Below are 144,179 nucleotides of genomic sequence, written 5' to 3'. Positions count from 1 at the left end.
CTTCTGGAGGGGTTAATGACACGTCCTGGCGACATTTGAATGTTTTCCATTTCCGGTAGAGACTAAACTCGATTACATTGAGTCTGTTTTTTTTAATTTGATCAATTTCAGTCTACATGAAAGAAACTAGTACGTTCAACATTCACTATAAACAACTTAGGTCTACTTGATTAAACCGTGTTTACAAGCAGAATATAAATTAATTGTGTTACATATACTTCACTTTTGTAAATTCAAAGACCCACCGTTTTCCTTTTTTTCAGTGTATGCGGGCGCACCGAATGACACAAATTTGTGTGGTCCAAGGCATAGGACCACTAGATTATTGGTACAGTCTTGCCCTATCCACCACTGGACCAAGGTCTATAACCTCTGACCTAATGGAAAAAGTCAAACAAAAGGTGCGACCTTAGGCACAATAAATGAAACCAGAAGATTTACATTGCACTATGTTTTTCAAAACACAGGTCAGGACCAGATTTGGGCTATGAAAAATGTTTTTCAATACACAATGCTCGACACAATGCTCAACTTAACAAATTAGAATTTGACAAAAGAAGAAATTGTGGAACCAGTTTCAAGTTACAGCCGGACATGCAAAATATGTTTAGGTCCTGGGACGTGCCGCATGTCTCACTTTCAAAAGGTAAAACAGACAGGTGGTACCCATTGAAACCAGAGGCAGAGCAAGGCATTGCCCCAATTATACAGGATCTTATAGAAGCTGGAGTGATAATTGATTGTCCGGATTCACTGTGTAATACTTTTTCCAGTAAAAAAGGCTCCACCCTCATCGGGATGGAACATGGTTCAGGGTTTGCAAGCTGTAAATTAAGCTGTAGTGCCGCGTGCACCTACAGTACCTGACCCACACACACTTTTGAATGACCTCCGCCCTTACAATCAATTCTTTTCCGTGGTAGATATCAGCAATGCATTCTTCTCGGTCCCGGTACATCAAGATAGTCAATTTTGGTTTGCATTCACATATAGGAAGAAGTGGTACGCCTACCACAAGGTTATTCTGAATTACCTACCATTTTCTCACAAGCAATGTCTGCTAATTTGGCTAAATTTATACCGCCAGCTGAGAGTCAAATCCTATTCTATGTAGATGACATTCTCATAGCATTTAGGAGCAAGGAAGAATGCAAAACCGACAAGGTAGCAATGCCAAAGTTCTTAGCTGAACAAGGGCATCTAGTAAAATGAAAAAAGCCAAATTGCAACTATGGCAGGGTACAGTTAAATACTTAAGATATAACTTGCCACATGAGGAAAAAATTTGGACAAAAATAGAAACAACTATTCTACAAGCACCCAAACCTAGAACTAAGAAGCAAATGATGTCATTTTTGGGGATGACCAACTTCTGTAGGAGCTGGATTTCTAACTATGCAGCAATCACAGCACCGTTGACTGCAATAATTTAAGATACACCCATGGCAGCATCAGATCCATTGTCATGGACAACAGAAGCAGAAAGTCTTTTTGTTGATGTGAAGAAGGTCTTGGTGGGATCAGCAGTATTGGGCTTACCGAACTACCAGAAACCTTTTGTACAAACTGTGGACTGCAAAGAAGGCTTTATGACATCAGTGTTAACCCAAAAACATGGCCTGAAAGACAGACAATTCGCATTTAATTATTCTACCAGGTTTTATTCTGTAGCTCGCGCCCTGCTATGTGTGCAATCTGTGGTGGTAGCTTCAATGGCAACGATAGTGCTCTTTCATTCTCTGACACTAAAGGTGCCGCATGCAGTCTCAGTTATTTTGCTGCAAAACAAAATCTCTTATCTCTCACCCTCCAGACATCTATCCTGCATGACAGTGTTACTTTCACAACCGCATCCAACACTTGAAAGATGCACCACACTTAACCGTGCCACATTGTTCCGGTTGCTATAGATGGGGAACCACATGATTGTCTGGAGGACATTTCTGAAAAAGTACTACTTAGATCAGATCTAACAGATACTCCATTTGCTACAGCTGACATCACAATGTTTGTGGATGGGTCTAGCAGGAAAAATCCTGGTGTAACAAATGCAACAGGTTTCGCAAACTGAAACTCAAACTGTTATCTAGACCAGTCGTTCTCAAACTGTGGTACAGTGGTACGCGGGCTCACTGTAGTGGTACCCAGAGGAATCAAATAAAAATATCTGAACCATGAGATAATTGAAATGCGACTTAAAATTAGTTTAGCCTTTTATAAATGTTTGCACACGGCACACTACTAACCTTACCGATTGTAGCACTGCATGCAGAAGGGAACTAAAAGGACGAAATCTGCAGGAGGAGGATATTTCAAGCAGCCTGGACGACTGTGAACTGTGTGCTACTGTTAGCGCAGCGCGCTTAGAAATTTCCGCTGCGTTTGAACGCAACATTTTTGTTCAGGGTGTGGGGGCGGGGGCGCTTCCAAAATGCCATCTGCCGGTCTGTCTCACGGACTAAGTAAGTGAAGTTGGATAATGTACCACGGCACACCTGACGATCTCTCGCGGCACACCAATTAAAGAACACTGGGTTAAAGTACAGGAGGCTTCGTATCGTGCCAGACTCAAAGCCGGTAAGCCACACACAATTGGTGAACAGCTGTGTTTACCATTAGCCAAAGAGATGGTACACATAATGTGTGGCGAGAAGGTTGCCAAACAGTTAAACTTGGTGCCACTTTCAAATGACACAGTGTCATGGAGAATAGGAGCCATGGCAGATGACGTTAGGAAGACACGCATAAAAAATAGTCGCTATTATTCCATCAAACTGGACGAGACTACTGATGATGCAGGTTTGGCCAATTTACTTGTTTATGTCAGATATGAGCATGATGGTGCAGCTTAGGAGGGCTTTCTGTTCTGTCAGGCCTATAAGAGCTGTAAATAGTTGGCAAAATGATGTGTGTTTGAAGTACAGTTGTTTGTGTTTGTGAATGAAATGCAGTTGTTATTAATGTTCTCACATGCTTTGCTTTCTGTGTGCATTTTGCATAGCAGCTGAATAGGGTAGGCCTACGCTACTGTATTTTAACATCGGCCATAGTGGTGGTACTTGGAGAGCCAAATATTTTCTGAGGTGGTACCCAATGTAAAAAGTTTGACAACCACTGATCTAGACCATTACCAAAACATTACTAAGCGCAAGCAGCTGAATTAGTGGCTCTAACAGAAGCATGTAAGCTAGCTAAAGGAAAGGCTGTAAATATCTGGACTGATAGCCAATAAGCATTTTTGACCGTCATTGTTTTTGCGCAACAGTGGAAGAATAGGGGCATGGTGACATCAACAGGGAAAGACATTTACGATAAAGACTTAATTCTTTTTTGTTACAGGCACTACAACTCCCTAAGAAAGTAGCAATATGTAAGTGTGTCGCACATACAGGCAAGGATGATCCAGTCTCACAGGGAAATGCGAGAGCAGATGTAGTGGCTAAGGAGGCGGCTACCAAACATGATGTGATGGCTCTAGAGAAGGCCTCATTTCACATAGATCAGGATATCCTTATGGATATGCAAAAGGTGTCACCTGCCTTAGAGAAACAAAAATGAATGAATAAAGGGGCACAACAACAAAAAGATGACATCCACAGGTGACCAGAGGGAAAGCCTATATTGCCCAACGACCTTTTCAGATATGATGCAGTATTGAGCCATTGACTAAGTCATGTCTCAACAGGAGGGATGGTATCAATAATATCAAAGGTTTTTACAGCATATGGCTTGACTAATTACTCTAAAAAGCCTGCACAATATGTGCTAAACATTGGCGGAATATATGAGAAACATGATAACAACCAGAGAGGAGTCTTGTGTTAATTTTCTTCCAGATGGACCAGTACTTGAACAAGCAGATACAGTGAGACCCGGTGACTGGATCCTGATCAAAGCAATCTATAAGAAGAATTGGTCAAGTCCAAGGTGGGAAGGCCAGTATCAGGTACTGCTCACCACACAGACAGCAGTCAAAATAGCAGAGAGGATTACCTGGATACACCTATCTCACAGTAAAATACTACCAGAACTAGGGAAAGATTAGACACACCACTCTTCCTGAAAGACAAAGTCTGGCTTACAAAGGGGGGTTTCCTTATAGTGGGAACTTGTCTCAAACCCAGTGAAGAAACCAACAGCTGGACAGGAAATTAGGGTGTGAAAACAACCTAGGGAAAGGAAATGGAAAGACACATCCCTTCAGCCTACCAGGGTTGTGCGGGATCAGAGGCAGTATGTGTCTTCTGATGATAATAATCCTTTAAATAGTGGGACCTTTAATTTGGTATGAAACCCAGCTGTTAGAAGAAAGGACGGACAATAATAATATAACGACCATAACACCAATGATTGGAATCCTACATAGGGCCAAAAGAGACTTTACAAGGAACCCAATTCCTAATCAAAGCCCAAGAAATTGGCAGAATAATGTAAATCCCTTTCATTGTTGTTTCCCTCAGTAAAGAGAAGTGACATCCCGCCATCAGTAATAGCCTACAAAGGAAACTACACCTGCCCGGCAAGAGGCCAAATCCTATACAATTCCCCAGACGGTTATTGTGTAACGACTTTAAACATTATCAACAATCACGGGAACTATTCGGCTTCCTGGTTTCTGAACCACACTGACACGAGAGCAGACCTCTGGTGGTTGTGTGGAGATATAAAACTCAGGCCAAAATTACCATCTCAATGGCAGGGTAGCTGCGCCTTGACACAGCTCCTCATGCCATTCCACATATTCCCAAAGGGTGATTTCAAAACTCTGGGAGACAAATTGTCTGCCCATAACTTGAAGCGATTGCGCCGTTCCATTCCTATTGGGTCCTTCGACACACGCATCTACATAGATAAGATTGGAGTTCCTAGAGGTGTCCCAGATGAATTCAAAGCACAAAATCAATAGGCACAGGATTTGAATCTTTCTTCTTCTGGTGGGCAACGATAAACAAAAATGTTGATTGTGTAAACTATCTCTACTATAACCAACAGAGGTTTGCCAATTATACCCGGGATGTCGTCAAGGGCATGTCTGAACAGCTAGCCCCGACATCACTCATGTGTGCAAAATGTTTGGATCTTTCTGTTGCACCTTTATCCCCGATAACACTTCCTAGATGAGATGAGACGAAGGATGAAGATGATCTAGACGAAGTCATCATGAATGATGCTGAGAGTGGGTGTTGAGACAACACCATTGAGTGAAATTGGAGAATGACTTGTTTAATGAAAATCTAACGAAGAGTTAAACAACAAGCTCAGTGGGTAGAGCTTCCGCTTGGGAACCGGAGGGTTGCTGGTTCAAGTCCCTGCCGAGGTGCCCCTGAGCAAGGCACCGAACCCTCAATTGCTCCCCCCTCTGCGAAGGGTGGTAATGTAATGTCAGTCGCTTTGGATAAAAGCGTCTGCCAAATAATCGTAATGTTATATATGATGTGATTTACCTTTCTGGAAGTAAGATGATGTTGTTATGCAATGTTCTTATCCCATTTGGTATAAACAGGAGGGAAATGTTAGAAAAATGTTGATTGAGTTATACTATGGGATAAGAGCATGCTGAAGTCCAGTACAGGAGGAAACAAGCAGTCTGACTAGAGACAATCTTATGATAGACTCAGACAGTGTGCAGCAAGATGTTTCCTGCTGATACTGATGACTTGTGATTTACTCAGGTAGTGTGTCCTGTTGATATTGTTAAACTGATCAAGACTGTGACAGACAAGTACAAAGTTCTCTGGCAACCATGTATAAGATGATTTTCAATAGCTCAAATCGTCAGTCAACCCAGACGGCAATGACCACACATTTTAACTGACTTTGAATCTTGCTGCAGCAATAAATTCTTAACCCAAGTGTTCTGAAGTCTCCGTGCCTGAAGAAAATAATTCTCGTGACACTTAGCTCCTGATTGACAGCTTGCGCTATTTGACCAATCAGTGGCTTCAGGAGCCCTGTGTGAAGTAGTTGAACGAGCACAGATGGTTTTCTCATGAAATGACAACATAAGGTTTAGACCTTTGTTTCAGTAAATATACGACTAATAAGCCTTTGTGAAGAGTATTGACCACAAACTCTCAGAACACTGTACTATAACAATATTTTATATAGGTTCTATATTACTTATATTACCTTTATAGGTAATATTGGTAATTTCAGTAAACATGCACTATGGCAACATTAGTATCTTGCCACATATGTGCAACAATGAGTACAACAGTTCACTGCTATTACTCTTTCTCTCTCACTCTCATAGCACATGTGTCCCTCCAGTATATGTGCATGCATGTTTGTTTGTGTAAACAAAGTGACACTTTTCTCTTCTGGAGTAACATATGAATGTGAAGATTTTGATATGCTTTAAAAGTCAAAGAGACATATGTAGAGAAGAGTCATTAGATCATCAGCTAAACCAGGCGGACTGGCCATCAACAGTAAAGAACAATGAGCACACAGCTCTATGATTGTGTATATATTACCCTGTAGGTTGGGGTAACAGCTTCCAGCCCAGGCACTCAAAGGAGCAATTTAATTATTATCTTGGACACAGTCAGTACTGAAATAGTGAACACAAAGAGGTTTTCACACAAAGAAAATATTCTTAGGATGATGGTAGGATGATTTTGTAAATTTAACTTAGGTCTAACTCCAATTTTTGGCTTTATTTGTATATTTTAGTGAGCACTTTTGTAAAGGACAAGTCACTTTACAATATCTAGGCAAGGGGACACAGGTAGATGCGAAAGAGAACAGGCCCAAGAATGGGGCTCTACATTTAATTCCACATCATATAAATATGAATCAAACCAATTCAGCACAAATTTGTGTTGGAAAGTCTCCACCCAGTTTTCCACTAGCAGAATATTGTAGTTGACTGTGAGACACTAAGATCCAACAGTACTGAAACAGAAGTTTTAGCTTGATCACTGCTTGTAAATCAGAATTAGACATACACATTTTATGACATGTGAATCACTTTGATCTCTATACACCCCCTGTTGTATATATGCACCACTATTGTGTCAATCCAAAGCTATTCAGTGTCTTGAGGACTACCTACGAAATGTGTCCAGTTCTTTTCATGTCCTAATGTAAACACAGGGCAGCTCTGACGCTGTGAGACTGAGCAGCCAGATGATGAGGAGAATTGTATCTAAAATGTAATCCTCTCACAGATGCATACAAGCAGTTGGATGTTGTGTTTTCATTTGAAGACCCTGGAAGGTGTGTAACATGACAAGTGAGAAGAATTTCCAATGGGAGAGGGGGTGATATTTTAGCACACTGATATTGTATGTCCAAATGTGTTTGGAAATTGGATTAATGCAACAGAAAAAAAGGAATGTCTTGCCTCTTTAGGCTGTGATTTCTCAATGACAGATGTTTGTTTCATTGCTTGGCAAGAAAATGCATGATGGCAACTTTTACCTTCCCAAAAATTCACCCACTGAGCACCTCCCGAAACTCCACAAGAGTATTTTTCTTCAAATAGGTCAGAAAAATAATCCCCCGGCCCGGTGCAGGATTTCCCTTCAGAGTAGGTGTTTATGTAAAAGGAAAAGCATACCACGAGCAGCAGGGATGTAGATGTCGATAGAGGCTTCAAGTGCAGTTTCGTCAGCCTAAGACAAACAACCTTGCCCCTCAAGTTCTGTATGTGGGTTACTCCATTCATCATGTTTGTCTGAATGTATTGAGGTTTTTTTGTAAGACTTGAAAACCACTTGTGAGTCTTGAAAAATGTCAGGAAGACATTAAGAACACTGTGTCACTGAGTCCTGAGGAATTCTTGCCTCCGTATTGTCAAGATGGGAGAGTTAAATTGCTATGCCATTGGCCAGTGTATGGACTAAAATGTCTCACACAAATATGAAAAGAGATTTATCTGACTCCATTAATTAATAAGAATGGCACAGTGATTTAGCTAGAAAGAAAGAAAGAAAGAACACTTTTATTGATCCCCAGAGGGGAACTTCTTTTCCTCACTCAGTTGTTTTTTTATGCACATTACATGTACACAGACAAGAAACACACAAATGCAAACACGGTCTGTATACAGCAATGGTGGAGAGATGTCGAGTGAGGGGGGCTGCAATTTGGGGGTTAGGTGCCTTGCTCAAGGGCACCTCGGTAGTGCCCAGGAGATGCACCAGCATCCCCCCAGCCCATCGTTCCATTTCTCTTGGTCCTCCTGAGACCCGAACCGGCGACTGTTGGGCTCCCAGCCAAGTCCCTCTGCAGACTGAGCCACTGCTGCCCCTATGCCGAGAGGAATGTTAATTTATTGACATGAGCCCATATTCAACATTATTGTATGAATGTAAAGCAAAACCCCAAATGATACAAATAATAAAATAAAGTAAATCAAACCAGGAAATGGCGATGAAAGTGAAGAATGGAAGAGAAAGCAAAGAGGCCAGAAGAAGAGAAGAAGAGGAACAGAGGAAGAACCCCAGCCACAATAACATCATAAATAGCCTTACCCTGGACATTTACATACTTTTGCCACAAAACAATGAAAGGCAAGACAAGACATGACAAGACAAGACAAGACACGATACAATAAGATAATACTTTATTTATCACCAGACAAATCTGCCTTGACCGGTTGGGTAGAGAGAGAGAGAGAGAGAGAGACAGAGAAGCACACAGTCTCCTCTTTTTCCACGTCTCTGTACTGTTTCAATGAGGAATCATAAAGACGCGAGTAGAGCCGGACCACTTCACACAACCTTTCTTCAAAAACTTTTTTTGTACGTATAAAATAGTCTCAAATATTGTCCCATAACTGTATGCTCATTGTAATGCCAGATGCTTTCTTCTATAAAAATATTGTATGTTTTCCAGTTCACCCATGTAAAGTCTAAAATGGGCTTCAGACAACATTCCTTCACCATTTGTCTGTTAATTACCCCTCCAAGTGAACCCGAGGTGTGGGGTGTAATCTTCGAACATCATTGGGCCACATAAAGCATTTCTTTCTTCGTGGTTAAACCACCATCCTTGGCTTTTAATGTTGAAGTTAAGATAAGGTTAAGGACCCTTACAGTCACTACGTTAAGACTTGTGAAAACAGGACAACTACACACCAAAGCACAATTACATTGATACAGGTAAAGGATGGCTTCATTTTGACTGAGGTTTAAAGACACCTTCTGTGTTTTGTGCAACAGTTTGGATGTCCATGTTGTCTTACAACAGTCTTTTTTTCTTACACCAAGGTGTTTTGTTTAATTTGCAGTAGCGTTTCCATTTTTGGTTTTTGACCATTTCTATTTTATTATAATATATATATATGATCATTTAATTTTTTATTTTATTTAGATTTGAGAAAGGAAGAGAACTGCACAAGGTCAGCAAACGCACAGCACAAAAGTTATTACTGATTTATATAAGTTAGGATAATTGTCAAAGATTATAAATATTGGAAGCATAGCAAAAAATACACAAATTCACAACAAAAAACATTTTCATATTAACATGCCAAATTATAATTTTTTTAAACATAGTCCATCTTGACTTTTCCATTAAAATAAAAATATATGGCCTTTGCTTGAATAACATAATAAATTGTGAAAAAAACATGTAAAATATAAAAATTTAATTGTCTTGTCCCAAAGTCGGAAAAATAGGTAGAACCAACACAAAAATTTGCCCAGTAATGATACCCACTGTCATGTGAGATAATTTTGTAGCAGGCCACAGGTCAGCGATGCATGAGGTGATTGGTTTCAGGTTCAAGAACAGCCTTTAATAGGCTTGGGTTGAGTCCTTCACCCTTAGTCCATCCTCACAAATGGCAAGAGGTTGGTAGGGGGAAAGCCAGTCACGGTGCAGCACGTAGTCGCGTCAGAACACATTATTGTTGTCATTGCGGATCGAAACAACCGGAAACAGCGTGCGAAGTGGCGGAGCCCAAAGACGGGACGAAAATCCGGTGCGATGAAAGAGCCCGGCATGCCGTTTAAACCGCAGCTGGGGTCATCAGGGAAAAAGAGTGAGAAGCGTGGTGATCGGCGTCAGTGAAGAAAAGCAAAAGACAAAAAAAGCCCTTGGATCGCGGAGTTGATGCGATCGGGAAAAGAAAGTGCTCTGCTCGATGTTCGCCTGGTGACGCAAATGGTGAGCGTTATTCCTTTGATCGGCAGCGTGAACGTTTATGAGCTGACAGACTGGGAGTGCTGAATTTGTAATGCTGTATTTTATTTGGGGTTAGAAATTTAAATCATGGGGATTTATTAGTTAAATGAAATTAGATGGGATTTATCATTTGAATTAAATAAAATATTAAATATATTAAGTTAATATATACCTCCTCATCAGAGTTGGAATTATTGATGATGTCTTGATTTAAATTAATGCATTTGTTTGAATTTAAGTATGTCTTTGTTGTTGTTAATTTGAAGGTTTTCAAACTGCTGCTGCTACTGTTGCTACTTTTGAAAACTAAAGAATTCAAGAGTAAAAAGGCCGAGTTGTCCCTGCAAAGTCCAAAGAAGGCCATTTTCAAATCATCATGTTTACCTCTTTGCTTGCCAGGCGACGCCTGCTCCTACATTGGAAATCCCTCACCCCTCCCTCTATTTCGCAATGGCTTAAGGATACATTGTACTCTCTTAGACTCGAGAAAATCAAATGCACTATGAGGAACCACACTGATAAATTCTATCAGTGATGGCAACCTTTTCTCTCCTATTCCACAGATCTACAGCCTATGCCAGACCAGTGACTGATTACAAGAATGCAGATCAGATCCTTTTTATTTTATTTCATCATTTTATTTTGCATTTCAGGCAGTCCAGGACGGGGACGTGTGAATGCGGGGTTGTATGAATGTGGGGTTGGGTGGGGCTTAGGGGCGGGATGCCATCTCATTGGTTTTTTTCATGTCCGTTTGTTTCTCCCCTATCTATCTATCTATCTATCTCTCTCTCTCTCTCTCTCTCTCTCTCTCTCTCTCTCTCTCTCTCTCTCTCTCTCTCTCTATCACAACCTATGATGCGATTTGTTCTAACCTACATTGCTGTTTGACATCATCCTGTGAGTTCTGTATGTACCCTATGACTTTATTGCAAATCCAGCCCACTTGTATTTTACCTCAGGGTCTATGTATGTATAAAGTTCAACAACAATAGTAGGGATATCACAACCTGCCTCCCTTCTCTCTATCTCTCTCTCTCCTCTTTCCCCTCTTTCTATATAAAAAATTATCTCCAAAATTCCCTTTAACCTGTATGCACAATGTCATGTACAATATCTGCTTCAATAAAAACAAATTGCAAAGAAGGCCATTTTCATGTTTAGCCAGGAGCTAAGCACCAAAAAACACCAATAACCCGACAACCACCTTGTTCCCCTTGATCAGCCGCACCCTGTACACAACATCTGACTCTCTCTTGAGAACAGTACAAGGCCCATTCCAATTGCTCATCAGCTTGCGCAAAAGGCCCCTCTTCCTTTCAGGGCTGTAGACCAACACCTGTGCCCGAGGAACAAAGTTTCTTCCCCTCTTTCCGGAGTCGTAGGCACGCTTTTGTCGTGACCTGCAAGGGTCTGCAAGGCCTGCAAGGTCATCTTATGCACATCACAGAGCCGCTCCTGGAGGTGGTAGAAGTAATTCACGCCAAGCTCACCTGCCGCCTCTGGTTCAGGTGGAGGGCCAAACACCAAGTCAACTGTGCGAAGCTCACATCCAAACATCAGGAGTGCACTTGGTGAACTCCTGGATGGCTGTTCGATATGCCCACAGAACCAGGGGCAGGTGCAGATCCCAGTCTCGTTGCTGGTGAGTATAGCAAGTCGGGTGGCCAGGGTGTAGTTGAAACGTTCTACCAACCCATCACTCTGAGGATACAGTGGCATCGTACGGCTCTTCTTGATGCCCAGCTACTGACAGACCGCACTGAACACCTGGGCCTGGAATATCACTGTGCAGCTCCTCTGGTGCACCAAATCGGCAGAACATCTTGTTCACCAGGCACTCAGCTCTAGTGTTGGCACTCTGGTCAGGGACAGCATAAGCTTCCGGCCACTTGGTGAAATAGTCCATTGCGACGGTGATGTAACGGTTACCTCGGTCGGTGATGGGGAATGGCCCTAGAATGTCAACAGCCACCCACTCCATGGGAGCTGCCACCTGGCACTGCTGCAGAGGGGTACTGCTCACTTCTGGGCAGTGCAAGTGTCACAACAATGTACATATAATTTGGATTCTTGGCGTCACCCTGAACAAATGGAAACGGGACTGGAGGCGATGAAGGGTCTTTGCGTCTCCAAAGTGGCCTGCCCCCACCAAACCATGGACAAGATGGGGGAATGCTGGTGGAAGCTCTTTGTTCTTTGAAGTTGAAGAGCCAGGTGAGGAAATTCGCAGGAGGAACTTCTGCCCGTAGAGGTACGGCCGGAAGTGGCACAGACCCAAGACGACCACCATCAGCTCTCGATGAGTGACACAGTAGTTTATTTCTGGTCGGCTGAGGGAACAGCTGAAGTAAGGGACAACTTGTTCACCATGCTCACCTTCCTGAAACAGTTCTGCTCCAACACCCACGTTACTTGCATCGGCATCAATGACAAAAGGTTGCTGAAGATCTGGATACGCCAACACAAGAGCTTCGATGAGTTCCGATCGGAGCTGTGCAAAGGCACTTGTGTGGAGACGCAGACCGGCCCGACAAATGGTGTGGACGAGAGCCTTAAGATTGGCCAAGTCAGTCTCAAAATCTGCATCATGGGCCAGAAGATCATCCGGGTAGATGAAACACTGCTGAAGGGGGTTGGCCAACACCCTCTCATCAGGCGCTCAAAGGTTGCTGGAGCATTGTGAAAGCTGAACTGCCAAAGTCCTTGTCCAATAGCGATAGGAGTCTTCAGTCATGCTTCCAGTGCGAACTCTACTTGCCAGTAGCCACTGTGGAGGTCGGGGGAGGTGAACCAGCGGGACCCCACAATGTAGGGCATCGTCGACCCGGAGCAGCGGGTAGGAGTCTTTGCGAGTGATTGCATTTAGCCACCGATAGTTAACACAGAAGCGCCAGGACAACCGAGGCTGCCTAAGGGCTGGTGGAAGGTTCAATGATGCCTGCTGCTGTCATCTCCTTGATCATTTCCTCAGCCACCGCTCGTTTGGTGAATGGTAAGCGATGGGGCCGGAGACGTATCGGGTGTGTCTGACCAGTATTGATGTGGTGCTGAACCAGGTTGGTTTGGGTATAGTACTCATCCCTGGCTGCAAAGATGTCACCAAGTCTAGATCTAGAGTAGATCAATTGCTTGCCTGTTCTCAGAGGATGGTGGTTGGGTTAGCTGCAAGGCATTTTTCACTGCAGAGGGAGTCTCTGGCACACCACTGACTGTGGCCGCTGGCTGGGTCAATGACTCTTTCGCAGGTGACAATCCTATGGTGGGCCCTTTAGTCATCGTTGTTGATGTGAAGGTTTCATGAGCTGGCAACGAGGTAAGACGCAGTCCATTTTCACCATCGGCATGGAGTGGTATGGCCTCAGATCCAGGGAAGAGTGTGGCCCTAGATATATCCTCCAGGTCTAGCTCCATCAGCAAGTAATTGAGGTGGGAAACCTGGTTGGCAACCGTCACCTGGAGGGATTTTCCCCCTAGCATTCTGGTGCATTCACAGGTGACTGTGGTGACCCGTAGATTGGTGGGTTTCCAACCCTCTGGTTGGGGACTCTCTGTTCCAGGTAGAAGCCCAGGGCGGATTAAGGAGATGGTGGATCCTGTGTCGATCAACGCCCTGCACTTCATGCCATCAATATAACAGTTAACAAAAAGTCCATTAGCGTGGCCCAGGCGGCCAAGACTGGGCTTTGATGTCGGGGAAGAAACTTGGTGGCAGTTCCCGTTATGCCACCCCGATCTAATTTAACTGTGGCTGAAGGGCTGAACTTCTTGGGAACAGTGCTGGTCAGTAGTGTGCAATGCAATTTATTTTGGCAATAGTCATAGTGCCTTTTAAACGTAACAGCAATGATTTTCAAAGTAAATTTTACATTTCCATGAAAATAAACGCTTAACATTAGCTCCTCCTCCTCCACTCATTGAGGTACATATCGCGCTATTAACCCCTTGATGCCGATTGTCGCGAAAACTGGGTTAGGGTTAAACCCTATGTATTCCCCCAATGCCGGTTGGCGTATATTCGATACAGACCTAGGAACCTTCTGCAAGCGTTTGTTTCTCGAGGGACCGTTCAAAATTCAAACTACAACCGGATGACGACAGGCAGACCTTTCCGGTTAAAACTCGAATGCGTACAGCAAACGTTGAAGAACGTCCTATTTGAGGTAAGTCGCTCTAAGATAAATTACACATCGGCTTATTGTTTGCTTCTACAGCTTAAATATCGGTTAAAGATTACATGTGACAAATATGTTTGAAGTTATTTGAAGTTTACTGTTTGTCGAGAATTCCCGACATTCGGCCATGTTGCTATTGTGACGTCCACAAAAATAGTACTTTTATGTTTTTGTGAATTGTATTCTATTTTAAACACAGGTGAAATGTATGCATTTCCAAAGGGTGATTTACTTGGTAAAATGGACTTGTTTTACTCGCTCCATACCAGCAGGGGGCAGACTGACGGTAGCGATTTCCTCTGTGTTATTTGAACATGCGCTCATAACTACAGAGACACCGAAAGTAACCAGAAGCTGTTGTCCTGTCTCATCCTTTCTTTCCTGATTTGCAGGTTTGTATGTGTTAAACAACACTAAAGTAGTGTAAAACCATGTTAGAATGTTTACAAACTATTTTGTCCAAGTAGTTTGTGATTAGAGTGTGGTTTTGTCTATGTTTATTATCCCGATTCAATTCCCGGGGAATGCTACGTCTCAATGAGTGAAGCTAGAACGGATTGCTATCGTGCCGCACACATCTTCTCCCACCTTGTTCATGTATATTTGTATGAGCCTTTGTGTAATGTTAAGCGTGTCTCACGCATGAAGCTCTTGTTAATTTAACATGAAAATGTGTTGCCCGGTATGAGTCACCGTATGTTAAGACGGTCAATCGTTCAATTACACAGGTGAAGTTAATTGAATGTGAAGTTTGCTTTTGGTTAATAAGACCATGATTGATGCAATTGATATTAAGTACAGTGTAAAAGACAGAGACAAAGGTGAATGAGAACGTGTTTAATACTGTATAAAACATAGTGCAATGGAAATTGTAATTGGAACTCATTCTAATGTGAATATGGATCTAACATTTGACATAAAAATGATATAAACAAGTGTATATTATAAATTATATTATATTATACAGTATATTACATTATATATAATTATATTATTTTATATTATACAGTATATTATAAGTGCACTTACTGAAAGCAAATGTGAAATAAAGATAACTACAGAGACACCGACAGCAACCAGAAGCTGTTGTCCTGTCTCATCCTTTCTTTCCTGATTTTCAGGAGTATTATCTGTTAGCACGGTGCCGCCGCTGCGGTACCCGTTACACTATGGTAAAGGCTATGGTGGCCATTTATATATTTAAATGGCTCTCGGTGCTTGCACACATTTGCTATAGGAAAAACACTCGTTTATTGCTATAATCGTTATAAGAATAGCATGCTGGTATGTTAATTTCTGTCTCAGTGACAGTGGGGGCAGCGATGACGATTATATTTCAGCTGTTTTGTTGTAGGCCATATATTTGTGAATGTTACCTGAGTACATGTTGTGTATATAATGTAAATAAAGCATTCTTTATACTAAATACTTTTCAAAAGTGATTTTGAATAGTGATTTTGAGTTTGTTTTGTGCCGTTAATGCCTGTTGTCACTAATTAGTGATATACCTAACTTTCTATCTCTTCTGTGTGCTAGAGTCAAATTAACAATCTCCACTTGATTTAGCATCTGCTTGAAAGCAAAACACCAATTATTTATTTTTTAATGTAATTGTATATATATTCAGGCGTCAAGGGGTTAATGACTGAAACATGAAATACATGACAGTTTAGAATTCCGGTTTGCTGAACTCGGTTTTTGAAGCATGTGAAGTGTAATAGCTTAACTCAGGCAGTTTTATGAGTTTGCTGAAATGATTGGCTTTTGTAGCAAAACAAGCTATATTGCAGAGTTCACAGGAACGAACCCCAATGTTTTTTCAAATGCCCTGGCTGTTGTTCCTCTCCTTGTCTCCCTGTTTTTCTTTTTTTTTTTTATATCCCACCACAGCCTATGATGTGCTCTGAAGCTGTCTGCACTGTTCTACAATGTCATCCTGTAGCCCTCCCCCTTGCACTTTGGTGCATTCACAGGTGACTGTGGTGACCCGTAGATTGGTGGGTTTTTTCTTTTTTTTTATCTCCCACCACAGCCTATGATGTGCTCTGAAGCTGCCTGCACTGTTCTACAATGTCATCCTGTAAAAACTGTACCTACGATATAGTTGAACTGATGTCATTTGATGTCACTTATCAACACTAATGTCATCTAAAACTCTGCAACCACACAGTTGTGGCATTTCGACATAACCTTTGATGCCTGAGGCTATCTGCTGTTGCCCTCATCATCATCATCAGTGTTTCCCACTGGGCCTGAGGTCAGCCTTGGGGGACGTCTGCTCAGGGAAACGTTGTTGGAGCAGACAACGTCGTTGTCTTTCTAGCCTGTTGGCGATCGACGCCCAAGAGGCCATCAAGTTTCGTCCATGTTCACATTGTTCACGGATATCAAGGATTCCTGAGTCATGATTGATTCGTCGACATTAAACGCCATGGTCTCCGTCTTATTATAAGACATCTGTAGCCCAAATCACAGAGCACAACGCCCCAATATCAGCAATGGAACAGGCTGGCCTTCACTGCTTCCCCGGCAGGCCGTCGCTTCAACATCAACTCCTGTGTCTGCCCAGGCACAGACGTGGACATCTGTGAAAGGGAGAATACGCGCCAAATCGCAAGTCCAGTTTCATGTAGAACTGGAAAATCGATTTGCTCCATTGAATGATCAAGATTCCTGCTTGAATGAGTGCACAGTGAGGACTGAGAGAGCATCGGGAAACCCAAAGATAAATGGTAAGCCAAAACAAGGGCCTCACACTCTGATTGTGGGTGACATGGCTGTTAAAGATGCTCAGAAGATGTTCAGCAGAAATGTGAAAGTACTCTGCTTTCCCAATGACACGGTACCAGACCTGGCGGACAAAATCTTGCACATTGTGGATGAACATCCAAGTGTGAAGAACGTTGTACTCCATTTTGGAGCAAATGATGTCATCAAGGAGCAGTCTGAGGTGTTAAAGCAGGAGTTCACCGATCTGCTGAAAACTGTGAGCTGCTTGGAGCCTGAGGTGTTCATCAGTGGTCCCATACCTCCAGTCCGCAAAGCAGACCTGAAATTTTCAAGGATTTACTCTCTGAATTAATTTGTGTCTGCTGCATGTGCTGCTCATTCAATACATTCTATAGAAAACCTTCATATTTTTTGGGAACGCAGACATCTTTTTAAGGCAGATGGGCTGTGTTTAAATAAGGCTGGAGTAAAACTCTTCACATCCAACCTATTTAACTTCACCAGCCACCCTGCTATCAGTGCTGATAAGGACAAAGGATAACATGTGCCAGAGAACAGAACAACATGGAAAGAACACAGCATCGAGGAGCTGCCATCACAGAAGGAGAATGAGTCAGGACCCAAAGAGGAGCGTCATCAACGAGGGGAGGAAGACCCAACACACACCTCTAAGGAAGACCCACCTCCTTCCCCCCAAAGTCCACCTACATCCCCCTCATCCACCCTCTCGCCTTCTTGGATTTAACTGCCCAGATGAATGAACCGATGCTTGCTGGAACAAGATTGACCCCCTGCACTTTTACCCACCATGCTCCCATCTTCTTTACCCCAAAACCAAAGTCCCCGAAGCAACGGTACCTGGTCCAAGGTCCCTGTTCTCTCCAGTCTGATAGAAGCACGGTCCAAACAGCCAGCTTTGTAGAACTTAAAGCGAGCTACATCTGATGTGAGCAGGGTCCAGACTCTAATTCCTATGTTTGTAGGAACAACCAGAAAAAGTACGGGCCTTACGGCGTTACTGTTGCTTTAATTGAATCTTTAATTCCAGCGTCGACAGGTAACACAGGTAACACTGTTAAATTCAGAAGAAACAAAAAGCTCAATAGAGATAAGGATTTGGTTAATATAGCATGTAAACCAAAGTGTTCACCAGTGTCTCCAGTAAACTCTTTAAAGTTAGCTCTTCTTAACATTAGGTCTCTTGTTAACAAGTCATTGTTAATCAATGATCTCATTCTGACACATCACTTGGACTTTTTACTTCTTAATGAAACGTGGTTAAATGATGATATCAGTGATACTGTTGTGCACCACAAGACTTGTATTATTTCAATAAGTGTCGTACCTGCAGGAAAGCTGGTGGAGTTGCTGCCATCTTGAAATCAATATTTCAGTGCAAAGAAATAACGTTTGGTGATTTGATCTCCTTTGAATATCTTTCTTTCTTACTGAAGGGTGATTCAAGAGTTCTGTTTTTAGTTGTTTATAGACCCCCAAAATACTCTGCAGAATTTATGGATGAGTTTGCTGAACTACTGTCTGTCGTCTGCACTGAATACAACTTTGTAATAATAACAGGTGACTTAAACATTCATGTAGACAATGACATGGACAGTACTGCCAAATAACTCTATGCTTTACTGGACACTTTTGGACTTAAATAACATGTGAAAGGACCAACACACACTCAAGGTCACACACTGGATCTGATAATAACCAAGGGTGTTGATGTCTCTGCTGTTGATGTAAGAGACTTAGCTCTCTCTGACCATTCTTGTGTCTTTTTTGATGCAGAGGCTGAAGCATCTGTTAAATCCACCTCTGTGTTTCTTAAGAAAAGGTACATAAATGACAACACCTGTACACAGTTTATGAAAGCCATAGCATTGACACCGTCTCTGAGTGCAGAGGCGGCTGATAAACTCTTGGATGAGTTTAATGCAAAAGTCTCTAGCGTCATAGAAGCTGTGGCAGACAGAAAACACCTTGAAGGAACACGGGGATAGTGCAGAATTTAAAATCTGTATGTAGAAAAGCCGAGCGTAAATGGAGAAAAACAAAACTCCAAATTCATTCAAACCTGTACAAAATGTGTGCGTAAATTCAACGATGGGTTATGCAAAGTGAGACAGGAATATTTTTCTGAGATTATTGCTAAAAACATCAACAACTCTCAAACATTGTTCTCTGTGATTGGAAAACTCACAAACCCTCCAGATCAGATCGCTCCTGAATTACTGTGAACGGATAAATGCAATGAATTTGCTCTGTATTTCAATGAAAAAATACAATCAATAAGGTCAAACATCACCAGAAACCAGCAAAATAACAAAAAGGTTGAACAGCTTCAACCACTGAGAGCTGAGTCAACTACCATGTCAGAGTTTATTACAGTAGACCCTAAAACATTAGAGGAAACCGTTCAGCAGCTAATACCATCAACTTGCTGCCTTGACACGATGCCATCGGACTTCTTTAAAACTGTTGTAAAGTCAATAGTAACGGATTTGTGTCAGATAATCAACTGCTCATTCCAGTCAGGCACTGTACCAAAATTCCTAAAAGTAGCTGCTGTTAAACCTCTGTTAAAAGAGAAAGAGAAAGAGAAAGCTGGATGCATCTATACTGGCTAACTATAGACCAATCTCCAACCTTCTTTTCATGGCCAAGATCATTGAGAAGAAGTTGTTTTCAACCAGCTGAGTGATTTCTTAACCTTCAACAGAATATTTGATAAATTTCAGTCCGGTTTTCGTTCTCATCATAGCACAGAAACAGCTCTTATCAAAGTGCTAAATGACATAAGGTTGAACACTGATACAGGAAAAGTGTCTGTTCTCATTCTATTGGATCTAAGTGCTGCATTTGACACTGTTGACCATACCATTTTGTTGCACAGATTGCAAACATGGGTCGGACTAAATGGAAAAGTGTTGACAAGTCCTACTTGGAGGAGCAGAGTTATTTTGTAAGCATTGGAAACTTTGAATCTGACAGATTAAGGATGTCCTGTGGGGTTCCTCAGGGCTCTGTTCTCGGACCCCTTCTGTTCAGCCTTTATATGCTTCCTTTAGGTCAAATTTTGCAGAGCTGTAAGGTTGATTATCAGAGCTACGCAGATGACACACAACTATAGCAGCACTAAACCCAGATGACTATTGTCCGGTAGAAGTGTTGTGTCATTGTTTAGAAAAGGTAAACTGTTGGATGAGTGAAAACTTCCTTCATTAAATCAGGAGAAAATGGAGGTGATTGTCTTTGGTAATAAGGAAAGAGAACTGCTGTCAGTAATTACCTTGAGTCTCGATCTCTAAAAGCTAAAGACCAAGTCCCAAACCTTGGTGTTCTGATTGATTTAGATTTAACATTCAACAGCCAGATTAAATCAATCACCAAAACAGCCTTCTACCACCTTAAGAACATCTCCAGAGTGAAAGGTTTCATGACCCAGAAAGACCAGGAGAAGCTGGTCCATGCTTTTATATCCAGCAGACTAGACTATTGTAATGGTCTTCTGACTGGAATCCCCCAAAAGAGCATCAAACAGCTACAGCTGGTTCAGAACACCGCAGCTCGAGTCCTAACCAGAGCAAAGAGGTCAGAGCACATTACTCCAGTTTTAAAGTCTTAACACTGGCTCCCGGTCAGCCTCAGAATAGACTTTAAGGTTCAGCTGCTGGTGTATAAATCTCTGAATGGGTTTGGTCCAGAATACATTAGTGAGGTGTAAATCAGGTATAAACCCAGCAGGTCTCTCAGATCTATGAACACAGGTCAGATAGTGGAGCCTAGAGTTCACAGCAAACATGGTGAATCAGCTTTTAGTTGTTATGCTGCAAAGAAGTGGAACAAACTGCCAGCTGAGCTGAAGTCTGCAACAAATGTGAACAGTTTTAAAACTAAGTTTGAAACTCAAGAAGAACAGACAGAACTTGAACAACAGTGGCACCAAGTTGACTCACGGTGCCAAAACTAAGATGTGCAAAGCATGCTGGGTAATTCCACTCGCTATTCCTCCCCAACACGTACAATACTAAAGAAAGGAAACTGCTTGCTGGTGATAATCAGAAAAGGAGTGACTGAAAGGGTAAGCAAGGTTTAAAGCAAGGGAGTAAACAGGTGAACTCAATCAGGTGAATTAGGAGTGAACAAAGGAGTGAGAAGAACCAATCAGTGCTGAGGAAAGGAAATGAGGAAGGCAAAGAAAAGTAATGTCAGACCAAAGGAAAATCTTTACTACAGTTAAGTTTGGTGGAGGAGGGATAATGCTATGTGGTTGTTTTCTGGTGTTAGCCTAGGCCCCTTAGTTCCAGTGAAGGGGAATCTTTACGTTTCAACTTACCATGACATTTTGGACAGTTCAATGCTAACAACTTTGTGACAAGACTTTGGGGAAGGCCTTTTTCTGTCTTAGCATGACTGTGCCCCATTGCGGAAGTCTGGAAGAACTTGACTGGCCCGCACAGAATCCTGACCTCAACCCATCCAACACCTTGGGATGAACTAGAACAGAGATTGTGAGCCAGGCCCTCTCGTCCAACATCAGTGTCTGAAAGTGTGTGTAACGTTAGTTGAGTACAGCAAGTACTCTCTAACTTCACTCAGATATAAATAAGATCACTAGAGTGTTACAAAATGAGGCTGCATAAGTAGCATCTACTTGAATTTGTCATATATTTACTAAATACAGCTGGCATCGGCCATAACGACATTGTAAAATCATCGGTTGCAGTGATCATAATCTTACAGCCTTATCCGGGAAAACTAAGATTCCAAATGCAGGTGTGAATATAGTTGACAAAAGACCCTTCAAAACATTTAGTCAAGTGTCATATATAGAGGTGAATAAGATAGATTGGTCGGATGTAATTAAAGAACATCCTGGTACTGCCTTAGACAAATGTATGAAGCTTCTTCTTAAAATTGTGGAAAAAACACAATTAATAATTAAGAATTAACACTGCCACTTTGTATTTAGTCAAATAACTGATGATGGAGCAAAACATTATAAAGATGATAAACCCCTAAGCCAGTGGTTCCCAAGCTTTTTCTTTGGCGCCCCCCTAATTTAGATCTGAAGTTTTTCGCCCATACGTCGTCATCTGTATATCTGTCATATTTGGCTATACAGATAAAATTGACTTGACCTGTATGTCACATCTTAAACCTGAGTTTGATGAGTAATATTTTCCCAAAGCATCGAAAGAAGCAGGTCAAATACAGTCATTAGCCGACCAATAAGGTTGATTGATAGTTAAGAACTGTCTGTAACCCTGGACATTTTGTTTTTAGTTCTGGGTGTTATTTAACAGGATGTGTGGAACATTTGGTTTTGGTTAACAACAACTGCACTGTGGGTGTGAGTGGTCAGTCAACAAGTGATGTTTTTTATATTATGAGCACATCTTAGGTCTGTATTTAGAGTATGTAGCAGTTGTATTTATTATCAATGCTAGACGCAATAGCAAAAACAAGTCTTAGTATTTGATAGCATAAACCCTTCTGGGAGTGGTCTGCCATCTCCTACAGCTCACACTATTACTCTAAGATACTGAAAGCAAATGACGGAAAACCCCAACAGGCAAGCCTGCCCCCAGTAGAAAGAACAAAATTCATGGTTGGCAATCAGCAAATAGAAAATGTAAAGCTAAAATAGAAAATAGGTCCTGGTGCTGAGGTTCAGTTTGAAAAAAAGCAGCTTTAGAGCAGGTTCTTCTGTGTAATGTTTCTGATCTGCAGCCAGTCCCTCTGCCAACAATTTAGTGGTTTATTAAGAAATGGAGCTGGAAATCAGGCAGTGGGTGTTGGTGACAATGAGAAGGAATGTTTTGTACAGAGGGATCCTTTACAGCTTAGCGCTGCCAATTCTTAAACAATGCTTATTTGTCAAAGAAATGGCTCTGGAAAACACCTTTCATTCTTATTGGCATATTTTTTATTACTTTCAGTTGCCAGTGTTGGACAATATACCCTTTGTCTCATTTATTCTACAGGTTTCTTTATCTGTAAGATAGAGACATCAGATAAGGCACTGCCAAATGAGACAGTGTCTACAGTGAATGATAATTCAGAAGGACGAGCTACAAATAGCTTTTAGAGTCTTGGGTGAATACCATGGGACTGGTTTGACAAAGCCATTTATTTCAGAAATAATACAAGACCTTGAAATCACACATTTCTTTAGAAGACAAACCTTACATGGAGATCAGTGATAGTGGAAGGTATATGATATCTGACTCCACTGATGAAACTCTCACCCTCCACTGCTTACATCGGGTAAATGTACCTGAAAGTATGAGATTTAATTGGCCCTTTGCACAAGTCAGCCAAGAGCTACTACATCAGCATTTCTGGCAAACAGGCTGTCTGAAAAATAATCTGGCATGACACTATGTGAAATGTCGGTAGGAAGTACTGCAGAAAATACAGTACAAGCTTTAATCAGCTTGGAAATGTGAAGTTACAGATGTGTGCTGTATTTTGCTGAAAGAAACCCTTTGCAGCAGAGCATCAAGAAAGGGATCGTGTATTGTCAGCACTTAATTAGATGCACATTAATTCCACTGTAATCATGCACTGACAATACATCATCCCGTTTATGATACTGCTACCAAACAATGCACCAAAACAATATGTTTCTTGCAGTTAATTTGACCCAAGAATAACAACCGATTTGTCACTACTGCAGGTGATGGAAAAAGTTGGGACATTCCAACTTTTGATGGCATGTACTGCCTGGCCAAGCAATGTGCCACTCTCACTACCAAGTGTGGACAGTTATATATTGTCCTCTCATTTAAACGACTGAAACATCTAGTTTTCCATGTATTCAACTCAAATCATTTGTATTCATTTAGTGTTGAATCACAGCAAAAGTTATCTCAAGGCACATTTCACAAAGAGCAGGTCTAGACCGTACACTTTACTTTTATATAAAGAATATTTCCTCATGACCAAACACTTGAAGACAGCGGCCAGGAAAAACTCCCCTTTAACGGAAGGTTACCTCAGGCAGAACCGGGCTCTCGGTGGACGGTCGTCTGCTTTGACCAGTTGGGTTGAGAGAAAAAGAGAGAAGGAAAGAGAGAGAGAGCAAGAGGAAGAAAGAGAGAGGAGAGAGAGTTTAAGTCAAAGAGAGAGAGTTTGAGAGGGAATCAAACACACACCGAGAGCACAGTACCAACTATGATACGATAATGGAAGTATGTCTTACGATATTATAAGAAGAGTAGATTGCAGAATGTCAACTGCACACTATCAACATGTTTATCCAGCATAAGTGCCTAGCTCAGGGGTCCATTTTCAAACTCAGCGATTATGATTACTAAATATTAAGCTGCTGATGGCTTTTTACCAAATTACAATAGAGCATTACATCATAACATCTGAACTTCTATTAATAAGTAGTTGAATGTAAACACAGTACCATATATCTATCTTCCTATCTGCATCAATTCAAATAATACACAGAATACTCTGGCGATGTTGCGTTCATTCCTGTTGTGTAGTGGCTTGCTTTTGTTGTGTTTCTTGTATTTGCAGCTTGTCAGTTAAATGTTGTGTGTGTTGTCAAATTCCGTCAGGGGGGAGGGAGAGATGGAGAACAAGACTAAATAACTTCATACATATTATGATGTGTTCCTGACAACTATTGAACTGAACACATTTAGCTTAAATGCTGGATGACAAAAATGTTCCTGCTTCTTAATGTCAATAAAACTGAAATGCTGATCGTAGGGCCAAAGATGCAGGAATTGAAGCATTGAAATTGCAGAACCTCCTAGTTAATTTCAAGGATGGATTTGTTGCTCCACCACGGCAGGCAAGAATCTAACATTCAGCAGCCATCAATATTGCCAGAATCAGACCGTTCCTTAGCAAAGCAGATGCTGAAACAGTAATTCATGCTTTTGTCACCTTCAGACTAGAATGGAACTGTAATGTCCTCTTTTCTGGCTTTGAGCTCCTCTGCCCTGAAAAAACTGCAGCATGTTCATATACTGCAGCAAAACTTGTAGATTCGATCATGCCAGTCCTAGCTTCACTACATTGTCTTCCCATCAGTGTCAGGGATGATTTTGGGGGTCTTACTTCTTACCTATACCTAGCTCCAGTGTATCTTTCTGACTTTATTGCCACTACGTTCCCACGCGATCCTTAAGATCTCAGCAGGCCTGCTTGTCATCCCAAAAGTCAAGATGGAGACTTTTGGAAATAGAGCAATTTTGTACCACACTCCTTTTCTCTGGAATGCACTTCCTGCACTCGTTAAAAACTCCCTAGAAATGTTTTAATCCCGCCTGAAGACGCACCTCTTTTCAGTACATTTTGATAACTGCTAACTCACCTATGGGCAGGAAGCACAGTCTCCTATTTTCAGGAGAGTGATTTGCCAATCCAGGTTTAGTTCGGGGCTTAGATAGACTCTGTCCACTCCTGGTCAGTGATTGTATGAGTGTAGTAAGAGGATGGGGCACACTGATTTTCTCTCTCCATCCTTCCTTACATCCCATGACTGTACTGATCACCTCTCTGGCCCATGGGCCCCACACCCTTGAGTGTTGGGTTCACAGGTCAGCTGTTTTGCAGCTCTGTGACTCCGGAGCTGTCTCAGCTTTCCCAGAGGGATGCCGGGTGCTCCACCTTCAGGACTCTGCGGCTCCCTCTGCCAACTCAGAGGAGGCCTACATGGGTCAGAACAGTGTTGGGGGTGCCAGCAACCTGGCGACCTGAGCCATGACTGTCCATATACAAAACACTGGGCATTTCATTATAATCTAAAATGAAACTCTTTAAGAGCAGAAGAACAAACCATTGATGATAACTTAAACATCTTACCTTAAAATGGAACAGGTAGCTCAGAACCTAATCAAGAAGCATCCTTTCTTTACTCAGAAAGGGTCCTGTCATCAAGTGGTGCGTGATGCACCGATGGTGGAGGATTTTATGTCAAGATGGCGTGCTCTCCTTGAAGCCAGGGAGGTCAGTGCAAAAAATGTTACCTTTTATATCTGGGACTCGCTGTAGATCAGGGGTGTCAAACTCATTTTAGTTCGGGGCCACATTCAGCCCAATTTAGATTCAAGTGGGCCAGATTAGTGAAGTCATAGCATAATAACCTATAAATATGGTGTAAATGGACAAGTTTTTCCTTTGTTTTAGTGCAAAGAAGTACAGGTTCATATTGCAAATGTTTACTTTTATTTAACTATCTTTTTACAAAACATATTATGAACAACCTGAAATTTTTTAAGTCTGTGGTTCCCAAACTTTTTCAGCGGTGGAAAATAACAACAAAACAACTTGTATGGTCTTAAATTCATTTAATTTCCACATCAGTGTGGAAAAGTGAACTGAACTATCTCTAAAAAAGTCTTGGAGGAACAGAGTTTAATTCTGCCTGGACAGTTACAATTTGCATTCACTGACAACAATACAGGAAATAATAGTAATAGAAATAATAATAATAATAATAATAATAATAATAATAATAATGAGATGAGAGAGAAATTATAATAAATTAGCGAAGGAAAAGGCAAAAAAATTCCGAGACATTTCCAGAACAAACACGCGGCATTTACTGAAAAGTACAAAGCAGGAAATGAACGTAAAAGAGCGATTTGGAAAAGCTGGGGAAAGCTGGGGAGAGCAAATTGATCAACAAGATCGCTTTGAGAAGGCACGGAAAGCCGCTCACAGACGGAGATTACATGAAGGAATCATTTACACATGCAGATGTGGAAACGCTGCATTTTAGTGTCTGGTGCCGTCACTTTGCGGGACACAAAATCGACATGCATTGTGGGAAATTAAGTTTATGGACAATTTACGCTTAAAAGCTCTTTGCTCTCGCAGGCCACATAAAATGACTTGGCGGGCCTTGAGTTTGACACCTGTGCTGTAGATTAAAAGAATGTTGTGGATAAAGTATCTAACTGCTAACATGCCAGAAGGTCAGAATTGTATTATTATCAACTGTGTGTGTGTGTGTGTGTGTGTGTGTGTGTGTGTGTGGGCGCCAGTAGCTCAGTCGGTGGGAACCAACGGGTCGCCGGTTCGAGTCCCTGCCGAGGTGCCCCTGAGCAAGGCACCGAACCCCCAATTGCTCCCCCCTCTGTAATGGGTGGTAATGTAAGTCGCTTTGGATAAAAGTGTCTGCTAAATGACCGTAATGTAATGTGTGTGTCATCTCTCTCAGCTGTCCTGCTTTAGTATTGTTGGGCCTGTACTCACCCCCAAACCTGTCGCCATGTGCTTGCTTTGTTCACAAACCAACAAGAGAACTACAAATCTCAAGAGTGCTTGGGATCTACCCACCTTTCACACCTTTAAGTGTCAGATTCCACTGAACAATTCTCCAAATTCTACATTTTTATTTTTGAAAATATCCAGCACCCCAGCACCCAGTTAACCCTTGCCTGTGATGTAATTTGGAGTACTTAAAGGGGTCACCTCCCTGAACTCATTCTCTCCGTGCTCCACTGATGCAGTTCGGAACAGGCAAAAACCCAACCCTGGATTTTCCGGTCTAGTGAACATAGCACCCCCGTTTCCTTCAATCTTTTGTCTGACCGTGACTTAACTTGTGGACCAAGGAGCGATTTACTCCCCCCTTTTTCCCCTATATCACAAAGACAAATTTCCAACTTCTTCAAGCCCAGGACCGAAGACTTGGAGCAAAGCTCACCACAACAGACAAATCATTGACTCACTGGGCCCTCAGCGCAGCAGACCGCTCTGTTCAGTCGATGCTACAGAGAAACACAAAACGGACGTGATTCTACAAAGTAAGGCTTTGATGTTTGGGCAGATTTAGTGTCAGATTTAGATCTAAGTAGATATATACACTATATGATGTAAGATACAAATATAGAGGAATTCAATAGAGAGGCCAGAGATCAACATGGGTTACAGTTTAATTCAAAGTACTGGCCCTGGCAAGTCTGGGAATAACACAATAGTTCAGAGGATCTATTATACTACAAACTCCTCACCCAGGTAGATAACAGGCTAGATAGCAGATAACTGCCAACAGAAGGGCCAACTGGTGGAGAAGGGTAACTGAGGTCGTGGCATCCCCTTATCCGGGCGGCAGTAGCTCAGTCCGCTGGGCTGGACAGCTGGGAACCGGAGGGTCGCCGGTTCAAGTTCCCTGTGTGGAACAAGTAAGCAGACTGGTAGCTGGTGAGTTGCCAGTCTGCCTCCAGAGCTCTGCCGAGGTGCACGTGAGCAAAGCACTGAACCCCCAACTGCTCCACCGGCGCCGAAGAATGGCTGCCCTCTGTAGTGCATGTGTTTGTGTGTGTGATATGTAGGGGGTGCAAGACAAATTTCAATTGTCTGTGATTGCTGTCAATTGCATGCAAAATGACTTGAACAAACTATCTTAAATCTTAAATCTTATCAAAGCCTCAAACATCTAGTGGACAGCAAAAGGGAGGAAGGAGCCTCTGGTTGTTTTGCAGCCTGGGGGGTCTTCTTCATATCATTGGAGTTCACAGAAGGGTTAATTATACTGTACTGTTGATGCTTAATTTGCATGTTGTGAGAATACGAGGATATAACACACTGAGGGCAATATAATGAAATAGTAAAATAAACACATCTGGCTGATTGGGAATCAGGGCAAAAGTCACATGAATTCCTGACATCCTGCTGGGGATGACTATTTAAACCAAACCATGGAACAACTCTGGGTGCCATTCCGTTAGAGGAAGGTTCCTGTGTAGGAATGCTGCGTAACTGCTCATTGCTTCATGACAAGTATGTTGACTCTGGGGTACTGGTATTGAGAAGTTCATGTATTGTTTATGCTGTTAGAAGTAGTAATGTTGCTAGATTAATCAGATTCTCAAAATGCTAAATGTGAAATAAATGTATGATTGTTAAACTTTGAAACACTCGCGGTTCATGTAATGTGATAGATTTAAATAGACTCGAGGGCTTTGCATTTCCGTGCGTGCAGAGACAGGATCAGCTGTTTCGGCTCACTTGATTTGCAGTGCGACAATCTGAGTGAGTGGGGACCTGATCAGAGGTTGATCACTGACTAGGCGGGGCGAACATAGGGGAAGGAATTAGCATGAATAATGAATAATAATTTTGTTGGTCGAAAGATATGATCTGTCAGACACGCACGATACACTCGACAACTTCAAGCCTCTGAGGTGGCAAATGTGTAAGCTTCCTAGTATACATCGACAAAAAACGATCTTGGGCGTGCCGTAAGAGGCTTGTAATCCGGCCAGTGGTTCCTTTTGAGTGATGTAGAGACACCCTGCTTCGAATCAACAATCCAGCTTTGACGCGATAATGAACAAATAACTGACGGCAAAATAATAATCCAAAGAGAGGGATCCGAAACTGAACTTCTCATCCTAAAACACTCGAATTGGTGCATCCCTTCACAGAATCAACCAATTAGAGACTAAAATTACCACTAGCAACAAATAAATGTATCTTATGGAGTCAGGGTGATAAACCCCCTGTGGTATTAAGACACACTCCCTCACTGGCCAAAGTTCATTGACCCAGAACTGAATCAGCCATTTTGGCTGTAAACCTTAGCTCCAAGGACTCCGCCCTTGTGGGTGTGTTGACAACTTAGCCACTTCATGTACACATCATCTTTCACACACACACACACACACACACACACACACACACACGCTTAAGCTTCACTTCCCTTGTGATTGAATCCCTTTTATTTGAACTTCCCGCTATTGTTTATGTCTTTCTGGTTTATTATATTTATGGTGATGACTCTAAGTTATTATTGTGAGTTAATAAATCCTTTCATGCCTCACAACACCTCTGCCCCCACCAACACACACTGCACACCTATCTTCACAGCAGAGCAGGTCAGGAAAGAGCTGTGCAGACTCCACCCAGGTAAGGCTGCAGGTCCCGAGGGAGTCAGCCCAAGGGTCCTGAAAGCATGCGCTGCCCAGCTGTGTGGAGTCCTACAGTATATCTTCAACCTGAGCCTCAGCTTGGAAAATGTCCTGGTGCTGTGGAAGACATCCTGTCTGGTTCCAGTCCCGAAAAAGGCACGTCCCAGCACCCTCAACGACTACAGACCGGTGGCGCCGACGTCCCACCTGATGAAGTCCTTGGAGAGCCTGCTCCTGTCATTCCTTCGGCCCCTGGTCAAACCGTCACTGGACCCTCTCCAGTTTGAGTAGAGGACCCCGTCATCTTCCTGCTTCACCGTGCCTATGCCCATCTGGACAGACCCGGCAGCACTGTGAGAGTCATGTTCTTTGACTTTTCCAGTGCATTCAACACCGTCCGGCCTGCCCTGCTCGGGAGTAATCTGTCGGCGATGCAGGTAGACTCTCCCCTTGTTTCCTGGATCGTTGACTATCTGACTGGTCGACCACAGGTTGTCAGGCTGCAGGGATGTGTGTCTGACACTGTGGTGTGCAATACTGGGGCCCCACAGGGTAAGGTCCTATCACCATTCCTGTTCACCCTGTGCACATCTGACTTCCAATTCTGCTCGGAATCCAGCCACCTGCTGAAGTTCTCAGATGACTCTGCAATAGTGGGCTGCATCACCGAGGGGAAGGATGAGGAGTACAGAGGTGTCGTGGACTCCTTCGTCGAGTGGTGTGAGCTGAATCACCTGCAGCTCAACACTGACAAAACAAAGGAGCTCCGCAAGAAGAAGTCACCCCCCACACCTGTGTCCATCAATTGGGTGACTGTAGGTGTACAAATACCTGGGAGTCCGCCCCCAACCTGATTCACTGTCACTTTATGGCATATCGCACCACATGTTGCTGTATATCAGATATACACAAGTGTATGCTGTAGTTGTATAGATTGTAATTACTCATACCTCACAGATGCACATTTGCACTTTGTAACCTTGTCCTCATTATGTACTTATACTGTCATGTACTGTTCCCCCATTGTATGTACTTCATACCTCCTATTTTGTGTACTTATCATCTACTTGCATTCTTGCATGTTTCTTATTGCACTAGTTAGGTGATTTCTGGTTCTCGTTTTCATTCTGCACTGTACTGTAACTGTTGCACAGAAATTTCTCTCCGGATAATAAACTTTAATCTTATCTTATCTTATCTCGTTTCAGTACATTTCGATAACTGCTAAAACCAAACCTGGGTTCAGGGCTCACTTATTCATTTAGGTTTTCCTTATTTCCTTATTCATTTAGGTTTTCTTGGGAGTTTTTCCTCGTCTTCCTCAAGAGCTTTGGGCTGGGTCAGGAATTTCCCTGCTGTTGTGGGTCTGTAAAGCCCTTTGAGACATTGTTTTGTGATATTGGGCTATGACTTAGATCCTTGACGACACTTTATATACAGGCCTGAATAATCTAAGCAGTAACACCTGGGTTACTGCTCCCCCAACCTAGCTGCATGAAATGCTGCTCCAGGGTGGAGACTCAACAGGACACTAATAGGAATTTTCCTGATGTTGGAGGTCTGTAAAGCCCTTTGAGACATTGTATGTAATATTGGGCTATACAAATAAAATTGATTTGGCCAGATGTTGCCTTTTTCAGTGCGTTGAATATGGTCAAAGCTTTTGGAGACGATACAACCAGATCTCTTTAGCCGTGAGAGCAGTGGTCCGCAACCTTTTTTTCCGCTGGGAGCTTATTTGACAAAATAAAAGTGTCCTAGTGTCCTACTCATGTTTTACATTATTGGTAATATTTATTTACATGGCTGATTATCCACCCAAACCAGCTGAATAAACGTCTTTTGTGTGGACATTTACAAAATGTTGATATCAAACACTCACATTTTGTATCAAAAAGCACTTAGATTCAGCAAGATGAGCATGTTTTTTTCTGTATACATTTTCAGTGTGTCAAGCTCACACTAATACATTCACATGATATTAATCTCATAGAAAACAAAACGATGTTATTACATTATTTACTAAAATATTTCATATTTTCTGTTTGTCCACATATCACTGTCACAATGTCCCTTCACATTCCCTGTAATTTTGGGAATTCCCTGTAGTTATATATCATCTGTACCTCACATGCATTCAGTCTGTTCTGATGTTAGTGAGATGACAGAGAGTGCCTGGTGTCTGTTGGAGTGAATTCACTTCAGTTCACTCTTATGGAGCTCCTTTACCTTCTCTGTTCGTAGCCTGCTAGCGGCCGGGAAGTCCCGTGAAAAGTTGCTGTGGACTTTGTTGAAGTGGTGCTCGATGGACGCGATCGCACCGCAAATGAGACACACACACTTGTCATTCACATTCGTGAAAAATGTTTAATTCCTCATGAAAATACCTTATTTTTCCTTTTATTGAGGCTACTGGGGCATGCTTGCTAGCCTGCTAACATTGCCTAATGTTGTGGTGTCACTGACGTAACCAAAGATGACAGCAGCCTCATTTGTTTGACTAACAGCTGATTGGCATATAATCATTTTGTGACAGAAGGGGGCGGGGTGTCTGTGAATTTGATTGGATAGAAATTTAAACTGGTTTACCAAGTGACACAAGTGAGTTGTGTTGTCAAAAGTACTTATGTATTCTTTGAACATTTACCGATTTACTCAGAAACAGGTGACGAGTTACTGGTGGCTCACGAGCTGTGTGTTGGATACCCCTGCGTTAGCTCTTTCGCACGTACAACGTTCTATAGCAGTTGGGCAAATTTAGCAAAATCACAGCTCCATGAACTGCAATACCCTGTGCAACCATGGAATGGAAATTATTGGGCCTTGGTTTATGGAACTGGGATTTCTTTGATTGATTGTAGGCAGTCTTGGCCAATTTATTGAGTGTTGTGAGATATGTCATGTCCACTCACTTCTGAAATGACCCATGTCCAATGAAGTCCCTGAGCTAAAAGCCCAACTTTGTTCAATTGTGTGGCTCACTGACGATCTCCTCCACCGCCAGGTGAAGCTCTGATCACGGCTTACCAGTTTCCAGCCTTCTCCTACTACCGACCTTGGTGTCTGCATCTCTTGACTGTCCCCTGTCTCCTGACGGTGAACATAGGCCATCCTGGGTGAGGGTTAAAAAAGGATCTTCATTCCCATCTATGATCCCCCAGAAATTTGAAAGTTGATGATGCCATCCTACTGTCAAATTCGTTCTCTCCTCAGTCCGAACTCGCCCTGGATCCGACCTCTAAATCTGCAGTGCAGCTGACCACATGTCGTCAATGTCTAGAAAAGCTCCCCTCCAGCCAGCCCCACCACCAATTTGTCATCCTTGTCTCTCTGTGTTTAGTGCATGGAAATAAACAACCTTGTCTCTCATCTGCACTTTTGGTTCCTGAGTATGCACCAAGTCTATGTTGTCCTCTGCTTCTGTCAGACCATCTGCAGCATCCAATGCCTCTTCTCACTGCACAACTGGACAGATGTACAATCATTGTGATCAGCCTTTTGAACACCAGCCAACCGGCACACCCAAACATACCTGTCTACAATAGTGACTACTGTCTTATATGTCTCATATTTTAATCTTCAGTGGCTCAATCATCAAATTTGTAAAGTTACCTGGTGCCATCACATACAGTCCTCTGGAGGTAAAACAGCTGATTTTATGTATGTACACTTTTATGAATTTGGTTTTAAAATGTTTATTTGAGAGTTGTTAACTTGTTACCTTGATCGATAAATGCTTCATATATGATTGATGAGTATTGATGTATTGATTTTTTTCTTAGTTAATTCACCACTAAAACCCTGGCTGGGCAATAACAGCAAACTCTGAAAAACCACAAAATAACGGAAATAGACACAATGGATTCCAAGAGTGGTTCTAACTGGCTGGTTACTTTTTACTTAACACAAGTGGGCATTTACTGTAAATTTCATCATGGAGTTAAAACATTCTTCCCAGCCATAAACTAAAATATGGAATTGATATGCGATTTGAAGTGGAAAGTGTCCAATTACTACCCATGTATAAACTCTTCCCCACCTAAACTAACTTGATCAACGTGTTTTACATCCAACACTAAACCATCTAAGCTTTCAAATGCACATGCGCCTATTGGTCGTTTCATATCCCAAGTGCCCATAAGATGACGTCACCACAGCGTCCCCCTCAGACAATCCAGATTAAATATTTAAATGAACATTTGACCTATTTTTGAAAGATTTGACACACCATGGTTCATACAGTTTTAATCATATATGTATGTGTATGTGATTATGTGAAAACTATGCACTTGATTCAAGATTTTAAATCCCAAATTTTACTTTAGAAATTTCCCACAATTTCTGAAAAGCAAAACAAAACAAATAAATAAACATTTCCATAACAGGAAAGCACAAAACAAATGATGGTAAAGTTTAATAGTTCCCCTTGTCTATAATATCACAGGAACAATACAAGATTTTATTTTACAGTTTACATATTTCTTTTCCTTAATTTAAGGTACCTGATGGTCTCAGGTAGCAAGCACCACAGTCTTCACCCCATCTGAAAATTTAAAATTTAAAAACCAAAGTGGCTCTGCTTAAAGAGCCCACAGGAAGAGTTTCCTTCGTAAGCTGACCTTTGCTTTCTCATAACAGTCCACCAGCAGGTCCTAACAGGCAGAATTGTTATTTTATTTGTCCAGATTAAAAAAATCAAAAAGAATAAGCTTCCCTTTTGTTTGTTTGGTCTTCATCACTTCAAATCACTTACTCTTCTTAACGTTATCCAACATGGCAACCATTTCTCCAACATGCTTCTGTTCAATTCTACGATGAAAGTCTCAGTGGTTTTCATGGAGAGAAGTTGCATTATCAGCTAAAATAAACATTTTCATCACATTTGCTCTTATCTCTTTAAAAAAATACGTTATCATTAAAAGTGTTGTTATAATGTCATTATCATTAAGAAATATATTATCTGCATTGACAGACTTGTGACTAGGATGTTTTAGTTCATCCTGTGTTATTTCAACATTTTGACTCGACTCATAAAGAAGGTCGATGTTCAACCTATATTATTATGGTTGTCCTTCTTCCCAGAGCCAAAACCAACTTCTTCTCAAACTGAAAACATGTTCCTGCAAATATAACCACTGACTGTAAGCATCTGAAAATGCAATTTTTTGAATGAGGCAAAGCAAAGCCTTAACTGTAATTTGAGCACAATGCTCACCCAGCCTAATAACTAAGCATAGCAACATGGCATGCTAACATAATGGTAAGCGCACTAATGTTAACATAGTTACATTTCGCACCCTGATACATTTGAAGTGAAATGTTCATAGTAGCATATTATGAGTTGCACATGTTGCTTTTACAGTAACATGTCAATATGTGGACCAAAGTGTGTTTAAATATTGCAGAAGGCTGTGCACAGTCCAGCAGCTCAACCCCGCTAATGCTATTTCAGCAATATGTCGGGTAAGCTGATGCTGGGACCTGAGTAACTGCGGTGATAGCATTGTGTCTGCACACTGGATTACAGCTACAACCAATCTCACTATGGGAACAAGCAACATTTTGACCCGACATCATCTGTTTCCCATCTGGAAAAAAATCTGAGGGACTAAAGGACCTGGGTACAGAGAGATACTCTTTGTCGGGCTGTGATTGACACTTGATGCCGCATTGACTCTTGATGATCTCTCAAAGTTTGATTCTGAAGGCACTTGTTGTCATGGCAGAGGGTCCGCAGACAGACAAACAGACGTCAAAAGATGAGAAAACATTTTCTAAAATTCTGCTCCGCCCACTGCAAAAAGTGACCTTTCTTCAAAACAACACGTGGTCCGGAACAGCTAATCTATGGAGGAACACACAAAGAGAAGGGAGGAGGAAGATGAGTGGGGGATGGTGGAGTCAAGTAAGTAAACATTCAAGATATGCAGTTTTTCAGGTTTGATTGATAAATAATGAGCCATAATGCAGGGTGCAACTGTTGGTGCTGTACAATTATTTGTATTTAAATATGCTTTTATTATGTAGAGTGATGTTTAATTTTGCCTGTATTTTTGGATTGTTTTTTATGCTTGTAACTTGATGCTTGTCACATCACATAAACACCGTTTACAATTATTCTTGACACCTTCACCATGAGTTTTAATGTGTTGAAAGAAAATTAATAAATTGACATGAACTTTCGGTACTTTTATATCAATAATTTTCCATATGAATCATACAATTCCCCGGTGGAACATATTTTACTTGAGGTTTTACTAAAGTGTTGTCATTTTCTATGAATTGGTAGTGTTGAATATTATGAGTTTTATGTCATATCAAGGCAATTTTATTTGTATATCCCAATATCACATACAATGTCTCAAAGGGCTTTACAGACCCACAGCATCAGGAAAATTACTGACCTCTCTAGCAAGATGAGGAAATACACCAGAGAAAACCTAAATGTATAAGGAAAAAAGAAAGGAACCTGGGGAGAGGCCATTCCAAGAAAGATTCCCTCTCCACAAATGGTTGGGTGTGCAATAGGAACATCCACTGGGATTATACAGAGGTACAAAAAAAGCATGCAAGGCAATACCAACAAAAAGTCTTGCAGAGTTTTCATTTTACGGGAGAACCATGTGCTCTGTAACCTACTTTACACAGGCTTGAGAAGGCCCTGACCACCCACACTTAAAATTTGGGATCGGTCAGCTGAGCTGGCTGAAGCCATATCTTCGGGAAACAAGGTCTGATTGGGGCAAACAAGATGTTGATCTGGCGCTTAGAAGCTCTACTATTGGATGAAACCGCTGTCAATCTAATCCGTGCAGGTGTAATATAAATGTTTTCATGTAATATAGTAATATTCATTCAAAGTGATTGGTCACTTTGAGTGTCAGTTGTATGTGAGCTGAATGCCATTATCGGCCATATCACCAATTGCTCCGTGCTGGCTGGGGATCATTTCAGGACATTACAAGCTTCAAAATGGGTTTGCAAATTTATTCCATATTTAGCCATGTTATGGCTGAGAAAATGTTCTAACTCCATGTCAAAGTGTAAATGTCCTGCTGGCCATACAACTGAAGTCCAGGCTCTTCTGTGTGATTGATGCTAAACACTATGTGGCCTGCTCGGCTAGGTTGCTGCCTACACTGCTGTTATGAAATATCATGTAATAGAAATATCATGAAATATCACACTTCTTCCTTCAAAAGCACCATGGCTGGTAAAAGCTGGAAACATGTGTGTATTGTAGCATTGTCCTGCTCATTTCTAAACATGTGTTCATGCAGCGGCCATGCAGTGGCGAGTAATTTTGCGATTGATTGATTGATTAATTGGTCCAATCGTCGAGATTGGCACTGATCTGGCACAGTACGGTGTCAAAAGGGGCAGGGCCTACGTAAACAGTAAGTTGGGTTCTACTTGTATTTTCATTTCTAATTCTATTTTTTCTTTCAGGAATCTCACGTTGAAGGTGTACTACAATTGCCTTGCCGAGTTTTACAGAGGTTTGAGCAAACAAAGTATCACAATGTAACCGAAAAATTACTGAATGCTGCAGGGGGATGAGGGAGAGTCGCTGTCTGTCTCTCCCCGGGTTTAATAACAATAACTGAATTGCCTGTTAGGTTGTTTATCAATGCATACACATTATACATTTTGGATCGCATTGCACAGGTCCCAGTCCAAATGTCATTTTCTCTCCCTCCCTCTCTTTTTTCCCCTTCTTTATGTGTGAAAGAAATCTCCAAAATGTCCCATAACTGTATGAGCATTGTCATCTCAAATGCTTTTTTAATAAAAGATATATGTTAAACATTTTAAAAATGCATATGTAAGAGGGACATGACTGGTGGGAGAAGGGAGCTGGTCATAGACCTGTGTTCAAAAATCACATCAACAACAAATATTTCTTTAAAACTAATTGGGCCCTCCATTTGGTGGACAGATAATCCAACAAGCATTTCGTACTACAAGCACTTCAGGTCTTCCAATATCACGTACAAATGGACTCAACCTGCATACATTGGTGCTCATTCTGTCATCTGTCATTCTTGTCAAAGCCTCTAGAGATGAAAACCCTGTCCTGCTTGAAACCCATGCATCGTTGTTGTTGCTGTGCATCTGACTGTCTCAATCTCTCTCTCGCGCGCGTGTTTTCCCCAAACCGAACCGGTTCTGCCTGAGCTTTCTTCCCATTAAAGGGGAGTTTTTCCTTGTTGCCCTCGGCAAATGCTGCCCATGGAGGAATGTTGGCTTCCTTAAAATGTTGTGTATGTCAAGTAAAGCGCCTTGAGATAACATTTGTTGTGATTTGGCAGTATATAAATACAGTTGAATTAAATTAAATAAAACAGCAAAAATAAATTTAAATGTGGCTTCAAAGCCAGAGAACAAATGGGGATGTAAGAGGTCTTTCAGATTAGAAACGGCAAACCCATTTAAAGACAAACAATAATATCTTAATAAAATAATAAATAATATTCTTAAATGACCTGGAAGCAAATGTAGCCAATATGGGGGAAATTTAGTCCCACTTATATGTGCAAGTCAGGGGCACTACCAGCAGCATTTTAAACCAGGTATAGCAGAGGGATGACTGACTCCTGTAGTGAAGCCAAGAGTATATAAAGGCGTGCATCGCCTTCTCAAAATCTTTTAAAGAGGGAAAAGCTTGACTTTTGCTAAAGTTTTCAGCTGATATAAGCTACCTTTGACATTTCTTTGTCAAATTTGGGGGCACTGGCATCAAACACAACATTTCCTGGTCTTTCAATTTTGTGCAACTTGCAGAAATTCATCACTGCTCTATGGCAGCTGTACCTGATCAATCAACAAACACAGAAACTGCTACACATGCTACAAATCCACAGTTTCAACAGCAGCTTGTCCTATGTGTAGGAACCACTGATGTATTAAGGCACAGGTGTCAAACACAAGGCCCACGGGCCAAATCTGGCCCACCACGTCATTAAATGTGGCCCGGGACAGCAAAATAAACGTGTATGCCGCTTTGAAGCATACATTGTCCATAAATTACATTTCCCACAACGCATGCCGATTTTGTGACCCGTGAAGTGACGGCATCCCGCCATTAAAATGTAGCGTTTCCACATCAGCGTCAGATCAGCGTTTAACAAAGGTGATTTTCCGAGGATATATTCTCGGATATTTTAGTAAATGATACTTTCATGTATCTCCTTCTGTGAACGGCTTTCCGTGCTCGATCTGCTCTCCCCAGCTCGCAGGGGAGTTTGGTCTGGAAATGTCTTCAAACATTTTGCCTTTTACCCCTCTTATTTATTATAAATGTTCTTTAATTTCTCTCCATATAGCAAGCACATATTTAACAATTATTATTATCTATCTCCTGTATTGTTGTGAGTGAAAGCAAATTGTAACTGTCCAGGCACAGTTAAACTCTGTTCCTCCAAGACTTTTTTGGAGTTATCCATCGATAGTGAGTCAGTTCAGTTCACATTACTACGCAGATGTGGACTTGATGTACATTTAAAATAATTTCTAGATCTTGACAAGTTGTTTTATAAACAACAACAAAAAGTTCGGAACTTTGTGTTTGGTAGATTATTTCTCTGTTGTAACAATGCTTCTTGGCAATTCATTTTGTACCGTTGGAAAGCCTGCTTAGTCCCCTTTTAAATGGTTCCCCATTTGTAGGGAACATGTATTTGTGGGATGAGCAGCACAGCTGAGTATGTGGGTTGCACTCATGAAATATTTGCCAAATCTTCTCTGCCAATGCCAAACAACTTATTCTGCTGTTGCTATTGACTCTTGTTTGGTGTTGTTTGGTGGATTGGATGATTGAAGTCTATCAGTAACAAGGAAGAAACAAGACATGTTGGCAATTTTACAATTTATTCAACAGTCAGGAGCCAAAGTAGCGTGTGGAAAAACCATACACAGCCACAACAGCCTGGCACCTCCTCCACATGCTGGTCACCAGCCTAGTCACACACTGCTGTGGGATGGCATTCCACTCCTCAACCAGTCTCTGATAAACCCCACTCTGTGGGGGTGAGCATCGTCATCTTGGAGGATGGAGTTCGGTCCCAGACTGTGGAGATAATGGATTGCCACTGGTTGCAGAATCTCATCTAGATATCAGCAGTGTGTGACCAGGCTGGTGACCAGCATGAGGAGGAGGTGCCAGGCTGTTGTGGCTGTGTATGGTTCTTCCTCACGCTACTGAGGCTCCTGACTGTTAAATGAATAAATTGTAAAATTGCCAATATGTCTTGTTTCTTCCTTGTTACAGATAGACTTCAATCATCCAATCCACCAAACAACACCAAACAAGAGTCAATAGCAACAGCAGAATAAGCTGTTTGGCATCGGCAGAGAAGATTTGGCAAAATATTTCATGAGCGCAACCCATATACTCAGCTGTGCTGCTCATCCCACAAATGCATGTTCCTTACAAATGGGGAACCATTTAAAAGGGGACTAAACAGGCTTTCCAATGGTATAAAATGTATTGCCAAGAAGCATTGTTACAACAGAGAAATAATCTACCAAACACAAAGTTCCGAACTTTTTGTTCAATGTTTAGATACCGAATAGTTATTATTGTTTACCGTTGCTTGTTCATAATATGTTTTGTAAAAAGATAGTTAAATAAAAGTAAACATTTGCAATATGAACTTGTACCTCTTTGCACTAAAACAAAAAAAGGGAAAAGGGAAAACTTGGAGTTGTCCATTTATAGGTTATTATGCTATGATTTTACTGCGCAGGCCCACTTGAGTTTAAATAAACTCTGTTATATAACTGTTAAATACCACTTTATAAATACAAATAGAAATAATAAGAAATTATATTTTGATAAACATTGTTGCTGTAGTGTCATTCTATATAAGTTAATGAACTTTAGAGGTAATTAATATATATCTTTCTTAAATGTGCTAGACAACACATTCGCTGAATTAAAAACAAGTTATAGCCCTCCATCTCTCCTGCTATAAGTGGTAAGAATTGGAATTTGGATTTCTGTCCAAATCACATAGAAAAAATACAGTCGTATTAGAGCTTAGGCTTACTGGTTATCAATCAACTCTCCCTACGAAGCATCTGGTGTGATATCATTAACAGTAATGTGCTTAAAGCAAAAGGTGAAAGAGCTTAACTCGATGCAAAATGTAAAAATGCATTCTAACAAGGCTCAAACAAAGGTAAATGTTTCTGGTGTGTTGTCTTTTGTGTTTATATCAATCTTAATAATTATCTACTAATGCTAAAAAATGTAAGGCCTTTGTCCTTCCAACCAACAATCATTGCTCCTCCATGTAAACTTTTGACCTTTTGCATCAGCTGTTATAACAGGAATCCCCTCCCACCCAACACTTACTCTGACTACATCTTTGGTAGGTGGAGGGGTTGGTGGGGTGGAAGGGACAGTAAATGGGATGGGAATGGGTGGGTTGAGGGAGCTGTAGACTTGGAGTCAGTGGTCACAGTGTTTTACAGAGAATCGGTGTCACCTCCACTGGCCAGTCAGAGCCAGAGTCAGGGTGACGCATAACTGCCATGTATGTCGTAAGGATGACGGAGCAAGCGACCTTAGATCTAATACAGAGAGAGAGAGAGAGAGAGAGAGAGAGAGAGAGAGAGAGAGAGAGAGAGAGAGAGAGAGAGAAGATTGTTCAATTAAGATCCAAATGTGTTTTACAAATGGTAGATCTAAAACTCTGGATTCTTTTCTACTTTTTGGATTGCTATTTCATTTTGTTTAGCTTGTTTAGTCCAGGTGATGACTACTCACTGTTTGGTGGAGGGTCTTTACATTCCCCCTCCTCAATGGTGACATCATCGATTGCAATGTCTCCCTCAATACCAGGACCACGAACTCCCTCCAAAACCATCTACAGCAAAAAGGGAGAGAAGAGGAAAATCATCAGACCAATAAAATTACTTTCACCTTACTTTTCACCCCACTCAAAGGTCTTCTTCATGACCAAGGCCCCAGGGTTTTCCCTGGTTCCTTGTGTTTTCCCTGTTTCCCTTTCCCTGTGTGTTACTGTGTTTTGTTTCTTCCTGTTTGTGATTTGCTTGTCTCTGGGCATGACTATACACTCTAGACCTTGCCTGATCCACTCTTCCTGATTGCGTCAGCCAGCTCACCTGCTCCTCCGCTCATCAGTGTGCAGTATTTAAACCTCAGCTCTCCAGTCACTCCTTGCCAGATTGTTGTGTTTACCTGTGTAGTCCAGACCTGACCCTGCCTTCCCGCCTGCTACTTATCATCTCCTGCCCTGCTCTACCTGCCATCAACCTGGACACTTCTCACTATTCAGTCCTCACCTTGCTCAACTTATCCACTTCTCTTACAATAAATCAGTTTCAACTACTTCAATGGGTCTGCATTCTGGTTTTAGGTCTAAACCGTCATTGGTCACAACACTTCTTTTATTTTAAAATATGATCATGAGAAAATTATTTTATCAGTTTGCTATGTTGAAATCACAATCAAAATTTGAGAAAAGTTGAGACAATGAAAAATACAAATTATATGTAGTCTATGTGCTAATGAGAACCGTGGTAAGATAAGTGTGTCCTATATTTGGAAGGCTGTAGTTGGATATTAAGTCGGTGTGACCAGTGCCTAAAAGGTAGTTGCTAAATATAGTGGGTGTGGTCTGTATCTAACAGGTAGTTGCTAAAAATAGTGTGTGTCGCCTGTGCCTTAAAAGTAGTTGCTCAGTGCAGTGTGTGTGGACTGTGCCTGAAGGGCTGCTGTTACATATATTGCGTGTGGCCTGAGCATGAAAGCCCGTTGCATGATATAATGGGTGAGATCTGTGCCTTAATGGACGTCACTAGACATAGAATGTTTGGCCTGTGCCTGAGGACGTTATTACATGTAGCGGGTTTGGGCTGTTTCTGGGCGGCAGTAGCTCAGTCCATAGGGATTCAGCTTGGGAACCGGAGGGTCACCGGTTCGAGTCCCCATGTGAACCAAGTAAGCAGACTGGTAGCTGGTGAGTTGCCAGTTTGCCTCCAGAGCACTGCCGAGGTGCATGTGAGCAAGGCACCAAACCCACAACTGCTCCATGGGCGCGGTATAATGGCTGCCCTGCACCCCCTCTGTAATGCATGTGTTTGTGTGTGTGTGTGTGTGTGTGTGTGATATGAGGCATGCATATTGCATGCGGGCACGCATATTGCATGCGATTTGCTGTGAATTGCATGCAAAATGACGATTAATAAAGTATCTTAAATCTTAAGGGCTATTGTTAAATGTCCTGGGTGTGCACTGTTGTTACATATAGTGGGTTTGGCATGTACCTGAAATGCTGTGGTTGGATGGATGTTGACCTTGGCCTGCCTCCAGCGGTCTGCTTGGTTACCAGTCAGAGTCCAGACTGATGTGTCCATTACTGTCTGACCTTTCTGTTTTAGGATCACTTTCAGAGTTCCTACAGCATGAACCACATTTAGCATTGAAAACACTGAATTTGGATTTGTAAGGTTTAGTGTGATAGCAGTGCCATTACCATTGTAGTCATGAATTTAAGTCACTAAAATGTTAGATGAAGAAGACTGAAATATAATATTTTCTATCAAATGTTTATTGATAAGAATGAAACGTTGAAATGCAGCTTTTGTCTTACCAATGTGTTTTCCATACATGTGGTAGTAGAAGGCAAAGCAGTAGGTGGTTTTAGGGCTGATGGCCCCAGAGGCAGAGCTTTTAGTTGCCACGTTGAAGGTGGGTGACATGAGACGGGCCTTGTCGCCCTCCAGTCTCGGCCTGGACGTTTCAATATACATGTAGAAACCTGAGAGATAACAACGCAGATATGTTTGTCATAAGAAAAATCAGGGTGAAAACAGATGTGTTCTTGATAAAAAAGAAAACAAAGAAAAAAGACGCCCCTTTGTGCTGTTTCTGCTGAGAGAATCGCATGCCACTGTTAAACCCACCTTCAAACCATTTTTATCCAGGGTTCGCATCACAATGTCATGTTATGTGTCATAAGCATGTTGATAAAATGGTCCAAGCTAGATGGAACTATTTTCACTGTGGTTTGTGCCACCTCGTACATAACTACTACGTACAGTCACTTTCACACTATTGGGGAAAAATATTTTGATATGCAATATTTTTTGCAATGACATGGCAATACTGCAAAAAAAGAGTTTAAAATTCACCCCAGTTAACAATTGTTCATTCCAAATTAAGCTCATTATTGTCCACAAGTAGAATCTGTATGGGTTTAGACAAGTACGTCCTTCATATTCTAGCTACAGTTAATGAAGGTTCCCCATAAATCAAAGCTCATGTCCTTACCAGTAAACTGTATTCCTAGTTTTTTTATCAATAGCATTTTCAAAGACAAACCCTGAAAACACAATATACAGTACATACATAATGATGCTAATATAATTCACTATATAGTATAGTTATACTATATTATATATATATTATTTATACAGAAATCTTGTTATAAAATGTCCAGTATGACTTAAGTAGAACAAAGACAGCTCTCTTCATATTGGACAAATTACTTTGTTTTGGTCATCATCATAGAGCAGGGGTCTTCAACAGGGGGTCCGCAGAGGTACTGCAGGGGGGTCGCAAAATTTGTGGTTGTGTAGACAATTTTTTATATGTTTTAATTTTTTTTTTTCTTTCAAAACAATTTTTTTCTCACAAAATGTGTTTAAATCAGTGGTCTCCAACAGTAGCTTGCCGGCCTTTCTGAGTAGCTCGCAAAAGGCTCAAAGAATACGTACATTTGACAACACGTCACTTGGTAAGGTTGTTAAAATTTCTATCCAACCAAATTCACAGATATCCTGCCCCCTTTTGTCACAAAACCATTATAAGCCAATCAGCTGTCAGTCCAACAAATGACACAGCTGTCACGTTTGGTTACGTGATGCCGTAACATTCGGCGAGCAAGCGCACACCGGATTTGAGGATGACCGTGGAAAATAGCCCCAATAAAAGGCAAGAAAAATACTGTTTGCATAATGAATTGAAAACATTTACAAAGGTGAATGACAGTGTGTGTGTGTCTCTTTTGCGGTGCGAAAGCGTCTGTGGAGCGCCACTTCACCACAGTCCACAGCAACTTTTCACTGGACTTTCCGGCTGCAGGGCGTCATGTGTCTAGCGAACGCACCGGCTCAAAGGCTCTTTTAGGTGAACGGTGGGAGTCGGCTCCCGTCCGTTTTTTTTTCTGCAACTTAATACAAGACGATAGGATGGTCTTCTCCTTGCTATGAACACAGGCAAGACTGGACATTTGAACTGATGTTGTACCGTTTGACCAATTTACGTGAAGACAGACAAGGATCATAAAATCAAGCAGGGAGGGGCGGGGCGTACTGACGGTCTACTACAGGTACAGAGCAGGACAGAGAGAAGCAGAGATGAGTGACAGCTGTAGAAAAGCAGCATTTGGATGCATTTTAACAATTGTGACAACATAAAGACAGAATGAAGAATTTGCAGAATTAAGCCGTCATGTCCACTCAATCCAGTGTATGCTCTTCCAAACAGAAAAACATTTCAAAACTGTACGACAGAGAACGTGCTTCACTGCAAGAACATTCCCAAACTATTTATATAATTAAACTATTATTATTAATTCCTCATGAAAATAGTACCACACTCACTGTCATCTCATTAACATCAGAACAGACTCAATGCATGTGAAGTACAGATGTTATGGGAACTACAGGGAATTCCCTGAATTACAGGGAATGTGAAGGGAAATAGTGACAGTGATATGTGGACAGACAAATGTGAAATATGAAAGGAATAGTGTCAGTTAAATTGTAAAATCAGGAGTAACATTGTTTTGTTTTCTTTGAGATTTATATGATGTGAATTAGTGTGAGTTTGACACTGAAAATGTATACAGAAAATAAGAAGCTCATGTTGCTGAATTGAAGTGCATTTTGATACAAAATGTGAGTGTTGGATATCGAAATTTTGTTTAGCTGGTTTGGGTGGAGAATCAGCCATGTGGACAAATGTTACTAATAATGTAAAACATGAGGAGCCTCGGACACTTTTATTTTGTCAAAGTAGCTCTCAGAGGCAAAAAGGTTGGAGACCACTGCTTTACATACTGTCACAGTTCAGTCATCCAGCTCTCAGTGTTTTTCCTTTGATCCTGCCTCCGCCCCACTCAGCCTGCCAGGCACACCCACCTCGCCAGTCTTCTCTACTCACCTGTGCACACACCTGCTTCTCATCACATGCAATCAGCCCAGCACATATATTCACCAGCTCCACACTTACTCCTTTGCCAGATTGTTCTTTGCCATGCGAGACCTTCCAGCATACTCCTGCCTGTCTTCCCGGTACCGACCTTGCCTGTCCCCGATTCCTCTGCTTTGCCTGCCTCCTGAATTCCCAGGTATCCTGACAGAGGCCAACGCCGACGCCCTTGCAGCTCTCTCCGCCCAGTTGCAACAGCTGATGTTCACCCATCCTTCTGCAATTCCAATCCCCACCCCGGAACCTGCTGCCCCAGCTCTGCCACAGCCAAGGATGATCTCCGAGCCCCGAGTGGGAACCCCAGAGTGATATGATGGGAATCCTGAACTCTGCAGTCCATTTCTGACCTCCTGCTCCCTACTCTTCAGTCTGCAGCCATACACGTTCGCCTCCAAGGAAGCCGGGGTGGTGTACGTGATCAGCAACCTGACCGGCAGAGCCCTCCTCTGGGGAACAGCAGAGTGGGAGAGGCGGACTCCCGCCTGTGCATCATTCCAGGCCTTCTCTGAGGAGCTACGCAAGGTCTTCGGGTTGGGGGCTTCCGGCTTTGATGCTGCCGTGATCTGCTCTCCCTGCGCCAAGGGAACCAGTCGGTGGCCGACTTCTCCATCGACTTCCGCACCAGGGCCCGTCAGAGCGACTGGAACACTGCGGCTCTGCGTGACGCTTTCCTGCATGGTCTGGCAGACTACATTAAGGATGAACTGGTTTCCTATCCTCTACCTTCCACACTTGATGAACTCATCGAGCTTACTGTGCGGCTAGACCTCCGCATCCGGGCCCGGAAAAGGGAGAGGAGACAGAACACCCCTGGTCGTCTCGACTCAACCCGCTGGCCAGGTTCCTCATCTGCTTCCGGTTCCTCTTCACCTGTTATGGAGAATTGTGTAGAGCCTGAGCCCATGCAGGTGGGCCGCACCAAGCTTACACCAGAGGAGCGAGAGCACCGACGCAAGGGGAACCTGTGCATGTACTGTGGTCAAGCTGGACATTTTATCTCCCGTTGCCCGTTAAAAGACAGGGCTCTCCAGTGAGTGAGGAAGTCCTGGTGAGTCACACGGCAGCAAAATCTTCCTCCTCAAGCTCACGTCCCCGGTTCCAAGTCAAGCTCCTCCTTCCTGGGGATGCACACACCCTGCCCGCTTTCATAGACTCTTGTGCAGATGCCAACATTATGGCTGAGAGCTTGGCCATACAACTGGGACTAGAGAGGGTCCCGCTTAACACCCCAATCCCCGCCAAAGCCCTGGATGGCCATCTTCTGGGGACTGTCATCACCAGACTTCTCCTGTCCACATGCTGCTGTCCGGTAACCACCACGAGACCATCCGCCGAGTACCATGACTTCCGGGAGGTGTTCAGCAAGGCTAAGGCGACTTCATTGCCCCCTCATCGCCCGTATGACTGCTCCATTGACCTGATGCCTGGCACTTCAGCCCCCAAGGGGCGTCTGTACTCCCTGTCTGGTCCTAAACGGGAGTCCATGGAGTCCTACATAAATGACTCCCTGGCGGCCGGGATTATCCGTCCTTCATCGTCTCCTGCCGGGGCAGGATTCTTCTTTGTGGCGAAGAAGGACAAGACCCTGCGCCCCTGCATTGATGACTCAATGACATCACCATAAAGAACCGGTACCCTCTCCCCCTCATCTCCTCAGCCTTCGAGTTACTTCAAGGAGCCACGGTCTTCACCAAGCTCAACCTCCGTAATGCCTACTACCTGGTACGCATTAGGGAGGGGGATGAATGGAAGGCCGCTTTTAACACACCCACCGGACATTATGAATATTTGGTGATGCCATTCGGCCTCACCAATGCCCGGCAGTCTTCCAGGCCTTGGCCAACGACGTCCTCAGAGACATGGTCAACAAGAATGTTTTCATCTATATATACAACATCCTAATTTTCTCCAAATCCCTCGAAGAGCATATCCATTACGTCCAGATGGTCCTCCAATGCCTGCTGGAGAACTCCCTTTCCGTGAAGGCCGAAAAGTGTGAGTTTCACACATAGTCCGTGTCATTCCTGGGTTACATTGTGGCCCAAGGTCTTTGGAGATGGATCCTGCCAAGGTGGACGCTGTGATGGGTTGGCCAGTCCATGAAACCGGTAAGCAGCTGCAGCGGTTCCTGGGCTTTGCCAACTTTTACAGACGTTTCATCCGCAACTATAGCTCCATCGCTGCCCCTCTCACAGCCCTGACATCCTCCAAGACTCCCTTCCGATGGTCCCATTTGGCAGAGACTACCTTTCGGACCCTGAGGGACCGCTTCAGTTCCGCGCCCATCCTCCAAGTCCCCGACGCCGAGCGGCAGTTCGTCATGGAGGTGGATGCTTCAGACGTTGAGGTAGGGGCTGTGCTGTCCCAGCGAGCTGCCGGTGACCAGAAGCTCCACCCATGTGCCTTTTTCTCTCAGCGTCTCTCCCCAGCCGAGAGAAATTATGACATTGGTAACCGGGAGCCCTCTTCTTCACCAGGTTCAATTTCCCCCTCTCCTACAGACCCGGCTCCCGCAATGTCAAACCTGACGCTCTGTCACGTCAGTTCCAGAGGGAGGAAGATGACGCCAGTGCTTCAGACACCATCCTTCCGTCCCCGTGGGTTGTGGCCTCCCTGACTTGGGAGATTGAGGAGAGGGTGAGAGCTGCCACAGAGGGTCAGCCTGGTCCTAGTGCCTGCCCAACAGGTTGCTTGTTCGTGCCTGCAGCTCTGAGGTCGGATGTATTCCAGTGGGCCCATGCTTCGAGGTTGACCTGCCATCCTGGGATCCAGAGAACCCAGGATGTCCTTCTGCAATGTTGCTGGTGGCCCGCACTACAGGAGGACACCCGGGAGTATGTCAGAGCCTGCCAGACCTGCAACCAGAACAAACCGTCGTGCCAAGCCCCATCCGGCCTCCTGCAGCCTCTCCCGGTGCCACATCGCCCCTGGTCCCACATCTCAGTGGACTTTGTGACGGACCTGCCACCTTCGGATGGGAAGACGGCAATTCTTACCATTGTGGACCGCTTCTCGAAGATGGCCCACTTTGTATCCTTATTTGAGTTCCGTCAGCTAAAGAGACAGCCCAGCTGCTCCTCAACCATGTCTTTCGCCTTCATGGGATTCCTGTGGACGTGGTCTCCGACAGAGGGCCCCAGTTTTCCTCAGTGTTCTGGCGGGAGTTCTGCAGCCTCTTGGGAGCCACCACCAGTTTGTCATCCGGGTACCACCCTCAATCTAACGGCCAGACTGAGAGGATGAACCAAGAAATGGAGACGGCCCTCCGGTGTATGGTATCCCAGAACCCATCCTCTTGGTCCCAGCATCTGTTGTGGGTGGAATATGCCCACAACACCCTGACCAGCTCCGCCACCGGTTTGTATCCTTTCCAGTGTGCCTACGGTTACCAGCCTCTTCTGTTCCAAGCCCTGGAAGGGGAAGCCTCTTGCCCCTCAGTCCAAGCCTACATCCGCCGCTGCCGTCGGACCTGGGCCCGTGCTAGGGCCTCCCTCCTGAAGACGGCAGACCGGTACTCCTCAGCAGCCAACCGTCGTCGCTCTCAAGCTCCAGAGTACCAGGTGGGCCAGAAGGTTTGGCTCTCCACCCGTGACCTTCCTCTGCGTGTGGAATCCAACAAGCTGGCTCCCAAGTTTTTCGGGCCCTTCGCCATCGAGAAGGTCATCAGCCCTTTGGCAGTCAGGCTCAAGCTCCCCCGGTCTATGCGGGTGCACCCGACATTCCATGTGTCCAAGGTCAAGCCGGTCAGCGAGAGCCCGCTGGTCCCGGCTGCTCCACCCCCGACCCCCCTTGCCTCATTGACGGGGGACTCACCTATGTGCGCCGCATCATCCGCTCTCGCCGACGTGGAAGGGGCTGCCAGTACCTCGTCGACTGGGAGGGCTACGGTCCGGAGGAAAGATCCTGGGTTCCTGCTTGTCACATTCTGGACCGGGGTCTCGTCCGAGACTTTCACCTGCAACATCCGGACCAGCCCTCCTGCAGCAACATCGACAGGGTTCCTCGCCATAGGACGCCTGCTGCTGGCCCTTCCACTGCCCCGGACCGGTGGGAGGTCTTCCCGTCTGAGGAGGAGGCAGTGGACCCGCCGGCGAAATCGCCTTCCTCACAGCCTGAGGATAGGGAGTCCTCGGGTTCTCTCGAGTTTTAGCCCGCCTTCCAGCTCCCCCTCCTCCCAACCTGGTTCCGCGGACTGGGTTTTGGGGACGTCGGGGGCCGTCTCTTGAAGGGGGGGTTCTGTCACAGTTCAGTCATCCAGCTCTCAGTGTTTTTCCTTTGATCCTGCCTCCGCCCCACTCAGCCTGCCAGGCACACCCACCTCGCCAGTCTTCTCTACTCAGCTGTGCACACACCTGCTTCTCATCACATGCAATCAGCCCAGCACATATATTCACCAGCTCCACACTCACTTCTTTGCCAGATTGTTCTTTGCCATGCGAGACCTTCCAGCATACTCCTGCCTGTCTTCCTGGTACCGACCTTGCCTGTCCCCGATTCCTCTGCTTTGCCTGCCTCCTGAATTCCCAGGTATCCTGACCGCCCGCCTGTTCCTGACTACCCGCCTGCCTGCTCCTTCCTGGTACCTTTGCTGGATCGACTGCCTGCCTGCCTGCCAGCTCAACCGATCGCCGCCTGTCACTGTGTTTCTGTGCTGTCTGCCTGTCTGCCGGAGCGTCAGTAAACCGTTGAACTGTACCAGTGATTCTGAGTCCTTTGTACTGCAATTGGGTCCATACACCACCCGTTTCACATACACAATAACATGAATCCAACATATTGTAGTGAACGGATGAATGGAGGCAGAAGATGTTGTCTTTCATCTATTACCAATGTGTGTCATTTGATCTACTGTGCTGTCAAACAAATCTATGAAGCCATCAAAGCTGCAGTGTCACTTGGAGACAACCCACAGCCACTTAAAAGACAAACCTGTTGATTACTTCCAAACTAGTCTAAAATCCCTCCAAGGTCAACAGACATTGATGAGAAATCTATGTTTATACAAGGCACTAGGCCCAGTTTGATATAAAACACAATTTTATACATTATATATAGTAGGGGTCCCCGCTCCATCTCTCCATCAGTTTGCGGGTCCTAGGCCTGAAAAACGTTGAAGACAACAGAGGACAAGTTTTTCTTCTTATTTACTGTTACAACGTGTGTTGTTGTGTATCCTTTAAAACATTGTTTTTAGATTCGGGTTGCTGCTGAAATCATTTGGTTCGGAGTATCTGTAAGAAATTATTCATCCTAAATCATCTGCTTGTACCTCATCCCTGTTTTTTGTTACCAGACAAAAATAGCAACATTATTCATATCATCATAGCACGACTTGTTTCAGTAAGCATTTATTATGCCCCCCATCTGACCATTCAATTGTTCGGCGATTGTACATTACATGTCTGTTTGTCGAGGGAATCTCCCAGATACAGTTACTGCAATCACTGTACGACAAGTATCAGTCCAGAATCTCTTTTTACTCAATTCATAATAGTGGCATGTGTTCTTGCTACAGGGAAGGAGTCGTTCGGTCGACAATTAACTTTTGTTACCTCACCTCTTCAACCTCAATCAAGATGTCCAGCCAATGTAAACCTGGTCAAACCATATTCTTCCATTTATCTCTTCCTGCTGCTGCTATATTAAGAGCACCACCTGGAAGCCTTTATTCATTAACAATTTTTTTGTTTTGCTTGTTTGTGTGTGTGGGCCCACCCTGCTTGGAGCCTGTGCGGTCAGTGCTCGGTCCAGTGTTTGGTGTGTATTTGGTGTCTCGTGTGGCGGCACTATGACGTGTCCAGTCGAACTCGTCGGTTTTGTCCTGAGAGAACAAACACAGTGCCTCCTCCTCGAAACCACACTGGAATTCCCCTAGACACACAAACAATTAAAAACAAATTAACAAACAATTAGGAACAAATTAAAAATGCATCATAGACACCTGAGTCATTATGTGTAGATTATAGAGTGTATATTATAAATGAAGTAATGCAGCCACTGTATTAGACAAAGGAATAATGCCACTGTGCATGTGTCATCGTCTCCCCTTGCGGTGTGACATTCCTGAAGTTCTATTAAAATACTGTGTTATACAGCACATCAGTTATGTCTGTTCAAGACATTAATGTCAAAATGGTGTAAGAAGTAAAAACTAGTAAGAAAGACTTGACTGGTGATAAAAGGAAAGAAGAAAGACAACTTCAACTAAGCGAATGAGCATGAACTCAACATTGTCGAGAACTGTCAAGTGTTCAAACAGGAATTTTTTAAGCAACAGGAATATTACCATAGCGACGGCACACTCCGCCCGGACACAAGCATTAATTATACAGGAGCAATCAGAATATGAGTCCTCAACATGGCCTTGAAGCGCCCCCACGCCAAAAACATATCGAAGTTCAATTTCAAGTGTATTTGTCAATTGCACGGTAAAAACACAGGTAATTCTGTACATTGAAATTCCTTGTGACATGGCAACAACAACAGCATATTGAAATTTGTGCAAAGTACTCAGCCATAAACTTAAATGGAGTTAAAGTGCAGACCAGACTGAATAACAGCAGATTAAAAATATAAACTATTACAAATAAATAAATATAACTGGCCTGAGTGCTGATGATTGCAGAGTGCAAAGTTACTGGTTAAGGAGCCTGATGGCCTGAAACAGTTTGTGAGTCTGGTAGTCTGTGCCCGGATGCTGCGATAGTGTCTACCACATGGCAGAAGAGTAAACTGTCCATGTCCTGGGTGGCTGTGGTCCTTGGTGATTTTCCGAGTTTTCCAAGGCATCGTGTGTGATAGATGCCTCGCATCTAGTAATGCAGCCCGACAGAATGCTCACGACGGTACACCTGAAGAATCGGGTGAGAGTTTTGGTAGACATGCCAAACTTCTTAAGTCTCCTCATGAAGTACAGGCATTTCTGGGCAGTTTTCACTGCTGTGTAAGAATGTCTAGACCAGGTGAGATTGTCACTGATGTGCACACAGAGGAACCTTATAGAATAGAAGAATAGAATAGCTTTTATTGTCATTGTATATGATAATATAATACAATTTGTGCTGTGCCTGAATCTTTGAACAGTAATAAATAACAGCAATAAACTATAAATAAACAACTATAAATAAATCATAAATAACAATAAATAAACAACACACAGTTCCATTCATACATTTAAACATGAGTAGTCTCACAGCTCAAGATGTCCCAATAGCTCACAATGACTCATATGACATGTCCCGACATCCCATACGACATCACAACATCACATGACATCACATATGACATATGACATCACATGACATCATGGCATCCCACATGACATCATGACATCCCATATGACATCATGACATGACAACATCACACCCCAAATGACATCACATGTTCCTTGCCCCATATGACATTACATGTCATCATAGCTGAAGATGTCCCAATGTGTCCCAATATTGTAATTGACTTTTGGGGTACTAATTTGTCTAATGTTTGATTTTGTTTAGCTCACTTATGGCTCTTACAAATGTATTGTATTGTATTGTATCCCCTCTATGCGGGAGACTCTCTCCACCTCAGCGCCATTGATGTAAATGGGGGCCTGCGTCCCTCCTGTCGTTTTCTGTAGTCCACATTCATCTCCTTTGTCTGGCTGACGTTGAGAGAGGGGTTGTTTTCCTGGCACCAGGTTGCTGACCTCCTCTTTGTATGCAGTATAATTATTGTTGGAGATGAGACCCAAGATGGAGGTATCATCAGCAAATGTTATGATGACATTGAAGCTTTGTGTGGCCACACAGTCATGTGTGAACAGGGTGTATAGCAGGGGGGTGAGTACACAGCCTCCAGTGCTCGGGGTCAGAGCAGAGGAGTAGTGATGTGTCGGTCGCGAACGATCAGGCTCTAAAAGCCGGCTCTTTCAAATGAACGATTGGAGCCAGCTGCTGATTGGGAATTCCCATCACTACAGAGGAGGGGAGGTCACCCATTCTCACCACTTGGAGCCTGCCCGTCAGGAAGTCCAGGATCCAGTTGCAAAGGGAATTGCTAAGACCCAGGATCCCGAGCTTGGGGACAAGCTTGGCGGGCACATTTGTGTTGAATGCTGAGCTGTAGTCTACAAACAGCATCCTCGCGTATGTGTCCACCTTATCAAGGTAGGGGAGGGTGGTGTGCACTGTCAGGGCGTTAGCGCGTCTGTGGATCTGTTTTGCCGGTAGGCTAATTGAAGGGGGTCCACAGTGTCAGGAAGGGTGGAACAGATGTGGGTTCTGACTAGCCGTTTAAAGCACTTCATGATGGTGGATTTCAGTGCTACTGGGCGGTCGTCGTTCAGGCAGGGTAATGGTGGGTTTCTTATGATGAGGAAAGTTTTGCCCAAATACTACTAGCACATCAACTTTCCTATCCGTGGGGATCAGACTCTTGACCATTGCTACTCCCAATTGCAGGACAGCTACAGACCCCTCCCCCGCCCTGCCTTTGGTAAAGCCCACCGCATCTCCATTCTCCTGCTCCCAACCTACAGACAACGCCGGAAACTGGAAGAACCGGTTTTTCGAGCAGTACAACGTGGAGTGAGGAAACTAAAGACTGGCAGGTGTTCTGTGATGTGATGGAGACATTGACTAACACACAAACTGTGTCTCTGCCTACATCTCAAAGTACATTGATGATGTTGTTCTGAAGGTCTCTGTCAGGACTTTCCCCAACCAGAAACCCTGGGTTAATGGTGGAATCTGTGCTAAGCTCTTGGCACGGTTGTCTGCCTACAACTCAGGGGACCTAGAGGCCTTGAGGAGGATCCAGGAATGACCTCCGGAGGGCCATCAGAGATGACAAAAGATCCTACAGGGACAAGCTGGAGTCTGTTTACTACAGCCCTGACACATGTGGAATGGACTGCATTCCATCACAGGATTACAAGAGGAGGAATAGCAGTGATGCCCTGCCGGCCGCCTCTCTCCCTGATGAACTCAACCCCTCTTATGCACGACTTGAGGCAAGCAACAACACCCCTGCAGTGAGGCTAGCTGAGGACCAGGATGACTGAACTTTGTCCATCACCATGGCCGATGTGAGGAGAGCTTTTTAAAGAGTAAACCCCGTGGAAGTCTACAGGGCCAGATGGCATTCCAGGCCGTGTCCTCAGAGCGTGTGCCGATCAGCTAGCGAGCTATTCACCTCTATCTTCAACCTCTCTCTGAACCTGTTTGTAGTTCCCACCAGCCTCAAACAGCTGCCTCAGGGTGAGCATTCTCTAGCCCAGTGATAATCCTATGCAGGTCTTCTAGTGCGCTTTGTCATCCCTGGGGGGGTAACCAGGCTGTACACCATGTCAACAGCTGTAATGATGGCGCAGCTGAATTCCCACATGAGGTAGAAGTATTTTTACAGTTAATAGCTCCAAGTCTGGTGAGCAGTGTGTTAAGACTGCTACATCAGAACCCCAGCGTGAGTTAACCATAATGCACACCCCGCCACCCCTGCGTTTACCCGACTTTCCTTCAGAAAGGTGAAAAATCCAGTTGGGGAGAGGGCTCATTTACCTCTTTTCTTCCTCTTCTGCCGGCGTGTCGGTAAACACCACGGCGAAAGAGCAAAGGAGTCTCAGCTAACGCTCTGGAAATTGGTGAAAAAGTCTGTGTAAAGTTAAGGACGGATTACTAAAAGTGCTGTAAAATAGTAATAATAGGGCTGCACCTAAAGATTATTTTATTATTATTTTTAACGGTTTATCTACAGATTATTTTTCCAATTAGACGATTAATCTATGGATTATATTTATTACGCAATATAACAATTATTTCCCCCAAAAGAAATATAAGTTATCTGATTAATATTTCAATATTTTCTTCAATCATCTTCTCTTGAAAACAATTCAAATATAACAAAGATTATGCACTGCATTATACCACAACAAATAATAGCCCAGTTTTGACTGATAATCTAAAAGTGTTTTACAATGCAACATATTGCTTATTCAATTCAAGTATAGGTGATTGAGCGCAATCTGCATTCAACAGCAAAAATTACATGAGGCAATGTGATATTCAAGTCACTTTCAGAAGAAATAACTGCAACGTCAAGTTTAGCAGCCCAATATAAAATCATCTTAAATAGATAGCAATATAAATACTTGTTTTACATTTTTTACAATGCATAAATATAAAATTAGTGCAATTTTAGTAACGGAAGAATAACTAAAACTTGCAATCTGAATCAAATCTCAATTAAAACACCTAAGCACATATACACACTCTCTCTCATCCCTTCCTCCTCTCTCTCTTTCTCTCTCTCCCTCTCTCTCTCTCTCATTCAGCTCAATCATACATGACTGTTAAAGTCTACAGAAAATATAAAACGGACAAATAACAATGCATGATGTAATGTTACGTTCGCATTAGTGCAGAAATGACTTTAGACATGGACAGTTAAGAATTCAAGGTCAAGTGACTACAACCAGAAAAACTTTCGGCGTATAGATCATCCTAGTGAATCATGCTTAGTGAGCGGGGACACAAGGTAAACAGAACTTATGTTGCCGTTTTGCTGCTGCCTTGACAACGTGCTCTGCATTTGGTGTCTGTCTAAAATACTCCCACACTTTAAACTATTGCGCGCAACTGTTTTTTTTGCACAACTTGTTTTCAGGTTGTTGTTTTTACGTGACGCAGCAGTCTTATGTCATTGTGACGCGCCAACGCACTTTTATGCAAATCGACGTATTTGCGCAATTGATAACATCGATTATGTCGACGTGTCATATGATGTGTCCATGATAGAGAGAAGATGAAGCGCATCCAGAGGCTGCTGGAGGAGATCCAACAGGAGGGGGCTAGAGCTAAAGCTTCAGCAAAACAACCTGGGGGAGGTGTGGAGTGGCTTGAGCATCATCACTGGCTACAAGCGAACTGGTAGCCCCACAGGACCAGGACTGGCCAACGAGTTACACCTGTTCTTCAAATATATTTGCCAAGAGGCCCACTGTCCACCCCTCCAGCTCTTCAGCCATCGTCATCGATCCCCCTCAACCCTCCAGCCACACTGACTCCCCTGCCCCGCCATTCCTCTACAACTACACCATACCTGCTATCCTGCCCCTGGCACCACCTCCCCCCACCAATACCAGCACCACTCAGCCACCACCTCCCCCCACCAATACCAGCACCACTCAGCCACCAACCCCCCCACCAATAGCAGCACCACTCAGCCATCAACTCCCCCCACCAGTATCAGCACCACACAGCCTCTCCTCACCCCGACCCTCATGCCCCACAACACCTCTGCCCCCGCCACCACACACTGCACACCTATCTTCACAGCAGAGCAGGTCAGGAAAGAACTGTGTAGACTTTAGCCAGGTAGGCTGTCCTGACGGCGTCAGCCCAAGGGTCCTGAGAGCATGCACTGCCCAGCTGTGTTGAGTCCTGCAGTACATCTTCAACCTGAGCCTCAGGTTGGAGAAGGTCCCGGTGCTGTGGAAGACATCCTGCCTGGCCTCAGTCCCGAAGAAGTCACGTCCCAGCACACTCAATGACTTCCGACCGGTGGCGCCGACGTCCCACCTGATGAAGTCCTTGGAGACACTGGTCCTGCCACTGCTTCGGCCCCTGGTCAAGCCGTCACGGGACCCTCTTCAGTCTGCCTATCAGGCGAAACTGGGAGTAGAGGACCCCGTCATCTTCCTGCTTCACCGTGCCTATGCCCATCTGGACAGACCCAGCAGCACTGTGACAGTCATGTTCTTCGGCGATGCAGGTAGACTCTCCCCTGGTATCCTGGATAGTGGACTATCTGACTGGTCGGCCACAGTTTGTCAGGCTGCAGGGATGTGTGTCTGACACTGTGGCGTGCAATACTGGGGCCCCACAGGGTAAGGTCCTATCACCATTCCTGTTCACCCTGTACACCTCCGACTTCCAATTCTGCTCGGAGTCCTGCCACCTGCAGAAGTTCTTAGGTGACTCTGCCATAGTGGGCTGTATCACCAAGGGGAAGGATGAGGACTACAAGGGCGTCGTGGACTCCTTTGTCGAATGGTGTGAGCTGAATCACCAGCAGCTCAACACTGACAAAACGAAGGAGCTGGCGGTGGACCTCTGCAAGAAGAATTCACCCCCCACCATTTTATAAAGTGTAATTACTCTAACCTCCCAGCCAGATGCTCATTTTACACTTTGTACCATTATCCTCCTTATGTACTTGTAGTGTTATGTACTTTGTTCCCCTATTGTATGTACTTCGTACCCCTTGTTGTTTGTACTTCATTATCTGCTTGCATTCTTGATCGTTTTTATTGCACTTGTATAGGTGATTTCTTGTTTTCATTTCATTCTGCACTGTACTGTAACTGTTGCACAGTATTTGCCTGATAAACTTTTATCTTATCTTATCTTATCTTAAAAAGGAAAGTTTTAAGCTTACTCTTAAACGTAAGGAGGGTGTCTGTCCCCCGAACCGAATCTGGGAGATGGTTCCACAAGACAGGAGCCTGAAAACTGAAGGACCTTCCTCCGGTTCTACTTGGGAGATACTAGGAACCTTAAGAAAGCCTGCATTAAGGGAGCTCAGTGTTCTAGGGGGGTAATATGGTGGTAGGAGCTCTTTGAGGTAAGATGGAGCCTGACCATTAAGAGCTTTAAAAGTGAGCAGGAGGATTTTAAATTCTATTCTATATTTTACTGGAAGCCAGTGCAGCGAAGCTAAAATGGCTCAATCTCATTTCCTAGTTTTGGTCAGGACGCTTGCAGCTGCATTCTGGACCAAATGGAGAGTCTTTAAGGACTTATTAGGGCAGCCTTATGATAATGAATTCCAATAGTCCAGCCTAGAGGTAACAAAAGCGTGGACAGGTTTTTCTGCATCATTCTGTGATAGAATGTGCCTGAATTTTGCAATGTTCTGTAAGGGAAAGAATGCAGTCCTTGAAATTTGTTTTATGTGGGTGTTAAACTACAGATCCTGATCAAAGATGACTCCTAGTTTTCTTACGGTGGCGCTGGGCACCAAGGCAACGTCATCCATGATGGCTATCTCGTTAGATAATGTATATCTAAGGTGTTTAGGCCCAAGTTCAATAACCTCTGTTTTGTCAGAGTTAAGCAGGACAAAAGTATACGACATCAAGGTCTTAACCCTCCCATTGTCCTTGGGGTCAGTTTATTTTTGTCTGCGGTTGTGTAGTCCAATGGTATAAATTCCAAAGTTATTAAGTAGTGATGTGACAAAATAGGGTTGTGGAAAACTATTAACTGATCTATATAAATGCTATAAGCCAGAACAAGGGCAAGGGTGTGGTTATGGCAGTGAGTGGGTTTATTTACACTCTAAGAGAAGCCAATAGATTCCAGTAATGAAATAAAAGCAGTGCTGAGGCTATCAGTATTGACGTCCACATGAATAATAAAGTTGGCAACTATTATTATTTTAACAGTACCCAGAACTGAGTCTTATATAAACTCTGAGAAGTCAGATAGAAATTGAGTGTATGGGCTTGGATGACGATACACACCCATCCTCGAAAACGTCACGGCCTGTTCTATTTGCTATTGTGTAAGAGATAGAATAAAAAGTTATTTTTAAGAGTTATAGTTCAATTTAGGTATAGGTTTGGTTATTAGGCCTGAATGGAAAATGGCTGCGAATTCACCTCCTCGGACGGTGTCACAAGGAATGTAAGTATTAATACTACTGGGGGGAGTGGATTTATTTAAGAAGACATAGTCTTCATGACCTATCCAGGTTTCAGTTAGACAGAATAAGTCAATATGGTAGTCTGATATTCGCTGATTGATGAATAGTTTCAAGTTTTAAGTTTCAAGTTTATTTGTCATATTTCACACAGGGTTCACAATACAATGAAATGTTTACGATGAGGAGGGACCAGGTCAACTCAGTGGTGTTGGGGCATACATAGGTTTTGAGCCCTGTAACTTGTTGAAGCCTACATCACATTTTTGGAAGCCTGGGCCGCATGGCCCACTCGTATAAGTCATGGAACTCATTTGTCACAAAACAAGACTACAAGAGTACCTAGGGTCAACCCCCTTTTCACACCTTGGTCGTGTGGGGCTATAAAAGCCCACCCAGTCCACAAGCTAACCCTCTCCGGCTCAACTCAAGGCAGAAAGGAGACCTCAGAACCAACCCTGGATTTTTCCAGTCAACACAAAACCTCCAAGGCCTGCACCTCCGTTTGCTTTCAAAGATTGTTGTAATGTTTCTAATTGTAAATAAAGAAACTTGGGTTCTACAATAACGTGTCTTTACTCAGGAACGTGGCAGGTACATACAACAACGTAGAGCAGCTACTACTGTCTACTTCTTCTGCTAGTCTAATTAACACAAGTGTTAGTCACTGTTGTCACTGTTGCCATCTAATGGTTATTCTTTATCACTACATCCCCTCTCTTTGAGAAGTCAACAGTGCACAATAATTCCACATATATGAATTTTAACCAACTTCTGCTGCAAAACAAATTGTTTACATTTATATTTTAAACAAAGTAAACATTTCTTACATTCCTAAGACATAAACACTGTTTAGTCTATTTTTTTTTTTTAACACAACCCCTATAGATAGATGTTTTGATTCCACCAAATTATCACATCTAAGAATAACAACAACAACAACAATATCAACTTTTTTTTTCTTCTTCCTCTTTAAACAATACTTTTAAGGTCATAATGTTAAAGGTTGAGTCGCTCAGGGACTTTGATGTGATGTGTGGATCTTCTCAACACAGGCACTGATGCTGACTGCGTCTGTTCATCTGTTCCGCTGTCATCCGGCACTGCTGGTTCAACCGATCTAGTGCAGGTTGGAATGTCCTGTGGTTGTTGCTCTGGAAGTGTCTCTTTTATTTTCAGCAGACTTCTACGATTCCTCCTCAATATTTGGCCATCTTCCGTCCTTACAGTGTAAGACCTTGGACCCACTTCATCCAAGACAGTTGCCTTTTTACTCCATCTGTTGAAATCCTCCACTCTCACTGTCTCATTTCTTGCAAGTGGCGTTAGGCTCCTTGAGGACTTGTTGTAGTTGGTTTTCTCTCTCCTTTGCAAATGTTTTTGTTTCTGTCTCACTTCTTCGTGCTTCTCCAGGTCAACGGAATGAGGCAGGGTGGTGCGTAGCCTTCGTCCCATTAGAAGTTCAGCAGGAGACAGTCCATGTTCCAGTGGTGCAGCTCTATAACTTAAAAGCGCCAAGTATGGGTCTGAGTTACTGTCTTTCGCCTTCCTCAGCAATTGTTTAACAACGTGTACACCTCTTTCTGCTTTACCATTGGACTGAGGGTAAAGAGGGCTTGACGTCACATGTTGAAAGTCATATTCATCTGCAAATCTCTGGAACACGTTGCAACTGTAACATGGACCATTATCACTGTAAACAGTCTCTGGTATCCCATGTCTTGCAAAGACTGACTTCATCTGTCGTATGACACATGTTGCTATCATGCTCGGGAGGAGTGCCATTTCAGGGTAGTTAGTAGTCAAAAAAAAAAAGTCAATCAGCAGCAGCTGTTCTGGCCCTTCTCTTGCATTTTTCCATACCGAGGTGTCCCTCGTGTAGTCTTTTCAGCATCTCTGGTCTCATTGTTTGAGGAATGACAATGCAGTTTTTGCTGAGCAAAAGGCCATTTACAACACTCAAATCTGCCCTGATGTTGTAATATTGTTGACAGTCATTTCTTGGCCAACCCTCCTGTAGGTTTTTGATTACTCTTTGCAAAACTGTGTCTCTCACTGTTTCGGCTACAATCTGTTTGATTTTTTTATCTGTCACAGGTAGTGACTCTCTTATCAAGTTCACATGAAGACTCACATCAGTCTCTGATGAGCTCTCGCTATGAGCTTCGTTCAGTGTTGTCGCCCTGGACAGTGCATCCGCAAGGATAATGTGCTTGCCCGGAGTGTAGATCAGGTTGAAATCATAGCGCTGTAGCTTCATCAACAGTCTCTGAATGCGTGGTGACATCTCACTGAGGTTTTTCTTGATGATGGCTATTAGCGGCTTGTGGTCTGTCTCTGCCACAAATGTTGGAAGTCCATACACATAGCTATGGAACTTCCCAAATCCATACACCAGTCCTAAACACTCTTTTTCAATTTGTGCATATCTGCATTCCGCTGCCGTCATTGTTCTTGATGCGTAAGCGACAGGCCTCCAATCCTCTCCATCTAACTGCAGTAGTGCGGCTCAAATCCCATCTTTTGATGAGTCGGTGGATATTTTCGTCTCCCTGGACGGATCAAAGAATGTTAACACTGGTTCGGTTGTGAGAGCAGTTTTCAGCTGAGTCCATTCCTCTTCATGATCAGCTGTCCACTTGAACACACATTGGTCTTGCAACAACTGTCTCAGGTGCCCAGTTTTTGTCAACAGGTTTGGTATGAATTTTCCAATGAAATTAATCATTCCCAATGCTCTCAAGACACCTTTTTTGTCCTCAGGTCTGGGCATCTCCATTATTGCCTTGATCTTGGTCTTGTCTGGTTCAATGCCAGCTCCAGATAATTTGTCCCCAAGAAAGGTCATCTCATTCACACCAAACTGACATTTCGCTCTATTCAGCTTCAGTCCAAACTTCTGGATCCTTTGTAGCACTTTTATGAGCCTTTCATTGTGCTGCTCCAGTGTGGAACCCCACAGCACAACGTCATCCACATACACTCGAACACCTTCAATGCCTTCTATGATGTGCTCCATGGTCCTGTGGAAAACTTCTGGTGCTGATGCGATTCCAAAGGGCATTCGCTGGAAAGAGTAGCGACCAAAGGCTGTATTGAAGGTACAATACTTGGTGGTCTCTTCATGTAGCTTTATCTGCCAGAACCCCGCATCTAACTTGCTAAAATATTTTGCACCAGTCATTTCACTCGTGATTTAATCTCTGGTAGGGATCTGGTAAATGCTCTCTTTTAATGTTGGCATTAAGGTCTTTCGGATCCATGCACACACGTATATCACCATTCTGTTTCTTGACACATACCATTGAATTCACCCACTCAGTAGGCCCTTCCACTTTTTCGATGACTCCTAGAGATGTCATTCTGTCAAGTTCTTGCTTCAGTTTGTCTCGAAGCGGTGCTGGTACTCTTCTTGGAGCATGAACTACAGGCTGTGCATCATCCTTAAGCTGCATCTTGTAGGTAAAAGGTAAGACACCGAACCCTTTGAATATGTCTGTGTACTGGTCCACTATTGACTCTGCACTGCTCCGTGACTGGCTGTCAATGTAGTAAATCCTCTTCACAAAACCCAGTTTCTCACATGCCTGGTCACCTTAAAGCGAGTCATGTCCATCTGGAACAACTACAAACATGAGTATGTGTTCTCGTCCTTTCAGCCTCACCTTAAGTCTACATTTGCCTTTGGTGCTGATGGGCTGCCCATTGTAGGCTTTGAGAGTACTTGCCTCCCTGTGGATGTGTGGCTTCACCCTCATGACACTATATGATTCCCATTTAATTCATTAATTGATAATTAAGATTTGTGGTGAATCTTTGAGGCTTTGGTCAATTACCTGCTATCCTTTTCCCCTTCTCAATAAGGGGGGGTTCCCTGAGGACTTGACTTTACTAAGGTTTTTTTTTTACAGCAATATTTGGTAAAGTAATTGTTAGTAAACACTAACAGCAGTAAAAAAGAAAACAACAGTATGACAACAAAACATCAGAATGACAACAATTTTAAAGTAAAATACTATATACAGTGTAAACAAAATAAGGTGCAAAATGGTTCTATGGTCCTTTTTTTTTTAAAAGAAGTTGAAATTGTGCAAAGTGCAGTTGGCTCGGAGCTCTCATCGGTTTAAGAACCCAAATCTAATTATTTTATTTTGTTGAGCTATTGCAGTGTTTTTTGCTTAACGCTTAACACAGTTTCTATATGTATTTGGGTCAGTAACTGCTCTAATGGAACCAGATCTTCCCCAGAAAGCCAGTCTATGTAGCCCACATTGTTTTCTGGACAGCACCTGGACAACCAGCGGTTGAATGATGATATGCAGCTATACATATCATCACTGGTCAGATTGGGGAGGGGCCCAGAGAACACTATGGAGTCCGACATTGTTTTAGCAAATGTGCACACTGATTCCACATTAATTTTATTGACCACCGATTGCCATAACAGGGTGTCATTCAATATAACCTTGTACCTTATTACATTTATCTTTAGCCAGCAGTTTCAGCTTCGATTCAATGTCCCCCCGCTCTTGCCACAGGGATACGTTTGACTTTGGCCGCTGGTGTTGTTAACTTCAGGTTTCTGACTTTGGAGCTTCCAAATCCACTTAAGTCGTGGCTCCAGAGGGGAACTAAAAGGACGAAGTCTGCGGATCAGGAGGAGGATATTTTAAACAGCCTGAACGACGGTGAACAGAGTGCGAACATTAGCAGCAACATAAGTAGTGTGAAGTGTCCACAGCACCGGTAGCTGGCTGCAAAAAGCGAAAAACAATACGGAAAAATGACCCGAGTTATATCAACCTGGGATTCAGCTGGAGCGGGATGGAGGACGAGCCAAAGCCACAGTGTGTGGTTATGTTCTCAGCAATGAGTCCATGAGGGGGCGGCAGAGGTCCATGGGGGGCGGCAGTGGCTCAGTCTGGAGTGGACTTGGCTGGAAGCTGGAGGGTCGCCGGTTCGAATCCCACGAAGACCAAACTATGGAAGATGGCTGGTAGCTGGAGGGATGCCAGCACATCTCCTGGGCCACTGCTGAGGTGAGCCCTTGAGCAAGGCACCTAACCCCCAAATTGCTCCTGGGCGCTTGCAAGGGGCAGCCCTCCTCACTCTGCATCTCTCTACCATCATCTGCTTGTATACGGACTGTGTGGGGTGTGGGTGTCTGCATGTTGTGTACCTGTGTGATGCATGTAAAAATAACAACTGAGTGAGGAAATATAATTTCCCCTCGGGGATCAAAATAAATTACCTTTTACCTTTATGAAACCATTGCATCTCAAACGGCATCTTACAACAAAACACACAATGCTGAAAGACAAACCAGTGGAGTTTTTTGTACGCAAACGTGATGAACTGAGGCAGTCCAAATGCCCAATTCGGTTCTGTGGTGCACCTGTCATCGTGCCCAGCCTCCGCATAGCGAAAGCAGGTTAGAAGCACACAATTGATGAACAGCTGTGTTTACCATTTGCAAAAGAGATGGTACACATTATGTGCGGTGAGAAGATCCCCAAACAGTTAAATTTGGTGCCACTTTCAAATGACACAGTGTCGCGGAGAATAGGAGCCATGGCAGATGACGTTAGGAAGAAACCGATTGAACGCATTAAAAAGAGTCGCTATTATTCCATAGAACTGGACGAGACTACTGATGATGAAAGTTTTGCCAATTGACTTGTTTCTGTCAGATATGAGCATGATGGTGCAGCTTAGGAGGACTTTCTGTTCCGTCAGGCCTATAAGAGTTATACATAGTTGCCAAAATGCTGTGTTTGAAGTACAGTTAGTTGTGTTTTTGATTTATGTTCTCACATGCTGTGTGTGTGTGTGTTTGTGTGTGTTTGTATGTATGCGTGTTTGTGAATGAAATGCAGTTGTCAATGTTCTCACATGCTGTGTGTGTGTGTGTGTGTGTGTGTTTGTGTGTGTGTGTGTGTGTGTGTGTGTGTGTGTGTGTGTGTGTGTGTGAACATGCTGTGAGTGTAAGCGTGACTGCCCCATATAGGAGTGTAGGTGCTTACACAGGTTTGAAGCTGTAAAATATGTGAAAACGTGTGAAGCTGTCCCAACATGGCTGACTCAGATAAAACATGCGGCCTTTTGTCCACAAAACAAGGAGACAACCTAGTGTTGTAGTGGATCAACCCCCTCTTCACACCTTCATGTGAAGATGTCAGAGAATCAAGCTGCCACGACATTGGCCAAAAAGGTTACATCTTGCCTGTGAGGTCATTTGCAGTATAAAAGCCAAGCAGTTCCACCAAGAAGTCCCTTCCCCAGAAACCCTTCACCAAGAATCCCCTTCCCCAGAAACTCTCAACAGAAACGGAGGGAGGAAGGAGACCTAAGAACTTGCCCTGGATGCTCCAATCCAGTGAACCCAGAACCCTTTTTAGCCCAACCAAGCAACAAGGAAGAGAAAGAAACTCAAGAATCTGCCCCTGAATTTTCCAATTCAGAACCCACAAGCTCAAAGGCCTGCACCTCCGTTTGCTTTCAAAAGTGTCTGACCGTGACTCAACTGGACCAAGCAGCGATTCACCTCGCCCCTTTGCCTCCTACACCACGAAGACAACTTTCCAACTTCTTCAAGCCCAGAACTGAAGACTTGGAGCAAAGATCACCAAAACGGACAAACCAACGACCCTTAGCGCAGCTGTCCAATCGATGCTCTACAGAGAATCACAAAACGGACGTGATTCTGTTTAAGTAAGGCTTTGATGTTTGGGGAGATTAGATTTAAGTAGATAAATTCACTGTATGCGATACTGTATTTTCTATGTTGAATATTTCTGCTGTTGTGTTATTCAAGTTTTCTAACCGTGCTTTCGAGCACTGATTCCTCTCTCTCTGTCTCTCCAACTCCTGGGTGACAAACCCCCTGTGGTGATAAGACACACACACGTTACCTTGCAGGCTAAGCTAGAAGTGAAGCCGCCATCTTAGTTTAACCCAGGTCCTACTAGTGGGCGTGTTATAATTCTGCCACATCCAGTGCATCATTCCATTACATTACGATCATTTGGCAGACGCTTTTATCCAAAGCGACTTACATTACCACCCTTCGCAGAGGGGGGAGCACTTAAGGGTTCGGTGCCTTGCTCAGGGGCACCTCGGCAGGGGCTCGAACCAGCAACCCTCCGGTTCCCAAGCGGAAGCACTACCCACTGAGCCACTGCCTCCCATTCCCTCTCTCACACACACACATACACACACACACACACACACACACACACACACACACACACACACACACACACACACACACACACACACACACACACACACACACACACACACACACACACACCAGCTTTGTCTTCCTTGTATTCAAATCTGTTATTGCATGAACTTCTTGATAGTGTTTATGTTTTCCGGTTTATTCTATTGATGGTAATGACCTTAATTATTATTATGAGTTAATAAATCCTTTCATATTTTAACAAGAAGCGTCTGAAATTGTTTGCTCTGAATGTCTGTATGATTATCAGCCTCTATGTGCGTCAAGTGTCACCCTTCTAGATTGATTTCGAGCGCAAAACTAATCTTTAAATTATTCCCATTTTATTAAATTAATAATTCATTTGATAATTTTGATTGATAATTAAGACTTATGGTGAATCTTTAAGGTTTAGGTCAATTATATGCTATCTTGGTTCCCTGTGCCAACAAACAGGGTGGTGCCCCGAGGACTTTGATTTATTAAAGTTATTAATTTAATTTAAGTTAATTTAAGTTAATTTTTGATAGCAATTTTAGATAATATAATATCACCAACAGGAGAGTTGTTCATATGACAGAGTTCTAATACCAATTTGTACAATGTGGCTGTGACTGACAAATGTCAAATTAAATAATATTCTCATGAGGAATAAATGTGCTTCCTGTGTGTATTTTGCATAGCAGCTGAATAGGGTAGGCCTACGCTACTGTATTTTAGCATCGGCCATAGTGGTGGTACTTGGAGAGCCAAATATTTTCTGAGGTTGTACCCGATGTAAGAAGTTTGAGAACCACTGCTGTAGCATACACCAGCCAACGCTCTAAAGATTTGCCAGGCAGTGGAACTTTACACATCATCAGCAGCAGCCCAGTGTGCCCACAAGCCAACAGATTAACTGAAAGAGCAGTGCAAAGCAGCTAATGAAAAAAATCAAGGCGGATGGAAAAAATGTCTTTCTCAATCTGCTGATTCTCAGGAATGTGCTGCGTGACTCGAAACTAGGCTCATTTGTACAGAGTCTGATGTAGAAGACCCAATGTTACAATGTAACATTAATTAAGGTTTTATTTTTATTTTCTACATGGTGATCAAAACCTACCCACAATTTTAGTAAAGTAAAAGTAAAAGTAAACAATACACCCACAACAGAGAGCCATGGACTGGCAAATGCTGGGTCAGCCAAGACTACCATTTACTGTCCTTACAGGACCTGATAAGGTTGTATCTGTAATCCAAACCCTACATATAAAAACTGAATCTGCAAGGTATTTACTTGAACTTATCAAGTCCGAGTTACAGAACTTTCAGGACCTTGGTTTCATAGGTGTGTTGGGTTACAGCCAAATGTTGAGCCGTTTTTCTCATAATCATTTGAATGATGTTAATATTTGTTTTCATAATTATGTTTCAAATATTGTTGTTGTTAATACTTACCATACAGCCACTTTATGATGTTAAGGAAGAGGGGTGTAGAGCATATTTATTATACGGTACATATTGAACTAATGCAGCCACTGTATTGAACGGTGGTATAATGCCCCTACACGTCACTCTGACAGAATTCATAGTTACACACTTTGGAACCACCTCTTTCTTTGGCTGGACTGAATTTCCATCAAGGAAATCAGCCAATGCTTTAAATCCCTGCCAAAACAAGGCAGAGTTTCACAATGCAATATGTATACAATATGACAATATGTACATTTATCTCATGAGTTATACTTACTGAGATGTGGGTTTACAGGAGCTGTGGAATGACAAAAATGGAAACTCAGAGACATAATCTGAAAAACAAACATCCCCAAACATTCACTGTTGCTTTAACCAGACTAATGATCTAAAGTCCTGGCCATTCTAGAGGCTGAAATATGCATTATAGGCCACAATATCAAAGCAGGTCCAACTCTGACAGTTGGCCATGTTAAATTCACGTAAAATTTAATGTAAATGGATTTGTGTACTGCCCATTCTTTGTAAGTCTCACACAAGAGTTGTACAATACAAAATGTTCAATCAATTTTGCCAACAAAACAGAATTTTGGGTGGTTTTCCTGTTCCTTGTTAATAAATATTTGCACATTGCATGTCAAAGTCAGTCACTCGTTTGATTGCTGTCAGTAGGGCTATAAATAAGCCTATGTTTTGAAAATGTTTATGTCTTGATGCATTGGCACATTTTCCTGTGCATTGAGAGTAATGCTCTTGTTTAACTTAAACACGATAAACCCTAGTTATCCATTCAACAGGCTAAGCTTAATCACCTGCAAAAAAGTTTGACTTTGCTTGATTTTTTTGTGCTTTACATCCAAGTTACTTAAAGAAGAAACATGCATTCATATTATTTCTCACTGAGTGGGCAATAAAAGACATAAATAAAAAAAAGAAAGGTACATTAATTCATTGTCAGATTTTTTTTTCATAATCAGAAATCCAAAAAATGGAAAATACAAGGACTATCAATATTAAAGTTTAAGTCAAATGAATTGAATATGACAGGAAAGAACAACAAAGTAAAAGTTAAGAACTATTAGAATTTTTTTTTTTAAATCAAGGCAGAATATGGTATTATGTGTGTTAGCAAGTAATGTTATATTTCACAGCAGAGTGTGTGGAGCCTCAGCAGTATAGCTTGCTGATATAATTGATGATATTTTGGCAATGTTGTTTTGTACCATTGTAAGAAATGGTGCGATCAGTGGCGTCACCCTCGCCATAGCGCGTAATGGGTGTCAGGCGGACCAGATAGCTCTCTGGCTTGATGAGTTCAGTCAGGTTGTAGGTCAACAGCTCTCCCTTCTGGATGGTTCCCTCCATGGAAATCTCCTGCTCCCACCAACGAGACTGACCCATCTGAGATACAGACACACACAGACACAGACACAGACACGCACACACACACACAGAAACAGACGACACGGACACACATACACACTGGTCACTATGGCTCTGGCTCTGGCTCTGGCTCTGTCTGTCTCTATCTCTCGCTCTCTCTGAAGCCACATTAGCTTGTAGGAAGGAAAAGATCATCAGGGCAACAACAAGTACTTTTTTCCGTGTGCACTGCAGATTGTGCACTCAGATTCGTTTTGTGCGCGAATGAATTTTGGTCATCTTTGTCCCACTGATTGACATGACAGGTGGACCTCAGCTGAATGTCAGCCTTTCAGTGTCAAAATGTCATTCTCCACTGCAGACGACTTCAGGTGAAACAGTATTGCAATTTCTGATACGTGTGAATCAACCTCAATATCTTCCCTAAATCACATAAAGGTAGCGATTAGCTAGAGTAAAGCAAAGTCTTCAAACCGTTTGTCAAAGTCAATGTTGTCAATCTGCTCTCTGTAGCGCGCAATGTCAAGTTGTGCACACAGCTTCCATTGCATCTCCAGCTGTGACACAAGGTTTTTGAAGTTCCCCAAATTATGGTGCTGCAGCTTTGAGGACAGCTTTTTCATTTGAAAGCATTAAATGGGCTGATCATTTTCACTATGGTAAATTGGAAAGCTAACTAGGTCACTTAGCTCGCTGGAGTTTTGCAGTAGCTTGTACGTTTTGTGCATGGCAACTTGTGTTTTACAAGAGAAGAGATTTCAGACCGGCTGCCTTGTACGTCAATCAAGTGCGCGTTCTACCATTGCGATTGACCGGTTGATCACGATCGACGTATTGAGCAACCCTTGTGTAGAATATTGTTTTATGCAGACCACTTGTTGCTGTATAAAAGCTATTCTGATTCTGATTCTGATGTGCCTGACCCTCTGGTCTCCCAGCCATTACCCAGAGCCAATTGAGGTATGTAATCCCTCCAGCATGTTCTGGGTCTGCCTCGGGGTCTCCTCCCAGTAGGGCGTGTTCGGAACACCTCCAACGGGAACCACCTCAGCTGGCTCCTTTCGATGCGAAGGAGCAGTGGCTCTACTCTGAGCTCCCTACGGATGTCCGAGCTCCTCACACTATCTGTAAGGCTCGGTCTGGCCACCCTTTGGAGGAAACTCATTTCAGCCGCTTGTATCCGCCAACTCATTCTTTTGGTCAGTACCCAAACCGCATGACCATAGGTCAGGGGTGGCAGGTAGATCGACTGGTAAATCAAGAGCTTCACCTTAAGGCTTAGCTCCCTCTTCACCACGATGGTCCGTTGCAACGCCTGCATTACTGCGGCTGCCTCACCAATCCACCTGTTGATCTCACGCTCCATTTTTCCCTCACTCGTGAACAATATACCGAGATACTTGAACTCCTTCACTTGAGGCAGCAATTTACTCCCAACCCGCAGGAAGCATTCCACCATTTCCCGGCAGAGCACCATGGCCTCTGATTTGGAGGTGCTGACTCTCATCCCATTTGGTGCAAACCACCCCAGTGCGTGCTGGAGGTCACGTTCCGATGAAGCCAGCAGAACCACGTCGTTTAAAAAGCAGAGGAGAAATTCTGAGGATCCCAAACGGACACTCTCGTCACCACATTTCTGCCTTGAGATCCTGTCCATGAATATCACAAACAGGATCGGTGACAAGGGGCAGCCCTGGCGGAGTCCAACACCAACATGCCTGACTTTGTGCCGAGAATACAGACACAGCTCCTACTTTGGTTGTACAAGGATCGGATAGCCTGTAGCAACGGCCCAAGTACCCCATACTCCTGCAGTACCCCCCACAGGATTCCCCGAGGCACCCAGTCATAAGCCTTCTCCAAGTCCACAAAACACATGTGGACTGGATGGGCAAACTCCCAGGACCCCTGCAGCAACCCCACCAGGGTAAAGAGCTGGTCCACTGTTCCACGGCAGGACGGAGCCCACATTGTCCCTCCTGAATCTGAGGTTCGACAATCAGTCGGAGCCTCCTTTGCAGCACCCTAGAAAAGACTTTTCCAGGAAAAGCTGGAAAGCGTGGCCGGGGAGAGGGACACCTGGAATGCCCTACTCAGCCTGCTGCCCGCGCGACCCAACCGCGGATATGAAAATGAATGGATGAATGGAATGTTACCCTTTTAATATATTAAGTTCCAAACGCCACCAAGATGACTTGGCCTTCAAGCTCACTCACTCCGGTTTGAGTTATTTCCGTATTGATGTGAGACTCAGAACCTTTCTCTTTGAGCGGAAATTTTAATATCATTAAAATGTATATTTTGCCTAGATTTCTCTACCTGTTTCAATCCCTTCCCTTGTTGTTGCAATTGATTTAAATCAGCCGGCAGTTTGTGCACACCTCAGGTTTTCAGGGATTTTGTTCCACAGGTGGGCAGCATAGAAACTTAATGCTGCTTCACCCTACTCGGTTTTGACCCTGTGAACACTGAGTAAACCTGGATGCCTCATATCTGACAAGCAACTCTGAGATGTATTTAGGCCTGAGACCATTCAGTGCCTTAGAGCACAATAACAGGATTTTAAAATCTATCCTTAAATCCCTGCACTGACTCCCTGTGTGTGTCCATTTCCTGGTGTTAGTTATTACTCTGGCAGGAGCCTTCTGGATTCTTGATTTATATTCCTGAGGCCTACAAAGATACCATAACATTAATCTAATCTACTGAAAATAAAAGTTTTTGGGAGAAGTTTATCTGTGTCTTGTTTTGACAGAAATCCCTTCATTCTTACCATGTTTTCCAGATTGTAATAGGCCAATTTAGTAATAGTCTTTGTGTGGCTGTTAAAATTAATTGACATCTAACCTTGCATTTTTGAAACCAAAACCAATAACTTACTAACAATAATAATTTATTGCATCGAGCTTGAGGAAATTCTGACCCTTTCAGTGAGTGATTTGTTGGATAAACTTACCCAGTGAGTGTAAGGGACTGAGTCCTGTGGTGACACTGTGTTGTAGAGTTGGGTTTCATCTGTTTAGGTATGGTGGGAGATGTTGAAATATAATCTGAGCTATCAGATTATGTAGATAGATACACATATAGATCAAAAGTGGCCCAAGAATTGAGCCTTAAGAAACCCGCTTGTGATCTTTCTTCGCTCAGATTCATAGTTTCCAAATGAAACAACGTAGTCCAAATCCGTCAACGAAGATTTGAACCAATTTAGTACAGTACTAGAAAGTCTGATGCACTTCTGAAGTCTGCCAATCAGCATCTTGTGATAAACCGTGTCAAACTCAGCAGTGAGGGCCAATAATACCAACAGTGGTTTTTAATCACTGTTAAGATTTAGGTAATTTAAAACTTTAATAAGTGCAGTCTCAGCACTATGGTGTGGCTGAAAAAAAGCATTGAAAAGATTGTTTTTAATGAAAATAGAGTGAAATTGCTGATAACCAACCCTTTCAATGATCTTTGCCAAAAATGCTGAGTTTGATATGGGCCGGTAGTTAATTATTATAGTGGGGCGGCTTAACAGCATAATTCCTAAGAATCGTGCACTTTGTGAAATTCGGTACACTTATAGCCAAAGACAGTCGAAAAATATGATGCGCTCCACTGTCTTTACCACCCTCTGGAGGGCCTTGCGGTCAGCAGAGCAGCTGCCATACCGTAGTAATGCAGTAATGCAGATACAGAGGATGCTCTCGACAGTACACCTGTAGAAGTTGGTGAGAGTTTTGGTAAACGTGCCAATCTTCTTAACAACCCTGTTGTCGAACAGGGCAGGGACACCTACAGGAGAGGGCTGGAGCGAAAGCTTCAGCAAAACAACCTGAGGGAGGTGTGTAGCGGCATGAGGACCATCACAGGCTACAAGCAGACCGGCAGCCAGACAGCAGGAGGGGACCTGGACTGGGCCAATGAGTTAAACCTGTTCTTCAATAGATTCGATGAGAGGCCCATTTCCCACTCCTCCAGCTCGTCAGCCATCGACCCCCTTCAACCCTCCAGCCACGCTCCCCCACCATTCCCCCACAACAACACCATACCTGCTATCCTCCCCCTGCCACCACCTCCACACACCAACACCAACACCACTCAGCCACTACCTACCCCCAACAGTATCAGCTCCGGACAGCATCTCCCCATCCCCATGCCTCACAACACCTCTGCCCCCACCAACACACACTGCACACCTATCTTCACAGCAGAGCAGGTCAGGAAAGAGCTGTGCAGACTCCAGCCAGGTAAGGCTGCAGGTCCTGACGGCCTCAGCCCAAGGGTCCTGAAAGCATGCGCTGCCCAGCTGTGTGGAGTCCTACAGTACGTCTTCAACCTCAGCATCAGTCTGGAGAAAGTCCCAGTGCTGTGGGAGACATCCTGCCTGGTTCCAGTCGCGAAGAAGTCACGTCCCAGCACCTTCAATGACTACAGACCAGTGGCGCTGATGTCCTACCTCAAGTAGTCCTTGGAGAGATTGGTCCTGTCACTCCTTCGGCCCTTGGTCAAACCGCCGCCGGACCCTCTCCAGTTTGCCTATCAGCCGAAACTGGGAGTAGAGGATACCGTCATCTTCCTGCTTCACTGTGCCTATGCCCATCTGGACAGACCCGGCAGCACTGTGAGAGTCATGTTCTTTGACTCTCAGTGCATTCAACACCGTCCAGCCTGCCCTGCTCGGGAGTAAGCTGTCGTCGATGCAGGTAGACTCTACCCTGGTTTCCTGGATAGTGGACTATCTGACTGGTCGGCCACAGTTTGTCAGACTGCAGGGATGTGTGTCTGATACTGTGGTGTGCAATACTGGGGCCCCACAGGGTACGGTCCTATCACCATTCCTGTTCACCCTGTACACCTCCAACTTCCAATTCTGCCCAAAGTCCTGCCACCTTCAGATGACTCAGCAATAGTGGGCTGCATCACCGAGGGGAAGGATGAGTACAGGGCGTCGATTCCTTCGTCGAGTGGTGTGAGCTGAATCACCTGCAGCCCAACACTGACAAAGCGAAGGAGCTGGTGGTGGACCTCCGCAAGAAGAAGTCACCCCCCACACCTGTGTCCATCAATGGAGTGACTGTGGACTCAGTGCAGGTATACAAATACCTGGGAGTCCATTTGGATAACAAGTGGATAACTGGTCTATGAACGCTGAGGCAGTGTACAAGAAGGGACAGAGTCGACTCTCCTTCCTGAGGAGGCTCCGATCCTGAGATGTATGTAACACCATGCCGAGGATGTTTTACCAGTCTGTGGTTGCCAGTGTCGTCTTCTTCGCGGTGGTGTGTTGGGGCAGTAGGGCTCGGTCAGCAGACGGTCAACAGGATCAATAAGATCGTCAGGAAGGCTGGCTCCGTCCTGAGGGGTTGAACTTGATTCGTTGGAGCGTGTGTGGGAGAGGACGATGCTGTGCAAGCTACGTAGCATCATGAACAATGACTCTCACCCTCTCCACCAGGTGCTGGCCTCATACAAAAGCACCTTCAGTAACGGACTCATTTCTCCCAGGTGTACTACTGAACGCCACAGGAAATCCTTCCTCCCTGTGGCCATCGGACTGTATGATAAATCTATCTCGGGTCGGGACAGTGTGGAAATAGGGATCTGAGCCCCCCCCCACCACCCCCAAACTGATTCCCTTCATAGTATATCACACAACGAGTTTCTGTATGTCATATATACACATGTGTATGCTGTAGTTATATAAATTATTGATACCCCCCAGCCAGATGCACATTTTGCACTTTGTACCCTTGTCCTCCTTATGTTTTTGTACTGTCATGTACTGTTCCCTGATTGTATGTACTTCGTACCCCTTATTGTGTGTACTTGTTATCTGCATGGAATCCTGCACGTTTTTCTATATTGCACTAGTTTTGGTGATTTCTCGTTCTCATTTCATTCTGCACTGTACTGTAACTGTTGCACAGTAATTTCCCTCAGGATAATAAACTTTTATCTTATCTTATCTTATCTTATGGGTGTGTGAATGGTGGGATGTCTGATTGGTGGTGTGGTTGAGTCTCTGGGTGGGGTTTTCTTTTTTCCCATTTTACATTTTCGCTCTCTCCTTTTTTTTCTTTTCGCTCTTGTCGCGGGTTGTGTGCATCATCTGTTTTTCTGCTGTCATTGTCTTCCTTCTTTCTCCGTTGATGGGAGAAGGGGCTTCATGTTTTATATAACTGCATTTATATGCATGTAAAACTGTCTACAAATGCTTGTTATACCACCCATTTATGTATCGCCTAATTTAGATTAACAGCATCACATTGATATCCTCATAACTGCCTGAATTTTCTCTCTGTCGCTTTGTTTCTATTTTCACCCATTTTCGTGCTTACGACTACCTATTTCTTATTATCATCATTATTTTTCCCTCTCTCTATATATAAAAATAAATTGTCTAAAAATGTTCTATAACTGCATGCTCATTGTTATGTCTTCAAATGCTATCTACAAAAAAATAATTCAAATTTCTAATCAGATGGTTGAAATGTAGCCCATCTTCCTCCTGTCCCCTCTGTGTCAGATTGATTTCAATTAAATTCTGATTACTCCTCATCCAAGTAAGGCAAGGCAAGGCAAATTCATTTATATAGCACATTTCAGCAGCAAGGCAATTCAAAGTGCTTTACAATAAAATATTACAAGCATCCGGAAAAGAATATGACACTTAAGTACAATTACAAACTGAACAAATTTAAGAAAGGATTTAAATTAAGTTAAAGTGCAGAGAAAGAGATGGATCATTATTTGGCGGCAAACAGAAAAGTCTTCAGACTTGATTTAAAAGATGTGAGCGTTGCAGCTAACCTGCAGTTTTCTGGGAGTTTGTTCCAGATATGTGGGGCATAAAAACTGAATGCTGCTTCTCTGTGTTACTTTTGACTCTGATTCTGGGAACAGAAAGCAGACTCGAACCAGACGACATAAGAGGTCTGGATGGTTCATAACCTAGCAAAAGATCAGACATGTATTTTGGCCCTAAACCATTCAGTGATTTATAAACCAGCAGTAGTATTCTGAAATCAATTCTTTGACTGACAGGAAGCCAGTGTATAGACCTCAGAGCTGGAGTGGTGTGATCCACATTCTTGGTCTTAGTGAGGACTAGAGCAGCAGTGTTCTGGATCAGCTGCAGCTGTCTGATGGATTCTTTGGTTGGACCTGTAAAGACCCCGTTACAGTAGTCGAGTCTACTGGAGATAAATGCATGAACAAGATTTTCTAAATCTTGCTGAGACATAAATCCTTTAATCCTTGATATAGTCTTAAAGTGATAGAAGGCTGACTTTGTAATTGTCTTAATGTGGCTGATGTAATCAGGTGTGAGTCCATGACTACACCAAGATTTCTGGCTTGGTCTGTGGTTTTTAACAATGAGGATTGAAGCTGAGCGATGACTTTAAATCGCTCATGCTTGGCTCCAAAAACAACCTTTGCTCTAAATCTTGAATGGATGACATCAAAACAAACTAAACATCACTTGTTTAGTGACAGGAAGTTGTTCACCTGTTGAAAAACAGCTTTTTCAATTATTTTACTTCAAAACGGGAGGTTTGATATGGGCCTATAATTGTTCATCAACAACTTGTCTAGGTTATTTTCGAGTGGCTCGATGACTACAGTTTTCCGGGTCTATGGGAAGACACCTGACAGAAGAAATGCATTTACAATATGGAGAAGGTCTGGGTTCATGCAGTTTGAGACATTTTTGAAAAAGCCTGTTGGTAGAATATCAAGGCAGCACAAGGATGATCTCAAATGTTGTCTAATGTCCTCCAGGTTTTCATGGTTTATTGGATGAAATTGTTTCATGGTATTAGAGTTGACTTTGGGTGGACACAAAGACAACACATGTCCTGTACCTGATATGGAGGCACTGACTGCTTGTCTAATTTTCTGGGTTTTGTCAATGAAAAAGGAGGCAAATTCATTGCAGACCTTGGTTGATAGAAGTTCAGTGGCTCTGAGACAGGAGGTTTTGTTAGTCTGTCTACAGTAGCAAACAATGCATGTGCATTATTAATGTTTTTGGTGATAATGTCAAAAAAGAGGTTCATCTCATTATGGCGCCGCAAATGGCTGCCCCAGTGTATTGCTGCGCTTTGTTTTTTGTTGTTTCTTTGTCAAACTCTGCTCTTGGGGCCTCTCTCAGCAGAGAGGAGCTCCTAAACATCAGGGGAACTACTCCAGTGGATCTGTTTCCCACTTTTCTCGTTACATCTGTGTAATTACTGGACATTCTGGTCAAAGGTTCGCTAGCCCTTGCCGATGCAGTTAAACGGCGGAGGAGAGGTAAGCGAGCCGGCGCCCTTGTTCGTCTCCGACGGCACGGATAACGCACACCACTTCCGGGGATATTTCTCTCTAATTTGCGTTCACTGTGCAATAAAGTGGACAAAGAAACAGGGGAGAAACAGAGACTTCTCTACAGCTTCAGTTCTGTGTTTCACGGAGACCTGAATCAGAGGTATAACGACTGACTTTGATGGTCAAGCTGCCAGCCCTGCCATCCCCCATGATCATGGTCATCACCAACAGGACCTGTACGCCTCTCGGACCCTGAGGAAGGCAGGCAAGATTGTGGCTGACCCCTCCCACCGTGGACACAAACTGTTCGTAACCCTCCTCTCTGGCAGGAGGCTGAGGTCCATCATGACCAAAACCTCACGCCATAAATTTAGCTTCTTCCCTTCTGCAGTGGGCCTCATCAACAAGGCCCGGGTCTTCCACTGACCACATAATTACCTTAGCAACTTGCAGATTAATTTTATTTAATTTAGTTAATTTCGTGTGTTATTATTTAATTTTTTGCACAATTGTTGTTTTATATGGTGAACGCACTAACGACCAGAAAAAAATCCTTTTAAGTGTAAACTTAATTGGCAATAAAGCTATTCTGATTCTGAAGAAGGACTACCTTGCATTTCTCAGTTCCAGGTTATAAGTGTGAAGTATCTCTTTATAGATTTCATAATGAACCTGGATATGTGTTTTCCGCCACCTGCGCTCAGCATTTGGACTCTCTTTTTTCCATTCTTACCAGTGTGGCATTTCTCCATGGAGATCTTTTCTTACCAGAGAGAGTCTTCACATTAATGGGTGCAATGGCATTGATAACATTTGTAATTTAGGAATTGACTGACATCCAAGAGAGGGTGGGTGTAGAAGAAAGATTCTGTATAAATATTTCACCGGTGTTAGCAATGATGTATCGTTTTGTGATCAACTCTGTTTGAATATGTTTGTGCAAAAAAAACCCAGGAATAAGTGTAAATTAGTAGAATAATTTGACCCGTTCAGATGTAAAGATGGTAGACAGGAATTTCTGCAGACCTGAAAAAGTCTTCAATATTGGCTGACCTGTCGGATGCCAAGCCGGTAGGCCAGGATGCGATCGACAGCATTAGGCTCCATCTGTGTCCACTGCAGCTTGAAACTGTATACTCGAGGTCGGTTTTGCCACAGAGCCCTGTAGGTGTCAAAGTAAAACTCTGGAGCATAGGCTTTACCTGAGGAGACAAGAAGTGCATAGTATTAAGCTGGCGAGGTTACCAAGAGAATCAAACAGGTGTAATGTTCTACCTGGCAGGAGGAGCAAATCAAGGAGGAGCAGTCACACACACACATTCTTGAGAAAAGCTCCACCAAAATAAGAAAGCTTAATTTCAAAGGGTGTCTGGCATTGGTGTTAATTTTAAGCTGCTGCAGGTGAAACTTCAGTGGGACAAGATATGTTTGAAAAAAGACCCATTTGCAACTTGCATTGGAATGCTACTTCGCTGCTCTTCTGAATAGAATATTTATACTTTGATTTGTGCAAGATGAAAATGCTCACAGCACACATTGTGATTGAAATGCTATGTGATCTTCCGGCCACATACAAATGCTATTTGACTGATTTTAATGCAAGCTTTAAATGGGTAAACTTCAGGTATATCAATCAGTCATTTAGGAAGCAGAAGTGATTGTGTATCAATTTCACCTGCTTTGGTGCAATTGAAAGTGACAACAGGTGCAATGGAGAGGCAAAAGCAAGACCCCCAATAAGGAGCTGGTTTTGCGTGTGGTGGCCACAGACAATTGCTCTTTTTATTTTTCCAAACTGATTCTCCTCTAGTTTTTTGTTTTGCTAGTGTCCTGGTTACTGCTGGTAGCATGAGGTGTTACCTGCAGCATGATGGCTGACTGCTGATAGGTATGGAGATGAAATCTGCATCACCCCGGTACCTAACAGTAGTCAGTGTACAATTGGCTATGACATGGAGGTCGCCTCCCCAGACCATCACACTGACCTACCACAAAAGTGTTCGTGCTGCATGGTGTTACAGGCAGCAAAATAATCACCATGGCATCTTCAGACTCTTTCATGCGTGCTCAGTGTGAACCTGATTCTCATCTGTGAAGAGAATAGGGCACCAATGGTGGACCTGCCAATTCTGGTGTTTACTGGTGAATGCCAATTAAGTTGCACAGTGCTGGGCTGTGAGTACATGTCCCACTAGAGGACGTCGAGCCCTCATGCCACCCTCATTGAGTCTGTTTCTGACAGTTTGGTTAAAAAGCATGCATACCAGTAGCCTAGCCCGCAGGAGGTCATTTTGTAGGGCTCTGGCTCCTCCTGTTCCTCCCCAAATAAAGGAGCAGATAACAGTCCTGCTCCTGGGTTGATTCCCTTTTAGCCCTCTATCTAGCTCTCCTTGTGTAACGGCTGATCTCCTGGTATCTCCTTCATGCTCTTGAGACTGTGCTGGGAGACACAGCAAACCTTCTTACGGCCGCACCTATGGTACCATCCTGGAGGAGCTGGACTGTGAAACCTGAATGGGCTGCAGGTACCGCCTCATGCTACCAGTAGTGACAAGGACACTTACAGAACACAAAACTTGCGAAGAATTAAACGATACTAAGAGAGCAATTGTCTGTGGCCACCACATGCAAAACCATTCCCTTTCTGGGGTTGTCTTGCTTTTGCCTGTCCATTTCACCTGTTGTGACATTAACTTGTACCAAAGCAGGTGAAATTGACAATTTACAATCACTTGTGCTTCCTAAATTGACAGATTGATATCCCTGAAGTTTAACTGACTTGGTGTGATATTGTGATGATTAAATGTTCCTATAATTTTTTGGAGCAGTGTCGTTCACAGTGGACCAACTTGGGAATAGAGCCAGAGAAAATGTTGTGTGGCTAAGAACTGATCTTTGGACTAGACCAAATAATCATTACAACCCAACAAATACATTTCAATGGAACTACTACACATGCAGCAGTTTGACTGACACACCTGTTACCAGGAAAGTGCAGCGGCCAATACCGGCATCATTGGTGATGTCACAAGTGTACTCTCCATAGCCCTCACGGTTCAGTGCTCTGACGTTGTAGTTGGTCTCATCTCTCTGTTCACTGAACTGTCCAACAGTGAGGAGGCGCGAACCAAGCCTCCACTCATAATGCAGGAGGCGTGCTGGATGGGCTTGAAGGAGACGACAGGTCAGGCTAAATGCTCGACCCAGAGCCTGTCGAACTTCAGTGTACACAGGCTCCACGGTGGGAGGGACTGAAGTTAGGAAACATGTAATTTGTGTCAATAAGAAAGAGGCAATGTTGTTACCTAAATGTAAGAGGTTTATCCTCTGTACAATGGCTATTATATGTCACCTCAGATATCTTGACAGGATCCACACTCCACTAAATTGAAGTGTTAATATTCTAATGTATAACATATAATATTCATTAAGGTAGCATGCTTATGTTCTCACTGTCATTATGTTAAGAAGCTTACATCTAGGCATTAATACACATAAAGTGTGTATCTAACTCTACCTATCTAACCTACATAACCTAGTTAGATATCCAGTGCTTAATGGTTTTCCATTAACCATGGTTAATGGTTGTTTATATTAGCAGTAAATATAAGGTCCATGAGACCATAGCCAACCTCACTACACAGATACAAGCTGACCTCCAAAATCTAGATGCAATAGTGTCTGATAGTGTCATTAGATACTACAACATCCCTGATGAGTTACATCCACATCATCAAAGTCTTCTACAGGACACAGAAGACAGGACAAACGGATAAAATTAAGGTTGTCACAGGGGTAAAGCTAGACTAAAAGTAAAGACCTAGATCAATAAATGCTATACCACCAAAATCACGAAGAAAAAAAAGGAACTACAAAAAAGTAAACACCGTCCACCACATGAGCCTTGGAATATACTCAGTATCCCACCTTCCTACAATCACCCCCCCTAGAGACCATGGAACCAACCTCAAACTCAGGTGGATAACAACCCAAGAGCTTTCAAGAGACTCAACATTATCTTAGCGACAGCGCCTTTAACGGGAAGAAACTTGAAGCAGAATTGGGCTCTTGATAGAGAATGAGAGGGGAAGGAAATAGATAGGAGAGATAGGAAGACACACAGAGAGGCACAGAAACGACAATGATAACAGTAATGTTGAATACAGTGTGGGGCATGTCCTAAAGGTTAGAGGACTCAAGGCATCCAAGTTTGTCATTGTCAAAAATGTGTCCATCTGGTACATAAAATGAATCTTTGCTTGAGGGCAAGGTTTGTAAAAGCCTTTGGCATGCATAGCCTCCTGCAAATCTTAATCTTGCCTTGGGCTGTTGCTTTCCATCTAGAATGGCAGTCATTTTTTTTTCCATTCCAGTTTTGCAAATTACTTCCATTTCGACTTGCCAACAAATCCATTTGTTTGAGTATTTGAGTGTTTTATCAAATTCAGTTTCCATTAACAATTTTTCATTTTCCATGATGCTCCATCTGTGTCTAATACTTGACTTGTATGAACAACAAGGTCAATTTCTGATATGAATCAGCTCTTGATATGTGTGTTTTATGTATACCTGTAAAATATGTGTATGGGTGTTAGTTTTGGTTCTGGTCCATCATGAATACCCACACTGTACCACCAGCTGGATCAGGGCCTCCCTGGGTTTCACATTGAAGCCATTGTATTGGCTAGTCTGGCAGCGGTATGTCCCTCTCATCTCTCTGGTCAAGTTAGCAATACGCAGGATGCCATCATAGCTCTCCATCTGTGCTGAGCCATCAGGCATCAGAGCCACCACTGCTGCCGCTGCTCCACCCTCCTCCACTCGGGACCAGAGAATTATGGGTTTGGGTTTCCCAGAGACCAAACATTGCAGATCCACTGTGTCTCCTTCCTGGGCAATGAGATGAGAGTGCCCCCTGGGGACCATTAGCTCCGGAGGAACTGCAGGGAGGGGGGGAAGCAACTTTCACCCAAGATTCCGTATTTATCATTGCATATTTGTTTTTTTTAAGTGTACAAAGATTGTGTGTCTTTAAACCTACAGGAGGCAGTGTTTGGCACTGCAGCACACTCACCAGTGGTAGAGGAGATATTTACATCAATGCTGATTTCAGGGATTCCGCCATGCCTTAGAGACGCCACACAGGTGTAGGTGCCAAAGTCGGTGAACTTGAGGTCAATGATGTCGAGGTTGGTGTTTCCTGGAGTGACCTCGGTGTCAGTGTGAGTGATGACCATCCGCTCTGAGCTCCTCAGTGGTCGCCCGTTCTTCAGCCAGTTGAACTGTAGCTCCTCAGGGGGTATTGCCTCCACCTGGCAGCTGATCTTCACCTCCCGACCGATCTGGATGTTGTCATCATTGTGGTACGGGTCTGGCGTGATCCAGAAACGGCCTTTGCGCAGAGCTGGAGGAGATTTTAAGTTAGACCAGATGTAACTGTGTGTGTGTGTGTGTGTGTGTGTGTGTGTGTGTGTGTGTGTGTGTGTGTGTGTGTGTGTGTGCGTGTGTGGGATCTGTTACCTCTAACCAGTACACTGGTGGACTTCCTGGCTGGGTTTCCCACATGGTTGGAAGCCACACAGCTGTAGATGCCACCGTCATCCACAGTGATGCCCGGGATGGTCAGTATGCCACCATTAACGATGCTCCTCCTGGGAAGCTCCATATCCATTTCCCCCACTCTCACCCAGGTGAGGTTGGGAGGGGGGTCTCCCCCTAAGGCCACACAGACTAACGTGACCAACTCTCCAGGGTTCACCACCAGAGGGTCATCTAATAGAAGCTTAATAGATGGAGGAGCTTGGGAGGGAGAAAGAGGAAGAGGAGGAAGGGGAGGGGAGAGGAGGGGAGGGGATTGATTAATTATTCTTCTTCTGCCTTTGACTGCTCCCATTAGGGTTCGCCACAGCAGATCATCTGTTTCAGTCTCTTCCTGTCCTCCCGCCAACCAGCTGTCCTCTCTCCCCACATCTTAAACCTCCTCTCTGGCATTCCTCCTTTCTCTTGCCTGGTAGCTCCATCTTCAGCATCCTTCTCCCAATATGCCCAGGATTTGTCAACAGGCAGTGCCACCACCTCCAAACCATACAATATACAGTAGCTGGTCGGATCACTACCGTCTTGTAAACCTTCCCTTTCACTCTTGCTTTCTTCTTCTTTCTTTCTCTATTGCTGATCACTCTTCTCCACCTACTGGACTCTGCTTACACTCTCCTCTTCACCTCTCTCCCACAATCTCTACTCTTACTATGAACAGTTCAACCTCGGCCACCACTACTTCCATTTTCACCATTCTGCTGTTCTCCCTCTCATTATTGCAGTGCTTCTTTTCTCTCCTCTTCGGTGCACATCCCCACCTCTCCAAGCTCTCCTAAACCTGCTCCCTACTCTCACTACAGATCACAATTTAATCTGCTAATATCATAGTCCACAGAGACTCCTGCCTGATCTCGTCCACCAAGAGGTTGAGCCAGATCCTTAATGTGTGGCCGCGTAGCTCTAGGGAGTGCAGCGGTTGTCTAGGGATGGGAAGGTTCTTGGTTTGATTCCAGACTAGGATTCATAGGGAGGCTTCGTCGTTGAAGTTTTGAGCAAGACGCTAAAGCCCCAACTGCTCCTGATGTGCAGCTTTGCGTGTTGCATGGGCATGCCTATCATGAGTATGTGTACAAATGAATTGGTGAATGTCTTCAAACCATTACATTCTTTTCATGTTTAATTTTGAAATGAAAATGAGAAAATGAGTAAACAAGCAATCTGAAATCGGAATTACAATAAACAGGAAAAGGCTCAGGATTTGTGAGGTTTAGTCATTTGGTGCTCATTGTTTGGTTTTGGTATGAATCTGAAGTTACGTACCAAGAAGTGAAATAATAATTCTTATTACCGATGAATTATCACAAAACAAAATGTGCACATCCTGTTGTATGTATGTGTTTGTGACTACCTGTGTTGTTGCTCAGACTGAAGTGTGCGCTTTTGTCGGTTATGTCACAGACATTCCTCACGGAAGCGACACATGTGTACACTGCATAATCCTGAGGTCGAAGATTCTTCAGTTTAAGGATTTTTGTTTCACCCTGCAATGTACACACAGATACATACACATTTGTTGGGAGAAGATGAAAAAGCACTACATCACAATTCAATCTGAGTCTGAACCCCGCTCTCCTTTATCATGTTCTTCCCTTTCCTTGTCCCCATGACTGATTGAGGAACCAGGAGGTTTTAAGAGCTCCTTCACCATCGGAGTCTCTTCAGCACACTGCCAAATCTCTCTTGTCTCTGGCAGACACAGTGCCTGCCTCGTCCTCTGGCACAAATGAGATGTTTCTGCAAATAGGACTGCCAGATCTTCTATAAGCCTCATGACGAAGTTAAAGAGGTCAAGAGTGCTAAAGATGTTCAGAAACAGCCCCAGTCCTATCTGTGCTGCATTAATGATGTGACCAGAAAAGTGGCTATTGATTGGCCTAATTAAAATAACATTTATCTTAAAAAGAAAAGTTTAGAATGTCCATATGGCAAAAGACCAGCAGCAGGTGATACTGATACACTGATATACCAAGACATTAGGTGTTCATTTTTTTTGTATTTCACAGTGACCCAAGTACAATTACACTGTCTGCAAGTTTCAGTAAACCGAATTTTACGTTAGTATTAATACTGTGTATTAAAATGTAGCCTTCTTATCTTGATAACGTATCCAGTTAATGCCACATGTATATAAGGCAAATTGCGATCAGTCCTCTGTCATAACCTCCCAGGTGTGAATAAAATCCTCACAGCTGGGGATCACGAGTTACGATCTGCACATAATTTGAAAACATTTGCTTGCCTCGTCTTGCTGTTGGCTCTCATCAATGGAATTATTTTTAATCAGGACTTGCAATTTCCTGGAATGTGGATAGGGCATGCAAAAGTGTCATAAATATCATACACAGAACAAGTACTGTACATTTAAACCACCCAATGGCCCATCTTCTGAGAATGCAACTAAATAAGCATAAATATATGCAGTATATATAGCAGAACTTGTCCTTTGCAGCCAAAGTTGTATCATGGACTTTAAATTAATCCTTCTAGCTGGTAGTGGGTTTTTAAAATCTTGCTTTTTAAGTTGACTCAAAAGTAGACTCTGATTGGTTCATTAGTTTTACATTAGACACTGTATGAGAAGTGTTCAACACTTATTCCACATTTTCATCACAATGATTACCAACACAATGTTATCAATTATTTATAACTACAAATTCCACCTAAATCTGAATACTAAATGTTTACAGGTTTTTAAAGGAATCATATCTTGCAACTAGATGCTGGATGCAGTCCTTAATGAACAAAACACATTTTGATTTTTTTTCTTCATTCTCCTGACCATCTTCCTCACCTGTGTGAAAAATGGTTCATAGATCTCCACGCCAGAATCAGAGCCCTGTGTCAGCATCTCCTTGCCTCTTCTCCAGAAGTAACGCACCGGAGGGTTAGAGGTAGCGACACAGCGCAGGAACACCGTCCGTTCAAAGTAAAACTGCTCCTTTGCCTCGCCAACGCTCTGATGCACAGTGATCACAGGGTCATCTAGATCTGCAGGTGGACAGAGGAGACCAGACACAAATCTTATCCTCTCACAGGTCATCACAACATTTCAGGATAATCTGAAAATTTGCATTCTTGTCTGCTACTGTGTGGCTATGAAACTATGCACCAGACTCAAGGGATTAAAGACAGAGCCAGGACTTCAATCAGATGGTGCCAGAGAGCAGTGTTTGAGTCTGTGACCAAATGACTTCATGGAGTTCTTTACGGACAAAATTGATGATATAAAAACATCAATTATTAACTCTTCTCATACTAAGATGACACCTGCTGATGTCCCCCCTACGAGGAACCCTCTGACCTGCAAATTGAGTCTTCTGAGACGATCTCACTGGCTAGTTTCGACAAGATGGTTGCCTCCTCCAAGCCTACTACCTGCCTACTTGATCCTCTGCCTGCGAAAATGATTAAGGACCTATGCCAGGTACTCGGGGCCTCTTTTCTTCAGGTTATAAACATGTCTCTCTCATCGGGGGTTGTGCCTACTGCTTTTAAAATAGCTGTCATTAAACTCCTCCTAAAAAAGCCTACCTTGGACCCGGATGGCTTACATAACTATAGACCTATCTCAAATCTCCCTTTCCTCTCTAAAATTCTGGAGCGTCTGGTGGAAACCAGCTTACTGACTATCTTGATGCAAATAACCTAGTGGAGCCACACCAATCTTGATTTAGGATGCTACACAGCACAGAAACTGCGTTAACAGAGGTCTCAAATGACCTACTTCCCACCACTGACTCTGGTGCCTTGTCGGTGCTGGTTCTCCTGGATCTAAGTGCGGCCTTCAACACTGTCGATCATGGACTCCTACTAGATCGCCTTAAGACCCACGTTGGAATCTGTGGTCTCGCACTGTCCTGCTTCAGATCTTACAGACAGAACTCATTTTGTTTCATTAAACAATGTCAATGCTTCCTGCCACCCTGTAAAATGTGGCCTTCCACAGTGCTAAAGAAGCAGGCCGAAAACCTTTGGTAGTATGAGTGTTTTCGTATCACGCTCCTTTGCTCTGGAACGCACTTCCTGCACTCGTTAAAGAGGCAGGCTCTCTAGAAACTTTCAAATCCCGCTTGAAAACGCACCTGTTTTCAGTCAACTTTGATAACTGCTAAATGGGCAGGTGGCACAGTGTCCTACCTGCAGGAAAGTGATTTGCTAACCCAGGTTAAAGTCAGGGCCCAGTTAGACTAAGTGTACTCTAGTTAGTGACAGTATCAGTGTAGTAAGAGGATGGGGCACATTAGCTGATCTTCTCTCTCCATTCTTTTCACCTTACTCCCTATATCTCCTGATGTCTACTGACCACCTCTCCGGCTCTTGGCCCCACACCCTTGAGTGTGGGCTCCACAGGCCAGCTGTTTTTCAGCTCCATGGCTGGTTCAGTGACGGACGGCCGCATCCATGGAGGGACGCAGGGGTGCCACACCACCAGGACTCCGCGGCTCCCCCTCCCAATCTGCCTTCCATCCCATCTTTCATGGCAATCCCCCCTCCCCACTACTTTTGCAACATCCTCTGCCACCTGCATGGATCGCTGCCCAAGGAGACTCAATTTGGAAGTACATTTCTACTGTGCTTAACCTTTGTTGTCATCCTTCTCTCTCTCTCTCTCCCTCCCTCATCCCTGTCCTGCATTCTATTCCCCAATCCATGACTTAATATGTTTTGTCCTGCATGCCTTTGCACCGCTGTATAATCCCCCTGGAAATTCCTATTGCACACCCAGCCATTCGTGGAGAGGGAATCTCTTATGGAATTGCCTCTCCCGAGGTTTTTTCCTTTTTTCCTTATCCATCAAGGTTTTCTCGGGAATTTGTCCTCGTCTTCCTTGAGAGCTTTGGGCTGGGTCGGGAATTGTCCTAATGTTGTGGGTCTGTAAAGCCCTTTGAGACATTGTATGTGATATTGGGCTATACAAATAAACTTGACATGTATTATCTTAGGTAAGACACAAGACCTTAAAATCAGCCCTGGCACTGATAGGATGCCTGGCGTGATGTGATCTATGAATCTACAGGTTTTATTTCATAATAATGAGGAGGCAGTGGCTCAGTGGGTAGTGCTTCCGCTTTGGAACGCTTTTGGAACCGGAGGGTCGCCGGTTCGAGCCCCTGCCGAGGTGCCCCTGAGCAAGGCACCGAAACCTTAATTGCTCCCCCCTCTGCGAAGGGTGGTAATGAAATGTAATGTAAGTCGCTTTGGATAAAAGCGTCTGCCAAATGATCGTAATGTAATGTAATGTAATAATATTAATACTTAAAGGAGGATAGAGTCTCAAGCTCTACATGGCAGGCTTCCACAGCAACCTGTGAACACAGAAAACTCCGGGGGAGAGTTAGAGTTAGTGGAATGCAGTGGTAATGCAATGACATGGATATGCACAGATAAAGAGGGGAGGAGGAGAGAGGAGTTCAGTGCATCATGCAAATTCCCTCAGCAGTCTAGGCCTGTAGCAGCATAACTAAGGGCTGGTCCAAGGCAAACCTGGCTGGCGCTAACTATAAGCTTTATCAAAAAGAACATTTTAAGACCGAATCTGGGAGATGGTTCCACAAGAGCCTGATAACTGAATCCTCCCTCCTGTTTAACATTTGGAGAACCACAAGTAAGCCTGCATTCTGGAATTCTGGGCGCAGTGCTCTAGGGGGGATATATGGTACTATGAGCAGGTTTAGGTAAGATGGAGCCTGACTATGAAAAGCTTTAAAAGTGAGCAGGAGGATTTAGAATTATATTCTAGATTTTACTGGAAGCCAGTGCAGCAAAACTAAAATGGGAGAAATATGATCCCTTTTACTAGTTTTGGTCAGGACACGTGCTGCTGCATTCTGAACTAGAGAGTCTTTGGGGACTCATTAGAGCAGACTTATAATAATGTATTACAGTAGTCTAGCCTAGAGTTAACATGCGTGGACACGTTTTTCTGCATTATTCTGTGACAGAATGTGCCTGATTTTTGCAGTGTTGTTTAAATGAAAGAATGCTGTTTGGTCTAAGTGGGCGTTTAACGACAGATCCTGATCAAAGATAACTCCTTCATTTCTTACGGTAAGGCAACGTCATCCATGATGGCTATCTCAATAGATAATGTATATCTAAGGTGTTTAGGGCCAAGCAATTAAGCAGGAGAAAATGACTGGACATCCAGGGCTTAAAGTCCTTCAGGCATGCTTGGAGTTTATGTAATTGACTGGACTCCTCTGGCTTAATCCATAAATAAAGTTGGGTATCATCCGCATAGGAGTGTTTCTGAATTATTTTACCTCACGGAAGCAGATATAGAGTGAGTAGTATTGGTCCAAGCACTAAACCTTGAGGAATGCCATGTCTAACCTTCATGTGTATGGAAGATTCATTGTTAAATGATTTGACAAATATGACAATAAACAGTTTTATAAGATCCCTCTAATACCAATTACATGTTCTAATCTCAGCAATAAAATGTGGTTGGTGGTCAATGGTGTGGAATGCAGCACTAAGATCTAATAGAACAAGCACAGAGAGAAGTCCTTTGTCTAATGCAATTAGAAAGTCATTTGAGACTTTCACAAGTGCTGTCTCTGTGCTAAAGAGGGTTCTGAATCCAGACTGAAATATCTGGAATAAACTATTGTCGAGTAGAAATTCGGATAACTGGTTGGCAACTACTTTTTCAAGGATCTTGGGGAGAAAGGAAAGATTAGATATAGACCTCTAGTTGGCCAGTATGCCTGGGTCAAGAGTACTTTTTTTTTTTTGTAATAAGAGGTTTAATTACAGCTTCTTTAAAGGACAAAGAAAGGTTGATCATATTGAGTAGAGAAGTGGTAATTGAATTTCCCCTGGGCGATCAATAAAGTATATCTTCTTCTTTCTTCTTCTTAATTGAAGGAATGACTTCCTTGAGCAGCCTAGTTGGAATTGGGTCTAGGACAGCCGTCCCGAACCACAGGAACTGTTCCGTGGGTCATTTGGTATCGGGCCACACAGAAAGACTGATAATCAATAACATATTTTTTATTCAGAGTCTGAAAGATGTCTTATTTTGAAAAATTACCTGTGCGTCTGTGTCAAGACGCTTGTCTCAGTTACTTGATACTTTACGTCAGAAATTAAGCCCAAAAGCTGGCAAAAATTTGTGGAAAACAAGACTCATCCTTCTCCATGCTGATTCAGGATTACCTGTCCCGCTTTTAAAAGAGTTAGAGCGGTACTTCTCAACTACAAAACATCCAAGAACTGCGAAAGAATGGATCCACGTCCCATTTGTTAACAAACCAGGTGGATCGAGTCTGTCCATGCCAGAAGAAGAATCAACTGCTGGAGATTACAAATGACCGTGGCCTTAAAAGTTTGTCACAGACAACAACTCTTGATCGCCAAAAAAGCAATGTAAACCCTGCTCCCATTTCCAACTTCCTATCTTTGTGAAGCGGAGTTATCTCCAGTGACAGCAACCAAAACAAAATGATGGAGTAGACTGGACATACGGAACACACTTCAGGTGTCATTGTCTCCCATTACGCCTTGATTGGACCGCTTGGCTCCCACTTATTTAGCATAATTGTGAGTTGTATATTTTATGCACTTTGTTTTTATGCCAGTTCAATCATTAGAAATACGACTACAAAATGGAAACCCGCCCCCTTTAAACATTTCTGCTGAAGTTACTTGTGTCTTAGAGCAGTGGTCTCTGTCCCAGTCCTACAGGCACCACTATCCAGCAGGATTCCTGTCCTTGTCATGTTGGACAAGGACAGGACGAGTATTGACGAGTAATAGGCAGCTCTGGCATTTCTGAGTGCAACTCTTCCTCTCTTGTGGATCGCCATATTCTTTCGGGTTTTCAAAATGTTTGATTTAATTCGCAGATTTGAGTGTTCTACCACGGAACTGACCTCTTTTGTTTGATTATCTTAAATGGGCAATGGAGTCAAAAGTCATTTGCAATGACCCTGTACAATCAACAAGATTATCAATCTGGGGGACTAAAATCAGTCATTGATATGTGAAACTGAGTTCAGTGCTGATGGAATTGCTTCCCTTAATTTAGCTATAGCACTATCAGACAGACATCTAGTGAAAGTGTTTTGTCTGTGGGTGTATAGTCCAATAATATGATTTCATAAGTTATAAAGTAGTGATCTGATAAAATAGGGTCAAGTTGAAAAACTATTAACTAATCTATATCAATACCATGAGCCAGAACAAGGTCAAAGGTGTGGTTATGGCAGTGAGTGGTTTAACTTACACAATGAGAGAAGCCAAGAGTCCAGTAATGAAGGAGGCTTTCAGTTTTGATGTCGACATAAATATTAAAGTTGCCAATTACTATTATTTTATCAGTTCCCAGTACTAAGTTTGATAAAAACTCGAAATTTGGTGTATGGACCAGGAGGACGATACACACTAGCTAATAGTACAGGCCGTGACGTTAGAGAATAAGGCTTTTAAATTTGTTGTGGTTGAGCTTTGGCCTAGGGTTGATTATTAGGCCTGACATGAAAATGGCTGCGACTCCGGCTACTTGGCTGGTGTCCCAAGGAATGTGAATATTGATATGAAAGGCCGGAGTGATTGGTCAAATGATTCATTGGAATGTCTTCTTGAAACTTTATCAAATTTGACTTATTCTAGCTTTGTAGATCTGTACAGGTGTCATAAAGTATACCTTTGGAAAGAAATCATATCTTACCAAAACATCCCTCAAATGACAATTTTGGTAGTGAAGAATGATTTGATATATGACATACTATACATTTTGAAGAACTTAATTTTATTTCTCAGTTTATTTTTATTTCTGTCGTCTCTGCTGTCATCTAGTGGCCAGTAATGGAGGTGGGATGAGTTTCTATAATGGAAGAAGATTCTTTCAAAAAGAAACTATTTCATATTTCAGTTGACAAAAGCATTGTGTGTGTGTTCGTGCTGAAGAAGGCTGTGGTCCATGTGTGTGTGAGTGTGAGAACAAAAGGGAGACATGTGACATGTTTCAAATTTAGGATCTACTGCAAAATGTATGTTTATCTGGGAAATTTGAGGTTGAGAATTGTAGAAAATCGATAACTTGTCAGGATCTGTGTGTGATTGCACCCTGTTTTGGTGCCTTTGTTGTTGTTCTTGGCTGGGCGTGGCTACCTGACCTACCTTCCTGTTCCTCCCATCCCACTTTAGGTTCCAGGTCAGCCAGCCATGCCTGGCCAGAGAGTTCGAGTTTGGTTCCAATCCAGTTGCTTCCACTGTTATCCACCTGATTCCATGTTCTAGCCTCTTTGTTCCGCATAATTGGGCTATCATTAAAATTACTTGATCGCGACCGATCATAACAGAACTCTCCGGTCACTAAAATGGAACCAGTGTACACAGACCCAGAAGCACACTCACTTCTTAAGGTTCTCGCCAGCCGAGAAGTGCTGCTCGGCCAGCATGATCAAGAGCAGTCAAGTGATGACGCATCAGCTGGCAGAGCTCAGGAACGAGAGCGCCGCCCTCACTTCGATCTTCACCCAAGCCAATCTCTGCTTAAATTGCTGATTATTTACGTGACGGAGCTGTTACGCAGTAGAGCGCTGGATTGGGCTTTTTTCTTTCAAGATATGCACTGGATTCTTATACAATTGGGGGTTTTCCAGCCTCCGTGCTTCCTGCTCCAGTGTCTGCAGCTTCTGTGCTTCTAGCTCCAGGGTCTGCTGCTTTTTGTATGTTGCTTAAAGTTGCTTAGTTAACAAGGCTCAACTGTATTATTGACATTCTAAAACTATGCAATTGAACACATCCAGGTTTAAAAAAATCTAAAGGTAATATTGAAATTGTTGATATGTACAGCAGAAATGGATGGGATGCCAAAAACCCTCCTGGGGATTAAATATCCCCTGAAGAGAAGAGGGGAAATATCTGACAAATGGGAAAACACACTAAAAACATGTGCAGGCCTCAGCCAGCTGGAGGGACATTTGACCTCAATGCATGTAAAGAGATGAACTCCAAATAAAAGCAACAAACCGTCAGATAAAAGTAAGAAAAGACAAAATGAATAAAAAAAACTGTTCAAAGAGAAAGGCACTAACGAGGGGAACAGGTTAAGAGAAATCTGAAAGAACTTAAGAGGTACAAAGATGAGAGCAGAGAGAAAGCAGACACAAGTCATATTGGTTGGAGCTTGATCAAACAGGTGAACAAAACCAAGAACATACTAGGTAACAAAAGATAGAAATAGAGGCGGATAAACGAAAGGGGCAAAGAGATAATGTGAAAGGGGAAGAACAGACACAGTATGTGAGACAGCAGGACAAAGTAGGAAGTGAAGCTCAAATTACTACTATTACTCTGAAGGACCAATAGAAGTAGAGCAGAGAGCAGAAGTCTTTCATTTGCAGAATTTCATTTGCTGCAGGAATCCGAGGGGGAGAAAAAGGGGGATCCAAAAGGAAAGAGAAATACAGACCTGCAAAAAGGCCTATAGACAGATATGACCGTGGCCAATTTTCAATATTGATAAAGGGGCCTTGGAGACAGAATATACCTTGGCAAACACTAAACAGGCGGCAGCAGTAGCTCAGTCCATAGGGATTCAGCTTGGGAACCAGAGGGTCACCGGTTCGAGTGCCGTATGGGCCAAGTTAGTGAACTGGTAGTTGGTGAGTTGCCAGTTTGCCTCCAGGGCACTGCCGAAGTGCACGTGAGCAAGGCACCGAACGGCGCCTAACTGATCCATGGGCGCCGTACAATGGCTGCCCTGCACCCCCCTGTAATGCATGTGTTTGTGTGTGTGTTATGTAAGGGGGGGGGTGCAAGACAAATTTTAATTGCGTGTGATTTGATCGTGAATTGCATGTAATATGACAATAATAGTATCTTATCTTAAACCTTGAGGGGCTGATGTTGCTTGACTCCCTCACATCAATGAGGGGGTCAGCAAATGGATAGAAGCATTCACAAAAGAGACAGTGGGCAAAATATTGGCTCCGGCGGCTGTGTTCAATCCACATTGAGCTTGCTAAGGGGGCAGCAACGAGGAAACCACCTGCAGCATCCACAGAGGTGGCCAAGGGGGAGGACCTCCAAGACGAGGCCCGCCTATAGTGTGCTGGGGATGCGTGCAGTCAAAATTGCGATCAGCCACCCCAACGAAGACAAACAGGCCCAGTTAATTCATGGGTGTGTCCAAATCATGGGTACTAGGGGTGCCCAGAGAATCGTATGGGTGAGGGCCAGCTGCCAGCATTGTCTCCAGGGGCTGGTACAGCAGGTGCTGCAGGTTCAGGTTGAAGGCAAACCAATACCAATGATTGACACTGGAGCTACTTACACATGTGTAGGTCCGAATTATGCCTCTCACCTCCCCATGTCTGAAAAATGTGTTAAGACGATAGGTTTCTCGGGACAAACAATAACACAGCTAATTCCAATGACAGCTACAGTTTGGCTATCCACCAAAATGGGTACAGCCACACTGCCTTCTTTGGTGTCCACCTGAAACCTCTTCAAACTGAGAGATGCATAGTGTAAATTAAAAGTAAAAACTCTGGTGCTCACCACGAGGTGTGTACATTGACAGTTCTGGAATCAATTTTCAAATGAGCGTGCCATCAGAAATAACAAATGTATACTGGCTGGGGGATAAAACTGAATCAGTGACTCAAACTCTAAAAATGTGGGAAAATGTATCCACAACCAGATCCCAAAAACTGAAAAAACACATTCTGACCTATCATTGTACAACGACACTTGCAGATCAAAAATGTCAAAAAAAACTGGCACGCAATGCTTGCGTATGTGTCAAGGAACGTTAATAGGAATTGATCGTTAGCAGTAACGCTACGATTCTTTGCTTTGAAGACTGTTTATCAAGCTGTTGAAACGACTATCTTAGGCTTCCATGAAGAGTTGAATGAAGTGAACCTGTGCCGCTTATTGGATGCGCATCCGTGAAGTGCATTGACGTCATCTCATTGATAACTCTTTGTGTTCCTCATTTCAAGACAACAAATGAACGAAACAATTACTACGAAGTCTCAGTTGATGTTGATGATCATTTTGATTTAAAAAGGAAAGCCATGTGAAACATGTGCATTGTTCTCTGTTGGAATTGCAAACAAAGCAAAACGTAAAAATGCGGAGAATGCGAAGTTTGCTCCTGTTCAGTAGTTTGGAGGAGGATATTGAGACCGCCTACTCAGAGCGACTGACACAGCTCAAAGGATCTAGAAGTGGCAAATTGGGTGTCTTAAGCAGAAAGAAAAATGAAATCGCTGATTTAATGAAGGATGCATGCAATCTTGAAAAGTTTAAATCAAAAATGGAAAATGAGTTTCTCAAAGCATACCAAGACTTCAATGAGTTAAATGACTCTGTCAAATCTTTATTGCATAAAGATGACGTTATAAAGGATCAATGTGAGTGGTTTCCCCCTAAAGTTGCACCTATGTTGATTTTCCAAAACAATGTATCAAAATGGGTTGATCAAAATGAAAAAGTGACTGGTAATGACGCTACAATGGGTACTGCAATTACTGTGGAGGATATTGTGCCTAATGACAGTGTTTCCAATACGCCATCACGGCATTCATCAAAATCATCAATAATATCTATTAAAATGCATCTAGAAAATGAACATGCTGAGTTGGCAGCAAGGGCTGAGAGGCTTCAAAGGAAGCAGCGTCTCAGAGCTGAGCAGGAGAAGCTTGAATTGGAGACTCAAATGGCTGCAAATACATCAAAGTTAAGCATTTTAAAAGGATTTGAAATGTCACAGATTGTGCCTGAAAGAACAGAAAGAACGGACGGAATGAATGAGTATTTGGAAGAAGGATTGGCACAACAATCATTTCAACAAGAAAAAGGTGATGAATAGGATGAATTTGAGGACACTGAGCTGACCCAGGCATACACACAACCTGCAGCTACTTTGGACGGTACCACTGTGGAGCAGGAAACAGCAACGGGAACTCAAGAGGAACCTCTAAAGACAATTACACATGGAAGTCTAACTGTTGATGCATCTGTGAGAAGTAGGACAATATATCCTCATCAGATGTATTATGCCCCATTGGACCCAAAGTATGTCACCCATAAAACTAAAATTCCAGTAGATGTCACTAAAGATCGTAGACCACCCCAGACTTCAACCATCAAGTCATCTGATCTTTTTGCCCACTCAGGTAGCCACCATGACTTTATGTCACATGGTACAGGAACACACCTACAAAGAAAAAGATCTACAATTATGCAGGATCAAGGTAAACTACATGATCTTGACAGTCTGATGAACATAATGGAGGAGCAAAATCAAATAACAGAAACTCTCATTAAACAACAAGGCCAATTTACTTTACCATCAGTCAGCAATCCTGTCTTTAAGGGAGATCCTCAGGACTATCTGTTCTTTATGAGAGCCTTTGAACATGGCATTGAAAGGAAAACTGAGAGCAACCTGGATAGACTGTTCTTTTTAGAGCAGTTCACCTTGGGACAACCAAGAGAGCTGGTGCGTAGTTGCCAATATATGCATCCAGACAGAGGTTATGCTGCAGCAAAGGAACTTTTAAACAAGCACTTTGGCCATGAATACAAAATTGCTACCTCATACTTGGATAAAGGTCTCAACTCGGCAGTGATTAAGGCAGAGGATGCAGGCCTCACAGGCTTATTCTGTGTTTCTAAACGGATGTTTGAATGCAATGAACTCTGTACAGTATTTGGATGAATTAAATCATCCAGTTAACATGAAAGCCATCCTCAGTAAATTACCTTTCAAATTGCAAGAAAGATGGCGAATTAAAGCTTTTGAACTACAGGAACGCAAAGCCACAAGGGCAAAGTTTGCGGATTTAGTAGAGTTTGTGAGCTATCAATCCCGAATCCTGTCACATCCATTGTTTGGAAGCTTAAATCTCACACAGGCAAGAAGGGCCGGCTCATCACAGGCAAGCAAGCCCATTCCCTCCAAGGACAGGAGGCCCAAAGGTGGATACAGTGGGTTTGCTACCAGTGTGGAAACGGCGACGTACAGCAACACCAAGCAGGTTTTAAAGTAAAACACAAAGACAAACAAGTAAAGAGTGTCTGCATTGCAAGGAAGACCATAATCTCAGTTCATGTACGCAGCTGAAAAGGAAAAATCATAAGGAAAAGCTGGAGTTCTTCAGAAAAAAGGAAGTGTGTTTTGGATGCTTTGAAGTCGGTCACATGAGCAAAGGTTGTCAAAAGAGACTTAACTGTCAAGTGTGTTTTCTTGAGCATCCAATGCTCCTACATATCAACAAAAAAGAGCTTAATAATCAGAAAGATGAAAATTCAAAAGATATGGCTGTGACAGACGTATACGCAAATCAAACTAATGTGTGGAGTGATACTGGGGCCGGTAACTCAGAATGCAAACTTGCATAGTCCCTGTGAAAGTCAAAATGAAGAAAGGTGATAAGGTGATTAATACCTATGCTTTTATGGACCCAGGAAGCTCTGCGACATTCTGCACAGAGTCCTTACTCAGGCAGTTGCAGACCACAGGAAGCAGAACAAGTATTCTGCTTAGAACCATGAACAAGGAACAGGTCATAAAGATGGCCATGGTGACCGGTATAGAAAACAGCGGTCTTGAAAGCAATGCGTATCTGGAACTCCCTGAGGTGTACTCCCACACTGTGATTCCTGTGAAAGCTGAAAATATTCCCAATCAGGAGGATGTAAAGCAATGGTCGTATCTCCATGAAATGAAAATTCCACAAATTGAAGCGGAAGTCAGTATGTTGATTGGGAACAATGTTCCTAAGGCTTTGGAGCCGTGGATGATAATTAACAGCCAGGGAAATGGCCCTTATGCAGTAAAAAACACTCTTGGATGGACAGTCGATGGGCCGCCCAGAAAGGGCATAAGAGATGTCTCAAGAAGACCATGCAGTCTTGGAAAAGGTTTCTAACTCAGTAAAGCTGAATGAAGGGCACTACAGCATTGGTTTTCCATTGAGAAATGACAATTCTGAATTCCCAAACAATCACTGTCTGGCTGAGCAAAGAGCCATAAGCTTGAAAAGAAAAATGCTAAAGAACACACCATTCCATGAGGAATACAAAAGATTCATGGCTGACAATTTAAGGAAAGGTTTTGCTATCCAAATTACACCACAGGAGATGCAAAAGAAAACCAAGATGGGAAAGACATGGTACATACCTCATCATGGGGTGTATCACCCAAAAAAGCACAAGTTAAGGGTAGTGTTTGAATTGCTTAATGAAATTATGAATATTACTATATTTGTTGCCTTTTATCATGCGGTAGCTCGCGAGCGACGAGTTGGCGACCCCTGTTCTAGCGCATTGCTGGCTTACTGTGTTCTAATTGTACAATTTGTATTATTGAGTTGTTTACGCATCTGAAGGTTAAAAGCTCCAGAGTGCCTGTGTGAGCACATGCTCTTTACGATGGTGGGGTGGAGATGTAAGAAAATAATGTAAGAAAAGGAATAACAACACAAAAAGTTATATTCCAGTGCAAGAAGAACCAATCAAACATCTAATGATAGCATATGTTGACATGCTTAAATCAGTGCATCGAAAGTGTTACATGTTAGAAATAATTGATCGCTTTAGTCATTGGGTTGAAGCAATACCATCCAAAAGCTATGCTCAGAAAAAGAGAGGTGATTCCACATTTTGGCATACCTTCAGAAATAAGTTCAGATATTGGATCAGCATTTGTGCAGAAACACAGCTCAAGCTTAAGAATCAACCAATTGTGGGGATGTGTTTATCATCCTCTGTCTCAAGGGATGGTGGAAAGGGTAATGGGACTCTTAAGCCAATAAAATCTGTGCAAGCACAAAGCTCAATTGGATGGATGCTTTACCAGTTGCATTAATGAGTTATCGCATGCAAACTAAGAGAAGCACACATTTAACCATGCATAAGAAGCTAACGGTGGACCCATGCAAGCACCGCATAAAGGTCCGAGGGCAAAAAAGAATGAGTCAGACCAGAAAGCCGGAGGAACAAAATGAACATAAAGTCTCTGATACACTTAAAAATAAAATAATGACTTGAACCAAGACAATAATCCAAGCCAAAAACTAACCCATGACTTAGATAAGAGAGAGACTGAAAGATTACCAGCATTGACTCCAGAACGAAGTCTTTACTGGTTTCTAGTTTACTTTATGTTGCATGATAATAAACCAGGAAAGAGAGCAACCACAGACATAAGAAAATGGGAAACCGTTATACCAGCACACTGGATTGAGAGCCTGGATGGAGCTTCTAAATCCCAACGGTTGTAGAAGCACTGACAGTACTAGCAAGCACGCTAGCCTGCCTTTTTTTCTTCCAACTGGACTGTTGGATGCACAGTTCTCATGTCTGTGAAGGTTTTTTGCGGACCCTGCTCGGCATGACGTCTTAATTCTGCAAATTCTGCATTCTGCCTTTAAGTTGTCACAATTGTTAAAATGCATCCAAATGCTGCTTTTTTTTCTCTTTTTTTTTCAAGCTGTTGCTCCTCTTTTCGCGCGCTGCAGACTGGCATCATGGGATTAGTTAGACTTAAAGCTCAGAAATTGTATGATAGGGTACACCGAGTCCAGTGATAGTTTTAGTTATATTCACTCTACTGTTATGTTGCATCGTACCCATTCTGAGACGAACTCTTACAAAGACTCTCGTCAACCAGATGAGTGTGATGACAGTTTCAAGGTTGGCAGAGATTCAACTAGCACAGATGGTAATTGGACAACCAGACTTCCAGACTATATGCAGGACACAGATGCGGACTCAACGGGGTCAGTGAAGTGGTTTGAACAATATCCCCTGTGAAAGTGCTAGTAACCTCTTCAGGGTGATGGCACTGAATCTGTAAAAATGCACATAAAGCTGAAGTTTTGCTGCATATGCAGATAACACACTGCCATGCATGAGGATATCAATAATGCTATATGTGAATTTTGTCAGCATTTAGTTTGATATCATAATGTGTTGTACTCTGTATAAACATATTCATATGTATTTGTTACTCATAGTATTAGCATCTCGATTGATAAATGCAGGAGCTAAAATCCTTGATGACATATCATATGCATATATAGGTTTACAACATATGTTTATAAGTTTTGATGCTAGTTTTCTACACAGCAATCACAGTTAAGCAATTCATATTTCTGTTCTATATTGTTGGTTTATATTTTTGATGCACACACACAAATGCATGCAGACTATATGTCTTTGGACTCTCATTGGGGGATTCTATTTTGTCTCTAGGTGTGAATGTGAGAGTGCGTGGCTGTGTGTCTATGTGTGCCCAAGCTAAATCCCTATGGACTGAGCTACTGCCACCCCTGTGTGTGTTGTGTTCACACTCACAGTAGACGTCCACCCGTATGGAGCGGATGGCAGGAGATCCCAACCCGTTGTCAGCCTTGCAATAGTAGCGCCCCCCCTGGTGACGGGTAATGGAAGTAATCCTCAGGGTTTCATTGAGCAGCGAGGAATCACCCGGACGGTCTGAGACTCCGCCCGCTGTTTTAGTCCAGCGAATCTGTAGAAAGAAGAGGGGGCAATTAAAGTAGACAACAATCCTATAACTGTAATTTACAATTGTAAAGCTCTGAGGACCAAACTTCCCATCTGCATAAAGTGGGAGAGAGAATTTGACACAGCTGAGCATAACTGCAAAGTTCACACACAAAGCTCACAGTGTGTGTGATGTGTGTTACAGTGTGTTTATGGCTGTGTGTAGATTGGTACTACAGCAAACAATTGTCTAAACCAGGGGTCGCCAACACGTTGCTCGCCTGAGGGTTCAAAGAACACGTACAGTTGACAACACAACGTCACTTGGTAAAGCTGTTTAAATTTCTATTCAATCAAATTCACAAACATTCCGCCCCTTTTTGTCACAAAATCAATCAGCTGTCAGTCCAACACACGACGCTGCTGTCAAGTCTGGTTACGTGACACAATAACATTCGGCTCCAAGCGCAAGCCAGATTTGACGGTAACCGCCCCGATAAAGGCGACAAATAGAGGAATTAATGAGGAATTAAAAACATTTACGAATGCGAATGTCAAGTGCGCGTGTGTCTCATTTGCGGTGCGAACACTTCACCAAAGTCCACAGCAATTTTTTACAGGACTTTCCGGCAGCTAACAGGGCGTCGTGTCATTAGTGAAGATGAACGATGGGAGCCGGCTCCCGTTTTTTTTCTTTCTGCAACTTAATACAAGACAGAATGATAGGTTGGTCTTTTCCATGCCATGACGAGGAAGACTGAATGTTTGAACTGATGTTGTGCCGTTCGACCAATTCACATGAAGACAGACAAGGCTTTTAACATCAAGCAGGGAGGGGCGGGTCTTCTGATGGTCTACTACAGGTACAGAGCAGGACAGAGAGAAGCAGAGTTGAGTGACAGCTGGAAAAAAGCAGCATTTGGATGCATTTTAACAATTGTGACAACGTAAAGGCAGAATGAAGAATGAAGCCGTCAAGTCGAGCAGGGTCCACGAAAACTTTCACAGACATGAGAACCGTGCATCCAACAGCTCAGTAGGAAGAAAAAAGAAGCTCCACCCAGACTCTCAATCCAGTGTATGTTCTTCCAAACAGGAAAACAAAAACATTCCAAAACTGTACGACAGAGAACGTGCTTCACCGCAAGAACATTCCAGAACTATTTTAATTCCTCGTGAAAACAGTACGACACTCTCACTAACCTCAGAACAGACTGAATGCATGTTTAGTACAGATGATATGGGAACTACAGGGACTGTGAAGGGAAATTGTGACAGTGATATGTGGACGGACATAAAATGTGAAATATGAAATGTATAGTATTGGTAAAATAGTAAAATAAGTAACTAATAATATAAAGAAAATAATAACATTGTTTTGTTTTCTATGAGATTAATATGATGTGAATGTATGTGTGAACTTGACACTGAAAAAGTGTACAGAAAAAAACAAGCTCATGTTGCTGAATTGAAGTGTTGGATAACATACTGTAAATGTTCACACAAAAGACGCTTATCAGCTGGTTTAGGTGGAGAATCAGCCATGTGGATAAATGTTTCTCATAATGTAGAACATGAGTAGCTCACGGACACTTTTATTTTGTCAAAGTAGCTCTCAGAGACAAAAAGGTTGGAGACCCCTGGTCTAAACAATAGTCCCTATTTAAAGGGATAGAAGATAGTCATGTTTTCAAAGGAATAATAGGTAGTGCTGGTTTCAAAAGCCAGTTCCAATTTCAAAGTACTGCACTACTGGTTAATTGGCAAAAGATCGTCCAGGTTTCAACCTACAAAGGCTATAGTCAGATGTAGGAGACATTATGGAATTTTAAAAATCAATTAAAGAGTCAAGGTTGAATTTTCTACGCACTGACTGACTTGACTACAGGGTTTGTTAAACATCTTTCTAACGGCATACAATACTGGACCGTTCTCTCCTTGCCGTAATAAATCTTAAACTCCTTTCTGCACAGAATCTAAGAATTTAAGACACCCAGACCTGATAGCTTGAATGGTAATATTCAACATAAGGTTGATGAGTAGTTTATGACCAACAGTTTATGTCAGTTTTACATAATTTGTGCAGTTAAGGAAATGTTCGCTATCGCTCTGGATACTCAAGCCATGGCCAGCAAGACCCAGCGGCCTACGCAGCAGCAGAGCCTCCTCCTAACGAGATCGGCTTCAGGAGGAGACGTAGGGGGTGCAAAAGGAACCGTAAGCGCAGTAGTCGGGGAGGGCTATTGGTTAAGCTAAAGGCTTACCCCTGCAGAAAGCTGTTACCATCCATTGTGCTCGCCAATGTAAGCTCCTTGGAGAACAAGACTATCTGAAGATGCATCTATCTACGAGTAAAGACTGCTGCGCTATATCCTGATGGAAACATGGCAAAATCCATCCGTTTCCCAATAATACCGTTAGCTTGGCGGGGCTAATAACATTCTGGTCGGACAGGAGCTGCATTCTCAGCTGTAAATCTTGGGAAGGTGGAGTGTGCATAAACATTAATAATAACTGCCGGAGTTTAAAATGCAGACCCTTCTACCTACCCAGGGAATTTACTACCGTCACCATGGCAGTATACATCCCACTAAGGAGGCCCTGAGTGTTCTCAACCAAAACATCAGCAACTTACAAAAAACAGATCCAGTGTTTTCATTGTTGCAGGCGGCTTTATTCATGCAAATATGAAGACAGTCCTCCATTATTTTCATCAGCAGGTGGATTTTGCAACCAGAGGCATGAACACACTGGACCTGGCCTACAAAAACATCAAGAAAGCATTCAAAGCTTTACCCCGCCCCCACCATGGCTCCTCAGACCACCTCTCTGTTATGTTAATCCCTGCATACAGGCCCCTGCTCACCAGAGACAAACCCAATGTGAAGCAGGTGAGAGTCTGGCCTGAAGGAGCTATGTCAGTGCTTCAGGACTGCTTTGAATGCACTAACTGGTACATGTTTAAGGAGGCTGCAACGGACAGCCATCACATTAATGTGGGGGAGTATACTATGTCTGTGTCTGCATACATCCAGTTCTGTATGGAGGATGTCTAGGTCACCAAGAACATCACCACACGCGCCAATCAGAAATCCTGGATGACCAACGAGGTCAAAGGTGCAAAGCTGAATGCATGGAATGCCACATTTAAATCTGGCGACACAAGGACACTGAGATCAGCAAGAGCCAACCTGAACCGTGCCATCAGAGAAGCAAAGCGTGCCCATGGTTGGAAAATCCAGGGTTTCTTCCACGACCCCATGAACACCAGGCCCATTTCGTAAGGCATCCAGACTATCACAGACTACAAGGCTGCTCCTCTACCCTGTGCGAACCACACAAACTTCCTCAATTATCAAAATAAATAATTTGGTCAATTTGAGGCACTAAACACCTCCACTGTGAGGAAAACTGTTCCTCACCATGATGAACAAACACTGAGCCTTGACACAGCAGATGTCCAAAGGACCCTGAGTAAAGTCAACCCCCGGAAGGCAGCGGGACTTGACAAAATACCAGGAAGAGTGCTCAAGGAGTGCGCTGACCAGCTGGCCCATGTCCTCACAGACATCTTCAACACCTCACTGGACCAGGCTGTTGTTTCATGAGGATTTCTGAAGAGTGCAACGATTGTTCCAGTGCCAAAAACATAAAAAAAATCGCAGGTTTAAAGGATTACTGCCCTGAAGCACAAAGAAGTGCTCTGAGAGGCTGGTAAAGGACCACATCATCTCCAGACTTCCTCCCACGTACACACGTACCTAGCTGCTAGACTTTCTATTCAAAAGACCTCAGTCTGCCGGGCTGCGCCTTGAGTCCACTCCTGTTCACCCTGATGATCCATGACTGCTGTGCCAGGTTCAGCACAAGCCACATCCTGAAGTATGCAGACAACACGACAGTGGTGGGCCTCATCAGGGAGGACAATTATCTGGCCTAAAAGAGGAGGTGAAACTACTGGCAGACTGGTGCAACACAAACAACCTGATCCTGAATATTGACAAAACTAAAGAGATCATTGTTGACTCCAGGAAGAACCAGCACAGTGACACTCCACTCCTCATCAACAACAATGAGGTGAGGACCGTCAGTTGCTACCCTCTGGCAAGAGGTTTTGCAGCATCAGAAGCAGACAGCCAGATTCCCCTCTTGTTAAACTGTTGCTCTGAAACTACAGTATGTCAACACCTGCTTCTGGTTCCGGTTTCCGAGAAGCATGTGATTGGTGAATTGGTGAGCAGCGCTGAGCAGTATTAGCAGTGATCAGCGTAAATCGTTTGTTCGCTCGTAGCTATGGCCCTTCCTTCCTCTCCCTTCTGCTCCAACTCTTGTCCATGCTGCTTTAAGCTCTTTGAGTTAGAGAGACGAATCCACCTGCTCTAGGAGAGGCAGTCTTGTCAGGATAGCTAGTTACTAGCCACAGCGAGTCCCATTGAGATAGCCAGCAACCGAGGCAAGACCGTAGATGCTAGGGATAGCTCAGCTAGCCGATCCGCATCCACCAGGGGGTATGTGATGGTCACGAAAGGGTGTAGATCCCGCAAGACTTTCTGGTCACATTATATTGAAATTGTATTCATTATAAGTGCAATAATTTATTTTTTTCGTGCAATCTTTCCATTCACCTCTTAACATGGTGTTGTAAAGGAATGTGTATATACAGTATATATTTTAGTACAGTATATATTTATATCTACATTATTCATTTATCTGCTGTACAAAACTATCCAGTGAGCCAATTGCAACATAATTTCATTCGAATGTGCACTGTATGTAAAGGTTGAGTGACGATAAAGTTCACCTAAGTTTATGAATCGATCTGAACTTACATTCACCTCCATCGTGCCAAGAGACCTTTATTTTTGACATCTCTTCAGACATTTTACTAAACAAGAATAATCAGGATTCCAAAATAATTTCCCTTTTTTGAAAGAGACTATGATATGGGACACGGTGATGTCATTATTTCAATAAAACTAAGACCACTTGTGTCATTATAGTCCCTCAACGTCTCGTCATTTTGTTTCCCACACTGTCTCCCTCTTTATCTCCCCAAATCTAGGAGAGCCTGCCTCTCCCCTCTCCATAGATTACCTCGGACGTCATAAATTTAAAAAGATTCCTGAACTTAATCTTGTTCTCTCTCACACATGTTTAGTCCCAAGTTTGTAACAAATGTTTAACAAGAATGTAAAAATCTTGTAAAGCACATATTATTATTCAGGAAATCGCGCACATGAAATTACTCCAACGCTGAAGTTTTTACAACAAAAATTGGGCAAATCTACAACAGATCAACACTGAGGGGATGTTTCATATCATACCATCTGTTTTCCAATGCAACCTGAACTGATCAACACTCTGTATCTTCTTGTGCAGTTTAACATAGAGAATAGTCCAGTAAGTAAATGTAGGCTATTTTTTACTTTTTCTTTCATTTTAGCAAGTGTGTCAACACTAATAATTCTACTGTAGGCAGATAGAAAACCACAGTAGCTTCTAGTCAAAACCACCTCTCACTCATTCCATTAGCTTCTCTTTTTTTTAACCTTCAGTTATCCTACCTTTACAGTTCACTCTCTTAAACTTAATCTTCATCATTCTTTAAAATTTTTACTCGATATTTTTCAGTCATTCAGCTTTTCACTTTTTTTGTCGTTGCTATACATCATATATACCACACGTGCTGTATGCTGTATAAGTTGTGTACATTGTAAATACTTCTCATCACATGATAAGCCAGTTGGACATTCTGCACTTTGTACCCCTTATTGTATGTCCTTTGTACCCCTATTGTATGTACTTTGTACCCTATTGTTTGTACTTCTTGTTTGTACAATCAAGTACATTGGGTCAGCAGTTCTTGTATGTTGAGAACAGCCTAGACCAGTCCCTGCTTTCCCTTTCTAAGTTGTCTGGTAGTTTGCCAGAACACTTTTGAGGCCAACAAAATGTCGTCCTTCATAGCCTCACCAAACTCCTCCCTCGCTTGAGTTTTTGCTTCTGCAACCTATATTGCTGCAGTCCTTATGTCCTTCTACTTCCTGATACCTGTCTGTTGCTTCAGGAGTCCCCTGGGCTACAAACAAATTCCTCCTTGGATTACCACAGTGACAGGCACCAACAACTTTCTGGCCACAGCTCAGTGTCCGCTTCAATGAATAATATATTTTTTTTAATTTACCAATCCAGGGAAGGATACAGAGAAGTAGTGGTTCCTCCTCCATTCCAACTCCTCTGTGTGTGTATGTGTGTGCCTGTATTGTATCTTACTAGAGACGCCATTGTGTGACTTATTTTTTCATAAAACACATAATATAGGAATCGGACCTCAGTCCATGGCCACGGACACATTTTTACTATGTGTATCCACAAAAGCTAGACACTAGACATAGAAACACAGTGCAAGTATAAAAAAAGTAGTATATACCACAGGTAACAATTTGTGTTACCAGCATAAAAAACAGTATGAGAATTACCTGAGGTCGCGGATGTCCTGTCACCAGACACTGCAGTTCCAGCCTCTCTCCCTCTTTGATGGTGTAAACACGCTCACTGTAATGCTCCTCCTCAACATTACAGGCCTGACCAGAGTGCACTATTCGCACTGAAGGGGTTGCTGTGGAAGAAACATGCAAAACAGTAATGGAGGAGGTTAAAATGTGCAGAAATCCAACTCACAGAGCCACTTTAGTTTGTATTTTCAAGATTTCAATGCAACACACAGCACCGTTGTCCATCATCTGAATGCAGCATGTGAATACAGCCTTTAAAAGAAGAACCAAAAAACAGCTCCTGGATGCAGGTTGTCCTTTCTGATTTTCTTTGCATAGAAAGGGGTGGTATGACACTGCACAATGATTTTTTAAATACAAACTTTGAAATACTACAATGTCAAATGCAATAAAGGGCAGAGCAAGATATTCTTTCTCACAACTTTGGCTTGACGACATAAAGATGTCAAGGGTTTCACAGTCCAGGGTGCTTTGCAGCATTTTTTCTCCTCTTTGGACCTCACCATTAAAAACTCCAGAAAAAAAGACAGGGGTATGCACCCTTAAATCTGTGGCCTAAAGAGGAAAGATTTAAGTTTTCAATGGACTTCACATCCAGATATAAATATATATTAGTATTAATATCATTAGTCATATTTATTTTAGAGCTGGGCAAGATGACACGTTCTTATCGCATTAACACATTTATTAATTAATACAGTTTTTCTTTAAATAATTATTATTTTGATAGTCCATTGCTCACTAGCTACAAACTGCAGACTGATTAATATTGTTGAAGATGTCGGTCCGATGAACTTTCTTAGGATCGCAATGAATGACGGCACGTATTACATTACGATCATTTAGCAGACGCTTTTATCCAAAGCGACTTACATTACATTACCACCTATACAGAGGGGGGAGCAGTTGGGGGTTTGGTGCCTTGCTCAGGGGCACCTTGGCATGGAGTCGAAAATGGCGACCCTCCGGTTCACAAGCGGAAGCCCTACCGACTGAGCTACTGCCGCCCGTATGAGCCTCCCTCAAGACGCACCATCACAAGAAGAGCACACAAGTTGTGTGAACAGGAAAAGCAATACAAAAGGCACAGCGTTATAGCGTTATAACGCGCACCAACTGTTATCACTGGAGACTACTGGACATTGCTTACAATGATTACCTCAGAGTTAATTACATTGATGAACAGTGGGAGTTGCATTCACATGCTCTGACTGGAATATAAACAGAAGACATTTTGCTGAAATGCGCGCAGAACATTTTCATGTGGAACGTTTCAAATAAAGTCAGCACCTCTGCGTCGCACACAGTCCCCAGCGTTCTGTCACAGTATCTGCAGAGCAGTGCGTTTGACAATGTCCTGGCCAAATGCAGAAACGTTGTGCGCCACTTTAAACCTTACACCAGGGGATGCGAACACGACGCTTGGCAAGCTACCGGTAGCTTGCCAAGCGTTTCTGAGTAGCTTGCCGAAATGTTTAAAGAATACGTACATTTGACAACGAATCGTCACTTTGTAATGCTGTTTAAATTTCTATCCAATCAAATTTAGACATCCTGTCCCCTTTTGTCATAAGCAATTATAAACCAATCAGCTGTCAGTCCAACAAATGACGCTGCTGTCATGTTTGGTACGTGACACGGTAACATTCTGCTAGCAAGCGCATGCCGGATTTGAGGATGACTGCCCCAATAAAAGGCAACAAATATACTATTTTCATTAGGAATTTAGAAAAAATACGAATGGGAATGACAAGTGTGTGCGTGTCTCGTTTGCGGTGGTCTGTGGCCACTTCACCAGAGTCCACAGCAACTTTTCACTGGACTTTCCGGCTGCTAGCAGGGTGTCATGTGTCATTAGCGGACAAGCCAACGATCAGCTCTTTTAGGTGAACGATGGGAGCCGGCACCCGTCTGAGAGCCGTTTTTATTTTTTTTTCAACTTAATACAAGACGGAATGATTGGATGGTCTGGGTCTGCAGTGCGCGAAAAGAAGAGCGTCATCTGTAAAAAAAAAAGGAAAAAAAAGCAGCATTTGGATGCATTTTAATAACTGTGACTACTTAAAGGCAGAATGCAGAATTAAGTTGTCATGTCGAGCAGGGTCCACAAAAAACCTTCACAGACATGAGAACTATGCATCCAACAGTCCAGTTTGAAGAAAAAAATGCAGGCTTGCATGCCTGCTAGTACTGTCAGTGCTTCTACACCTGTTGGGATGTAGAAGCTCCATCCAGGCTCTCAATCCAGTGTATGTTCTTCCAAACAGGAAAACACTCCAAATGTTATTGCACTTTTGTTCATATTGCAGTACTTTTAAAATAAAATTGTGCAATACACTCCTTTCAAATTACTACAAACACCACAAAAACAAAGTAATATAAGCTTTATTTTTACTTGATACTTTATAATACTGTTTATGTATGAACATCTACAAAGTCTACAACATCATGCTGGTGAACTTATTCTTTTTTTTTTACATTTTACTCAGCACCGCAACTTTTTTGTAATTTCTGGTTGTATCTATCCAGCTATCTAAGTGCTTTGTGGAATGTAACAGGTATGTGCGCAGCAGGTCATAAAAAAATATTAGTTTGCTTCTTAAGTGATCTGGGGCAGACTCTCTCCACTGGAGACAAAGAAATTCATTAGTGATTGGGGAATGATCTGAAAAAAAGGACACATTTTTAGCAATACCCTACAGATACCTGTCATGGGAAATTTACTTGTACACTAATTGTGTCAGCATAGCATTGTGTCACTGAAAACTGACTGAATATTCATCATATCTATCTGTACTATTCATTTAGTCTAAGCACTATGTTACATGTCTGTCTTAATAGGTATGGCCTTGTCTATATCTATGTAGTGCAGGGGTCTCCAAACCTTTTGCTTCTTAGAGCTACTTTAACAAAATAAAAGTCCCTGAGAGCTGTTTAATGTTTACTGTTTTACATTATTTGTAACATTTATCCACATGGCTGATTCTCTGGCTGGCTGCAGAGTTTCCGCAAGTTTTTTCTATCTGTCGAGCGTAAATATCAGAGGGATGAAGATAGGATTATAAAAAACAAGTGTAATGAAGTATGTGAGAAGTGTTTAAGAAAATCTTGAAATTGCTTCGCAATTCCCAGACACCTGATGTGAATCATTTGAAAATATGTGCATGAATGGACAGTTTCAATGCTGTGATGAAACCATTTCAGGATCAGCAGCGTGTTGATTTTACTAGTTAATTAGAGCCTAAGGATAAAGAAGGAATTCTGCCATCTCTAATGCTGAAGTGCGTAGCATTTACAAAATCATTCAACAATTTATATCAAAGGAGAAATGGCGCGAGTGAGAAGAAGGTACGGCGCCGGCGGAAGAGGAGCAAGACCGCCACTACCGAGCATTGTACTGGCTAATGTTCAACCCTCGACAATCAAATGGACGAATTACACGCGAGGATTGCCTTCCAGCGGGACATTGCTAGCTGCTGTGTTTTGGCGTTCACCGAGACCCGGCTGGATCCTTCGGTGCCCGACTCCGCCGTATCCCCCGCTGGATTTTCCACCTCCCGGCAGGACAGAACTACGGAGTCAGGTAAACGCAGCGTTGCATGCAGGTGCATTATGGCTAACTCACGTTAGGGTTCGGATGTAGCAGTCATAACAACACACTGCTCACCAGACCTGGAGCTTCTAACTGTAAAAGTACGCCCCTTCTAACTCCCACCAGAATTCAGCTGCACCATCATCACAGCTGTTTACATCCCCCCCCAGACGGACAACTCCTGCACGCTAGAAGACCTGCATAGGACTATCACTGGACTAGAGAATGCTCGCCCTGAGGCAGCTTTTACTGTTTTCGGCCACTACAATAGAGCTATGATGAGGAAGTTTTGCCCAAATACTACCAGCACATTAACTTTCCAACTCGTGGTGATCAGACTCTCGACCATTGCTACTCCCAATTGCGGGACAGCTACGAACCCCTCCCCCGCCCTGCCTTTGGTAAAGCGGACCATATCTCCATTCTCCTCCTCCCCACTTATAGACAACGCCTCAAACAAGATGAACCACCATCATCCTCCAGGACTGCTTAGAAACTACAGACTGGCAGATGTTCTGTGATGCAGCCGATGGAGACATCGACGAATACACAGACTCTGTCTCTGCCTACATCTCCAAGTGCATCGATGATGTCGTTCTGAAGGTCACTGTCAGGTGTTTCCCCAATCGGAAACCCTGGCTAAATGGTGAAGTCTGTGCTAAGCTCTTGGCACGTCGTTTGCATACAACACAGGGGACCTGGAGGCCTTGAGGAGATCCAGATACGACCTCCAGAGGGCCATCAGAGATTCCAAAAGATCAACAAGCTGGAGTCTGTGTACCACAGCCCTCACTCCAGACGCATGTGGAATGGACGTTCCATCACAGGCTTACAAGGGGAGGAATAACAGTGATGCCCCACCTGCCGCCTCTCTCCCAGATGAACTCAACACCTTCTACGGACAGTTCGAGGCGAGCAACAACACCCTGCAGTGAGGCTAGCTGAGGACCAGGACGACTGCACTCTCTCACGCATTCTAGGCCGTGACCTCAGAGCGTGCGCTAACCAGCTAGGGGGGGTATTCACATCTATCTTCAACCTCTCCCTGTACCTGTCTGTAGTTCCCACCAGCTTCAAACTGACCACCATTGTCCCTGTACCCAAAATACCCTCCATCACCTGCCTGAATTACTTCTGCCCTGTAGCACTGACAGCCACCATCATGAAGTGCTTTGATCGGCTAGTCAGAACCCACAACTGTTCCACCCTCCCTAACACCCTTGACCCCCTTCAATTCGCCTACAGGTGAAACAGATCAACCGACGACGCCATCGCCCTGACTGTACACACCCGCCCTCTCCCACCTGGATAAAGTGGACACATACGTGAGGATGCTGTTTGTAGACTACAGCTCAGCATGGCACTCGGCGAGAGTGTTTACAGAAGAAGAGAGATGATTTATAGAGGCCCGTCTGTGCTATTGCAGTACGTGGACGATATTCTAGTGCAGGCATTATCAAAGTCCGGACTCCGGTCCGGATCCGGACCGTACCACAACTGTCTCTGGACTCTGAGCAAATTATACTTTTCATATGTATTATCTGTGTTATCTGCGAAACATCGCCACAATGCAACGAGTCAAAATTCTCCGCTATGTCCACTGCAAACAGCACTCTGCATGTCCGACTGTTCCACTGTCAGTGTGTGTGTCTGTCAACGCTTTGGTCCAATCACATTCAGCATCCCGTCAGCGTTTTTTTCCCCAACCAACAGTCTGCGAATCAGAGGCACAATAGGGCGGGTCTTCGCGGAATACTGCAAAGACCCGCGGAATATGACAAGACATGTCTGAGTCAGGAAGAAAAAAAAGTCAGAGCGAGAGTTGACAGCGCATCTAGTTTCACCTGTACTATAGCTTTCATCAGTTTCATCAGCAGGCAGCTAGTAGTAGAAAATGGCATGTTCAAAGATGACCAGTAAAAGAAAAGTGGACAACGAAAATCGGCAATTCAAAGATGAATGGACTGAAAGATTTGCGTTCATCCTCCCTCCAGCGAGCACCAAACCAATGTGCCTAATATGCCAAGAAACAGTAGCTCTTGTGAAGAGTGGCAATTTGAAACGGCACTATGACACAAAACACAATTATTTTGAAGCAACCTTTCCTCAAAGTTCAGCGGTAAGAACCACAAAAATAAATGGGATGAAAGCATCATATGAAGCTGCAAGCAGGATCCTTGTTACCCCCATGTCACAACGAGAAAAGCCAACTGAGTCCTCACTCAGAGTGGCATGGGTGCTGGCTAAACACAAGAAGCCATTCTCTGATGCTGAAATAATAAAAGAATGCATGACTGAAGTGATGGAGACCATGTTTGAAGGCAAACAAAAAGAGGAAATAACAGCTAAAATCAAGCAAATCCCCCTCTCAGACTCCACAGCAACCAGAAGAACTGAAATACTGCCTGGTGATTTGATTAATCAGCTTTGTGATGGAATCAAAAAAGCACAGTGCATTTTTTGTTTTTGCAACCTCGTGTTAAGAATTGTTGAAAAGTTTGAATGACCGTAATAAATGGACCTTTGTGTTGTTGAAAAATTTCTTTGTGGACCTTTAAGATTTGTATTTGAGTACCCCTGTTCTAGTGGCATCACCAACTGAGCCTGACTGTGTTCAAGATTCTCTGGTACTCCTCATGCACCTAGCACAGGGGGGACATAGAGCATATGCGGCCAAGCTGCAATTTTTCCAACCAGCAGTGAATTATCTGGGATTAGTGCTGAGAGAAGGCAGTTGTTATCAGCTGAGAGAGTGAAAACAATCACAGGCATGACAAGGCCGGAAACGAAGGACATGATGTAATTTTTTGGCCTAGCGAACTATTGCAGGGCATGACTAGCAGAATATGCTGTGCATGACACTAGCTTAGGCAAGGCTATTGTCAAGGAGGCTCCTGACAGGCTCCTGTTCAGTGGACAGGAGCCTGTTCAGTGGACGGAGGAAAGAAAACATGCATTTGGTCACAGCATGTACTTGAGTACATGCTCTGCACAGCTCCAGCTCTGGGGCTGCCAGAATACAAGCTACTATTCCATCTCTATGTTGCTGAGGATGGAACCATTGCCTCTGCTGTCTTAGTGCAGATGCATAGAGGGGGGATGCAACCAGTGGTATATTATTCCAAAATTCTACCACTAATTGTTTAAGGCATGGTTCCGTGTTTAAGGGCTGCTGCTACATTGGTGGTAAAATCTTAAGTCATAGTCATAGCACCGCCGTTGACTCGGCATGCATTGCATGCAGAAATGTGATTCTGATCAATATCACCACACAACACATGACTAAGATCAGATAAGATCAGATGAAAGTGTATTATTCTGAGGGGAATTACTGTGCAACAGTTACAGTACAGTGCAGAATGAAACGTGAACGAGAAATCATCTATACCAGCTAGGGGGGGTATTCACATCTATCTTCAACCTCTCCCTGTACCTGTCTGTAGTTCCCACCAGCTTCAAACTGACCACCATTGTCCCTGTACCAAAAATACCCTCCATCACCTGCCTGAATTACTACTGCCCTGTAGCACTGACAGCCACCATCATGAAGTGCTTTGATCGGCTAGTCAGAACCCACAACTGTTCCACCCTCCCTAACACCCTTGACCCCCTTCAATTCGCCTACAGGTGAAACAGATCAACCGACGACGCCATCGCCCTGACTGTACACACCCGCCCTCTCCCACCTGGATAAAGTGGACACATACGTGAGGATGCTGTTTGTAGACTACAGCTCAGCATGCAACACAATTGTGCCTGCCAAGCTAGTCCCCAAGCTCAGGAACCTGGGCCTCAACAACACCCTTTGTAACTGGATCCTGGACTTCCTGATGGGCAGGCCCCAAGTGGTGAGAATGGGTAACATCACCTCCTCCAAACTGACCCTGAGCACTGGAGCTGCGTACTTAACCCCCTGCTATACGCCCTGTTCAACATGACTGGGTGGCCACAAGAAACTCCAATGTCATCATTAAATTTGCTGAAGACACCACCATCCTGGGTCTCATCTCCAACAACGATGAGACCGCCTACAGAGAGGAGGTCAGTGCCTTGGCAAACTCGTGCCAGGAAAACAACCTCTCGCTACAGGAAATGGCAGGAGGGGCACGCCCCCATTCACATCAATAGGGCTGAGGTGGAGAGAGTTTCCCATTTTAAATTCCTCAGGCAGCTGCTCTGCTGAGGACCGCAAGGCCCTCCAGAGGGTGGTTAAGACAGCGGAGTATATTTTCAATATACAGTATTACCCTGTGTTTTTGTGTGCATGACAATAAACTTGAAACTTGAATTAAGCCTGTGCTTGAAGGACAACTACTACGACTAACCCGGATTTTGAATTGTAAGCGTAAAGTAAATGAGCCGATGGTTGACTTTGCAGCCAGATTTTAGAAGTGTTGGAACGTGCAAGCGAAATTGGACATAGCAGAGAGAGAAAATCCATTCTTTGTATCTATGTTCCTAAACGGCTTGGATTCACAGTCTGCTAATACTTTGAACGTGTCAGCACCAGAGTTGTATTCATTGAGTCCAATAGCATTATTGGAGAAAGTCAGAGAATGCTGTGGGATTATTTACAGTTAATAAGCCAAAGACTCAAGCTGTCCAGTGTTTTACAGACAATGTATTTCAGCAGGAGACACGGAGAAGCAAGTCTATCTAGGATGAGCCAAGGGCAATTCGCTCCCCCTCAGTACAGAGGTTGAGGGGCCGGGAGATACAGAGGTGGCAGAAGTGACCGAGTGAATAACAATGTTTGTCCTTACTGTTTACAACCAGGGCACTCGGCGAGAGTGTTTACAGAAGAGGAGAGATGATTTATAGAGGCCCGTCTGTGCTATTGCAGTACGTGGACGATATTCTAGTGCAGGCATTATCAAAGTCCGGACTCCGGTCCGGATCCGGACCGTACCACAACTGTCTCTGGACTCTGAGCAAATTATACTTTTCATATGTATTATCTGTGTTATCTGCGAAACATCGCCACAATGCAACGAGTCAAAATTCTCCGCTATGTCCACTGCAAACAGCACTCTGCATGTCCGACTGTTCCACTGTCAGTGTGTGTGTCTGTCAACGCTTTGGTCCAATCACATTCAGCATCCCGTCAGCGTTTTTTTCCCCAACCAACAGTCTGCGAATCAGAGGCACAATAGGGCGGGTCTTCGCGGAATACTGCAAAGACCCGCGGAATATGACAAGACATGTCTGAGTCAGGAAGAAAAAAAAGTCAGAGCGAGAGTTGACAGCGCATCTAGTTTCACCTGTACTATAGCTTTCATCAGTTTCATCAGCAGGCAGCTAGTAGTAGAAAATGGCATGTTCAAAGATGACCAGTAAAAGAAAAGTGGACAACGAAAATCGGCAATTCAAAGATGAATGGACTGAAAGATTTGCGTTCATCCTCCCTCCAGCGAGCACCAAACCAATGTGCCTAATATGCCAAGAAACAGTAGCTCTTGTGAAGAGTGGCAATTTGAAACGGCACTATGACACAAAACACAATTATTTTGAAGCAACCTTTCCTCAAAGTTCAGCGGTAAGAACCACAAAAATAAATGGGATGAAAGCATCATATGAAGCTGCAAGCAGGATCCTTGTTACCCCCATGTCACAACGAGAAAAGCCAACTGAGTCCTCACTCAGAGTGGCATGGGTGCTGGCTAAACACAAGAAGCCATTCTCTGATGCTGAAATAATAAAAGAATGCATGACTGAAGTGATGGAGGCCATGTTTGAAGGCAAACAAAAAGAGGAAATAACAGCTAAAATCAAGCAAATCCCCCTCTCAGACTCCACAGCAACCAGAAGAACTGAAATACTGCCTGGTGATTTGATTAATCAGCTTTGTGATGGAATCAAAAAAGCACAGTGCATTTTTTGTTTTTGCAACCTCGTGTTAAGAATTGTTGAAAAGTTTGAATGACCGTAATAAATGGACCTTTGTGTTGTTGAAAAATTTCTTTGTGGACCTTTAAGATTTGTATTTGAGTACCCCTGTTCTAGTGGCATCACCAACTGAGCCTGACTGTGTTCAAGATTCTCTGGTACTCCTCATGCACCTAGCACAGGGGGGACATAGAGCATATGCGGCCAAGCTGCAATTTTTCCAACCAGCAGTGAATTATCTGGGATTAGTGCTGAGAGAAGGCAGTTGTTATCAGCTGAGAGAGTGAAAACAATCACAGGCATGACAAGGCCGGAAACGAAGGACATGATGTAATTTTTTGGCCTAGCGAACTATTGCAGGGCATGACTAGCAGAATATGCTGTGCATGACACTAGCTTAGGCAAGGCTATTGTCAAGGAGGCTCCTGACAGGCTCCTGTTCAGTGGACAGGAGCCTGTTCAGTGGACGGAGGAAAGAAAACATGCATTTGGTCACAGCATGTACTTGAGTACATGCTCTGCACAGCTCCAGCTCTGGGGCTGCCAGAATACAAGCTACTATTCCATCTCTATGTTGCTGAGGATGGAACCATTGCCTCTGCTGTCTTAGTGCAGATGCATAGAGGGGGGATGCAACCAGTGGTATATTATTCCAAAATTCTACCACTAATTGTTTAAGGCATGGTTCCGTGTTTAAGGGCTGCTGCTACATTGGTGGTAAAATCTTAAGTCATAGTCATAGCACCGCCGTTGACTCGGCATGCATTGCATGCAGAAATGTGATTCTGATCAATATCACCACACAACACACGACTAAGATCAGATAAGATCAGATGAAAGTGTATTATTCTGAGGGGAATTACTGTGCAACAGTTACAGTACAGTGCAGAATGAAACGTGAACGAGAAATCATTTATACTAGTGCAATAAACAAACATGCAAGAATGCATGCAGATAATTACACACAATAAGGGGTACGCGGTACATACAATAGGGGAACAAAGTACATAACAGTACAAGTACATTAGGAGGACAAGGGTACAAAGTGCATCTGACTGGGAGGTAAGAGAAATTACAATCTATACAACTACAGCATACACGTGTGTATATATGATATACAGCAACATGTTGTGCGATATGCTATGAGTGACAGTCAGTGACAGTGAAACAGTTTGAGGGTGGAGGGGGGGTCCCCGTTGGGAGGCAAGGCCTCAGATCCCTATGTCCCCATTGTTCATTCCCAACCCGATTTATTATAAAGTCCAATGGCCACAGGGAGGAAGGATTTCCTGTGGCATTCAGTAGTACACCTGGGAGGAATTAATCTGTTACTGAAGGTGCTTTTGTATGAGGCCAGCACCTGGTGGAGTCATTGTTCATGATGCTACGTGGCTTGCACAGCATCCTTCTCTCCAACACCAGATCCAACGACTCAAGCGCAACCCCCAGGACGGAACCAGCCTTCCTGACGATGTTTTACCACAGACTGGTAGCAACAGTCAGCATGGTGTTGCATACATTGAAGGACCGGAGCCTCCTTAGGAAGTAGAGTCCACTCTGTCTCTTCTTGTACACTGCCTCAGCATTCTTAGACCAGTCCGGTTTGTTGTCAGATGGACTCCAAGGTATTTGTGTACCTGGACTGAGTCCACAGTCACCCCATTGATGGACACAGGTGTGGGGGGGGGATTTCTTCTTGCGGAGGTCCACCACCAGCTCCTTAGTTTTGTCAGTGTTGAGCTGCAGGTGATTCAGCTCACACCACTCGATGGAGTCCACGACGCCCCTGTACTCCTCATCCTTCCCCTCGGTGATACGGCCCACTATTGCAGAGAATTCAGAGAACTTCTGCATGTGGCAGGACTCAGAGCAGAATTGGAAGTTGGAGGTGTACAGGGTGAACAGGAATGGTGATAGGACTACACCCTGTGGGGCCCCAGTGTTGCACACCACCGTGTCAGACACACATCCCTGCAGTCTGACAAACTGTGGCCAACCAGTCAGATAGTCCACTATCCCAGAAACCAAGGGAGAGTCTACCTGCATCGCCAACAGCTTACTCCCGAGCATGGTAGGCCGGACGGTGTTGAATGCAAAGGAGAAGTCAAAGAACATGACTCTCACAGTACTGCCGGGTCTGTCCAGTTGGGCATAGGCAAGGTGAAGCAGGAAGAAGACGGCGTCCCTTTACTCCCAGTTTTGGCTGATAGGTAAACTGGAGAGGGTCCAGTGACGGTTTGACCAGGGGCCGAAGGAGTGACAGGACCAGTCTCTCCAAGGACTTCATCAGGTAGGACATCAGCGCCGCCGGTCTGTAGTCATTGAGTGTGCTGGGACGTGACTTCTAGAGGACTGGAACCATGCAGGATGTCTGGACCTTTTCCAAACTGAGGCTCAGTTTGAAGATGTACTGCAGGACTCCACACAGCTGGGCAGCGCATGCTTTCAGGACCCTTTGGCTGATCCTGTCGGGACTTGCAGCCTTACCTGGGTGGAGTCTGCACAGCTCTTTCCTGACCTGCTCTGCTGCAAAGACAGGTGTGCAGTGTGTGGTGGTGGGGGCAGAGGTGTTGTGAGGCATGGGTAGGGGAGAGGCTGGGGAGAGGCTGTGTGGTGCTGATACTAGTGGGGGGAGATGGTGGCTGAGTGGTGCTTGTATTGGTGGGGGGAGGTGGTGGCTGAGTGGTCCTGGTATTGGTGTGAGGAGGTGGTGGCTGAGTGGTGCTGGTATTGGAGGGGGGAGGTGGTGTCAGGGGGGGGAAAGCAGGTATAATGTTGTTGTTGGGGAATGGTGGGGGAGGGGAGTCAGCGTGGCTGGAGAGTTGAGGGGGGTCGATGGCTGAAGAGCTGGAGGAGTGGGCAATGGGCATCTCGTCAAATCTATTGAAGAACAGGTTTAATTTGTTGGCCCAGTCCTGGTCCCCTCCTGCTGTCTGGCTACCGGTCCGCTTGTAGCCAGTGATGGTCCTCATGCCGCTACACACCTCTCTCAGGTTGTTTTGCTGATGCTTTTCGCTCCATCCCCCTCCTGTAGGTGTCCTTGCCCTGTTGGATCTTCTCCTTCAGCAGCCTCTGGACGTGCTTCATCTCCTCTCTATCACCGACACGGAAGGCTCTCTTCTTCTCATTCAAGCGGGCCATAATATCTCTTGTCACCCAAGGTTTGTTGTTGGGGAAGCAGCGTACAGTCTCTGTGGGAACAATACTGTCCACACAGAAGTTGATGTACCCTGTTACACAGTCCGTGAGATCGTCAATGTCCTCTCCATGCAAGTCACAGAGCACGTCCCAGTCGGTAACCTCGAACCAACCCTGCAAAGCCTCATCAGCATCCTGTGACCATCTCCTCACCATCCTTGTAGTCACAGGCTGCCGCTGGACAAGAGGCTTGTACAGGGGCTGCAGGTTGATCAGGTTATGGTCGGACCTTCCCAGTCGAGAAAAGGACCACAGAGCTGTGCTATGCCCCCTTAACATTGGCATACAGCAGGTCCAGTGTTTTGTTGTCTCTGGTTGGACAGTCCACAAACTGCCTGAACGTGGGCAGTGTCGCTGCCAGAGAGACGTGATTGAAGTCCCCAGATATCGGGATGAAGGCGTCAGGTTGCCGGGTCTGGAATCTGGACGGATGAGTGGATGACGTCACTCGCGAGCGACGCAATCTCACATTCCCTATTTCTTCTCTCGTTGTTTGAACCCAGCTTCCCCTGTACTTCCTTCTCAACTCCTTGGGAATTTCGGGCTGCCAGTGCAGTCGGCCAAAGAGAAACCAGCTGACTGTGCGTGTAAACAATGACTTTGCCGTAATGCTTGGCGAAGACGGCAACGTGGTTGAGGAGAAGTGTCCCAAAAATGAGGAAAGCGTAGACCACTTTTCACAGGATTGTGATGTGATGTTAGGGAATCACTAGTCAACCCTAACCTAACTGATTAGGTAACAAAAAACACATAACATTAATAGAAAACAGCTATAATGTTGCGATCACAACATGCAATAGTTAAATGTGCAGGTCATGACAAATTAGACTTATCAGTAGCAAGAGGGAATGATTAAGCAGTTCAGTACGCTCAAGTATATATTCAGCAGTGTTTGATTTGCCCTAGATGCAACCCACAGGGCAAACATGATCATTTACCTAAACTAGAAGGGCCTTTTCAACAGTTTCAAGTTGACTCCACACAAATGCCAATGGTCAAAGGTCACGCATCTTTTGTTAGTGGTGTATCGCTCTTCAAAATGGCTGGAAGCTTTCCCAGCAGGGAAAGAGAATGCACAGACAGTTGTAAAATGTCTAATGGAACACATCATTCCACGGGATGACATTCAAGTCCAGAGTTAACAAACAATTGGCTACAGCATTAGGCGAGTTAAATGGAGTTTTCATATTCCCCACTACCCACAAAGATCTGGTGAAGTGGAAAGGACAAATAGGACAATCAAAAACAATCAAAGAGAAGCTGTTTAAATTCACCAATCAAGACAAATTAATTGGCTGGAGGTGTTCAATTCAATTTAATTCAACTATATTTATATATATAAATATATTGCCTATTTTACCTCAGGGTCTTCGAAAAAAGTTAAACAACAATAACAATGATAATACAACAACAACAACTTCTTTCCTTCTCTCTATCTCTCTCTCCTTTCCCCGCCAAAATGTCTTTATTTATATAGCGTCAAATCACAACAAACATTATCTCGAGGCACTTTACATACAGAGCATTTAAAGGAGCCCAACATTCCCCTTGAACAAGAAGACAGGAAAAACTCCCCTTTAACGAGAAGACACCTCAGGCAGAACCAGGCACTAAGATTTAAGATTTAAGATTTAAGATAATTTATTACTCGTCACTGAGTGGACCATCTGCCTTTACCGGTTGGGTATAACCGAGGGATAGAGAGAGAGAGAGAGTGAGAGAGAGAGAGAGAGAGAGACACACACACAGACACACAGAGAAGCACGAAGCACAGCAAAAAAAAATATTACATAGGGTTAGGGTTACTTACAAAATAAGGGTGGCATGGTGGTACAGTGGTTACGTGTGGTTGTGGGTACAAGACTTTCTGTGTGGAGTTTGTATGTTCTCCCTGTGTCTGTGTGGGTTCTCTCCGGGTAATCCGCTCCCTCCCACAGTCATGCAGGTGATTCCAAATTGTCCGTAGGTGTGAATGTGAGAATGACTGAATGTTAGTGGAAATTTGTGTGCCCTGCAATGGACTGGCAACTTGTGTAGCCCAGTTAACAGCTGGGATTGGCTGACTTGAGGATGAGCGGTTGGATGATGGATGGCTGGATAATAAAATAATCTTAAATATTAAAAATAATACATACAATTAAATATGACTACTGATATTAGTACTAATAGTGCCAATAGCATGACATTGCCATTAAGATTACTGGGATGCCTCACAAAACTACTGGACTGTCTCATCATGAAGTGTTAATGGGCCACATCCTATGCTATTCAAGACACCTAGGTGTCTTGATGAGGGAGAGACCAGCTTCAGATTTTCTACCGGGAGATTATATCTTGATCAAGAGCATGAAGGTGACTACAGGAGAGCTGAGATACGGACCTCCTACACAGGTGCTTTTGGTGACCCGCACTGCACCCTTGCAAGGTCAAGGTTCAACCACAATGGATCCACGTAAGCAGGCTCAGTGAGAGAGAGCCAAAAGGAGACATGCCCAGAGGGATGGCATGATGAGCATGTGACTAACCCATGTCACATTTTCTAACCCTACGCGACAGTTTCTGAAGACATTTAGTCATCATAGTCTTCCTTACAGCATGTTGCATAGCAGGACTTCTAGCAATTTTGAGAAGTTGCTCTAAAATGAAGGAAACTCATCCAGTAGGCATGAGCCCCATATAAACAGGAAATGAACAGAACAAGTTAGGCTTTAACCAAGATTGTCTGACCAAGGTGCTTTTATGGGCAATATTTCCTCCCCTAGATTGTGTGATTTGGATTTGTGACAATTACATACGTACATCCCTGCCCATTGGAAGGGTTTGTGTGGGCCATATTGGATAATGGCCAACTCACTCCATCTAAAAATGAAGGAGACCTTCCTAGCTTAGCGAAGTGGCCAGAGCAGGTATCTGGGGGGAACAAAATACTGAATTCAGTGAGAATGATGCCCCTGTCAACAGAGGTGTTGTTTCCCTATGTAGCTATGTCTTTTCAGGTTCCTGAGTGGCTACCATCTTTATGTGTCTTCGTGTATCAGTATGTTCTATAGACTCACCTGTTTGTAGGATAAAATATACCAGGAGTCTGTCCTATAATACGCGTGAACAATGTCCATATAAAAACATAACTTGCAACTTGGAAGGCTCCTATCTAAATAAACTATGTCAACGTGTTTGATCAATATATAGAATACATCGACATGAGCCATTGATTTTTACACAAAATAGCAAAAAAGGGAAAGTCCTTTTTCCAACTAGTCTCTTGATTATTGAACTGGAGACATGTAATTGGTGTCAAATGATTCTTTGGCATGTCATGTTAAAAATGATCCAAAACCTGTTGTGTATTATGACGTTACATGCTAGCTATGTATATCTGAACTTTGTTCGTAAAATAGCCGTCAAACCATTTTGATGATTTCTCCAAATGATTCTTCAAATGATTATTTGAAGTTTATAAATGAAGGTTGGCAGCATTTGTCGGTACTGTTGCATTGTTGAAACCACGTGAGAAATTCCATGACACGCTTCCTTTTCGCACAAGTGAGAGAGAGAGAGAGAGAGAGAGAGAGAGAGAGAGAGAGAGAGAGAGAGCAACAGAGAAAGAGACAAAGAGAGAGAGAGAGAGGGAAATAGCAAGAGAGAGGGAAAGAGAGAGGTTAATTTTATGGAATTGGACTTGTTGAGAACATGGCCCCACCAGTACTGCCTCACCATTACAACATTCCACAATAAAAATATGGACAGCAAGCATCAGATTTGATCCTCCTCTCCAGCCCTCTCCAGTACCTCTTCTCCCCTTCGGCGCCATTGGTGTTTACCATGGCGGCAGAGGAAAAAAATAGGTACACGAGCTGGTATCCTCTGCAGATCCTTATCGCACAACAACCCGCCCCTACCGAGCATTTTACTGGCAAATGATCAATCCCTGGACAATAAAATGGACGAACTACATGCAAGGATTTCCTTCCAGAGGGATATTGCAAGCTGCTGTGCTCTGGCGTTTCCACCTTTCTGCAGGACATAACTACAGAGTCAGATAAACGCAGGGGTGGTGGGGTGTGCATTACGGTAAACTCATGCTGGGGTACGGATGTAAGTCTTAACAACACACAGCTCACCAGACCTGGAACTACTTACTGTAAAAGTATGCCCCTTCTACTTCCCGTGGGAATTCAGCTGCACCATCATTACAGCTGTTTATATATTCATAGAATCAAACAGAAGCTTCCATTGTCCCTGTACCCAAAAAACACGCCATTACCTGCCTGAATTACTACCGCCCTGTAGCACTGACAGCCACCATCATGAAGTGCTTTGATCGGCTAGTCAGAACCCAAACTGTTCCACCCTTCCTGACACCCTGGACCCCCTTCAATTCGCCTACCTGCGAAACAGATCCACCGACTACGCCATCGCTGTGACTGTACACACTGCCCTCTTCCACCTGGATAAGGTTCACTGTTATCTTTGTGAATTATATATGTAATAGTGTGTTTATATAATATTCTGTATGTATATTTTTTATTCTGTTGTTATTCAGTCTGGTCTGCAATTTTATTCCATTTTCTGCTGCTTAGTACTTTGCCCAAATTGCCCAAATTGCACTAAATTTAATTTCAATATGCTGCTGAAGGACCTTTTCATTATGAGGAGATATAATATGCAAATAGATATCTTAGTCTTGACATCCGGTTCGGGCTCTTCTTACTTCCGCTGCAGACACTGAAGCTGCAGATACCGAAGCTGCAGACACTGGAGCAGGAGGCAGGGAAGCTGCAGGTTAGGAAGCTACAGGCATGGAAGCTACAGGCAAGGAAGCTACAGGCACAAAAGCTGAAGGCACAAAATCGTGTTGCCGATGCTGCTCCTCGCAGAATGTCCTAACCTTTCAGCCACCTGGGCGGCGATCTGCCTAGGCTACCAACCCCAGCCTATTCATGCGCACAGACTCCACCGTTACCAGTGAACCAGACCTCTACACACTTGTAGGAACTTCTTGTCCCAGTAGGACTGTGAATGTAACTGATGTAGGGAGGAGAGTAATGTTGCTACACTTTATCGGAGCACTCGTCAAGAGAATGTTTGCCAGGTGACAAAAAATCATACCAACAGAGAGCAGATGCTCTCAAAACTTTAGGCCATTAGGCCTTTAGACTTTACACCAAGAAGATTTTTTGTCTTACAGAGACACAAACTCAATCACAAAATAAAACTCTCAATCCTGATGTAAATGCATGAAGATAAGTGGCTAAATTGTGTGAATTCGGACCACTGGAATTTAACATGTTAAGACCTGAAATTGTGTATAGTGCTATGTAAGTGTATAAACACGAGGCTCAGAGATAAGTAATTACACAAAGAAAGGGCTCTCCGAAAATTGACAGAGTATTTGAAGCAACAACATGCGCCATTGATGTGGAATAGCAGCTCGAACAGCAGATGTGTGTGTGCAGAAAGAAAAACCATTCACAACCAAAAAGAATAAGCAAATTCAAACAGAATGCCTGCATGCACCGCTGCCCTAGGAGAAAGACTCTATGTCAGGGGTCTCCAACCTTTTTGCCCCGGAGAGCTACTTTGACAAAATAAAAGTGTCCGAGAGCTACCTAGTTTTATATTATTCATAACATTTATCCACATGGCTGAGTCTCCACCCAAACCAGCTGAATAAGCGTCTTTTGTGTGAAAATTTACAAAATGTTGATATCCAACACTCAACACACATGTTGTATCAAAATGCACTTCGATTCAGCAACATAAGGTTGTTTTTTTCTGTATACATTTTCAGTGTCAAGTTCACACCAATAAATTCACATCATATTAATCTCATAAAAAAAAACAATGTTATTACTTCTTTACTATTTAACTAATACTTTACCTTTCATATTTCTCATTTTCTGTCTTTCCACATATCACTGTCACAATATCTCTTCACATTCCCTGTAATTCAGGTGTGGTACTGTTTTCACAAGGAATTAAAATAGTGTTAGAATGTTCTTGCAGTGAAGCACGTTCTCTGTCATACAGTTTTGGAATGTTTTCCTCAGAGTGTTTTCCTGTTTGGAAGAACATACACTGGATTGAGAGTCTGGGTGGAGCTTCTTTTTTCTTCCAACTGAACTGTTGGATGCATTGTTCTCATGCCTATGAAGTTTTTTTGTGGACCCAGCTCCACATGACAGCTTAAATCTGCAAATTCTGCCTTTTTGCGCTCCTGATCTTTTCGGGGTGGTCATCGGCAAATCCGGCGTGTGCTTGCTGGCCGGATGTTACAGTGTCACGTAACCAAACCTGACAGCAGCGTCATTTGTTGGACTGACAGCTGATTGGGGAGGGAGGCAGTGGCTCAGTGGTAGAGCTTCCGCTTGGAAACCGGAGGGTTGCTGGTTCAAGTCCCTGCCGAGGTGCCCCTGAGCAAGGCACCGAACCCTCAATTGCTCCCCCCTCTGTCACCGAACCCTCAATTGCTCCCCCCTCTGTAACTTCCTGGGTGGTAATGTAATGTAAGTCGCTTTGGATAAAAGCGTCTGCTAAATGCTCGTAATGTAATGTAATTGGCTTCTAATCATTTTGTGACAAAGGAGGCGGGATTCAATTTGATTGAATAGAAATTTAAACAGCTATACGAAGTGACGATGTGTTGTCAAATGTACGTACTCTTTAAACCTTTTGGCGAGCGACTCGGAAAGGCTTTGCGAGCGACTGGTAGCTCCCGAGTGAAGTGTTGGCGAGCCCTGCTCTATATAGAGCCACATTTTTACTGTGTTTTTCCCTTGTCCCTGTTTTGCATGCTATTTCCCAATGCATTACTTTTATGTGTTTTGCCCTGCATGCCTTTGTACCTCTGTATAATCCCACTTGAAGTTCCTACTGCACTCCCAGCCATTCATGGAGAGGGACTCTCTTATGGAATTGCCTCTCCCGAGGTTTCTTCCATTTTTCCCTATCCATTTAGTTTTTCCTCATCTACCTTGAGAGCTTTGGTGCTGGGTTGGGAATTTTCCTGATGCTTTGGGTCTGTAAAGCCCATGATACATTGTAGGTGATATTGGGAGGCAGTAGCTCAGTCGGTAGAGCTTCCGCTTGGGAACCGCTAGGTCGCCGGTTCGAGTCCCTGCTGAGGTGCCCCTGAGCAAGGCACCAAACCCTCAATTGCTCCCCCCTCTGTAATGGGTGGTAATGTAAGTCGCTTTGGATAAAAGCGTCTGCCAAATGATCGTAATGTAATGTTGGGCTATACAAATAAACTTGACATAAGATGAAAGTTTAGTTTTTTCTAATGCAAAGATGAGAACTATTTAGTGAGAGTTTTTCAAGCCTGTCTTCGTTAAATGTGTTACGGTGTGTCCTTTGTTAACTCTCTTACTTTGCTAACCATCTGTGGGTGTGCTGTAGTGGAGTTTGGTTGCAAGATAGCTTGTCAACTCCTAAAACCCCCTGGATTAATACACATAAGGCTTCTCAAAAGACAATGTGGGAAGGCTAAGTGCAAGTGAATGAAGGACAGATTTGCTGACTTTATACCTCTACTTCTAAGTAATTAGTTAAGTCATTTTAGACCAATTTCGAAATAACCATTTTATGTAAGATTTTAGAAATACAAGTACACACAATAAGGGGTTGAAAGTGCATACAATAGTGGTACAAAGTACATAAGGAATCAAGTACATACACATCAAGTACGACTTGATTGACGTTTAAACTGGGGCAAGTACAAAAAATAAATAATTCCATCAAAATTTCAAACATTTCTGTTGTTGGCTGCCACATTACCAGCATGTTTTTTGATTGGTTTTCATATGTTGCTGGTTGAGTACAGGAGCAAACTAGCATCAACAAATGCCGCAAATCTCCTCTTCTCAGCTCTGTGGAACCATCACGAAAACAGTAAGATCCACTGCATTATGTGAAGACTAAGCTGGGTAAAGGTAGAAGAGCAGTCCACACAACAACTAACATGTCTCGCCATTACTCATCATTTGCTCACTTCAGGTCCCTCTCAACCTATGGTTTCAAGGCCACTCTTGACTCCGCTGATATTGTTCTGTCCTACTGTCCATCCCTGTCTACAATGTATGTGCCGTATTAAATAATATTTTGAAACTGTAGTTCTCAGTAGGTACTGCTCAACATAAGTTAGGGAGTATTCCTTATGACCGAATTATTCAAAAGAAATAGATCTGCTTATACACACAAGAGCACGATTTGATTTAAATCAGTTTCTTTGTTTAATGTATCAAAATTTGAAGAAGACAAGAGTATCAAGATTATCGTCTCTTTCTACAACGATGGCACTAAAAAATGGCAGATGCACCAGACTCATGAAAAGCCCCGCCCCAACACCTTATGGCTTCATCTCCAAGATTATTGTCATCCATATTGATTATTACACTATAGAAAACGAAACAGGATTTCAAGCTGCTATCTAAGCAATTACTGCTTCAATAGCTTACACAAGCACCTTAGACACACATTACCTAATGATAAAGTCACTGTGGATGACTTTACCTTGGCCTCCAGCGCCACCATAAGGAATCTAGGACTTATCTATGATCAGGTTATGTCATTAAACTCCAAAATAAAGCAAATTTCAAGGACTGCTTAATTTCACTTACACAACAATGCAAAAATCATTAGATCATTCATGTTTCGTTTGATGTCGCAAACTGTTTAATCTATTCATGAGTTCTTGAAAACCCTTATTGGCCGTAGCCATCTATGAACTGCTTTCATTTTTTTATACAATGATCTCAGGCGTATTTTGAGAAGACATATTTACAAATGATCAGAAAACAGTGAAGAGTGTGCGCGTCCTTTTTAAAAAGCCAGTTATCTACTTCTGTGTCTGGATATTACCTAGCCGTCAAATAGAGCCTTCTTAAAGTCCTTTCTCCCACTATAGCCGCCTGAACTCTTTGGAGCATAGTGCATATTTTTCATTTCCATTCTGCCATGATGAAGTAAAGAATGAATGAGTATACATTGTTAGAGTGAACAGTCTTTATTACAAAACATTACCAATTACAATGGATCACACTGTTGTCTTGATCAGTCGTACTGTATGATCAAATTCAGACAAATCATTCCTTCCTCATGAAAAACATCTACAACAACTCCTCCTCTTCCCACGTCTTTGATTCCATATAAATGATTACTTTGTGGACACTTTCTTTATGCATTATGGAGGTCTTTGAATTTGGAGGAATTTTGACCATAATGTGCACTATTTCAGGGACCAACACTCACTTCCTCCTCCTCCCCCTCCCCCCTCCATCTCCTCCACCTCATTTTCTTTATGATTGGCTTCTGATGTTGTATACACAGTTTCTGCAGAATCTTGACCTTTGACATTCGGTGCAGCCACAATCTTGTTGGATGACTTGATATAGTAAATAGATGGTTTCAGGCTTTTCATCACTGATTAAACAACTTAAGTTTGTTTTATTGTAAGTTTTGTATGGAGACTCCCGCCATGATTCTTTTTTACCAAAGCATAAATCCTCCCCTCAATAAATTCCTTTGGTAGAGAACGCTTGCTGGTTTTAGAGATGTTGCATCTTTTTACAATGTGACAAAAAAATATTATAGTTTTCTAAAAGTAACAGTAGCACACACGATTTTGTAACTGGATGATAACCACAAATGCTGGATCACATTGTAAAATAAGTGAAATGAGTGGTAGGCGTCACAGTTAAAGTTTTTATTATCAAAACATGCTTACTTCATTAACATTTGTTGATAATATGGTCATTACAGAAACTCAAAACACACTGAGATCATGAATAGCACTGAAACAGTAAAATCAGAATTAAGGATCATCCAGTTTAAGAAACTTTATTACAAGCCTCACTGATTGTCTTTGTTCACAACAGATTATTCATCACTTCATATACATCTACATTTGCTTTTACATTTATCTTTAAAACACACAGATCGATGAAAAAAGTGCACAAAGATGCAATGTGTCATCTTTCAAAGGAATAAAAATTGGATATGAGTGTAGCATTTCCACCTGAGCACGGATTGCCCCACTAAGTCTTTTGGTATCACACAAGTCTTATCTATGTGAAACCTCAAAGCAATCACTACACACTTCAGTGCTTGTATATTACTTAATAAGAGACATCAAAATAAAGCAGAGACAAGATTCTCTTAAGACCGAATGAGTCAAATCTCAAGTCTCTTCTTTCTATGCTCTGATGGGTGGGCGCTTTTTTCTCTTGTGGTTCTTATAAAAGCTTTTTTTGAGCTCATCATAGTGTTCATAGGTATTATGCCATTGATCAAAAATGTTAAAAAGATGGAAAAAATATTCTGGGTCCTAGACATCGTTTCCACTCGGTAGATTTCACCTCCCTTCATAACATCCCATCGGATCTCATACAATCCTTGAGCGTTGTTTAACCCAGGACAGACCTTATTTTTAATTATGGCCCAGTCTATTTGCACAAAACACATGAGCAGAGTATTTTCTTTCCAATCTTCAAGCTCTCTTGTAAACAGATTTTCTTGCTCATAGTCAAACAAGTTACTACTCGTAGCAACTCAAGCATCACCCACTCATATTGCAGTGACACGCTTTCTGGTCCAGAAAATCGAATAGGTTTTAAGGGGGCCTTTCTCTTTCTGGGAGCCTCAGCCTTAATAAGGCTTATTCTGCAAATCGGTGTGGAAGCCCTAACCCTAACCCTATAAAAGGATGCCTTGATGAAAACAGCAGAAAGGACAGAAAATTATGTAAATAATTTAATTAAAAGCAGACAGCTGTGTGTCAGGTCAGCGTTCTCCTGAGGAGTACGTTCAGCAAAGGAATCAGCTCTCTTTATATAGCATGAAGCCCCAGACCACTCCTCCAAAAGATTTTGGCCAGATTTCTTTGATATCCGTTCCAGCCACACCTTCCTTTAATAATTCCAATTAAACTCTGATCATTGGAAGCTCCATAGTCAGAAACGTGAAGTTAGCGACACCAGCGGCCATTCTCAAATGTATTCCTCGGGCAAGAGCGGGCGACATTGAATCCAACCTAAAACTGCTAGTAAAAGATAAACGTAAATAAGGTACGATTATTATGCACGCCGGCTTGGATGACACCCATTTAAGCCGCCAGGATGTCCACTGTACAATGCAGCAGGGATTGATAGAGTAGCTCACAAGATGAAAGGGGATGCAGATGACCGTCCACCTAGAGCGAGGTTCTGCCTGAGGTTTCTCCAAAGTTCCTTTCATTTTTTGAGCAGTTTTTGCGAGGCAGTTTGGGAGAATGTGAATGATTACCTGAAAGACTGTGAAACTTTACAATGGCCAATTATCGGCTTCTCCTGCTGCTGTCTGAGGACAGTGAGCTGTGAGAAGCCTTATTCAGCAATATTCAGCATGTTGGAAAGAAATCAAGAGATGGTGAGAGAAAGACACAGGGACAGGAGAATTCACCATCTGCCAAATCATAACAAAAGTCACTGTATCTTAAGGCACTTTTCACATTATAAGCTTTAAAGAACCTTCTCGAAACAGTCTATGTAGGTTAAGGATCGTGAGGATGATCCCATTTAATTTTTTTATAAAACCTTTTCAGGGAAGCATATTGTATCTTTAAACAAAAGGGAAACATTGCCGACGGTGTAACAGGAAAGGTCCAGGACAACCAAAGTCAGAAGAATTCATCCTCTGAGACACATGAATACAAGAAAACGGGAACAGCAGGAAATACAGAACATTTCCACTTTAGGACCAAGCGGGTATCTGTAGACCTCCGCTTTCTGTTCTCCTCCACATGTAGCCTGTACCTTTTTGTGTCTCCTTCAGTGGCCACAGCATCTGGTCCTATAGCCCGGTTGAGTGGCAACCTGCCGATTCATGAATTCCATGAACAATGTCTATTTATTACACTTTTCATGTGCTCTTTTTGACTATTCATGTGTTTAAGTCAATGTTACGCTATGTCCAAATTTCCTTTATACCTCTTCCCTTGTTTCCATCATTCTCTCCTTCTCATGACTTACAATGAGACTTTGCATTATAAAGCATTCTTGTTAACTGGATTTTGTCACATTGTCATTGAATCTCATTTGGCTGACCTTTTATCAGAGAAGAACAGGGCTTATTTCTGCAGCTCATTTCAAACATCAAGGTTTTTTCATCACCTTTTAATCTCATTAATGTTTCATCCAATATCGTCTTCAAACCATTTGTTCCAGGCTGCAGTTTCTACAACACGCAGTGTGCCTCACTAGAGATGCGTTCCAGTGTTAATCACTGCCAGCAGCACATCAGTGGTTAATGTACTTTGTATTTCTTCATTTTCTATTCCTTATAATTTCAAATTAAAAGTGAAATAGTTAAACTACCCCCAAATGTAATGTAAATCATGATGGACTGAAACACATCTGTCTGAGTAAATCATGTTCACAAACTTAACTCCCAAGCACACATGCACAGCCTCTCACTGCATAACTTACCAATTTACAGACACACATTGAGTGATGTTAGCTCCATACTAACAGCTTAGCATTCATGCATAGCTAAAATGATCAGATTCCACTGACCTTTACAGACCAAAATACAAAAGTTTCCTTTGCAAGGTATTAAGCGGCAACCCTAAGAATAGCAGTGTTTCCACTAGAAAATAATGTTTTAAGGGCCAAAGCAATTTGTGCATAGGCAAAATATTTTGTACATCAAGCATAAAATTGTGTCATTAGTGTGATAACAAACCTATCAGTAAGAGGCAGATCTTACGGTTGGTAAATAAAGTGTCTAGAGGATCCATTATTAGTGGCTAAAATCAGTCAGTTTGGGTATGAGCTAAGAAGAATTCTTTCCATTTGTGTAAAACAGGTTGTATTACTTCCTCTAGTTGACATGTTGGTTCAGAATCAGAATCAGACTAGCTTTATTGCCAATTAAGTTTACACTTAAAAGGATTTTTTTCTGGTAGTTGATGCGATCAACATGTAAAACAACAGCTGCAAAAAATTAAATTAAAACTAGTGCTGTCAAAGTTAACGCTTTAATTTTGGCGATTAATTTTAAACTTTTAATGCGTTAAAAAATTTTAACGTAATTAACGCGGTTTTGTTTACTTCCGGTGGTGGCTTACCCATAACCTTTGGTCACTTGCGCGGGCAACCATCTTTTCTTATTAAAAGAGAGTCATTGGCAGAAAGATGGCGAACAACGGACTTTTAGGGGGAAAGTTTCTGTATAAAAAGTTGTCCGACGGCTCTTTGGATAAAACAAAAGCAATTTGCACAGTGTGCAAAGCCGAATTCAACTACCACAGAAGTACCACCTCTTTGGCGTATCACCTGAGAGCAAAACACCCCGCTGCAAGTACCTCCACAGGACCTCGCCAGGCTACTCTACAGGAGTGTGGCACTCGTGGGCGAATGACGAAACCCGTGAGTGAAAGGTTAACCAATTCTTTGGTTACTTGGATTGTTAAAAACTGCCGCCCAGTTAGCACAGTAGAGGATGATGGACTGAGAGAAGTACTTTGTGTTGCATCGGGAGATACCTCTTATAATTTACCCTCGAGAGGAACCATCGTGTCAAGAATACACACGTTGTATGAGGATGAGAGATGAGAGCTTTCTTTTTTGAATTAACACTGTTCATTAAAATGTTTTTTGAATTTAAATGTACTTTCTTTGTGTTTATTCTACATTCATTTGATGATTTTACATTAAAAGATATTCATTATAAGCTTCAGTCTTAAGTAGAAAAATGCAATTCATTTCTTGATAGATTAATCGTGATTAATCGCGATTAATTACAGAAATTTGTGCGATTAATTAGTTAATTTTTTTTAATCGATTGACAGCCCTAATTAAAACACACAAAATTAATAAATTAAATAAAGTAAAAACGTGCAAGTTGCTAAGGTAATTATGTGGTCAGCGGAAGACCCAGGCCTTGTTGATGAGGCCCAATGCAGAGGGGAAGAAGCTGAATTTGTGGCGTGAAGTTTTGGTCCTGATGGACCTCAGCCTACTGCCAGAGGGGAGGGTTGCAAACAGATTGTGTCGTTGAGGGTGGGAGGGGTCGACCACAATCTTGCCTGCCCGCCTTAGGGTCCAGGAGGCATACAGGTCCTGGAGGGATGGCAGGTTGCAGCCGATCACCTTCTCTGCACAGCAGATAATACGTCAGATGGTGAGGATGGACTCAATGATGGCAGAGTAGAAGTGCACCGTTATAGTCTTCAGCAGGCAGAATTTCTTCAGCTGCCGCAGTAAGAACATCCTCTGCTGGGCTTTTTTGGAGAGGGAGCTGATGTTGAGCTCCCACTTCTGGGATATGATGGATCCCAGGAAACGAAAAGACTCGACAGTGTCAACTGGGGAGTCACACAGAAAGATGTGGGCGGATGGGGCTGCGTTCAGTCGGAAATCCACAACCATCTCCTCTGTTTTCAGAGCATTAAGCTCCAGATTGTTCTGCCTGCACCAATTCACCAGACGGTCAATCTCCCGCCTGTAGGCGGACTCGTCCCCATCAGAGATGAGTCCAATGAGGGTGGTGTCGTCTGCGAACTTCAGGTGCTGGACCGACTGATGACTGGAGGTGCAGTCGTTGGTATACAAGGAGAAGAGCAGAGGGGAAAGACCACAGCCCTGAGGGGAACCAGTGCTAGTGGTGCATGAATCCGAGACGTGTTTCCCCAGCCTCACATGCTGCTTCCTGTCAGTCAGGAAGACTGTGATCCACCTGCAGGTGGAGTCGGGCACGTGAAGCTGGGAGAGCTTGTCCTGCAGCAGTCACGGGATGATGGTGTTGAAGGCAGAGCTGAAGTCCACAAACTGGATCCTGGCGTAGGTTCCTGTGTCAAGTAATTATGAAATCTAAATCATTGTGGGGAAAGTTAATAACATGATAAAAGAATCTAAAAAACCTGAATATGAGGAAGAAAGCAGAATGTGTGTGTGTTGGGAGGGAGGATGATTAAGGGGAAGTACATAGGAGCTGGACATTACCTCACTAACCCATGATAAGTCTGTTTTGATGAATACAAACAAAGCAGCGTCTGATGGAAAGTACCCAGAATAATCTGCATGGGCAATGTAATACAATGTATTAAGTAAGATGATTTATGATGTGTCAAGAAGGGTGATTTATGATGTATCAAGAGGTTTAAAACAAACATGTCTTTGATTATGTACACATGATTGTGAAACTGGAAAAGTTGAACATGTACTCAATAAACTAGACAAGAGCTGAGGGATAGTGACACCTGCATCAGGAGAGGATGTAAGGAAAGTACTAAGAAAACACAAACGAGAAGTAAGGAATACTCAGAGTGAGAGAGAAAGAGAGAGAGAATTTCTCGGAATAAAACCGGGAGATGCCCAAATAAGTCACAATACGCGGTTATAATGGTTGAGGCAAACCTAGAATCTAGGTTCAGTTCTATGCAAGCCACCAGAACGAGAGGAGCCATCTCCCTCAGACTGACTGAGAGAGTTTGTGAGCGGACCTGATCACACAGGCTGGACTTAGGAGAATTTAGTCTTGGCGCCGGGAGCAAGTGCCTGTATGGAATAAGAAGACTGATCCATTTATATTTCCCAATCCAAACCACCGTGGACCCGCTCGCCAACCCCCGGACCTTGGACGCAGTGCACAGTATTAGTGTCAAACTGCTGCTTCAGTTTCTCAGAATACAGTTTCTTAGCATCTCTCACCGCCTTGCTCAATCTGTACTTAGCCTCTTTGAACCCGTCTCTGTTCCTGCTCCTGAATACCTGCTCCTTCTGCCCCCGTAGCTGCATGAGTTTCACCATGAACCAGGGTTTGTCATTGTTGAAGCACACCCTGGTGCTTGTCAGTACACAGCTGTCCTCGCAGAAGCTGATGTATGACGTCACAGCCTCTGTGTACTCATCCAGACTGTCGGTGTCAGACCTGAAAACTTCCCAGTCAGTACAGTCAAAGCACGGCTGAAGATTCTCCAGAGCCTCACTGGTCCACTTCTTAGATGTCCTAACAACAGGTTTACACAGTTTGAGTTTCTGCCTGTATGCAGGAATCAGATGTACCACTGCGTGGTCGAGTGTCCCAGTGCAGCACAGGGGGACGGCGTGGTAAGCCCCTCTGACTGTAGTGTAACAGTGATCCAAGGTGTTCTCCTCTCTGGTCGGACATTTAATGAACTGTCTGTATTTGTGGAGTTCATGGCTGAGATTTCCTTTATTAAAGTCGCCGATGACAATAACTAAGAAGTTCGGGTTGGTCCGTTCCACACATAGTATCTGGTCGGCGAGTGCATGCTGAGCCTCCTGCGCGTTGGCGTGCAGTGGAATGTAAACACCGACCAGAATGAATGACACAAACTCACGGGAACAATAAAAGGTTTTGCAGTTAATGATGAGCGTTTCCGGAGTGGGAAAGCAGTGCTGTAGGATCACTGTCACATCGTTGCACCAGCCACTGTTGGCGTTAAAACAAATACCTCAACCTTTCACTTTGCCGGAGAGTTCCGTGTCTCGGTCCGCTCTGAGCAGCTCAAACCCCGTCAGCTCAATAGCGGAGTCAGGCGTGAAACCGCCCAGCCAGGTCTCCGTGAAGCACAGAACTGAAGCTGAAGAGAAGTCTCTGTTTCTCCCCACCAGTGAATGGAGTTTGTCATGTTTATTGCACAGTGAACCCCAAGGGCTAGTGAACCCTTGACCAGAATGTCCAGTGATGTACGAGAAAAGTGGGAAACAGATCCGCTGGAGAAGTTCCCCGAATTTTTAGGAGCTCCTCTCTGCTGAGAGGCCCCAAGAGGCCCCCAAGAGCAGAGAACAACAACAAAAAACATGTATTCACATCACATTACAGCATTACAGTAAAACACCCTAGAATAAATAAAAACACAACACACACAGTGTAGTAAGTTAAAAAAAACACAGTCATAATAAGTACAATAAAATAAAGTAGTAAAAATGCTAAATATTGGGCAATGTGACCTAAACAAAGACTATGGGGCAGAGTGTTCTCTATTAGACAGTTGTGAGGTGTTGTAAAGGGCCATAGCAGCAGGCAGGAAGGATCTCCTGTATCGGTCCTTGTGACAGCGAAGCTCGATCAGTCTATTAGAGAAGGAGCTCTGCTGTCTGCCCAGTAGGTGTTGGAGAGGATGGTCAGGGTTATCCATGATGGATGGTTTGTTCAGTGACCTCTTCTCCCTCACAGTCCCAAAAGTATCTAGTTTGCAGCCAATTACGGAGCCAGCCTTATTAATATGTTTATTAAGACTGCTGGTGTCCCTGGCACTGATGATGCTCCCCCAGCAGACAACAGCGTAATAAAGTGCAGTGGCTACAACAGACTGATAGAAAACTTCCAACATCTTGCTGCCCACGTTGAAAGATCTCAGCTTCCTCGGGAAAAAGAGTCTGCTCATCCCCTTCCTAAATATAGCCTCAGTGTTGGTCTTCCCGTTCAGCCTGTTGTCGATGTGGACTCCTAGGTATTTAAAATCCTCCACCACCTAAACATCCTCACCGAGAATGCACAGGGGCTGTAAAACCATTCTCTTCCTCCTGAAGTCGTGGACCATCTCCCTAGTCTTGGCCACATTCAGAATCAGATGTCTACCAGACCACTCTACAACATTATCCACCAGTGTTCTGTACTCCTCCTCCCGTCCATCCCTAATACACCTAACCACTGCAGAGTCATCAGAAAACGAAAAAACAGAAAAAGAAGGAAGGGAGACAGAACATTACTCAGTCGGACAAACTGCGGTCTGTCAGTCCGATAGTCCATAATCCAAGAGATGGTGGATGTGTCCACCTTCTTCGCTTGCAGCTTCTCCCTCAGTGGTGATGGCTGGATGGTGTTGAATGCACTGGAGAAGTCAAAGAATGTGACTCTCACAGTGCAACCGGTTCCATCCAGATACGAGTCGACTCGGTGCAGCAGGTAGATGATGGTCGCGTTCACTTCCACGTGAGGTTGGTAGTAAGATTTGTTAGATTGCTCGGATTGGCATTAGCCCTTTAATGTATTGACACAGCCCCAATAACAATTGTTACTAGACTTGAATAGCCATTATGAAGTCGTTTCTGTTAAATATGCACTGTGTGGTAGATTGAAAATGTGATGGAGCATTAAAACGAGATACCACCAAAATATCACCGCCTCTATATTCTAATGCAGTGGTTCTCAAACTTTTTACATCGGGTACCACCTCAGAAAATATTTGGCTCTCCAAGTACCACCACTATGGCGGGTGTTAAAATACAGTATCGTAGGCCTACCCAATTCAGCTGCTATGCAAACACAGGAAGCAAATTTATTCCTCATAAGAATATTATTTATTTTGACCTTTGTCAGTCACAGCCACATTGTACAAATTGGTACTAGAACTCTCTCATATGAACAACTCTCCTATATGGGGCAGTCCCTCTTACACCCACAGCATGTTCAAACACACACACCACACACACACACAAACACACACACACACACACACGTGTGCATGTGAGAACATTAATAACAACTGCATTTCATTCACAAACACACATACATACAAACATACACACACACACACACACAGCATGTGAGAACATAAATAACAACTGCATTTCAGTCAAAAACACAAACAACTGTACTTCAAACACACAGCATTTTAGACTCTAACCCTAACTCTTATAGGCCTGACAGAACAGAAAGTCCTCCTAAGCTGCACCATCATGCTCATTTCTGACATAAACAAGTAAATTGGCCCAACCTGCATCATCAGTAGTCCCGTCCAGTTCGATGGAATAATAGCGACTATTTTTAATGCGTTCAATCAGTGTCTTCCTAACGTCACCTGCCATGGCTCCTATTCTCGGCGACACTGTGTCATTTGAAAGTGGCACCAAGTTTAACTGTTTGGCGACCTTCTTGCCAAAAATTATGTGTACCATCTCTTTGGCTAATGGTAAACACAGCTGTTCACCAATTGTGTGCAGCTTTACGGCTTTGAGACTGGCACGATACAAAGCCTCCTGTGATTTAACCCAGTGTTCTTCAACCGGTGTGCCGCGAGACATCATCAGGTGTGCCGTGGGACACTGTCCAACTTCACTTAATTAGTCGTTAGTAACGTTAGCACTCAGTTCACAGTCGTCCAGGCTGCTTGAAATATCCTCCTCCTGATCCGCAGATTTCGTCCTTTTAGTTCCCCTCTGCACGCAGCGCTACTTCGGTAAGGTTAGTAGTGTGCCGTGTGCAAACATTTATGAAAGGCTTAACTTATTTTAAGTCGCATTTCAATTATCTCATGGTTCAGATATTTTCATTTGATTCCTGCCTGTACCACTTCAGTGAGCCCGCGTGCCATTCGTGAGCCATTTTCAAAAGACCTAACAGAAACAAACAACTTGTTTGGGATCGCCTGTACTAGTCGCACTTGACCATTTAGCCGTGCACTCCTCATCCATCCGCCGGTGGCACTCTAGGTACAAGTTGGTAGTGTTGCCTCTGTTGGGGCAGGTTTTGAGGCCTGTAACATATGTTGGGGCCGACAGAGGCCTGAAGACTACAGCAAGCCACTTTGATAAAGCCATGTGCCTGAAATCCTTTGTCACAAAACAGTCTACACAGGTGTCGCCAACACGTCGCTCGCGAACTACCAGTCGCTCGCAAAGCGTTTCCGAGTCGCTCGCCGAAAGGCTCAAAGAATACGTACATTTGACAACAAATCGTCACTTGGTAAAGCTGTTAACATTTCTATCCAATGAAATTCACAAACATCCTGTCTCCTTTTGTCACAAAACGAACGCACCGGCTTGAAGAATTCCCTGTAGTTCCCATATCATCTCTTTCAGCTTTTTTAGGTCAACGATGGTAGCCAGCTCCCGTCCGAGAGCCGTTCTCATTTTTTTCTGCAACTTAATACAAGACAGAATGATAGGATGGTCTCGGTCTACTGCAGGTACAGAGCAGTGCGCGAAAAGATGAGTGACAGCTGGGGGGGAAAAGCAGCATTTCGATGCATTTTAACATAAGGGCAGAATGCAGAATTTGCAGAATTAAGCTGTCATGTCGAGCAGGGTCCAAAAAACCTTCACAGACATGAGAACTGTGCATCCAACAGTTCAGTTGGAAGAAAAAAAGGTCCACCCAGGCTCTCAATCCAGTGTATGTTCTTCCAAACAGGAAAACTTTCTGAAGAAAACAAAAACTCTATGACAGAGAACGTGCTTCACTGCAAGAACATTCCAACACTATTTTAATTCCTCATGAAAACAGTAGCACACTCTCTGTCATCTCACCAACATCAGAACAGACTGAATGCATGTGAAGTACAGATGATATGGGAACTACAGGGAATTCCCTGAATTACAGGGAATGTGAAGGGAAATTGTGACAGTGACATGTGGACAGACAAAAAATGTGAAATATGAAAGGTAGTTTTGGTAAAATAGTAAAATAAGTAATAACACTGTTTTGTTTTTTCATGAGATTAATATGATGTGAAATTATTGGTGTGAGCTTGACACTGAATCTTGCTGAATGAAGTGAGTGTTGAGTGTTGGATATCAACATTTTGTAAATGTTCACACAAAAGATGCTTATTCAGCTGGTTTGGGTGGAGAATCAGCCATGTGGATAAATGTTGCTAATATGTAAAACATTAGTTTTAGAGTAGCGCTCGGACACTTTTATTTTTTCCAATTAGCTCTTCCAGGCAAAAAGGTTGGAGACCCCTGGTCTAAAAGAACTACATTCACCAGAGTACCTAGGGTCAACCCCCTTTTCACACCTTGGTCATGTGGGGTTATAAAAGCCCACCCCGTCGACGAGCAAATTCTCTCTAGCCCAACCAAGCAGTAAGAAGAAGAAGAAACCCAACCCTGGATTTTTCCAGTGAACACCAAACCTCCAAGGCCTGCTTCTCCGTTTGCTTTCAAAGATTGTCTCACCGTCACTCAACTTGTGGACCAAGCAGCGATTCACTTCACCCTTTTTCTCCTACACCACAAAGGCAACTTTCCAACGTCTTCAAGCCCAGAACTGAAGACTTAGAGCAAAGCTCACCACAACGGACAAACCATCGACTCAGTGAACCCTTAGCGCAGCTGTCCAATCAATGCTACAGAGTCACAAAACGGACATGATTCTATTAAGTAAGGCTTTGATGTTTGGGCAGATTAAGATTTGAAGTTAGATTTAGATCTAAGTAGATAAATACACTGTATGGAATACTGTATTTTCTATGTTGAATATTTCTGCTATTGTGTTCTTAAAGTTTTCTAACCGTGCTTTTCAGCACAGAACCTGCATGCTGCATGCTTCCTCTCTCTCTCTCTCTGCACCACTTGGGTGATAAACCCCCTGTGGTGTAAAGACACACACACATGTTCTCTCACAGGCTAAGCTAGGAGTGAAGCCGCCATCTTAGTAGTAAACTTTGACCCTGGGACTCCTCCCATACACATGTGTTTATAACTTCGCCACTTCCTGTACATCATCTCTCACACACACACATATGCACAAACACACACACACACACACACACACACACACACTCAAGTTTTACTTCCTTTGTGTTTGAATCTGTTATTATCTGAACTTCTTGTTATTTTGTTTTGTCTTTCCGGTTTACTATATTTATGGTGATGACTCTTAGTTATTATTGTGAGTTAATAAATCATTTCATATTATAACAAGTGTCTGAAATTGTTTGCTATTAATGTTGTATGATTTAAGCCTCTGTCCACGGCAAGTCTCACTCTTCCAGATTGATTTCGAGCGCAAAACTAATCTTAAATTAAGATTACTACTAGACTAAATTATTCCCATCTAATTAATTAATTACTTAATTTGATAATATGTATTGATAATTAAGATTTATGGTGAATCTTTGAGGCTTAGGTCAATTATCTGCTATCTGTGTTCCCTTGGAAACAAGGGGTGGTTCCCCCAAGGACTTTCATTTATTAAAGTTATTAATTTTTATTATTATCATTATTTATTTATTTTTGATAGCAATAATTGATTAAGTAATTACACCAACACCTCACAAAGTTGTTACAGCTCTTTGACCTGCCTTGCACAACATCTTGCTTTGCCGGACATCTGTACACTCGACTCCAAAACACTCTCAAATGATTAGTAATATTAGTATGACACGGCATCCATTTGAAAAACAAATGACGAGGTGGATCAAGTGGATCTAGCACAGCCTTGGTCAGATGCGCTATGTTACCAGATCACAGCCTTTGCAATTGGCTAATCGCACTGTTTCAGATCACCATTTTGATCGAAAAAAGATGAAATGTTCATTCTTAGTTCACACTGGGGTTTGCACACTAACATAACATGAAAAGCACAAAAATAACTGAATTTTTCCAAACAGAAATCTGAAAATGTCTGGATTATTGTTACCTTTTTAGAAGTTCAAGTAGGTGACTCTCCTACAGAATTTACATACCTAGCACGCAGTCACTCACTACTGTATCAAATACTTGTTCAAAAACAGATTGTATGCTGGGCCACATGAGACCAAAGAAGAAAACTGACAGAGAGGAGCCCGCCCGTACCCGCGCCAAGGGCGCGCCAGCCAAGGCGCCTCCCCGATGATCGAGGTGATGGCACCACAGAGCCCTGCTATGGTTCAAAGAGCATGGAGCCACGAGGACATGTGTGCAATGACTAATAATCTACCAGAACCCAGAATTAATGCTTATGGCTTCATTAACGCAGTGCAACCTTTCATTAAAGGAATACGACTCACCATGTTCGAGATAAGACACATTCTTGCACTGAAATTAGAGACGGACTTCCACAAACTGTCAGCCTTCTTTGATGCTGAGGTGTTGGAGTTGAGATTGACAGAAATTGACTGGCTGCACAACAAGAATGAGGGCTTTAGGCGTGCACTGAAGGACCTGTGCGAGCTGATGAAGACATCTTTTCCGACGAAGTGCTCCATGTCTGAGGTTCATAAACTCTCACAAGCTGATGATGAGCCAGTGGTCCAAACGTGTTTCAACCTCTACAGTGCCCTGGAAAGACCGGTGAGAATGGGTTGGGAGAACCTCTTTCCATATGAGGCCCACCTGAAAGAAGTCTTCCTCAGCAAATGTGATCCGTGCACAGTGAATAACCTGGTGGACGGCGAGCCTGGAACTAATTAATCAGCACGCAAAACATGCTGAAGACTGCAACAATGAGAAGATGAAAGTGCAAACTAAAAAGAAGTCCGACTAACAAGACAAAACGCGGTGACCAAGTCATGTGGAAAACCCCAGCGGCACGGACAGGGACGAGGCTCAGAGGGAGAGGTAGGAACGGAGGGAAGCAAGGTGGAAGAGGCAGAGCGGACCCTAACCAGTGTCTGAACTGCGGTGAATATGGCCATTGGGCTATTAATTGCCCGGCAAAACCGGTGGGGCTGGCGTGGTTGGGGGAGACGGGCCTGGTTCAGTCCTCGGACTGACGGGGAGAGCAGTTGCCGGCTCAGGGAGGGACCCTCGGAATGCGACCAAGCAACCCTTTGTCTCTGTAACGCACCCTACACACACAAGATTTCTGTGTCACTGAACATTCCACAGCTAGACAGGAAACGTGTACATGCGGCTTCTGGATGAAAACGTGTACATGCAGCTTCAGGATGTAAACATTCCAGTCGAGAGGGAAGAAGAATTGGTCCACTCCCCCACCCCACTTTCACTGGCAGCATTCTCATTGACCTTAATGCCTTAGGAGCTAGA

General features: G+C 43.3%; 1 protein-coding gene across 1 annotated transcript; it reads right to left on the bottom strand.

The window, feature by feature from the left end:
* Positions 1-41,423: 41,423 nt before the first annotated feature.
* On the bottom strand, positions 41,424-108,032 carry mdga2a (MAM domain containing glycosylphosphatidylinositol anchor 2a). The gene is made up of 17 exons (XM_076165995.1): positions 108,023-108,032; positions 107,772-107,911; positions 101,143-101,317; positions 86,609-86,805; positions 85,166-85,298; positions 83,740-84,018; positions 83,294-83,623; positions 82,845-83,159; positions 81,198-81,470; positions 79,273-79,421; positions 69,762-69,939; positions 68,816-68,836; positions 51,897-52,052; positions 43,558-43,725; positions 43,232-43,362; positions 41,709-41,808; positions 41,424-41,512 (listed from the first exon to the last, which is right to left on the bottom strand). The coding sequence occupies exons 1-17, from the start codon at positions 108,030-108,032 to the stop codon at positions 41,424-41,426; spliced, it is 2,844 nt and encodes a 947-aa protein (XP_076022110.1).
* Between the last annotated feature and the right edge of the window lie 36,147 nt (positions 108,033-144,179).

Source organism: Genypterus blacodes, unplaced genomic scaffold, assembly GCF_046128005.1.
Source record: "Genypterus blacodes isolate CSIRO-AG114 ecotype Tasmania unplaced genomic scaffold, CSIRO-AGI_Gbla_v1 ptg000154l_1, whole genome shotgun sequence".
In the NCBI taxonomy this organism is placed as follows: Eukaryota; Metazoa; Chordata; class Actinopteri; order Ophidiiformes; family Ophidiidae; genus Genypterus; species Genypterus blacodes.
Note: the sequence above shows the minus strand (reverse complement) of the source record. Positions and strands in the feature narration are given on the sequence as shown.

Bases quoted from the DNA above. Each gene is read 5' to 3' on its own strand.
- mdga2a (XM_076165995.1), bottom strand. The intron at 83,160-83,293 runs GTGAGTGTGCTG...CCCTCCCTGCAG, and splicing joins AAATATCTCCTCTACCACTG to TTCCTCCGGAGCTAATGGTC. The intron at 41,809-43,231 runs GTACATGCCAAA...TTTTTGCTGTAG, and splicing joins ATCCAACCACAGCATTTCAG to ATGGTTTTGGAGGGAGTTCG.